At 38.2% G+C, this 144,179-nt stretch overlaps 6 protein-coding genes across 9 annotated transcripts; 3 read left to right on the plus strand and 3 right to left on the minus strand.

The window, feature by feature from the left end:
* Positions 1-6,176: 6,176 nt before the first annotated feature.
* On the plus strand, positions 6,177-8,885 carry LOC140247922 (uncharacterized). Its single transcript, XM_072328122.1, has 7 exons — positions 6,177-6,416; positions 6,512-6,613; positions 6,782-6,906; positions 7,088-7,453; positions 7,677-7,790; positions 7,917-8,035; positions 8,167-8,885. The coding sequence occupies exons 1-7, from the start codon at positions 6,177-6,179 to the stop codon at positions 8,883-8,885; spliced, it is 1,785 nt and encodes a 594-aa protein (XP_072184223.1).
* Positions 8,886-9,469: 584 nt separating this feature from the next.
* On the minus strand, positions 9,470-30,792 carry EFHB (EF-hand domain family member B). The gene is made up of 14 exons (XM_072328962.1): positions 30,662-30,792; positions 26,457-26,677; positions 26,135-26,197; positions 25,077-25,220; positions 23,133-23,313; positions 22,569-22,679; positions 19,839-19,968; positions 19,366-19,449; positions 17,702-17,769; positions 16,176-16,330; positions 15,131-15,338; positions 14,291-14,494; positions 12,787-12,968; positions 9,470-9,642 (listed from the first exon to the last, which is right to left on the minus strand). Exons 2-14 carry the CDS (start codon positions 26,520-26,522, stop codon positions 9,478-9,480), a joined length of 1,761 nt encoding a protein of 586 aa, XP_072185063.1. The 5' UTR covers positions 26,523-26,677; positions 30,662-30,792; the 3' UTR covers positions 9,470-9,477.
* RAB5A (RAB5A, member RAS oncogene family) lies at positions 30,737-48,990 on the plus strand. 2 transcript variants are annotated; one of them, XM_072328963.1, is made up of 6 exons: positions 30,737-31,008; positions 37,191-37,443; positions 40,204-40,355; positions 41,209-41,331; positions 43,129-43,222; positions 46,052-48,990. In XM_072328963.1, the coding sequence occupies exons 2-6, from the start codon at positions 37,281-37,283 to the stop codon at positions 46,165-46,167; spliced, it is 648 nt and encodes a 215-aa protein (XP_072185064.1). In that variant the 5' UTR covers positions 30,737-31,008; positions 37,191-37,280; the 3' UTR covers positions 46,168-48,990. The 2 variants fall into 2 exon arrangements, with proteins under 2 accessions (XP_072185064.1, XP_072185065.1); XM_072328964.1 differs by having other exon boundaries at positions 37,195-37,443.
* On the minus strand, positions 47,727-53,219 carry PP2D1 (protein phosphatase 2C like domain containing 1). Its single transcript, XM_072328961.1, is given in 4 exon segments — positions 47,727-48,091; positions 48,140-48,961; positions 52,204-53,203; positions 53,205-53,219. Coding segments are annotated over 4 exon segments (2,202 nt in total).
* Positions 53,220-61,164: 7,945 nt separating this feature from the next.
* Positions 61,165-102,674, plus strand: KAT2B (lysine acetyltransferase 2B). Of its 2 annotated transcripts, XM_072329482.1 has the most exons (18): positions 61,165-61,432; positions 69,297-69,423; positions 73,709-73,854; positions 74,382-74,471; positions 76,584-76,765; positions 79,286-79,477; positions 81,594-81,700; positions 83,421-83,546; positions 87,141-87,277; positions 88,712-88,920; positions 91,577-91,703; positions 95,139-95,249; positions 95,979-96,122; positions 97,820-97,934; positions 98,673-98,709; positions 98,966-99,029; positions 99,127-99,211; positions 100,682-102,674. In XM_072329482.1, the coding sequence occupies exons 1-18, from the start codon at positions 61,199-61,201 to the stop codon at positions 100,873-100,875; spliced, it is 2,427 nt and encodes an 808-aa protein (XP_072185583.1). In that variant the 5' UTR covers positions 61,165-61,198; the 3' UTR covers positions 100,876-102,674. The 2 variants fall into 2 exon arrangements, with proteins under 2 accessions (XP_072185583.1, XP_072185584.1); XM_072329483.1 differs by lacking the exon at positions 99,127-99,211 and having other exon boundaries at positions 100,682-102,673.
* Positions 102,675-104,217: 1,543 nt separating this feature from the next.
* Positions 104,218-109,032, minus strand: SGO1 (shugoshin 1). 2 transcript variants are annotated; one of them, XM_072329402.1, is made up of 9 exons: positions 108,863-109,032; positions 108,534-108,676; positions 108,221-108,417; positions 107,843-107,947; positions 107,333-107,397; positions 107,024-107,175; positions 105,605-106,447; positions 104,989-105,160; positions 104,218-104,769 (listed from the first exon to the last, which is right to left on the minus strand). In XM_072329402.1, the coding sequence occupies exons 2-9, from the start codon at positions 108,667-108,669 to the stop codon at positions 104,628-104,630; spliced, it is 1,812 nt and encodes a 603-aa protein (XP_072185503.1). In that variant the 5' UTR covers positions 108,670-108,676; positions 108,863-109,032; the 3' UTR covers positions 104,218-104,627. The 2 variants fall into 2 exon arrangements, with proteins under 2 accessions (XP_072185503.1, XP_072185502.1); XM_072329401.1 differs by having other exon boundaries at positions 104,224-104,769; positions 107,024-107,187; positions 108,863-108,984.
* Positions 109,033-144,179: the final 35,147 nt, after the last annotated feature.

The following is a 144,179-nucleotide window of genomic DNA, read 5'->3' on the forward strand; positions in this document are numbered from 1 at the left end:
AACAAGGTTATATGGACCAGAATGAACTTGCAATACTAAGTATCCCCAAATTAGTGTTTCCCTTTAAAATTCAGTACAGAGAAAGGGACATAATTACCTCCATTATCTACCATTCAATAGAAGTGGAATATGCATATCTCACCTGACTTTCAGAAAATACAGAGTTAAGTAATTCTAACCTTCAGTTAACAGTTGCTGTTCCTATTCTCAAGTTTTACTGTGCTGGATGCTGTTGCTGTGCATGTTATTCAACACAGCTGAACAATAACAGAACTGTATTTCTTTCCTGTTGTGGAAATACAAGAATGCCCCCTACCGATGAAATAATTATTGTTTTTAGCCAAAGCTCCTGTCATTGCTAAATTCAGAAGGGAAATCATAAGGAGACACCACAGAAGAAAGTAAAGAATATTGCATTTTTCAGCTAGATTAATATTCAATAAAAAATCAGAGGTAGAACTTTAACACTTAAATTTTATTTTGGGAACAAGAGATTTTTCACTCTGGTTTCTCAGTCCTCCTACTGCCACCTAGTAAAAACAGTATTTAATCAAATAGCTGTAAGTTATGGCTCATTAAAAGCAAATGTTGAGCCTGCAGAGTAAGTCATTCAGTGGAAAAAAAAATGGAAGACACAAAGAAGGACTGGGGAGAGAAGACAGTAAATTAAGTTCTGAGTTTGGAAGCATCCCATCAAGCTTATGTGCTGGAATTATGCACCAAAGGGATTGTGAATTTTACCTTAAACTTTGACAAGTGAGAAAGATGCTTGAAAACTGAGCTGCCATAGAAGTGCACATCTTTTCTTCTATTTAATATAAAAGTTGCCCTAGGCAAGCTGTTCCTTCAATAAATTGTCTGCAGTTAAGTGACAGGAATAGAGAGTTTGTGTTTAACATGACCAGCTAGCTTATTTCAAAACATACCACATTCATCATATTTATAGTTAAAAATGTGATGTATTCTTGGCTGCTGGATGAAAAACAGAAATAAAATAAATAAATAATAATTTAAAAAAAGTCTACCTGTAATTTCAGGTTAATGTTAAAGATGTGAATGAACTCTATATAGTAGAATTAAAGAAAGAAAAAGAAAAAAAGAAAAAGAAAAGGAAAAGGAAAAGGAAAAGGAAAAGGAAAAGGAAAAGGAAAAGGAAAAGGAAAAGGAAAAGGAAAAGGAAAAGGAAAAGGAAAAGGAAAAAGAAGAAAAGTTATGCTTTTTTACTTTTGTCAGAAATTCAAGGAGCTGTTGCAGCTCTCATGTCAGAAAAATGGATTGAAGCAATACAACATAGCATCCTTCTTGTACAAAACACTACAAAATATTCAAGGCATCCGTATTTTCTTCATTTCCTTAGTAGAAGAGCAAGACTATAATCAATAAAGTGATAATTTGTGGTTAGGAAGAATAAAATACTGTGTTCCATTGCACAACTAACAACTAAGTGGAGAATAATCACTTATAAGCTTATTTCTACTGTCATTCAAGATAAAGAATCAGTAGAATAAATTATTCTAGTTCATGAGTCATATATAAGAAGCACTCTGAGTCTTGACAGTATTTCTTCAATGTATAAAGAAAAATCAGGTAAGGACACAGTCATCTTATTGCCTTCACTTGCTATTTTCTAATTAGGTGACTGACAGAATGAAATCCCTTGTGTAGAAGTTTCTTACATAAGATTTAACAGTGTAAGAGTGGAAGAAAAACACATTTTGTTTTTCTTACTCCTTCCCTAACTTTCTCTTAAGAGAGAATTATTCCTTCCATGACTCTTGGGATAGCAGAATACTACCTGAACATCTCATATGCCTTCTGTATTACAAATGCACACTTTGTATTTGAAAAGACTGTTGTTGAAATTCAGGACTTGCTTCCTACCTTAAGAGCAAATCTATCTGTTAAAATTATTTAATCACTACATACATAATAACTTCTTGATAAATTCTACAGTCTTCTACGTGGTTTTGTTTTGTTTTGTTTTGTTTCTTAGTCATTGGACTTACAGTTGTCAAAAAAAAATACATAACTAAACGTATAAATGTCCCTTAAAAAGTGTTGCATTTCCACATGCTGGAGAGTTGGGTTACACAATTCTGTCATCCAAACAGAACAGTCATACAGGCCAATACACAACTTCTCATCTATTCAAATCATCTTTTAATAATGGATTATATCTACTACCCTGCAGACAGGTAAAATGCTTTTCTCCTTAAGCTGTCTTCTGGAAATGGACAATGGACTGAGATATTTCCTTAATGACTACAGATATCTTCCCTATAGATTCTTTGACAGAATTTTATGGAGCTGACTGAAGAGTTCCTTCAAACTTTATTCTTACAATCAAACAAAAATAAAAACTACTTTCATGCAAGTGTTTTTTTTATTGGAAAATAAATATTCCATTTATTATTAAATTTAAGTTTCCCCACTTTTTTCTGTTTTCTTATCATTGTTTTTTTCCTACTTTCTTCAGAGGAGAAAAGAAAAAGAGTAGAGAGCCTGTTTCCTTTCCTCTTTATGTTTGTTTGTTTGTTTGGGTTTTTTTGTTTGTTTGTTTGTTTTTTCTTCAACTGAAAGAAGGAATAACCCATAGAAAACACATTACAGCATAGAAAACTTCAGAGTATTGTCATTCCAAGTAGGTTTTTTTCCCCCACCCATTCTGTTAACTGGTTAATCAGAGGGAGAACTGAAAATGAGTTTTCTTTTGTTTCAAGCCCTGGACTCAGACTTTTTCAGTTCGTGCAAAGCTCCACTCCGGACAGCCCTCTGTTTTCCTAATTCTCTCTCTGAAGAAGCAGTAAAAATGGAAGTAATCATCACTCATCTGATCCAGGCCTAGTTTTATGAACAAATATTTTCTGTGCTGATTTATTCAATCATATCCCATCTCTTTTTCATACTCAAATAATAAGACTAATAACCATGATACTGGAACATTGGTAGCACATCTCCAACTATCTGCAAACATTATTCCTACTCTACTGCATTCAATATTATCCTTAAGAAAATTCTCTGAACTGGAAAAGCTGATAAATGCAACAAATGGTGGAAAATAGCTTGAAGAAACAATGAGTCAATAATGAAGTACAAGTACTTTCTGTGACAATATGATCAGGCTGCTGCTATTGTTTCCAGTCATTAAAAAATAAAAATAAAAATAAAAATAATAATAAAAAAAAGTTTAAAGACATTGTTATTCAAGTTGGAAATACTTATTGTGATATCTGAGATGTTGGTTGCAGTTTCTTCCCTGTTAATGTTATTAAGCTTCATGTTGAAGCAGCTTTAAAGACTAACTACATACTATCTTAAGCACCAATGAATTAGACACTGATAATGTTTTAAGATGAGTTGACTGATTTACTTACCACCTGTCTGACTAACTTCAGAAGAGAAAACCAGACATCTGTGACAGAAAATTATATGCCTAGGTGCATTCAGGGACATTCCTAATGTTTTAAGCTGAGGGTTCAACAGCTACTTTTGTCCCCCAAAAAATGTGTAAATAATGTTTATTTCCCTGCCTATAGAATAAAAACAAAAGCAGACCTAAAAAAACAACACACATCATCATCACTATTTTTACTGTACTTTAAGTCTAGTTAAAACAAGGTGATTAATCATTACCTCACTTTTCCTCAAGATTTTTTTATACTGCTTTCCATCCTAAAGATAGCGTAAATAAAAAGTGCAAAAGAAATGCTTATTTCAGAAGTCTGGCATCCATTTACATTTGTCCTTTGTTGGTACTGTGCTTTGACAAAGCAAGTCATCCTACAAACGCTGTGTTTGTTACAAGTGTTAAATCCACTGGAACAGGAAGACCAAAAAAATACAGAGATAGCATCATTCTACACTCCCACTGTGATTCATCAACAAATGAAATGCTGGCAGATAGCATAAGCTCTGGCTCCAGATCAGGAGACCAGGCAACCAAAAGAAAGCTAACAGACTGGATATGATCTTTATTTTTACAATGTTAGTACAAGTTTGTGCACTAATCTAGGCCCATAATTGATGCAAGAGATAGCTTACATATCAATATAATAAATATATTTTACTAGCAGCTTAAAAATTTGCTTTGCTTTCTGTAACATAATATGACGTTTATGAAAGAAAAAAGACTGTCCAGGAGAGAAAACTGAACCAAGTTCTGTTTTCAAAGCAACATGCAAACAAGAATCAAATCCACTTGACAGATTTTATTTGCAGCTGCAAACCAAGTCACAGAGGACTACATCTGCATGGAGCAGACAACTCTGCATCACAAGGATGCTGCTCTAAGAAGACCCTTACCAGCCTTCACAAGCCACAATATAACTATATAAAAGATTCATAGCAACTATCCTTTCCCAGCGCAGATTAATCCTGATCAAAGAAGTCAAACCAATGATACACGTTTGCATACTTTCTGATGACACATTCAAACTAAAGTTTTGAAGAGAAACAAAATTAAGAACCTACCCAGTGAACCAACTATGTTGCACCTTGTGGATCTTTGTCATGCCCAAAACAATACCCATCTGTTAGAGAAGTATTCTGGCCATACAACAAGGTAAACTCCACAAGCAGATGGTGCCTGATGATACGCTGTCAAATGTAAATAGCCACATTTCAAAAAAATATCGCCTAACAGCAAGCATCAACAAATAAGGTGATATAAGCCACTCAAAAAACATATCACTTATTCATTTTTGTTGGCAAGGCAGAGACATAAACAGTACTTTGGGGAACTATACATACCACCAAAATTACAGCACGGAATGATAGAAACAAACAAACAAACAAAAAAAAAAAAAAAACAAACAAAAAAAAAAAGTCCATTCAAACATGATAATGACAGGCACACCAAGATAAAACTACTTAGCAAAACAACTGGAATAGGCAAATTGCAGAAATCCTTACTGGGAAAAGAAAAAAAAAATATGGACTTTAACCCTTTGAAGACACACAGTGATGTTACATGTGCAGCACCTATTGAGGCAAGGTCTACATTTGCTTGTATTACACAGATTTCCATGGAACATGGTTACAGAAGAAAAAAACTGACATTATTTTTATATCATTTTTATTAAAACGTTCTGGATGTGTCAGGAGGCTGCGTTGTGTCACATGGTTCCTGCAGCAGTGCAAACGTTTACACCTGGTCCCACTGGGGAAGAGATCAGGGAGAAGCCCAGCCCTTGCCTTGTGACCACAGCAACGCTCAGCAGCACCAGGCCACAATCCCCATAATTGTACTTATGCAGCAGCCACAGGCTCTGAGCGTGGACATTCACTGCTACCAGTGCCCTCACAGTGAAAATAGCATTGCCATTTTAAGTGCATTCAGACGTGCACGATGTGGGGATGTCAACCCTACTCAGGCTGGTGTCCTTCTGCTGCTCTGGTAGACCTGGCCCTTTCCTGATCACGAGCGCTGCATCTGGGGGCAAGAGAAAGGCTGATGTAGGATGGCTCCAGGGCTGCAGCCCTGCCCCAGGAACAGCTCCACTTGGGCCTCTGGCACAGGGGGCGTTGCCAGCACATGGAGGGAAGCAATCCTTCCTCCTGCAGCATGGCCAGCACCCAGCCCCTCAGTCCAAGCACAGCCAAGAACATCCTGCTTGGGTGCTGAGGGCCCTCACCTTCATCCCCCCGGGCAGTGGTGACTCTGTCACAGTGGGTGGCAGGGAGCGGCCACTGTGACCATAGAGCCTGCAAGCAGAACAAACGTTGCCAACCTCAGGCCCTGTGTCAGTGCGACTTGGTGAGGTGCGGAGAGGGCAGGGACGAAGGGGCTGCCTGAGGCTGATAGTGGGAGGAAGGCTCCCACCCCTCAGAGGCCTGAGCTGTAAACTCACCTTCATCCTTCTTCTCCCTCAGAGTTGGCAGAGGAGTGTGCAGAGGTGAAAGCCCAGCATTGCCGGAGCAGAAACTCTGCAAGTGCTCGCTGTCAATGTGCGCCATGTGCTCAAGCATGCAGGAGGCTCCCAGCTTGAGGGAACCTGGTGAGAGTCAAGTATCCCAACTTACAGCTCCACGCTGCCAGGCACAGACCTTTTGGGGCTCAGCCTGTGGCTGAGCGGGTAGGCAGGGGTGCACTGGGACTCCCCAGCCACTGCAGGCAGGGCCCCTCTACTCCTCGGCCTTGGGGGAACCACTTGGCCTGTGGCTGCCTGCTGGGACCAATGCCCACTTCCCCTGAACAGCCTTCAGCCCTGCCCCTCATCCAGCAGGGCAGGCACAGTGCAGGCCCATGGGGACAGCCCTCAGGGACAGCCCTCAGGGACAGCTGGCCCTGCACTGTGCTCACTGCTTTTGCTCTCTCCTATCCAGCATGCATGCTGTGCGGCCAGACAGATGCCGACCCGGACATCTGTGGGCCCAAGCATCTGGACTATGGGATATGTGCTCATGCATTCTGTATGGTGAGTTCCCCCACAGCTCCCTCCTTTTGCCTTCCTCCAAGCAATGGTTCCTTCCTTTCTGTCCTCACACAATCCTGCTCTTTTCTCTTGAACAGGCATTTTCCAATGGCCTTTTCCAGCAGGCAAGAATAGTCAGCACAACTGCAGAGGTGACCCCAGAAGACGTCCAACGCGTAATCCAGGAAGCGGAGCACAAGGTGAGGACCTGAGGTCGGTTTGGGCCAGGAGAGGCTCCTCAGGCACAGCCTGGTCCCGAGGAAGCAATCCCGACCTGCATCCTGTGTCCTGAGCCCTGCCCAGAGGCGTGGGGGCCAGCAGCAATGGCCCTGAGCTTGCTCCTGATGATGTTGCTCTGCTCCTTCCAGCACTGCTTCATTTGTGGCAAACTGGGGGCCCCCATCACCTGTGCAGAGACGGGCTGTGAACTGAGTTTCCATCTGCCCTGTACCCGGCAGGGTGAATGTGTCACACAGTACTTTGGAGAGTACAGGTAAGGGCTGCCAGGCCTCGCCTGCAACCCCTGCTGTCAGTACCAGACAAGAAAGTGAGGAATCCGCTGTGACACTTCTCAGCAGCCTGCAGAGCCAGGGCCAAGGCCCAGGGCTCCTTCCTGTTCTTCTGCCCTCCTTGCAGCTCTTCTCACCTTGCTTGCCCCTTCCGTCTTCCCCCAGTTCATTCTGCCGGAAGCACAGCCCTAAGCAGGCTGCGGAGGCGGCTCCAGAGCAGAATACCAACTGCATTATCTGCATGGAGCCAGTGGAGGACAAGAAGTCCTACCTCACCCTGGTGTGCCCAGCCTGCAAGCACGCCTGGTTCCACCGGGCCTGCATCCAGGTAGGAGCCCTCCCCTCAACCTGCGGGCAAGCAGCAGTGGGCTGCCAACAGCAGCCAAGCCTGCTCCTGCTCCCACTAACTGTGTTTCTGCTACAGGGACAGGCCATCCGTGCAGGCGTCAACTGCTTTCAGTGCCCCCTCTGCAGAGATGCGGATGCCTTTCTATCTAACATGCTCGTCATGGGCATCCGAATCCCACTCAGGTTGGTGTTTTTCTGCCGGCTCTGAAGACACGAGGGCACCAGAGCTGCACCTGCCCAGAGAGTGCTAGGGCAATCTGGGCCCTTGGCTGCCCATGAACCCTGGCTGCCCTCAGCCTCACTGAGAAGCTGCAAATGGGGTTGGGGTGGAAGAACAGTGCTGCTCTGGGTCAGCCGTAGTCCAGGGGCAGCGGGAGCTCATCACGTATTCTTCATTCTCTGGCAGCGGGCCAACGTGGGAGGATGGCAATGCATACGCATCGCTGGGTTTGAGACACGAGCGCTGCGATGCCAGCAAGTGCCTTTACCCACTAGGCAGGGAGCAGGCAGAGGGAGAGGGGTGAGTTACCTCAGCAGCCCTCTGGGGCTATGCATGGGATCTCAGCCTCACCACAGGCTATGGGAACAAGCACTCCTTGGCTCAGCTCCCTTTGTCCTCACAGACACAACCTGTTTGTTTCCCCAGGCCCTGGGAGCTCCTCCTGTGCAGCTCCTGTGCTGCGGAAGGCACTCACCGGTGCTGCTCCTACCTGAGCAACAACGCAGACGCTTGGGAGTGCGAGGCCTGTGCTGGCGTGGGCACCGGTAAGAAGCAAATAGCCAGGCGGGGGCCAGGCAAGGTCTGGCAGTGGGTGCGTGGGGCAGCCTGGCCAAGTCTCTCTGACCACAGCAGGGCTAGAGGCCCATCCTGCTGACCTGCCTGCCTCCACTTACAGCCTCCAGTGTCAACTTAGAGGTCAACGGCCCCAGCACCGCCAGCCAACGTGGACTGCTGCCATCCCATGGCTCCACAGCTCCTGAGAGAAGCAGCTCCAGCACTGCAAGCCAGGCAGAAACAGGACCTGTTCACAGTTCCATCGTGCCTGTGAGCGGCAGCCAGTCCAGCCAGCCTGGGACAGCCCAAACGGATGAAGACATCCGTAATCATCCCCGAGGTTGCCGTGGGAGCAGCCATGCTGACAGATGCCCCCCAACATCAGCCAGTCAGAGGGCATCACGGTCCTCACGGGCTTCCCTGGCAGTTGGCAGCCGCAGGTCCAGACTGGGAGAGCGGACACGGACACGAAGCCGCTCCCCAATAAATTCTCAGGCCCTGGATTCCCACAGCCGTCCCCAGAGGCGCTCCAGGAGGAGCCAGGCACCAGCTGGAAGGGCAGAGAGTGGCTCCCAACACTACACCAGACGGGGAGCACTGGGGCCATCAGGGGATTCCCCAGCAGCTGGTCGCAGAGGCCAGACCAGGCAGCAGGCCCAGACACGAAGCCGCTCCCCTGTGGAACGTCGGGCTGCAGAATCCCGGGGCCAGCTCCAAAGACACCACAGGAGCCAGTCCAGGCGACGAGGGCCAGCCCAGGTGCAAAGCCGCACCTGGGGACATCAGGTTGAGAAACCCCACAGCCGGCCTCAAAGATGCCGCAAAACTAGGCGAACTTGAGCCCCACATGCTAGCTCTGGTCCTCAGAGGCCAGCACAATAAAAATTGAAGATCTCATAGATATTTCTCAGTGTGGTTCTTCTCTGCTTTTCCCAAGGTGGGATGCCTCTGGGGCTGGAAGCACAGGGTTGTCTTCTCCCAGCCACCTATCCCCCCATACCTTCCTTCCCGTGCCTGGATCTAGGCAGAGCTGGGTTCCAGTCCCAGCTTCACTGGGGCTCAATATCTCCAGTGCCCACAGGCAGGGCCATGATAGAAGGGGCAGCCCTTTTCTGGTGGTGCTTCTGGCCTTGGGTCTGTCACTGCATTCAGGGCATGCAAGTTGCCTCCCCCACAAGCCAGCTGTGGGCTGGGCCACTGCTTGCCTGGGCTCTCCTCCTGCACTGATGCAATGCCAGCAGCTCTGAGTGGTGGTTCTGCTTTGGGGATGCTACAGCAAGGACATATATCCTTGGTGAAAGCTCTAGTCAGGAAGACCAGAAGCACTGAATTCCAGTTATGTAAGCACATACTTCAGAAAATATTTATTGCATTTAGCACCAGAATTATGACTGATGTCAATTTAAATAAATGCAGAGCTCGGAGACTGGATTTAGCAACTATCTTTTGATTCTGATGCTTGCATCTCACACAGTATATTTTTTATACTTTCTACACAAACCTCTTCTTTTTGTTCTTTCATACAAGCTTGTTTCCATATTTCTTCAAATCTTTCATCTGAAATGTTCACACCGATGTTGTGAAGTATTTGTGCTACCTACAAAATAGTACCACTCCAGTTATTCCGATTAGTAATTTCTTTACACTGTAGTCTAGTTTTCACATACATTTGCATTACATATCCTGGATTCTTAATCAAAGATGTTCCCATTTCAATGAAATGGAATCTTATTCTGGTGAAAACAGTGGGATACAAAATTGTCTTAATAAAGTTGATATAACTTTAATGTTGAAAAATCAAATACAAATACTACTGCACAGAGGATAGATGACTATAAGTTCTCATAACTTTATTTAGCAATACCAACTTATTAAAATGCAACTGTGTCCTAATTCATCAACAGACATAAAATAATTACTGTCTAAACCCTACATTATCAAATGCACACTTAGTTTAATCTGGCTCTTACTATCAGCATGATCATGTTGACTATCAATTACATGCTATTACTCAGACAAATAATTTCAGCTCTTTTTTACAGACTGTTGAATTCTACTGAAGGAAACAGCATGTTTATAAACACTGTTCTTTTGTAACAGGAAGAGTAACATTACAAAACTGCTTTACAGTCTGAATTCTCATTAATTACTACAGGCCTATTCACAAACTGATATATACATATTATTATTATATTATATTATTATTATTATATTACTGTAGGGAACCTGCTTTGGCAGGGGGGTTAGACTCAGTGATCTCTAGAGGTCCCTTCCAACCCCTACAATTCTGTGATTCTGTGATTATGACATGACTTTGGGTTTTCATATAATAATTTTGTTAGCTACAAAATGTTTCAAGATATTAATGATCCATGTCAATATAAATCAAAAGAACATCACCAACACTGAAGCAATCTATTTCATGAGTACTGGATGATTTAATGCACTCAGAGGTAGTTCTGTACTGCACTCTGTATTGCCTGTGTAGTCTATAACAGGGGATGACATCTCAGGCCACATTGTAATTTCAGAGATCTATTTGGTGCTTGACAGGTTTAATGGACTTCTCAGTGAAGTATAAATTCTATTTACTGTTTGCTATATTCTGCACACATGGATTTCCTGCTTGAGAGCTATGTTACAGAATGGTAAATGCTCATTAAAATGCTATTTTAAGGATATTTATGGAACATGGCACTAAATCTTTTACCTCCCCACCACAAATTAGCAAGATTATTTTCTGTAAAATATATGCACAAGTTCCAGATCTACTTTCAAATGACTGGGTATTTATCTAATAAAGTGGCTAGGAGAGTTTGTTAATGTTCTTTTTCCGTTTCAGGTTGGAATTTTACATTTTCCTATCATTGGCTCATAAATCATATTACAAGAAATCAAGTGATCTCTTTTTCATTAGAAAATGCAGAGAAATAAAATAGAAAAACCATGAGCAACATCAAATAAGAGGCAACACTGTTTTAGCATTTATGCTGGATGAACTTTCGGTTGGGAAACAGGAGTGGTAGCAGCTCCCAAAGATATCAGTAAAAAACGCTTGTAAATTGCTATTAACAAAACCTGGCAGTTCAAGGGAATACAATCTGGCTAAAATTTTCCACTGAACATTCTTGTGTGATAGAAACTAGTTTTACACATCTGTAAGATTCTTTCTCTAGGAAAACAAAAACAAAAAAACATTAACAACAAGAACAGCAATCCCCATTTATATATTTCTCTTTATATAGACAACATATTCTATCTACTAATAGAATTATACAGTAATTTATGTGGAAGACATTTCTGGAGATAATCCACCTAACCGTACCATCGAAGCAGGGGTAAATTCACCGCTAAACCACGTTCCTTGGGATGTAACTAAGAATTTGAATACATCCAAAGATGGAAATCTAGTATCTGTTCTGCATTACAGAATCACAGGTTCATAGGGGTTAAAAAGGACCTCTGCAGATCATCTTGTTCAACCCCTCTGCTAAAGCACGTTCACTAGAGTAAGCTGCATAAGCAAGAGTGAAGGCATGTTTTGAGTACCTTTAGAGGAGACCACAAGCTTGTTCCAGTGCTCTGCCACACTCATAGTAATGACATTTTTCTTCATGTTGACATGGAATTTCCTGTGTTCCAGCTTTTGCCTGTTTGATCCTTGTCCTAGCACTGGACACCACTGACAAAATCTTAGCCCCAGCCTCTTGTCACCCACCCTTCATAATTTACAAGCATTAATAAAATCCCCTCAGTCTTCTCTTCCCCAGGTTGAACTGGCCCAAGTCTCTCAGCCTTTCCTCAAAAGGGAGATGCTCCACACCCCTAAACATCTTAATGGCCCTTCACTGAACTCTCTCCAGTAGTTCCCTGTTTTTCTTGAACTGAAGAACCCAGAACTGGATGCAGTACTACAGGTTTAAGAGACGGAACACCTCCTCTGTGAAGAGAGGCTGAGAGAGCTGGGGCTGTTAAGCCTGGAGAAGAGAAGGCTCTGGGGAGACCTGATAGCAGCCTTTCAGTATTGAAAGAGAGGCTTTATGAAAGAAGGAGACAGACTCTATCAGCCTCTATTGTGGATTAACTGGATTTAGCTGTGGAAATCCCCATTCAGTGTAGGGGAGTTGGGCTAGATGACTTTTAAAGGCTCCTTCCAACTCAGCTGGTTCTATGATTCATTGTGGCCTCACCAAGGCAAAGAAGAGGGGGAGGGTCACCTCCCTCGTCCTGCTGGCCAAGCTCTTTCTAACACACCTCAAGATACCACTGTGGTTCTTAGCCACAAGGGCACACCAGTAGCTCATCACCAACTTGTTGTCTACCATGACATCCAGGTCCATCTTCACAGAGCTCCTTTACTTTAGGTCAGCCCCTGACCTGACCTAGGAGGTTGTTCCTCCTCCTCTCACATTACAGAAATGTTGAAAGAGACTCTGAAGTCCTAAATTATCTACCAAGCATCATTCAACAACTCAGCATTTGAGCATGTGAGAAGCAACAACCTGACATACTTCCTTATATTACACATTTTATTGAGATATGACTTCATAAGTATCTCCCATGTTTACGAATAATTTTGAATGTGAAGAGCATATAATTTTCAGATATCTGAATGGGTATTAAAGGATGGTAATGTCAGTACAATTAATTTTACAACCTATACAACTTTCCACTCCCACATGGCTCAAGGCATCGCATTTATCTAGAAAGAATATTCTGAAAAAATATATATATATTATACCTCTGCCTTTGGTCTTGATTTAAAGATGTCTCCTTCATACACTCCCTTTTGACCGAAGACAGAAGGGAACAGTAATGCATAAGCATTGGCTTCATCACCATAATTAGTTCTGTCACTGATGCGGCGAATTCGAGGAGCTGGAATATCTGAACGAATAGTTGGAACACCACATACCGGATAACCTGTGGAAATCAATCAACAGGTAATATGGAAAAGTATATAAATATAGTCCGAGGGAGGATAAAAGATTTTGCATTAAATAAGAGCAATTTTGATCCTTTCTCTCACACAACTTCAAGTGCTAATATAATTTTCCCCCTCATCTTTATTACATCTAGAACTCTTACTTCCAGCTACATCATGAAACATGAGAATGGGAAATATTTTAGTAACTTTTTGGCAGGGGGGTTGGACTCGATGATCACTAGAGGTCTCTTCCAACCCCTACAATTCTGTGATTCTGTGATTCTGTAACTTTTAAGTACTTCTATCTAAAAACATTTTTAGACGATTCCAAGATGATCTTGTCTTCCTATAATTACATCCTTAATTTCTGAAAAACATAAAATGGTTTGAGTTGAAAAGGATCTTAAAGATCACCGAGTTCTAACTCCAGAGCTTTCTCCTCTAAATCTCTCAGCTTTATCTTCATAAAAAATATCTTCAAGTCCTCTGATCATCCTCATCGGTGCTAGGTCTGTTCCAGTAGTTCCATGTGTTTCCTATGCAGAGGTCCCCAGAGCTGAACACAGTGCTCCTCAAGAGAGGAGAGGGGATGAATCTGCTCCCTAGACCTGCTGGTCACACTTCTTTTGATGCAGGATATGTTAGTTCTTTGGGCTGCATGTGCACACTGATGGCTCACCTTCTGTTTTTCATACACTAATACCCTCAAGTCCTTTCCCTCAGGGCTGCTCTCAAGCCATTAATCATCCAGTGTATATTTGTACCTGGAACTGATCTGACTCAGGTGTGGATGCAACACTTGACCTTGTTTAAGTACATTAGGTTCATATGTACCCATTTCTCAAGCCTGTCAAGGTCCCTCTGGATGGCACCCCTTCTGTCCAGCATGGAAATGCACCATACAGTTTGGTGCTGTCTGCAAACTTGCTGAAAATGTACTCAGTCCCACTATCATGTAGCCAACAAAGATGTTGAAAACATATTGGTCCCAATACCACCACCCAATATACACTACTTGTTGCTGGTCTCCACCTGGACATTGAGCTGTTGACTTAATTGTCAATTTAGAGACAAGGATGTTTTGTGGAACAGCATTAAATGCTTTGTACATCTAGACTAAATCTCAATTTTTCAGCAGATTATCTGTGCCAAATATTCAAACTGACAAATTCCAAGCCACAATCCTACACAAATCTGCATTAGATTAATTTACTCACTATTGAACATTAACAATACCTGCAGCAACAGTTTTCAAACTTACTCCTGACTTTTACTTACATAATGCTTGGAAACATGAGGTACGGTCCACTGTACTTACAGTTTGTTGGAAGACCACCTACTACAGCATTATATTGGGAAGAAGTTGTTTGATAGTCTGCAAATACTCTGTCTGTTGGTCTTGTAAGGGTTTTTGGTGTCTTTCCCGAGCTTCCTGCTTCTTTTAATTCAAGATCTTCTGGCTTCAACAGTGGCTCATCATCTGTGTTTGTGTCAGACTGAGAAGGAACATCTATTTTTTTCCCTGGTAAGAAGTTACAGAATAGCCAGGATTTATTATCAACACATCATAAGAGGTTTTTAGAAGTTGCTTGAACTTCTCAGAATTTATAAAACAGATAACATAAGATAAACAATTTACATAATTTATAATGATTCTAGGAAATTTTTACTTCCTTCTGATTTATGAGACAATCTCCAAACACCAAATCTGAAGGTGCACAAGTCCATGGGACCTGATGGGATCCGTCCACAGGTTCTGAGGGAACTGGTGGATGAAGATGCCAAGCAGCTATCCCCTATATTTGAAAGGTCATAGTGGTCCGGTGAAGTTCCCACTGACCGTAAAAAGGGCAATATCAGTTTTCAAGATGGGAAAAAGAGAAGATCCAGGAAATTATGGGCCAATCAGTCTCAACTCTGTGACTGGTAAGATCATGGAACCTGAAGGCCCTAATAAGGCAAATGCAAAGATGAGGTGATTGGTGGTAACCAACATGGCTTAGCCAAGGGTAAGTCCTGCATGACAAACCTGTTGTCCTTTTATGACAGCCACTGTAAATCCTGTTCTTCTAATGGATCACCAAGTCTACTTCAGGAGGATTCTTGCTGTTGTAGTAATAAGCTCAACTACACAGTTTCTCAGTATTATTTCACCTACCTTTTGTGATTACTTTTTCTTCAAATTCTTCTATAGCCATTTTGTCTTTCCAATTCAGAAAGTTTGCAAACTCCTGATAATTAATGTGACCGTCTTTATCCAAATCACAATAGTCAAATAAGGAATCCAGGAGCTCATTATCTAGATTCAGATTAAGTTGAAAGCAGGACTTCCTCAGGTCATTTTTGTCTATCATCCCATCACCATTCTATTATAAATAAAATAGTTGTTATAACAACTGATACAAAAATAATCTAACATGTTTATATACATATATAACCACACCATTTCCAAAGAGCCCAAAATAAATAAATAAATAAATAAATCCACAATTGAATTAGAAATACAAAATCTGAATACAAGAGTAATAATGAATAATTTTTTACCCAAATAACAGAGTGACTTCAGATTAAAAGTCAGTGTGCTAATCTGTCATGCATCTATCGATAATCACAAATTTTAAAGGAAAACCAAGATTTCTTTTGAAAGTCAGGCACCAAACATTTTGCATATGCTATCATTAGTGTTATATATGAAATGGAAATAATTTCATATTTTTTACCCACAGAGAATAAAAAATAAGAGATTTGAAATTCCAGTGCTTGGCAATGCAGTAAAGAATTACAGTTTGGAGGAAAATATGAATAAAATTCCTTCAATCGTTTTTCTTCTGAGGTGATACAAAAATAATTTTTTTGTGGAAAATGGTAAGATTATTCTTTCTTACTCTTCTCCCTTGTTTGCCTTTATCTTGCACACTCCAAATACTATTGGGTAAGATTGTTGCAGTATATATTTTCGTAAGTGGCAAAACTTAACAAAATAGATACTGCAACACAACTTAACACAGATTTACATTTATTAATTATTTAGTTCTTCAGCATGTCACACTGCATCAAACATTCTATAACCAAGCAATCTTGTCTTTATATTCTTCTTTCATAATTTCTTTGTTATTCTTACCATTCTTCATATTTGCACCTTTACAACAGAGAAATACTAATGACACACAATATGCTTACTTTATTTTTTCTAAAACACTAACCTTATCATAATGCCTGAATGCTTCTAGTAACATGTCAAAATTTTCGTAGTTAATTTTCTTCAAGCTTTGCCGAACTGCAGCTAAGACAGCTCTCTCTCTGTCTTTGCCACGGAGGAACTCACTTGGAACCCTGCAGTGAAGAAGGTCTCCAACGCCTACAAGAGTAAACATTTCCTCCATTAGTTGTGCATATATAGAAAATATACATTTTAGAAAATGATTCAGAGTCCAGAGTAGAAGAATTTTAATTTCAAGATGCTGATTTTAATCAGCGATGAATATTTGATAAGGCTATCTCATTAGAAGATCAAATGGTCCACACTATTTCACTATTTACACCCAGTTAATGCTCAGTACTTTGAAACATCTAAATGTAGCTTAATATATTAAGAGTTACTTAATGTCCAAATAGTTGAGAGCAAAATAATACATTATTAACACATCCCTACCAGCTCACCATGTTTGAGAATACTCACAAGAACCCATAGAAAATTCAATGTAATATCTTCAAGGGCTTCAATATCACTGATTTCTAAAAAGACAAGACTGTTCTTGGCACTGTTTTTGTGTAATTCTTCTAGGTCTCTGTGTATCTTAAAACCATGAGCATTTTCAAACACTCTGCCACATTGGTCTACAGTTTTCATCTAAGTCACTGAACATAATACAACACTGAATATAATACAGAGTACAAGAAGTTCAGATTTCAATTAACAAACAAGTATAGTTCACCTAACCCCATTCAAACAGGAATGTACATGCACTATTTTCAACATGTTAAGAATTAATTTTTGCTGTCATTCTGCCTTCTTTTGTTTGTTCTGTTCCTTCCAAAGTTCCTTATAAGGCAAGCATAGCTACATTTCACTTATTACCCAACAGAGTAAAGCAGGTATACAGGTTTATGAGGAATTTAAAATAGGTACTCTGTTCTTGACTTAAATAAATAAGTAATGTCTTAAATACATTTGCACCACTTAACTTTTGTTGCCTAACTACTTGCAGCAATTTCCTTTGCTTCAATTTCCAAGTCATTAATAATTATACAAAAATATCAAACATTTCAACAACAGTTATTTGAGTTGAGCAGATTTCAAAATGTTGCCACAATGAAAATTAGTTTTTTTTTGTTGTTGTTGTTGTTTTTTCCCTCTCATTCCATTTTCTGCCTCTCTTCCAATTTCTATAGATTTCTATTTTTTTTCATTTATTGGTTGTCATTTTTACTCTTGTGAAAATGTACTGGAAAAATCATTATGAAAGATGCATAATTGATGCAAATATCCATTTTTAGTTTGTCACTTAGATACCAATATGAGTTTTTTGTGTTCTTCCTGCTTTAGATACAAAAGCTTAAGAAGTTACTAATTAAAAAAATAATAATTACAATTTACTTCATTTCTTTTCAAATTGCCCCTTCAAAATGTTTGTGTTACCCTTAGAATTTTATGAAAATAATATACTATATTACTTCATCATAGTTTCATCAACAAGTTAAGATTTTATTCTGCCACTGCAAGACTTACCATATTCATCTGGACGGAGTAACATTCCAAAGGTATGGTCTGCGGGAACATTCATTGTTTCCGCTATGCTGTCAATATGCACATTTCTTTGTTATTTGCCAAATAGTTTATTAGTGGTTAAAATAAGCTGTAAGCTATTATTAAAGAAACATGCTCACCTGTTATATAATTAGGAATTATATACATAGTTTACCTGGATTTTTTTTTTTTTTTTCATTACTACCCTGCAAGTTACAATTGCAGAAAAGCATCCCATTATAAACATTTAGAAAACTGACTGAACAAAATGCAAAATGATAGAAATGAAAGAGTGAGGAAAGTTTTTATAGCATACCTGACAGATATTAGTAATGTTTAGGGCAAATCAGATCTCCATCTGGAAAAGTGTCTCCAAAATAAACTACTTTTGACAACAGTAGAAAGATTTAATTACATCTGCTTTTTCACATGTGATGTATGGAAAGTATAGCAACCAAGCAAATATCCATCTAGAAAACCTGACCCCATTTTATTAATAGAAAATTAAGATGATTTTGATGACTCTAAGAAATTATTTGCTCATTTGAAGAAGATGCAATGTTCATTTTATCTTCAGGTTTAATAATTAAATCCTTGTTACATGAATTAGAAGTCTCTGTCAAAACTGAAAAGAGAAGTAAGGCTTGGGTATGAAAAAAACAAACCCACAAACCGAGCAAAAAGCCCACATAACTACTGAGATGGAAGCATGGTAACTGAAATGCTACCTTGCATTTTTCCTCTTTTCATACTACATATATGATTGAGATGGCGTAAAACTCTCAAAATTAAATGTTGTTAGGTTATAACATTCTTATAGTATTTGTGCTGCATTTGAGCTTGCATTGCAACCTGCGTTCCCTGACTGATCACACTGCCTCATACTGCGCACAGTCTAAGTCTTCTTCACAGTAAGGACTGAAAGGACAGAGGATAAACTGGCTCTCCCTGCAGAAAGGGAAACATGTTCACTCCTAACGGGTACTATCAGCACAATCTGTCATGGTTGCTGAGCCTGTGATTGTGAATGCAAAATTAAATTGGGTATCAAAGCCAATAATTTTCTGGGTCCCCAAATAGTTGTAAAGAAATATCAGGCATCTGCAAAGACAATCTTTGCATTCAGAAACATCAGTTTAGTAGCACAGCTGAATCCTGACTATGCCATAAGACTATTGCAGTTCATTATAAGTACTATTTTGAGAAAGAAAAAGTTGTTGTAGATCACCCAAGATTCATGAAGCACTGTAACAATATGATTACATACATGCTGCTAGTTAATATTACAGTTCAGTTTCATGCCCTTTTCCAACTGAATACAGACGGCCTAAAACAGATCAACAAATCCACTGTCAGAATAAGTAAAATGGTTGTTTCCAAGCAATACACGAGACATTTCAACTATTTTAAACCTTTCTAAAAGCAAAAGGCTAAATAAACACTTAACTTCATTATAAAGACACAACACAGCCTTCATTACTAACTTTCACACTGACGAGGGCAAGCAGAATCCCACCTAGTAATTGAGCACTACAATAGAAGCTTTGAACACACATTTATATTGCTTATCTAAGACAGAAAAAGAAACAGGAGGCTTGGCAAGTGTGTATAAATTCTGTTCTTGGAAGGTATCTTTGCTTACTTACGGATCAAGGACTTTTCCAATCTGAGGCTGAAATTTTTCCTTGAAATCATCATTTCTTTTGGATACAATCTTTGCTGCTCTTTTCCTATGAATTTTGAGAGAACTCTCAAACAGTTGCTTAACAATATTCTACAACCATTCAATAATATAAAAACAAACAAACAAACAAAAGCATATGCTAAAAGGAAACAGTAACTTTTTGCAGGGGAAATAAAATTCAGTAACTGAAAATTCTTATATTTCAAAAATCAAAGACATCTTTATGTAACACTAAGGAAATGCCATGTTTTGTGCTCACATACTATAGCAAAATGGGTTTGAATAAGTTATTCTGAAAATTAGTCCTTGCATTTACTATTCAGTTCAATAAACCTAACAAACTGAGTGACAGGATAGCAAGAAATTATATTCAATATGAGTACTCTTTTTTAAAACTCATACTGCTAATTTACTGTTTAACGCATTGCAACTTACAATTGCCAATCATAGAGCCAATTTAAGGATTTGGATACATTTCGTCCATCTTCAAAGTGAGGGGTTTCTATTCCATACACATAAGACTTGTTGAAGTTTGGTGAGTCATACTTCCTATTTATTGCTTCCCCTATTGAAGAAAGAATATATAGTGTTTCAACTTTAAAACACTTTGGCAGGAGAAGTACACAAAAAAGTATATTCATTCATAAGACATAATAATAAAGAAAGAAACCTTAATATTTAATTATTATTTTCAATCCAAGACAAGAAAATTGTGTAACTCACACAATACTTAAGTATTTAAGATTAATCTCATCGTCAAAAGAGAAGACAAAAGGCAACAAAAAAAAACACAAAAACCACTTGAGTTATAAAATAGCTGGATGTCCACTATGCCTTTTATGTCTGTATAAGGACTAAGGAAAATCCCAACAGAATTAATGGAAAAAAAAAATTAAAATAAAATTGCCTAATCATGCAAATAAAAGCACATTATAATGTCTGCATGTAAGCAGAAACAAACACCATTCAATGTGTTATTTATTAAAAATTAATACTAAGGAAAAAATACTTTGACCTGCTGTATTTTCAGATATACACTTCCTATATTGAATTAGTAGGAATTTTACAGTAAAGTCAGTGGGAAAAAATGTATTGCCCTACATGTTTATAAATCTGTTAATCCGGTCTTGCCTGTAAAATGAGGTTTCATGCACAAGAACATCACTTCAGTACTCTGTGTAACTGAGCAACAAGCACCTGTATCTCATCACAGAAAAAAAACACTGCACAAGTGCCACTCGCCAATAGTTTCCTCGGCTGCATCAAGAGAAGTGTGATTCTGCCCCTCTACTCTGTTCTCATAAGACCCCACCTGGAGTACCAAGCCCAGTTCTGGGCCCCAACATAAGAAGGATATGGAGCTGTTGGAGCAGATCCAGAGGAGGGCCACAGAAATGATCAGAGAGTTGGAGCACTTCCCCTATGAGGACAGGCTGAGATGGCTTTTTAGCCTGGAGAAGAGAAGGCTCTGAGGAGACCTTAGAGCAGCCTTTCTGTATCTGAAGTGGGCTTGCAGGAAAGCTGGAGAGGAACTTTTAGTAAGGGCAGGTCGCAATAGGATGAGGGGAAAGAGTTTTAAACTGGAAGAGAGTAGACTTAGACTAGATATCAGGAGGAAATTATTCACTGTGAGGGTGGTGAGACACTGGAACAGGTTGCCCAGTGAGGTTGTGGATGCCCCCTCCCTGGAAGTATTTAAGGGCATGCTGGATGGGGCTCTGAACAACCTAGTCTAGAGGGAGGTGTCCCTGCCTACAGCAGGGTGTTTGGAACTAGATGATCTCTTGGGAAAGTCCCCCCAGACCCAAACCATTCTGTGATTCTATGATTCTGTGATTGGGGTGTTGTTTTTTCTCTGCGCTTTCAATCCCTTTTTGAAAAGAGCTGCAATTTGAACTTTTAAAAAATATATTATCCATGCACGCTTCCTAATAAATGCTTCCTCTGCTGTAGTGTTGCATGGAACTTTTATATTTTGTTCAAAACTAGAGCATATTGTTGATATTTTTCCCTTTTACATAAAGACAGTGTGTGTTCCTGATGCTTAGTTTGTCTACTCTTGTCTTGACTTCTCCATGGTCTTGTGGATAGAAGTTATGAAGGAGGCAGAAACAGACAATACCACTTAAATTCCTAATAAAGCTGGGGAGGAGAAGAAATAAAATTACACATTTGGCCAATTTATAGCAATAGTGCCATATTCTGTAAGAGCAGCATTTCTCAGTGAGAGACCAAAGTACTATAATTTCAATTCTCCAAAAACAGCCTCCATAGAAAATTATTCATTATTACAACTGAAATATCTATTTCATAGTTTCTTACATTCTGGGCCAACACTTACTAAATTGTTGGTATTAGCACAACAGGTAACTTTATCATAATGCTAGTTTTATAGACTAACAACGTAAGTTTCAAAGTGTAAGTGGAAAAGATGGACATGGGAAAAATAGAAGTGGTTGCATAATACACCCGCTGCATATTTGTCAGTGTTCCTGTGTAGATAACAGTAACTACTAAGGACCACCTCAAATAAATATAGTCCCTGAAGGCTGAAGCAGTGTAGGAACAGCCCACTGGAAGACGATAAACGAAGACGGTGGGGCAGACTCACAGGCACTATGCTGCAGACTGAGGAATTTGCATGTCAGAGTGACAGACAGCACACTGAAATACTCTGTATGTAGTAACCAGAGCTTGATACTGAGCTCCTATCAGAAGACTAGATGACCAGAGGTTTTATATGGATCCTCATGAAACAGAGAAACCAGAAAAAAAAGTACTGGGACAGGCTGGGCTCAAAGTCTCTGAGCCTGAGTCAGCTCTCAATGGCATAGATAACGCTGAAGTCACTAAGCAACTAGAGCATCTAGATGTACCTACATTCTTGAGGATACTGTTTTCCAAATATCTCCCAACAGAAATCAGTCTTTCAGCACCTTCATTCAGCTGTTATACTGCCAATCACACTGACAATGTACCTACGATTCTAGAAATAGGTACTCTTTCAGTTGTATATCTGATTTTTTTTTTTAAATTTTTTTTTGCACCATTGCTTTTAAAAATGATTTATACTCTATAATATTAATAAAGAAATAACACTACAGTTCTTATGTTGCTTCTTACTAGCCTTTGAACAGATGAGGATTATAATCATTATGAACATACCAGCATAATAATCATTGTGTGACACAACATATAAATCATGTCCTTCTCTGGCTTCTTTGTCTACTTCCTCAAAAGTTTTTGGAGGATTTATAAGCTCTCCAGCTGGTATATCTGAAAAGTAAAGAAGGTAAATTTGAAACAGTATTTGTTGGAGATGTTAATAATATGAAAATATGACATTTTTCATCATACTTGCAGAAAATCAACAGAACAGGAAACTTGTAACATGATGAGAATAGGGCAAGAATCACAGAAACTGAGATGAACATAGCCATTGCACAGGGGACTACATGATGAACATGTGATCTGCTTGCATCTGTGGAGGAAAGACTAACAGGGTAATATATTATACACAGCAAAAAACCTTACTAGTTACAAAGTGTCCTCAGATGTCTCTTTATCATAACTCAAAAACATCAGTATGTTTTTATGCCTTTCAATAGCTTTAACAATGACTTTTCTGCTAAACCAGAATTGTTGGAAGCATACAATTCAGGCTAGATATTAAATTGCATATTATCTTGTAGTTACAAGATGTACATTTTAGCATTACTTTTTTCCTACCTTGGACAATTTTTGTTCCAAATGTGGTATTGGTTACATCCAAGCCCTTGGGTAACATAGAAGATTGATCATGTGACCTGCCCAACGGTGCTTCACGATTACTCAAGTAGATTGCTTCTTTTATGTCTTGTATTTTTTGTTGAAAATTAGTTTTAGGAAGTGGATTTATCAATGAAGCTGCCTAAAGATGTCACAAACAACAAAAGAAGCAAGAAAATCAGTACATTTTAATCATTCACACATCAGGATGGCTACCCCCTCACATCCACAAGAACAGCAGACTGATAGCAAGTATTCTATAGACATTTTAGATTATTAGACTCATAATTTTATCTAACTAGTTGTAATACAGAACTGTATTGTAAGATAAGGTCATTAATAATCAATGCTGTGCTAAATCTCCAGCAAAATAAAAGACAGACTCTAAGACAGAACTTTTTAATTTTATACAAGATTTGTCACTTGTTCATAAATAAAATTTCAGGCCGTGGTTTTTCTGCTCTTAATGTATATTAGAAACCATTGTCAAAATACAATATGACTAAACTGAACTGTGAAAATTATACAGCTGTAACATCTTTTGAATGAATTCTTCTAGTGCTTATGAGGAAAGACATCTGTTGTCTAGTGGTTAAGTCTATTCACTAAACATCTACTCCCAGTTCTGTCAGTGCATATTTTAAGATATAGATTCATATTGAGATTCAAGAAGTATCAACGGAAAGGACTTTAGGAGGGTTTCTCAAAGCTTAGCACTAAGCTGGACAAAATGTCTCCCCAGAAGGCCAGGGTCAATAGAAATTATTTGTAAGCTTAGGTCAATACAAGGAGAAAAATAAAATCTCAAAAAAGTTAAAAAAAAAAAGGTTCAAAAAATATCAAAATGGGCTACAGTGATCTTCTTAAATCATTCAATTTTTCAGACTGACCATCAAAATAATGGGGACCCTAAAGAGGATTTATTATTAAATATCTGGTAACTGTTATATGAACATATATTAGATAGGAGGAAAAAAAAATACATAAAATAAAGAAATAAAAAGAAGTAGTAGATATAATGATCCAAATCCATGCTTAGAAAACTGACTCCAACTCTTTCTCCAGTTAACATTTAATTAATAATACAAAGTAAAATGGATTTCCACAGATGATACAGAATAACAAGTCAATCTGTTCAGCATAAAACTTCCGAGGAGGTACAGCACAAATCTAATTTTTGTATTGTTGCTATTATTTTGGATATGCCTAATGAATATGCTAAATATCAGGTCTTAGCTTTTTCAACTTCAAAAATAAGCCTATAAGGTGACCTAATCTACTTTTGCCTAAGCTTCTTCATTCGTTGAACTGAAAACTGTGAATTTACAAGCCCTGCTAAGACATACCAGCAAGTGTCATTTACTAACAAACTGCTACTCTCAGAAATTTGAATAGTATCTGATAAAATTACCAAGAGCTCTTCAGTTGTTCGATTACATCTTACAAAAATAATTTCTGAAAAATACACATAAAATAGACTGACATGTCCAAAATAGCACTTTTTAACTAACAAAATCATTTACAACTCAAAAGTAAGAAAGAATACAGAAGAAGTTGCTAAACATTCTCTGATAATAGTCTACTTGCCAAGAGCTCGCTTTGCATCTGTATTTAGAAAAGACTAAAGCAGCAATATTTGTGAGCAGAAGACATTAAATGTTGAAATGCAATGTATAATTCATTACTCACTGCAAAACTGAAGTTCAGCTGTTTCCCTATTTCAATCAAGCTAACTAAATCCTACGAACAGACCTCAGAATACAGATAATCCAAGCAGCAGTGAAAAGTTCAATGAAATCACTCAGCTATGACTTTATCTCCAACGATGAAGGAATCAGCTGCATTTATTAAGCATATTCTTAAGCAGTTCATCCTCAAACAAAAGTAAAGAAGTCACATTCATACAGGAACTGAAGAAGCTGATGGTATGCCATGCGTCAAATGAGCTGCAACGTCAGGGTCATCTGCTCTGCCATAGAATATTGTTTTAGCACCAGGAGCTGGATCTGTCGTATTTCGAAACTTTTTCACAGTATCTGGAGTGACGGGCTATATATAAGGCAAAGAAAATTACAATTTTACAGAAGATTTCCACAATACAGTAACGAAAATGTACCACAGCCAGTTCAGCACAATTCCACAGATGTAAGAGCAAAATAGATCTTTTATGACTATAACATATGCCTGAAGATGTTGATATACTAAACAGAAGGTCAACACAACCCAGACTAAATTTAATCAAATCACCAACCGAAGTGAGGAGAGAGGAAGCTTTACTTTTCTGGTTTAGGCTTTTGAAGTGGATAAAAGCTTCCTTATATAAATTACATTTACCAATTTAACAAACATTTGGCCTAATCTACAACAGTTCCCACATCAATTAAGCAGTTTCAGAAATTACTTCAACTACTGTCTTGTTGGTTTATTATTATTATTATTATTATTCACTCATTTAAGGGGAGAGATTTCAGTGAAGGGATGCAGTTCCTAACTCTTCAGGGAGATTGGGAAGGGAGCATAGGGAACACAACTCTAACAGCATCCTTGATCAAGGAGAAGGTCCTCTATCAGAAATCATAACAACTCCTCAAAATAATCACTGTAATTGTAAAATGTAAAATGATCCTCTTTAGTCCTACTGAACATATGACGAATTTCGTAAAACATACAGACCAAAAAATAAATAAATAAATAAATAAAAACTTTTACATTCCTACCAGCTACTTTCTGTGATCCCTTTAAACAATGGGTATTAATATAAATATAAATAAATAAATAAATGATATCTGTAGTTTCTAAAGATAATGGCTGTAGAAAAAATATGACCATGATTTCACTGATGTTCTTTATTTTAAAAAACAGCATAAGGTGGGAGAAGTAACAGATTTAGGGCCTGGTTGAAAGCATAATCACTAATAAGTTATATAGAAGCTTAAAAGAAACCATCTCAAAAGCACACTCACCCTGGGCAAAGCTTCAGTGAGGCACTGTGCAGCTGTACCACCTGCTGGAAACAACTTCCCAGCCTAAGCAACACGACAGAAACAACAAAAACAAACAAACAAAAAACACAACAAGTTGTAACCAAGCCAAATGCTTCAACATCTCATACAAGATGTTGACTAACTGTCCTCACTCTGTTAAAAAGGAGCCTCCCGCTTTATTTTGGGAGTGATGCAGGACTGCAGTGAGAGGAGCCCACTGGCCCCACCAGCTGCCTCTGCTTCAGCCCCATGGCCAACTACGACCCTGGTAAAGCATAGAGAGCATGCAGGCTTCACTCACAGCCAAGATGTGGGGAAATCTGTCCATGAAACTCCCCTTGTAGACGGGCTGTGGTGGATCCGCCATGGTGCAAGTGGGGCAGTTTACCTGTTGGCCTGGTAACGGCTGCACTCTGGGTGGCACCACCAGCTTCTGCCACACCTCCCTGGCAGCCAGCACACACTGGTGGCCTCCTGGCTTCAGCTCCTCAGGGGAACACCAACACAAGTATCAAACTTGTCCTGTGGAAACAGATTATTTCCAAAAAGTAGCTTAGTTAAGGCAGATCAGGTTTCACTGCCGTTTAAAGCGCCTCTGCTTTCAGAAAGGCCGATTTCCACTCAGGTGACATTAGTAAACTCCCCACTTCCTCCCAGCAAAACGTCTATATTTAATCACATCCTGTTCCATTCTCTATCCTCCAATAATGGCAAAAAACAGTTTTAGGTAAACTTACAGACCTTACCTGTAATTAATTAACAAACATTACCAGAAGTTGCCATTTTAGTCACAGCTCTAACATTTGTTTGATAAGGACGTTAAGTGAATGCAGAGCTTTGAGGAGCCTGTCCTACAACGGGCAGGTAGGAAACAGCCTGCCTGCTGTCAGGGATGTCTGGCCACCTACTCCAGTGACGCTATGCCCATGGTGTGATCTGTGAGCATGTGTGAGCACAGCTTAATCTTTTCCAGGTAACATATGTTCTCAGCTCTAATTTAGCTGCGGCTATTGCTGGCATCCCTTTTCAAGTGTAGGTATGTTTCTTTGTTGTAAGAATGATGGTACAAAGCCAGTAATGTAGAACAAATTTGACCACTTGGCAAATAAATTTTAAAAAATTCTTAAAATGTTTGGTTCTCTTATACTTTCTTCAAACATTTTTGTTGCTATTTTTAAGCGTTCCTGCCAAATACTTGTTATGCCTCAGTGTGAAACCTGTTCCTCTGTTAAATACAACAGGGCCACATTGTGATTTGAATAAACTTGCTAGTGTTAGAAATGAGGGATGAATTTTATCTGATTGAAAGGAATAACTGAGCAAGGATAAAAATGGCAGCAGAAGAGGGAACTACTTATTCAGGGAGAGAACAAAGTATAGTATTGCAAACCTATACGCTAAAATGATAATGTACAAAAAGCTGAAACCAGGACTTAAACTTTTATTGTTTTGTGTGTTTGCATTTCTACTTAGCTTGTACTCAAGGTATTACTACTTTGTACATTGCTACTTCTGATTTATTTTACAGTGTTTTTCCCCAGCAGGTGGCCACACTTTCTAACTGAAAGAATCCCTTCAGCCTTGCTGGATGGGTTGCATTGAAGGTGGAAAAATAGTGCCTGGCAATGTGAAAGCAATACCTATTGCAGAAACAAGTTGGGAAGTCCCCAGTTTTTTCTGTTTTGTCCTTTTGTTTTTCAACACAGATGAGGATCCCTACAAATCAACTTGAAACTTACTACCAATATTTGTGCTTCTTGGAGCTGCCTTCAACACAACTCTTAAAGCAGATCTTGAACCTCTTTAGACTGAAAATCTGCTTTTAAGAATGTTCTCCATTAGTAGCTTTTTTATAAAAGAAGGTGATGCCTCACTGGCTGCTTTCAGTACAGGTGCCAAACAAAACAGGAGAACATTTTTATCTACAAGAGCTACTTCCACCATAAATGATTATAGGGGAGTCCATAAACAGAAAACAGGAAACTAGAAAGATTGAGATTAATATTTTCCTTTCACCTCCTACATTAAAAAAAATATATATATATTAAGCTGAAATAAGTGCATTCATATTTTCACTGCCTGTTGGGATAAAAACAATACAACAACAACAAACTTAAAAATGTATAACAGAAATAAAATTAATATAGTATTGGATGAATTTGGAGAGATTTTGCCTTCATGTGAATTGCCTTAAAGGTAAATAGGATTCACCCTGCTAGAATACAGGCATTCTCAGCATTTTATGGGTAGATACATAATAGGAAAAAGAGGAAATATTCCTTTCTACAGCAGCACTATTTTATTATTATTATTATTTAATAAACAGTGCTTGTCATCTGAAAGTTTCTATTATTCACTGACATCTGACATCCAGTACCCACAGCACCATCCCTTCTTCCATCTCCTATGGACTAAAACTGAGGAAAATACCTAAAATCTTCACTTTCTTTACGAAGCACAATGATCCCATGGTCTACAACAGTTCTCAGCCTATGGTCTCAGTGCTTAGCATTCCCTAAGTCTGTAAAAGTCTGAAGGCCAAAGAACTTCATGTAAAATGCTTCAAGTTTTGTGAAACTCTTGATGAACGTTAGCCATGCTAACATCCTTTGTAGTTGCCGTTGCTTGGTTACACTTTTATTTATTTATTAAGCCATTTACAGATAGAAAACAACTGTTTTCTGTGTGCTGCATATGTTCTATATGCTATATTATGACCAAAACTATGGATGTAAAGAAAACGTACCCAAACAGAAGAAAGGCAGAAAGGAAAATATTGGAACAGGTGGAAACATAGGAGAAGAAAAAGAAAAAAGAACAAAAACAGCAACAAAAAAAGAACTGAGGAAGTGAAACCAAGATGAAAAATCTAACAGTATAAATAGATGATGTACATCCTCTGAAGTCAACTTCTATTTATTGTTATACATCTATATTTAAATGTTAAAAGCATGAATAGAGCATATTGTTAAACTCCAGTGAGAAACAATGAAAAGAAAATTTGTTGAGGTCATACCATGCATTTATTTATTTATTTTTGTTAACACAATCCAATGCAAAGTTTCACTTTTCATATTTTAACAACAACATATAGAAATAAATAGGTAAACACGATCACAGGAATGGCTAGTCTGGTGATTTCAGACCTATTCTTAAATTGCTGTTAGTCCAGACTACAGTAAAAGAACCTCATCTTCAACACTAGCATTCATGGACTCATTAACTCCAAAATATGGCAATGAAAATTCATTTAATTACTGCTCCATGCTCTCTATTTCATACATTCATAGTGAATCTTTGCTTATGTCAGCTTCAACTAGCTGTGAATGACTTGGGGGTTTCACAAAGCAGGAGAGAGAGACTGTGTGTCTGTGTCATAGCTAGTGGGAACCTTGTGCACATAATATATGTTTTCTAGGAGCACATTAGTATCACATGTAGTTCTACTGTTGTACACAGGTTGCTTTGAAAGTAATGCCTCTTATTTCCATGCAAACTACAGCAGATACTACGAAGAGCACACTAACACTGTTTGACAGAGCAAATTCTCAGCTACAAAACACTATTTTTTTCATCACAGTCATCAACATTAGCTATGCGTTTTTGCCAGAAATGAACAAGAACCTGCACGTTGTGCTTGTAAAAATCTGCAGCAGTGGAGATGACCCCCCAGTGTCTCACCACTGCTGAAACATATCACCCACTACCTCATGCTCTCACCCACTGTTTGATCTCCAAAAACATCCAGCAAGCACTGATGAATGTCGGTTGGCACTATTTTTTCTGCACGGAGGCCTTTCAATTACAAACCTTTGCTTCACATGCACTTCCATATCAGACCCCAACTTGTCAGATTGTGCCTCTGCTGCCATCTGTTACATGACAACAAAATGAAGCAGAATATTGGTGGGAAGGTTCAGTCTTTACTGCTATACCACCAACATCCTCTTGTGATATCATGGGCCAAGATAAAAAACTAGGAAGCATTACTTTTGGGTGGTCCTGTGTGGCAAGAAGAGTTTAATTTAATGATCCATGTGGATCCCTTCCAATTGAGGACAGTTTACAATTCTATACACATCAAAAAAGTACGCAGGGTTGTGAAGGTTTCAAACACGCTAGTGACACAAAACATCAATGACGGATGCCCAACAGCCTCTTGTACAAGATGTGTCACTCAGTGCCTGCACGTATTACTAGCAATCAAGAATTGCTCTGCCTTCACATCCTGCCATCTTCAGTTACAACATTCTCACAGTACTAAGCCCCTCTCTAATTTAAAATATATATGGCTAATGCAAAGCATATACTGCCAATATAGCATATATACTCCTAATTTAAAATACATGTGGCTCCTAACTAATATAGAAGTATAGAAGATGCCTGTTCACCACAGGAGCCTGTCTCCTGAGGAGAGAAGGGAGACATCAGCACCCAACCAACCCCCACGCTAATAATAAGGAGGGGAAGAATATGGAGGAAGAAGAGACGGGACGAAGAGCTCACGTGACTCGCAGGCGAACCGGAAGCGTGTGCCGCGTGCTGGCCGTGACGTGGCGACAGTACCGGAAGTACGTGTGCGTGTGTGTTTTGGTCGGGGAACAGGCGGCGGCGGAAGTCGGCGGCGGCGGCCTCTGGGTGAGGCCCGGCTGCGCCCCCGCCCCTCGCCCCCACCCCGCGCCTGCCGTGGAGCCGCCTCCCCGCCGCCCCCTCCTCCCGCGGCCTTGCTCCGACTAGGCCTTCAGCCTTACTGGACGGACGGACGGAAGGACACACAGACAGAAACTGCGCCGCCGCCGCCTCCTGACACCCCATCCTCCCCTTCCCCTGCGTGGCCGTCGCGGCCTGGCCAGGTGAGGCGGCGACGGGGCTGGTGGGGCGGGGGCCGTATCGGCGGATGTTGAAGCTCCGGCAGTGCCCGATGTGGGGTTGGGCTGTACGGGCTTCTTCCCCTTTCGCCCGCCGCCGCCGCCGGGCTCTGCGGGCAGACTGGGCGGCAGGGCGGGCTGCCAAGGTGGGCAGCCCGGTGCTGGGGAAGAGAGGCTGAGCTCTCTTCTTCCCGGCTCAAAATGGCGCCCCCGATTTTCCCACTTCCCCTTATTCCTGTGCCTGGAAGGGAGCTGCGGGGGAGGGGAGGCGGTTGGGCTGGTAGGGCCGGGCCCGGAGCCGTGGCGGGGAGGGGGATCCTCCACTGCGATTCAGCGCCGTTTGGTCCAGCTGCGAGGGGAGGGTTGTGCCCTCCGAGTTGTGCGTGGAAGGGTTGAGGGCGGTGGAACCCACGCTTTCCGTTTCGTTTGCGGCTGGAGGAAGGCCAATGAAGAAGGTGGGAAGTAAAATACTTGGACAACGCGTCGCTATCCAAAGAATACTGACAGGCCTAATGGAAGGTGTGTGCACCCTCTGAGTCTCGGTTGAAACTAGAGATGAAGCTGGAGCACTGTAGAAACATATACTCCTCCTATTTTAGAGCGCAGCTAAACTGTAAAATTATCAAAATGTTTCAAGAAACGGGACCTTGAAAGGCTGTTATTCTCCCATGATTTTCTGTGCTTCTTTTCAGTGTTATACCTCTTTCACATCCTAGGAAAAAGACATAACAGCTAACTGAGATAAAATTAATGAGCCCCATCCACACAATATTCACACTCAAATGGAATCTTTTTTTTTTTTGTTCTGTTTTTTCTTTTCATTTTGGTAGTTGCAGGCAGGCTAGGTGTCTTGCCTAGATGGTATTTGTATCATGTAATAAGAGTCATCAGTAAAAGGTAGATGTTAGCTGAAGTGAGGTGGTTATGGACAATGATAGTACAGTCATCGTTACTTATATTTGCTGTATGATGAACCAGTTTGTCTCAAAGCAATTAATACTATATATCACTTAAATGAGCTTATTAAATAGCTGTTGCATTTAATTGGAAATCAATGAGTTTTTTTTTTTTGTGATGACTGTTGATTCACATCTTTAATTTACAGCTTTGTGATGCTTCAGTACAAACTGGAACAAATGTTTAGACTGTTATGTATGCCACTGTCTTGAATGCTGCAGAAAGATGGCATAATAATTTTGTCATAATTAATAATTCTGGAAGAGAGTAAAAGAAAACTTTGTTAGCAGGAGTCCTAAATAAGTAATTTTTTTTTTGTTATTGCTTCTTAAAACAGACTAGATAGTCCAGTATAACCAAATTAGACAATAGTTGCAAGCTTGATGCTATATGATCTCTACTGATGAAACATCAGAAAATTGACTAGGAATCAGTACAGTATTAAGTTCATGGTAAGAAGTACTGTCACTTGCTCTGAAATGTGTAGGTATTTCAAGTGATGGAATGTTTCATGTTTGAATTAACCATTGGCTTTTCTTGAGGTCTTTGATTGTGCACTTAATCACATTCATTGTAGGAACAGTGTTAGCTGTCTTAATCCCTTTAGTGGGCTGGCTTTTGTCACAAGTGTTATTTTGATACTTCTGTATTGGCTTTCTTGTTGTTTAAAATAGACACTGGTCTCAACGCTTGAATGACTGAATTATTCCATTAAGTTGTGAGTTTGTAGGTATTGTATTGTTTTATTGTAGGTATGGTATTGTTGTATTGCAAGAACTGATGGAATTCTGCTTATGAACTCAAACATGAGAAATTTTCCATGAAAATAATCATGACCCTTTTCATCTCTCTAACAAAACTCATTACCAAAGACTACCTAGAAAAATATGGATTTGACTTATAAAAGGGATGGGAATACCATACCCAGCATCTGGTAAATTACCTGGTAGGATTAACAGGAGCACTTTCCTGGTAAAGGCAGGGCTAGAAGATGGTGCATTTAGTGGATCCTTTTCCTGGAGACTTTTAAGTGAAGCTAAGAGGGGGGTAGGTACAGCTGCTAAGCTCTGGAAGTAAGCATTCAGAATTGCCTTGGAAGTTAGTTGTCAAAAAAGAATTGAAGTTGCAGGTTGTGTTTGTGAGATACTAAAAGTAAGTTCCTGTCTTCTGTGTGGTGCTTTTTTTTTTTGTGATTCCCAAAGCCAGTACAGATGACTCAAGGAGCTGGAGAACAAGTGTGGCCTGAGTTGTGGAACGTATGTGGGTTCCGTAGCATTGAAATCTGCCTTTGCATTCTTGTGAGTCAGTATGTTGAGTGCAAATCTAAAAAGAAAGGCCAAGAATGTGCTGTAATGACTGTCGTACTACTTCAGATTAAGAAGATCTGTTGATTCCTTTTCTGTCATGTTTGTATGATGTCATTTTGTGAGCTTACTGGGCAGCTTCAATGTAATCTGTAACTTTCAAAAGATGAAAATTTACAGACGTACTTATGGAAAATGATTGTGACTTTATGCGTATCGAAATCAGCTGGATATGCTCTATCAGGTTTCCAGTTCTTTTTTCCCTTTATGCTTTATTTATTAAAAACTGTGTGGTACAACTGTGGTAGGTTTCATAAGTTAGTAGACATACTGATGTAGCTATTGAGGGAAGGCTGTTGGCAGGATGTTTACAGGCAGAACTTGTTGGCCTTGCAAGTAGTGTGATCTCTGTCATCTTGGCAGCTAGTTCTTTTTGCACAATACCTGAGCGTATAGAATGCTTTCTTCTGAAGGAGGGAGGGGTGTGTAAGTTTCAAAATTTTCTGGTTGGGCATTTATAAGTAACTGATAGTCATTTTGACAACTTCAGCTTTGAGTCCTGAAAGAATTTGGGAGGGAGTAGTAATAAATATTTTGTAAGTAAATTAACTATTTGCTAGTCTCAATAACTAAAGTCTGTAAACTAAAGTTTGTAAACAACCAATTTAAACAAATAGACATTGCATAGGATAAATCAGTCTTTTCTGTTTTTCTTTTATACCTTCCTTTGTATGTGAGGCAGCAAGCAAAAAGATGGTCATAGAGACTAAGCAGGTTGATTTTTCATGCTGCACATCATCTGGAAGTCACTTGCTCCAAAGAGTAATTCACTTGGTATCGCTTGGATTTATCCCTTATATTTTAATGTTCCAGAGTCTAGAAGAACGTGGGGTGAATTAAGATTCAAGGTTTTAAAATTATTTCAGGTTTACCCAAGCACACTAAAATGCTACAGTGCAAACAGATGTTTTATTTTAAAACAGAAATAACTTGTCTCCATCTTCCAAAGGAAAAGATAAACGAATGGCTAACATTCTGAGCTATCTGTATTTTGGCCACGTCTTGCTGCTTTTTCTTGTGCTATAATTAGGGAGAGATTCAATGTTTGTCGCTAATCCACTTTTATCCAAGTTCTTCCACAACTTCTCGAGCTTGTGGGGAAAAAAAGTCTTGCCTGAAAACTAGCACATCAGCTGTGTGTCACTTATTTGCCTTTTAATGCTATAAGGATGGAGGACCTGGTGTTTTTAAACCAGCTCGATCCATTCCTGTAGTCTAAAGTATTCAACCAAAACAAATGTAATGAGAGGATTTTAATATGTAATTATAGGGGCTAATGGTGGAATATGCAGTGTTGAATTTTTTTTTGCTTCATAAAACTTTCTTTCATTATTGCAGGCTTTCTTCCAAATGTTTGAGAGAACTTATATCTGCAACTGACATAAAAATCCATTGATTTTTAAGGATAGTCATAACTGTCAAACAGGTCACAATCTTGGAACAGACAGATGAATAAAATATTGGGATATTATAACTGGATGAGGCTTAAGTTATTCTGAGAAGTATGGGTAAAGAAGCAGCATGAGCAAGTTCTGTTTACAGTGAGAAAATAACAGCTTATTCAAAATGTTATGTTCATTAAGAAATAATACTTCTATTTCTTTATCATTTAATACTTGTGAAAATTAGGTTTAAGGGAGTGTTTCAGTGGTAGAGGTTGGGTTCTGCCAGAGCTGTGGAGCTCTCACAGAACGTTCCTCAGAACTTGTGCTGAGTTTACAAAAGGGGAGTTAGGAAGAGGAATGAAGGCATAGTCTCTGAGGTAGGTGTGTAGTAAGTTGGAAGGCTCAGATGACTGATAGAGAATCAGCTATGCTTGATATTTCAAAATAGGAAGATGGCTAATGATTATGACTACTGTTTGATTGATAAGGTGGTAAATTTACCGTAAGGAAGACAGAGTAACAACTTCTCAAAGATAGTACCTTTGCAAAAGTACTAAAGCCATTCTCTACGCTGGGATGCTGTGCTCCAGCCTAACTTGCTTTTTATTTGAGACGGTAGAGAAGCTGTATCTTTAAGAAATGCACACAATTCAAGTAGGTAAACAACTCTGTTGGAACAAAGTTGTAGGCTAAGAGATTTTTAATAAATTACTTTTAAGGAAGGATATAAGGAGGATACATTTTTCTTGCTGAGATTTGAGTAACAGTCAGTTAGGTAGACTTGCTCCAGACTCACTTGCAATTTTGTTTTGGGAGAGAGAAGAAAGAAAATGTATAGAAAAACTGGAGAAGTATTTTCTATATCAGTACCTACCTGTGAAAAGTTTTAATCTCCACTATTAAATAAGTGTGTAAAAACACAAGTCTTTGACTCAGAAGTGAGAACAGCAGGGACTCAGTGATTCTTCTTCCACATGAATAAATACTGTGATTTTTTTTATTAATTTTTTTTTGAATGAGTTTTCAACAAGAGGAGATAATTCAAAGGAGTGCGCAGTTAGCATCTGTTCTTAGCAAAGGTCTCTTATATCCTAGCAGAGCAATATTAATATTTTTGCTTTGGAATTGATTTATTACCGTTTGATAGATGTCTGGTGGCTTGCATAAAACAATCAGAAATTCTTGACAGTCAGGGCTGCCCGTTTTCCCATATATGCCATGCTCTGCATTTTCACTTCTAAAACTATAAGATATATTGAAGCTTTGTACATCAAGATTTGCACTTCCTAATATGTGGAAGTTGTATTGGATGTGTGTGATGAAAGTGAAACAATAAAGTGTATTTGCAAAGAACTCTATGTATTGATTGGGTTTTTCCCAGTTCTCTTTTTACTTTTTTTGTTCGTTTTTTATTCTTGTTTTGCATTGTTTACTGTTGCTGACTTTTGAGTGTTGCTTAGTATTAGAAAAACAAGTCTTGGTTATTTCTTGCATGTTATTGGTAAAATATCAAATAACAAATCTGAAACTGTGCTATTATACTTTGATCTTGATATGTTATGAAGTAAGAGACTAGGTTGCATGAATGAGGGGTGGTCAGCAGGGTGAGGGAGGTGATTGTCTCCCTCTGTTCTGCCCTCATGAGTACCTGCAGTACTGACTGCAGCTCTGGGCCCTCCAGCACAAGAAAGATGCAGAGCTGTTGGAACAACACCAGAGGAGGGCTGTGAAGATGATCAGGGGGCTGGAGCACCTTTCCTATGAAGTAAGGTTGAAGGAGCTGGAGAAGGCTCCAGGTGGACCTTATTGTAGCCTTCTAGTACTTGAGGGGAGCTTATAAGCAGGAGGGAAATTGATTTTTTTTTTTTATTATTATTATTATTATTATCTTTATATATATATTTATTTTTTTTAACATGGTCTGATTGTGATAGGGCAAGGGGGAATGGTTTTAAACTAAAAGAGGCGAGATTTAGTTAGATATTATGCAGAAATTCTTTACTCAGAGAGTGGTGAGGCACTGGAACAGCTTGTCCAAAGAAGCTGTGAGTGCACCATCCCAGGAGGTGTTCAGGGCCAGGTTGTCTGGGGCTTTGGGGAACCTAATCTAGTGGGAAGTGTTCTCACCTATGGCAGAGTGTGGAGCTAGGTGTTCTTTAAGGTCCCTTCAATCTCAAGCCACTATATGATTAAGAGACTGAAGTCTTGCAAGAAAAAGCATAGTTCAGCTTTAATGTCATAATTGAAAGCTTTAATGGGTGGTTTTGGTATTGAAGAAGATAATTGTTTTGTTTATCATAGATTCTTGTCTAGTTGACTTTTTACCTGGGAGAGTGGAAGTACTGGGGAATGTTGACTGCTGTAAATATTAGTACACTTACGTATTCTGTGCTACAATGGTGAATTAGGTTTTTCTTACTTGGCTTGTAAATCTAATACCACACATTGTTTTCTTTCTTAGCCAGGTTGTTAACAGCAGAAGCACCTGAGTTCTGAATCCTGGAACTTGCTTTCAAGAACTTGAAACAAAGGACTTCTTTCTAATTTGGGCATGGCTAATCGTGGAGCAACAAGACCCAATGGGCCAAATGCTGGAAATAAAATTTGCCAATTCAAATTAGTACTTCTAGGAGAGTCTGCAGTTGGTAAATCAAGTTTGGTGCTTCGTTTTGTAAAAGGACAGTTTCATGAGTTTCAAGAAAGTACAATTGGAGGTGAGAAAATTATTTTTTTATTTCACGTTTTATTTTTACTATTCAAGGCAGTCAATGGAAGGAAAATAGGCAGTTGCAGAGTGGGCCACTGACAGCAGGGATCAAATCTGAACTGAGGTCTGTAACTTATTATGAAAGGAACTGTAGTTGACACAAAGACGTACTACGCTTCAGTGTCAAGCAGACGAAGTAAACACGTGCTTGAACTGCATGGCTGTTGGAAGTGGACTTCATGTTGAATATTGTTTGTGTGGGTGACTATGTGGCTATTTGATTTGTGCTGAATCTGCAAAATCTGCAAAGCTTACAAAAATAAAGCCAACCTAAATTTCAAACATCACTTTTTTTTTTTACACTGTTCCTGATTGTTAGGTATATATTTTTTGTATATCTGTCAGCATACACATGAAACCTTTTTCTCCTTAAACAGTTCTACTTATTTTTTCACTTGGTACCTTTTGTAAGAGATTTAATATAGGTGTTAGTATGAAAGGTTTGTGTATCACCTCGTGTGCTTTATGGTGATATAGAAGGAATTCCAAAAGATGTATTGAAAAGTCAACTAAAGAAGGTCTGGGTATAGTGAATAATGATGCTGATAAAACCAATATTTTCCACTTATGATGATGATTATTATTATTATTAATTCATTTTAAATCCTTTTTCTGTTCCCTTTTTGCGTGTAGGTAGGATTAGGAAAAACCTAAACTGTTCCACAATATAAAAGCTATGCAAAGGTTAGAAAAGACTTAACTTTGAGCTCATGTGTATGCTCAATGTAATCTCTCTATTAGTTTACTCTTCTGTTTAGGAGCATGGAAACGGTGACAACGCCATACTTTACAATTGAGAGATATTAAATTCAGCAGTGTTGGGATTTCTGTATAGTATTTCTGTAGAGAAAACTGTCCAACTATAGGCTGCATTTGCTTTAGGCATAATTTTCTTTGTGTTCAGAAGGGCCTTTTAACAAAGGGAGGCTTATCTGCATTGTGAGCTTGAACAAGAAGTTCTGAAAGAATGCGGTGAAAAGCAGGCATTGGAGGGTGCTGTGTTTGATAACTGGTCTTTGCCACTTCAGACTAATGCAACAGTGCTTGTTAGCTACTTAAAGCAGAGTATGGCAATAAAGGATTGTAGGCTTTCAGATAATTAACATAGTTAATTATTAATTAACTATAGTCTTGCAATCTAGAAGAAAGTTGCCTTGTTCGCAGAAATTAACTGACATTCTTTTGTAGTCATTGAATGGTTCCTTTCAACAAAAATAAAAGGGTGACAAAGAATAAAGCACTTGTTTTAATATGTTTCTCTGTGAATCCTTTCCCTTATGGAAAAGTAGGTACATTGTTCTCTTGAAGACAATAATATCTTGAAGGCTTCAAATTCCACTTTTTTAGCATCTTGTCTCTCCCTTGGAGAAATGTAACATTCTGATGATTGAGGAGGAAACCCTTGGTACAGCACAGAATGGGTTGGTTGTAATTATTCTTTTTTATCTTTATTATGTTTTGGGCTGCTTAAGTAGCTGGTGTGGGAAGCCCATTTTACCAGTGCTTGGATATTTAGCATTCAGAGACCTAGTGATTTAACATTGGAACATCAAAGCCTTTTTCTTCTCCAGCCTGCTTGCTCATCTCTGGTGGATGCTTGTACCTCTGATGCAGGAGCATCTGACTGCTTAGTAGTCAACTTTTCTACATTAGTTTACTGTCATATATACAAAGCAAGATTGACTTGCTTTTATTGAAATAAGCTGAGTTGAAGGTTACAGCAGAAAGCAGTTCAGGAGTGATTCATAGGCTACAGTGTCTGTACAGTATGTGGGACAGGATAGCATCCAAGGTGTGTGTGAGTTACTGGTCAGTACCACTAAAGGCATTTGATTTAAACTGAGTGTTGTCTGTGAACATGTGTGTTGATGAGAGTCCTAATTTCTTTCTCTTCCAAGTAGGGGGATTGTTTTTAGCATGTTGTTGATATTTTAAGCTTAATATTGAAATACGGTTTTTAAAGAGACACCTCTGTGTTTCTAGTATGTAACCTTAATCTGAATGGGAAGTATTTTCTAGGAGTGACTGTTTGAAGTCTTGCTATTAACTACTTACTGTTTTTCTGTGATTATAAGGTAACCCAGGGTAATAACAGATGTAGGTTTTAGATATGCAGATTAACATGTTAAGCTGTAGTGGCAGAAGATACAAGTTGCCCTGAAATTGCAGGCTGTGGAAATCATGCTTTGAAGCAGTTCTTGAGTTGACTTGCAAGGGAAAAAATACAACTATATGACTGCTTTATGAGCAAGAAAATTTCAGAACTTATTTGTACTTCTGTAATCTGTAACAAAGGTGGGAATGTCAGAAGCTGGAAATCTTAGCTATAATATACTGTTCAAGTAATGTAGATTTAGTCCAGAATTGTTCGTGTCAGAGCTGTTGGGAGTGTAGCATGAGGAAACACTGTTGCATCAAGGTGAGGTGCATCTAGAAGGTAAGAGAAAAATCTTGTGGTTGCTGAAATGAAATGTTAGAAAAGAATAATGGGAGTTTTTCCTGAATTTTGCTTCCATGTGTCTTTAATGTGAGGAAAGTTTGCATGTTGAATTCTTATATGTCAATCAGTTACAATCTGTTGGCTTCAGACCTGCTGTATTTTAATAGCAGGCGTGAGTTGTCAAGGAAATAGTGCTTGATTCAATTTTTGTGAACATAATTTGATATGAGCAGACTTCTGGTTTCAGCACTTCTGTCTTTTTTGTAGCTGCTTTTCTAACCCAAACTGTGTGTCTTGATGATACGACGGTAAAATTTGAAATATGGGATACAGCTGGGCAAGAGCGGTATCACAGTTTAGCACCTATGTACTACAGAGGAGCACAAGCAGCTATAGTTGTATACGACATTACAAATGAGGTAAGTACAATGGAAGAGGGAGTTACGGGGATTCTTAGTGGTCTCGTATCTGCCATTTTTTATATGTAACTGTCTCATGTGTATCTGTATCAGTTCATCACTTAATGTTGGGCTGTGTGATATTAATTTGTGCCTGGAATCTTTTCTTACCAAGAGACCCGTTATTGTGTTATTTATATTAAAAATTAATCAAATAAACAAACTAGAGAAAGCAAATGCCTTTGCTGAGTTTTTTCCAAACCCACATTTATACCAGTTCATCTGAATTGAAATGTTACTCACCGTGTTACTGGTGACAAATAATTTCAAGTGGTGAAAGATGTTGCGTTCATGTGTTATTGTTGCAAAATAAAAGGCAGGGATTAAAGGCAGCATAATCTACTGATGCTGTAACATTGTTTTGATTTCATTTCGTTTGAACTTGCATCAGAGAAGCTTTGTATGCTTTTGGTAAAAATGACACTTAAAATACAAAACCTCCAAAAAACCCAGCATACCTCGACTGTAACAGTGGTCAGTAATTAGAAATGTTGAGAATTCTTGTTTATGAATAAACTTGATTCTTCTAGAGGAGAAAATAAATTTCCAGTTTTCTCTCAAATGTTTCTCTTCTTAGTCTTCATAAATCTTTGTATCTTCATTTACTTTCTCAGCATTGTCATGACTAACAACGTCTGAAAATTAGGGTAGGAATGTGTCATCTAGAAAGCTCTGAGTGCATCTTTGGACAAAAGTAGCAGCCCTGCTTTAATGGACATTTTTGCTTGAAGTATAGATAACAGAGATTGGGATAATTGGTGAGTGCAAAAGGATGGTAAAGACTCAACTTGCATCATTTTGCAATCATTAACAGGAGTCCTTTGCCAGAGCGAAAAATTGGGTCAAAGAACTTCAGCGTCAAGCAAGTCCTAACATTGTAATAGCTTTAGCAGGAAACAAAGCTGATCTAGCTAACAAAAGAGCTGTGGATTTCCAGGTATGTACATAACTTATTTAATAGAAATAGCTTTTTTTTTTTTTTTTTTGGAGGAGGAGAAGGCATGTAAGTAGGCCTACATGCATAGACCAGGTGGTTGTCAAGGAGGTCATGCTGTTAAATATAAACCTCAAGTGAGAGTAATTCTAGATGCTGCTGAAAAATCTGTTTTTGTACAAATGATATATGGCAATAAACTTTAGTAATTAAGTTTGAGGAATAACTAATTTATTTGCATATCTTTTGGGCTAATTGAATTTCTGTTCTATGATATGATCTCTTCCTCTCTTCCACTCAGAATTATCTGTAATTACAGTGTTAGTGGAAGCAATAGAATGATCTGCACTGAATTTGTTCCTAAGCTCTCTGATGTGTCCACAGGGAAAGTCTGAGAATCTTATGATACACAGGTGATTGTATCATAGTGCTCAGCAGTGTTCAGCTTTTAATTGTGCTGTTCATGGCATTGTCTTTGTTTATGTTGATACGCATGTGCTCTTCTGTTACACTTATCTTCTTGAAAACATTGATTAAACTTAGTTATCAGAAAATGACTTCCAAAACAAATGAAATTCACTACAGATGTTCTCATCCATGCAGCACTGATTGATCTTAAGAAAATGAATTCAAATACATATTTATTCATTAGTAATTAATTATGTTACTGTTTTCATCTATGTCACTGTGTTGGTTACTGCTGTGTATGGTAATGAATGCTTTTATAACTTTAGAAGTCAGTCTTTGAAGATTAGGAGCTTTAGGTATTTTTCAACCTAAATTCAACATTGTCAAGAAGTTTTATTCTTTCATGTCAATTGCAACATAAAAACTACCACAGAAAAATCAGGCGTTCTGTGGAAAACTTGCAGTATGTGACAAATCCTGTGTATCTGTATAGATAAAAAAATCAAATTTAAGAATACTGCATACACTTATTTTTTTCCATTAGTTTTGTTTCTTATAGTTATAAGTTCTTAGCATTTTTTTGTTGTTATCTTCACTTTTTTGCAAACAACTATCAGACCCATTTGAGTTTAAGTACTCATTAATGTGTTATTTCTGTTGCTGTTACATAGGTCTTAGCACATGTTACTTAATTGAATATTAAGCTAGACTGCAGTTTTTCTTTGTTTCATCATACGTATAGTTTGGTTATATGCAGATTTCTGTTGGATTCAAAGGCAGTTATATAATCTGAAGATACCAGGGATTCATAGCTGAACTGGCTAACAGGAGGTGGCAAAAATAGGAAACAAAAATATTTGAGATGTGTATTTCAGATGGGAATTCAGACTAGTAAGGAGATCATATGACAAGACATTAGATTTTCCTAATTAGCTTTATTATCCTGACAAAAATCTGCTATTCTAAAACTTCTGATCAGTCTGCCTTAGTGGATGAAAGATTGAGTAAGGATGAAAGGTACTTCTTCATAGAAGTGATAATAGGGCTTTTTGGTACTTGAAGGGGCTTTCTATTGCTTATTCTTGCTATTACAGCTAGAGACTTGTGGTAGGATTGACCTTCTAATATTTACTGTTTAGTTTTGTATTAGGTTTGATCTGGAAAATTACTTTTTTAAGACAAATAAGGATTTCAAGATTGCATTTCTTTTACCTGCCTGATGGAGTTACAACTTCCCAATAGCCAACAAGTAACACACAGTCATGAGTGTTTCAGCAAACCTTTTTTGAAAATGGAATAGAAATTCTTCCTTAGTAGTAGTAAGAGTATAGTGTGTAATGAAGTGATGCTTTTACTTTTTTAAGAGTTGACTAATGCAGTATTTTCTTTCAGGAAGCACAAGCTTATGCAGATGATAACAGTTTGTTGTTCATGGAGACGTCTGCCAAAACATCTATGAACGTAAATGAAATATTTATGGCAATTGGTGAGTTGATGAGGGGGAGCAGAGGAGAGGCAGAGAATTGAATACAATTGTTTTCTCGAGATTCATGTAATCAGAAGCATCCTAACTAACTAACAAGCTCTTCCAGATTTTACATAAATCATTTTTCTTTCTGTGGCACTGAAGTTTCCTTAGGCCCCTTTGACTCCTTTATGATGTTCAGATAAACTTATTTGAAGCATATTTTCACAGGTCTTTTGTCAAGCATTTAGAGCTTGGATTAATTTGTAGTAGCTGAACGAGCTTAGATTAATTGGAATTCTGTCAGCAAGTTTCATGTAACTGCCTTTTTGTTGTGGTCAATGGTACTACTTCAAGTTGAAGCAAAATTAGGCTGTAGTTGCTGTTATGTATTTAAAAACAAAAAAAACCCTTCCTGTGGTGTAGTTAACCATTAAAAGTTTTACATAGTTTCACAGAGTTTTACATTTCTTCAACAAGTCCAAAATATATTTTAAGATTAGCACGCTAATACAAGAATGTAAATAAAAATGTAGAAATTAGTGACTCTTAACTTTACGCTTTTTGCAACACATCTGCTACTGCATTGAGTAGGTGCAAAAGTTATAATAATGTACTTATAATACAATCATAATTGAAGTTGGAAACATCAAAATAGGAGACGACAGTGACTTGTTTTAAAGATGTCAGGAATATTGATTTTAGTCTAATCAGCGTATTTGCTAAATACTGTTTATAGTTAAAATTGTTTGAATTCCAAGTGCCACAACGTAAGATGCAAAGGGTGTGCCAAGAATGAGCATATGTGTTTGAATTCAAAGTCTGAGTACAAGTGAAGGGTACTTTGTGTGAAAAGTGAATTTACTAATGTATTTTTAGAGCTGACACTACTTAGGAATTTCTTAAAAGTTGACAACACATAATAGAAAGTTGAAATTGCTAACAGCCTTGTTAGTCATCTTCCCTTGATGGATTTAACATACTTCATTACTAAAAAGAAAAAGAGGAGAAGGAAAGTGGGCTCTTTTAGGTGGGTTACTTGCCCTATTTAATTACCTTAAATTAGAGTAGTCGCACTGTTAATAGGAGGAAACAGTGTAGTGTCAAATAACTGTATTAATCTGTTTCTCATGTTGCACTGTGGTGACCTCTTTTGCTTTCAAAATAAATTGTTTGTAAAGAGCCCTTACCTTTTTCTTTGCAAACCAGTAAAGTAGAAGGTAACCTAATGCAGTTCAAACTTCCAGCAAATGCAAATTGAATTATGGCTATAGCAACATTTTACAGCAAGTACTCTTCTTATATTAACTGTAATCATGCAGGTGAGGGGGTTTACAGAAACATATTTTTGTCATAAATGCTGGAGGTAGCACTGCATTTAATGATACAGAAATGCTCAATTATAATCCTCTTAGCAGGGCTGCTTTGCAGCTTCAAAAATATTTTTTTTTTTTACCGTCATGATGCAAATTGCATCTTTAAAAGAAATGTGAAAAACGAGTCTTGAAATTCTGTTGGGATTTTGGTAATTTATTATATGAAGAGTAATTCTTACCTGTCCCTGCTTTTAATGAAGCATACGCAATAAACGTGACAAAAAGTATGTACTTAGTACCTGGGTATTTTAGTCTTCCAGGTTCCTAGGCTGTGTGCGTATTCTTTGGTTGAAATGGGTGAAATTCAAACTTAGCATTGCATCAGAACAAGATTTGTGCAGCACTGAGCTTAGAATAGCCTTTTGCACAACATGGGTTCATTTCTGTGGAACCATATGTAAGTGTGATCTTCCAAAAATGTGAGTAAAGTCAAAAATGAGGACACGGAAAGGAGTGGATGCAACTACAACTGCTTCTGAATTAACTGCCTTAGAGCTTGTTCAAGTCTTCCAGTTACTGAAAAAAAATAAATAATACTCATTTCCAATATCTGTAATCTCAAGCAACAGTGCTTTGAAGATGGTTTGCTGACTCTGTCTCCTTATGCTGTCTTTGCAGCATAGTGTCATAAGAACTCTTGGTTCTGTTAACCGAGTTAATTATTTTCATGTGCTAATTTTCTTATTGCTGCCGGTAACCAATAAGTCATTCTTGAAAACATTGGCTGACATTATAGTTCTGGAATCAAAGTGTGCAGCCAGAAAGTAGAACAGGAATGGTGGTTGGGTCCCGATAACATGAACAAGACAGCCCCGTGAAAGTCCTCTGAAATAGAGCTTTCTCTCTGTCAGAAAATTACTCCAAGGAATTGCTACTGAGAAAGGTAGTGCTTGTCACCTGTGTTTTCCTTGTCTGATTGAGAGTTATCCTCGAGCTACAAGGGTGACAAAAGTTAGCACAGTAAATTGATTTATGAGAACTGGGCATAAGATGCATCTTTGATGGTTGGAGGGAAGGAAACGGAGGGGTTTGATCTTGGGCTGAGGACCATTTCTTAAGTTATTTTGCAGTGTTTACTCTGCGTAGTTATCTGGGCAGTAGATTGACCCATTTCTGTCTGTCCTGTCCTCTTTCATTCTTTCTGTATCTTTTACCCTCAACATTCTTATCTTACACTATTCTGTGTAGATGAATTCCTGCAAGAGCTGTCACTTTGCAACATAGCACAGCATGCCTAGGCAGTTACTTTTTACTGCTCAAGATACTAATGCATTTTGCTCTTGAATCTTAGATGTGATTGTTAATCATTAAGAAGTGTCTTAACTTCTATTACCAACACACTGAATTGAATTAGACTTTAAAATGATTACATGGATTTGTTTATAGAGTAACAAAGTGCCGTCTGTTTGTGTACTCAGATGATTTAATCTCACTACAAAATTTAACCTCTTTTTTGTTGTTGTTCATTTTATAGCAAAAAAATTGCCAAAGAATGAACCACAGAATACAGGAGCCAACTCTGCCAGAGGGAGAGGAGTAGACCTTACTGAACCCACACAACCACCCAAGAGTCAATGCTGTAGTAACTAAAACATCAATTGCTTTAAACTGTTCTGAATATTCTTCTGCTTCCTAACTGTTAATAACCATGGAATTGGAGTGCTTAACCTGGCCCAGTACAACTTCCAAACAGCGAAGAGACTTACAATAATAGTCAAGTTTATGATACAGAATTTCCTTTTGACCTAAAATTTTAACGTGCATGTATCCACCGCTGTCTGTAATGTTTCAGCATAGAGGAGTGATGGAAGCGGAATAGACTTCCTGCAGTTGAAAGGTTTCAAAAATGGCTTTCCATTAGGGATATAGGAGACCTACTTTCCATGGACCTAATTGGCCAGTTCCTGTTGCTTCAATACTGATTACTCTTACAGTGAATAGAATTTGAACTTTTCATAATTCTCAGTTGTGCTTTAAAAGAGTTTTAGAAACAGGGTCTAAAAATCAAACTCTTTCACAGTATTGATGCAACCAGTTGTTTCTGCAGGTATCTACTGTTTAGTTATACATTCCATAGTTTAATAACTTAATCCCAAATACTACTTGCATTAACAATTTTAAGAACTCCGTGCTTGCAGGAAAGTGGATTTTTAGTTGGTACACTGTATGTAAATTATATCAACCCAATTAGTTATCTAAAGAGAATAGGATAAATCAAGTTTAACTTCATTTCTGATCTGTTCAGAAGGTACAAACCAGTCAATTCATCTTTACAATATAGGATATTTTTCCTTTACAAACTGTAAGAGCTCTTCAAGTAAAACCACAACAAACTTGGTGTCTGTGACTTTTTCTTGGTTTTGATCATTGCTGGCCATTACAGTTTGTTTTTCCCCTGAGGAAAAAAAATATATAGTGCACTAACTATTACGGACGTTCAACTTGATTTTAAATTTGGATATTAATGTACTGTAAATAGGTACTCTGCATTGTAGTCTACATTTGTTTAATACTTTCTGTAATATTTAAGAGTTGCTTAAAGGTATACAGAATGTACAGTTACTTAAAGCTAACTTTTTTCCTCTCTAATCAAAGGGGGTTTTAAGTTCTTCCTTTATGGCTAGAACAGTAATAAATGATGCTCCTGTATCTGTAACATAAGTACTGCTGTCTGTCAATAATGAACTTTGCAACTTTGTTTTCCAAAGTACATTTTATTTTGACCTGTCCAGTATATTGCACTAATTCTTAGTTATTTTCATTATATGAAATCTACCAAGTGTGTCAGAAGAGATGAATTAGTCTATTTAAATGTTGAACTGATAGCAGAAACTTACTCGTGCAGATTTTTAATTTGCAGTAATCTGGGTTTAGCAAGGCAAATGACAGTTCACCAGTGTTTAGTTTTATATTGAGGTGCTCAGGTTTGAATAAAGTGGTTAAAAAAAACAAGTTTGTGATTACTGTTTCTTATTGTGACTTTCAGAAGTGTTTATTTCATTTGAACAGTTTGAGAGTACGTGTCTGATTTGCTATATGGGTCAGCATTTAAGGCGATTGCAAGTAACTTCATGACACGGCTAAATATAAGCTTGTGCTGTGTGTTCTGCGGAACTCCATTTGTTACATGATAACTTTTAAATGTTGAGTTAGTTGGGTAACTTATCACATCCGTTTAGAAGTACAATCAAAATAGTGATGTTATCTCTTGAACCTGCATCTAATGCAGCCTTTACCAATTGTTCACTGATGTAGCTTGCTGCATTGTCATAGAGTGCCTTGGAAGCGACCCCACCTTTTCCTGCAATTTGTGATTCACAACTGGACAGGTATGTTTTTGTGTCCTCTTCAAAACACGTAGGTGGCTTACAACCTGCTGACAATGTAGTTTTCAGCATTTGCTGGCCAGTATAACCTACAGGCTTGTCACATGATATCTTGGAATCTGTTTTTTCAGCCAGTTGTGGATCTGAGTCATAAACAGATAGATGTGCTTTTGTACAATTTTGAGTCTGTTTCATGTCTTTAGACCCTTTTGTCGGTATATTTGGCAGCTGTTTATGGATGTAACTTGGACTAGCTGTTTGGGTAATGTCTGTTTCTTCTGGTGCTGTGGTTTGTGAATGTGGCTGAGAACTGTTATGTAGATAAATGTTTCTGTCCTCTGACTGTTCCAGTTCTTCAGAGCTGACTTGTATGCTAAAAAGAGATTGTTTTATCCCTCTTTTCTCCAGACCTATCTCATCATTACTGAAAAGTGTTGGTTCTGAATCAGCTTGATCTTTGTGGTCATCAGTTTCCTTAAGAACAACTCCATTTTCACTCTGCAAATAGCTCATCTTAGAACATTTTGGCTCTCCATGTGTAGGGCCACCTTTTAATTCAGGGAGAAAAATCTCCATGCTGGAGTCCAGCATCTCTGTTTCGACTTGCTGATAATTCATAGTCTTTGGGTCACTTAACTCTTCTTCAGAGAGAGGTATCAAATACTGGCAGTTATACAGAGAAGCCTCATTTTGTTGAATCCATTCATGCATTCTCAGATAATGAGTGAATGTTGTTAGTGTTAATGCACATACTTCATTGTAATCCAAAACCTCCCAAAGCCCGTTAGAAGCTAAAATAAGAAATTGACAAGAATCATCTATTGGGACAGAGATGCTATGAGGTACAGGTATAACAGATCTTTTTAGTATGGGATCTCCATGATATCCAAGACCTCTTGTAGTTCCAAGGTGACCCTCTACTAATCCATCTGGTTCATTAGTGCTGATGTTTCCACCATTCTGAAGTATGCGTTTTTTCTCCCTTACGTTAGAAGTGCTGTGCTCCTCTGAGAGGCGATAACTCTTGCCATTTTTACATAGAACTGCATGTGTGTTACCTAAAAGTAAAATAAAGATTTTGAACTATAGCAAACTGATTTTTTTTTTTCTTACACTGCAGTAATATCAGTGATCAGCTCTTTGCTAAAGATTGGGGGAGGGAAAAAAAAACAACAAAACAACATAGTTCAATTTTTACTATTGCAGGCAGCAATATGACTGTAAATTAATCCAGCTCCATTTTACTGTAAGATTTTGTGGATTTTTTTTTTCCTGTCCCACTACTCAGAAGACTGTTCTAGAGTCTTGTTTTCTTTTTTTCTGACTGCAGCTAAACTTTTGTGAGGAATCTGTGACGTTTCAAATTGACCTAACATGCAGTCTGATAGAAATGCTGCAGTTGAAGCTCCTACTTGAGTACATAAGGATGGTGTCAAGTACTCTACTTCTCATGTACTTTTCTAGGAGAGAGTGTGATCTCAAAACATTGTGGCTGAATTAACCCATCAGAACGCAAGTTCAGGCTTTTTAAAACACTCTATTTTTCGGCTACTAGATAATTTAATTTGGACATTATTTAGGATTTACAGTTCACTAACATGATGCCCTAAGTCTATTCTTTGGGTAAGGAACTCAAGGGAGTAGGATTTTTTGCAGTCACTAGGCTACTTTCTTTCCTTTAGTAGAAATAGGTGCTTTCTTTCACATAAATGTATTGAAATCCAGAGGGTGAGAGTGGAGAAATTATTAAAAATCGCATCGCTCCAGGTGATCAGCCTTGTCAGACCTGAATCCAGGGTATAAAGGAAAGCATCTCTGAAACAAGGTGTGCAGTGTTTGAGATCCCCTGCAGCTACACTGAGAGGAGGCAGTTTTTGTGTTGAGGAGAGTCTTTGTCTGATCTTTTGACATAAGAACAAAAACTGATGTGCTAAAGACAAATTGAGTGGGATTGTAGCTTTCCAGATACTAAGTTGGCCATGGTGCATTCTTTTGCATTTTGCATTTTCTGACTAGAGGAGGGCGTGAAAACTGTTTATAAGCAATGCTTATATGGTTGCATTTCTTGGCTAGTATTAGCATTGTCTACTGTAGGGAATAGCTCCAAGTGTAGTCCCCTGTGAAGGTAGATTTGTCTAGGTGATTTGTAGTATCAAACCAAAGAATACATCTCTTATTAGTTACAGAATGTAAATGCCTTATGTTATTTGCTTCTTGCTCCCTCCTCTGTAGTCTTGATTTCTGTGGAGAACAACTGATTGTCTGAAACTCGTTTGATCCCTCAGAGTAAGACCCCCACTGAAAGTCTAACAATGAGCGTAATGTAACCCATGTGAAAAAATTTCTCTGCTAGGGAGTAAAATCTTGTTTGCTTTTGGGTGCAGGTTTGGCTGCAATCTAGAGACAGAGCAGAAGAGCCAACAAGAACCAGGTGACCTATTAGAGTGAGACAAAATCCAGCAAACAGTGCTGCTGTCTTCTACTCTGCCTGCAAGAACACAGCCCTGGAGGGAAAATTATTTGTTGTGAAAATCTTTTTTTTTTTTTTCTTTGTTGATGGAAGTTAATGTGTTGTTTTAAATGTATATTTAGAAGTTGTTCAAATGCAAGGACTTGAATCGTAAAAGGCTTGAAGTATCTCTGATCAACTTGACTTACAGAGCTTGAGCTTATAGTATCTGTAATTGAAGCCAGCATAAAACATCATCCGGGAGGAAAGGATGCAGGCAGGTAATTAGAACCAGAAAATATAAGTTGGGTAAATTATCTACTATATTTTCTTACATTCATCCTATGCCTCAAGCTGATTGTGATAAAAAGTATTTTCTTCCCCAGTATAGTGAAAACAGTTGCAGTTATTGAATCTGAGAACACTGACCTTTATGTATATTGCTTCTATATACCTTTGTACACATGACTGTATCTCTTTCAAGAATAATGTGATCTGTTGCAAAACTAACAGTTTTGATACCAGTAATAGTTAAGCTCTGGTGGCTGGAAAACTGCTTTATTGAAGATAAAGCATGGATATAGTTACAAGTGTTGGGAGAATAGTCAGGAAAGGTGGGTAGAGCACAGTAACGTCTTTCATTGTCATTGTGTGTTCAGGTTGGCTTATAAAATCCTCAGAGCTGCAAGGAATTGCATATTATTACTATAATCATTTTTAAATCTTGGATGAATCGGATACCAATGTGAAATTTAATATTTTTGCCTCTTAAAGAAATGAAGTATCTTAAAAGACCATCTCTTTCCTTCTTATTTCTGACCTTGATTAATTGCGATCAAATTTCAGAGGAAGAAATATGAAGAAGTCAAAAAAGTTTCTGAAGATATTTATTGAGGAGGAGAAAGTACCCCTGTTGATAGAAAATTAGTATTAGTGTGCTTCCTGATAATGATCCTTGAGAATGAGATGAGAGTATTAGTGCCGGGTGTCTAAATCAAGCAGAGACTGGAATATACTTGAGACTGTAGACAGCACTTCATTTGAAACTATTCATCAAGCACCTTTCTTTAAAAAAAAAATATTTATAATATATATATATATATTTTATATATATATATATTTATTTTATATATATATATATATAATCTGCTTGTGTATTTCTTTGTGGCAAAGCATCTTCTGTCATGTGTATACAAGAAATTAACTGAAGAGTCTCCATGTCGGTAGATGTAGTGACTAGTATTGTAAAGGACTGTATGAACTTTAGCGTGCTGCCTGCAGCAAGGCTGGGAGGAGAGGCATTAGGAATATAACAGCATTTCTTATTGTAATTAATAATTTTCTACATAATGAAAAGGTGGCCTCTGTGTGGAAGAAGGACCGAATAGATTTGACAACAGTAGATCACTGATTTCTGTTTCTGAAGTTGATCAGATGGCTAAAGAGAAGAAGATATCTTTAAATGTGTTTCTTTGACACTAGGGATTTATCAGATCTAGAATGTTTATTTTTGTGTCCTAAAATGATTGATACCTTAAGCTTCCTGTTGATTTTTAAATCAATAGTTACTACTTTTACACAGGTCACTTGCATATGAACAGAATGCTGCCCAGCTGTATGTCTCATGTTAGTAATCTTACTGCCTTAGTTCAAATACTATATTGAGGGTTCTCATCCAATGAGCCTGATATTATTCCTTGATGCTGTTGTCAATTACAGTTTCCTTCACATTGACAAGTTAAAGCAATAATGGTTTTTTATCTCCAAATATTTACTGCCAGCAAACTTGTAAATTAACTTATTTTTCTTACTGGGTAGAGAGGAAAAAAATCCAGTGTGAAGCGTACGTACCTATGTTAGCAATGTGCAGGAGCCCAGCAACATCCTCAGTTGTCCTGGTTAATGAACTTTGCATGCTGTTTTCTAAGTGTTTTCTTTCTTCAGTGTCATCCATATTTTCACTGGGGAGTCTTTCCATCAAACACGTTACAGCTGAGCAGCCACTCCATCGAGCTCTAGAAACCTCATTCCTTCCTAGCTGTAAAAGTCTGTCCATTCTCCAGAAGGCCTTGGCATATGCTTTGTGAATCCATTCATAAGCATTTGTCTTATCGGTCTTGTTCTCCTGTCTGTCAGAGAAAATCCTCTCTTTTTCCCTGTAGTCTTCTGTTATTACTGTGGCAAAAGAGTCTAGAATTTGCTGTTCCTCCTTGGCCATTCTGTATGAGGGATCTGTTTGAGCAAGCTGGTCAAGAAATAAAAGTGGAAGCTCTGCTGCAACTGTTTCTGCAGCTGTCATGCCGTGGTGCCCATCAATTAGTCCGATAAAGCAGGTATCTGACCTGCTTCCATAGTTGTCCACTACAAAATATCTGTCTTCCATGTCTCTCTGCCACGTGGAATTTTTATCTTGGCAAATTGATAATGCTTTTATTGAAGAGCTTTTTACATTCTTGAGAATGTTAACACTGTTTGTATTGTCAGGATGGCAGTATGATGTAGAAGCATGACCATCCATAAGAAATTCAAATGATTCATTGATCTTCTGCCGATGTCTTTCAGAATTCTTAGGAAGCTTGGTCACTTCTGAAATGAGCGTCTGTCTCTGAGCTAAAAGGGTTTCATTATCCACCGTCATTTGCGAGCTATCATAGCCCAACAAAGTTAGGGCTTTGTGGGTTTTTTTGTGGTTAAAAAAACAGTGTGGGTATATTGCTTGTTGACACACCGAGCAGAGAACTGGAATGCCTATGGCATCTGCATTCTCTGGTGCCATCATGATCCTCTCCAGATGATCTTTCTCGTCTCTGCAGGTTTCATCATAGGGTAGTCTTGCTTTGTCCTGTGATTTTTTCATTCCACGTCATTCTATAAAGGAATTTAATGTGCTATGAATTTTCACTTCAGTATTTGATAAGTACTACATCACTGGGTAATAGGTGACCTGTGTTTGTATTTGGAATGATGTAGAAGGTGTAAAAACTGTTAAAACTTAGTAACGCAGCTAGTTCAAAAACTGATATATATATATATATAAATATCCATAAATATATATATGGAAATAGTGCACTATGCAGTTTATCTTACACCTGCCAAGGTCTCAGTCACATTTGTTTCCTCATTGTGACTTGACGCATAGCTCTGTGCCTTCACTCTGATGCTGCAGGTATGATGTAGTTTCTCATCAGGATTTCTCTACCTAATCCTCACTTTGCAGACATGATAGTGGAGTAGGAGCATATTAAAAATTAAAAGAGAGATGAAAAAAATACCTGCCAATTTTGTGTGGATCAGTAGCATTGATATCTCTCTTTAATCAAATGTCGTGCTTTAGGAGTAACTGGAAAAAGATATAAGATTGTATATAGACACACAAGATATATTACATTTACATGGGTTATATTCTGTTGGGGATTTTTTTGCTCACAAGAGCCAGACTTAGCAATGTTAATGTTCTCATAACGTAGATTGCACTTTGAAAGTGTCGATTTCTGAATTAAAAAGGTATAAGGAAAAGCAAAATATTACCAAGAGGTGTTTGGGCCTTTAGATCTCTGGGAAACATACTGTCTCTAGTGTCTTGTCAGCTTCCCATGCTGCATACCCTCTTCTTCAGCCTAACTGAAGTTTGGCAGCGTCATCCTACTTCAAGTTTTCCAGAGCTCCCTATTTAAACTTAATGCAGCCGCGCTTTAAGTAGTTATTTGGCAACTGTTACCTCTTCTAGAACTTTAGCTGGGAAGGATGCTTTTTTTCTTTCTCACTCCTTTTGTTCATCACCTCTGAGTTGTAAGAATCTTAAAGAATCAAAGTGCCTATGAGCAGCTGAGGCAGATCAATCATAAAATTTAACAAAGGACAATTTATTCTATAGGGAGTGATAAATGCTAAGGTATTAGCACAGCTACTTAAACCCTTTTCACACCACTGTATATGTTGTACTTACAGATGTGAGCCTGCATGTGGCTACTGCTCTTAATCTACTGCGGGACCAGTTTACAGTAAGTTCATCCCTCTACTGGAGCTGAGCATCAGGGTGCTTCAGAAATGCTACACCGCTTCAGTGGGCAAAATATAAGGAGGTACATGTTCAAAATACCAACAGAAGGCAATCTCGCACAGATCTCTCTTTTTTTCTGCATACTCTGAATTTTGAGCCTGGGAAATTGTACAAGCCTTGTCACTGCTGTTCTGGTAGTGATGCATTCCTGTCCAAGGAAGGTTAGGGCTAATATATACAGAAAGATGGGTAAGCTGCTTTCTGTCAGCCTATTAAATATACCGCATGTAATGTGAGTTCACATATAAAAGCTTGTAGGATTACAGACAAGAAGTTGAAAATTTTCAACTAAATGTTAGTTTGGCTCCAGGAAAACTTAGTTCTTAACACGCACATTGTTTATAAAGCTGGAAGTGGGTGTGAGTGCTAACAAATCGCTATTTCAGAGAGCCAGAACGGTCCTGGTTGATTACAGTATGAGATAATCAGGATAATATGTGTAATAATTCATGTAGAATAACAAGATGTGCTGCAATTCTTCAGTTGCAATTTGGCTCAAATTATTAAAAGATCAGCCACCTTGTTAGATTTTTATATATATATATTGTTTGTGCATGCTATATATCTTTTACAGTCTGTAAACTTGGTAACAATAAAAAAAGGGAAAAATTCACTTTGATCTTTTGTGAAGGAAAAAGACTTGTTTATAATTGTCTTCTCTCCTTGCTTTTCCCTCACCAGAAACAGACTTGCAAGTATGTTGCTGTAGGTTTAAAGGATGGCAGTGAGATATTGCCATTACAATATTGGAAGCTTAAGCTCTTGTAGCCTCAGAGAAGGAAAGAGAAAAGTTTTCTAGCTTACTGCAATTTCCCTCTGCCTATTTAGGGGCCCAAACCTGGCAGTGTTTAATGTTCTGAGCTAAAAATAGAAGTCTAGAGAAGGGAAAAAAAATAAATAGACAGGAAAGCACTTTTTGAGATTACTTGTTTTCAAGGGTAAATATTTTCTCTACTTATTGTGTTCCAGCTAAGAATGTCTTGGTCAGCTCTCAGTCTGGCTCCAACAAACGTAAGCTGTCCTGCTGCTCTGCTTTCCCATCCACTGCCATATGCAAGAGAAGAGGCCAAACAGAGGCAGAGCACACGGCTGTAGCCATGAGCTTGTGTGACAGAGCACCATTATCTCACTAACCCTATTTCTGGCAGCACCCTGTAGCTCTGGCACTTCTAGATGCTTGCTGATCATACAGCAAGGAAATTACTTTTTTTCCTCCAGTTTTGCCCTGCAAAGTGGTGTTTGGTTTTTTTGTTTGTTTGTTTTAAGCAGTGAAGGTGTTGCTCGTGGAGATTTAATGATCGAGGATCTGATTTGCCTCCAGAAGAGTCCCACATGTCCTCATCTCTTTCTGATATGTCATTCATGTCTCCACCCAAAGCATGCTTCTTCCTGTCTTACCTTTGTCACAGTCAGCAATTAACTTAGTATCTAGCTGAAAGCTCCTTCCTTCATGAACTTTGTATTACTGTTACTACTAGCTACATGTCTGTGGCCTTAGAAAACTGATGGGTGCTGAGAGCTGTGCCAGGAAGGTGCCTGCAGGCCTGAGGGTGACAGGAGGAGGCAAAGAAGATTTGCATGGAGATCATTGTTTCTCTGAGCTTGTAATCATGATTTACCATCTAATATGTATAAACAGGAGGTACTGCTGCCAGTCTTCCTTGAACAGGTGAATTCCTCAAACCTGCATACTGAAACTGTGACAGGGCATCAATGGGACTGTGATGAGAGTAGCCAGTGTGAGCAGCTGCTGCAACTGTAGTTTTATCTGTGGCACAGTCCTATGGTGCTTTGCAAACCACCCCCTGTCCTGGCAGGTGCTGCCAGCAGACCACACGTTTACTTGGGCTCTTTTTCATGTGGTCTTCTTTAGCCAAAGCAGCCACAAGCTTATTTCTAACAGGAAAACACCTTTGTGGTATTATTGAATGCATATACAACCTCTTAAAAACCCTTTATCTGAAAAGACAAAGCAGCTGTGTCCTACACCTTCCTCCAGATTTAGGAGGGCTGGGCCTCCAAAACCTTCTGCAGGAAGAACCATGCTTCTTCTCCTAGGTGTGTCAGCCTAGGTCAGCACAGCATCTGACTTACTGTGTCTCCAGCAGCAACAGCATAGTTCCAGCCCTGTTGTGAAAGGTGGGAAGTGATGGAGATGAACCCAGTGAGTCACATGCTGTACTGGGGCTTGGGAGCACTCCCTGCACTGGCCCTGATAATAGGCAAGAAAGAAGGAAGTGATTAATAATTAAAGTAATTATGGAATAAATTAAGGTAATTGGCCTCCTTACCTCTTCATGTTGTCCTAAACTGGAACTGTGGGATTCCAGCCCCACTGGTATCATGTCAGCTTGAAACTGCTTCCTGCATTAGGTTCTTTTAGAACTGTCTTTTGTGACTCTGTCCTCCCAGATAAAGGCAGCACTTCACCAAGAGGCAGGCCTTTGAAGTGAGAGCTAAATAAACTTCCTCTACCACAGGTATCCTGCACCTGGTGGTGGTAGCTGGATTTGTTGTGGTGGGGGCAGAGGTGCCAGTTTGTTACCCACCAGAGGCCTACTGTAACAATAATCTTACAGATATAAAAGCCATCTTTGTGGCTTCTCTGTTTGGATTGGTGTGACCTCAAGAGTTCAGCTTGGAGGAGTGAGGCCACATGATTTTCCTGCCCTGCTGCCAGTTGGGGCTCTGTCAAGATATCAGGGATGGATGATATCACCACTGCCAGTGGGCCTGCTCCTGGTGTGGGGTGGTTGGGAAATGAGTCCCAGAAAACTGCAAAGTTTTCCGCCTCACAGGAGAGAAGCAGAGTAGCAGAGAAAAGGATGCTAAGAGGATGGAGTAAACAAAGAAAGAATAGGGAAGCAGAAGGAAGAAGAGGTGAAGGAGAAATAGATGATACATCCTGTGTCTGCATGAAGCAAGGTAGAACTTGCCACCTCATAACAACACAATGTGGGGCTGTACAGATGACTAAGGAACATCAGCAAGCAGCTTCTGAATTTAGTTCACATGTGCTTCATGTTGCATGGACAAAGACTGTAGTAAGTGAGCTCAGCTGCCTGCTTTGCCTTGATTTGTGTCTTTCAAAACTGGCTGTGGCCCCAAAGAGTACACTTGGGTAAGAAGTGAATAAAAACAGCAAAGTGCTTCAGCTCTAGTGAGAAGTTTTAGCAACACAAACAGACACAACTGTTGCACTGACATATTCTTCATTCTTTTTCTCTATTTTTTTTTCCTTGAAAAAATAAATAAATAAAGAGTAATCGGGGTGTGATGTTCTCTTTAACAAAGGCCTACTGGTAAGTTTTGTAATCAGCATTATTAAAGTTGCAAGTAAGCACCACGGGAAGTTGACAAGCTGCTGGAGACATTATGATGAATGAAACTGTTGCACTGTTACTACTTCTAGTGACTTGTAAAATATCAATAGCAGCCCAAAATGCCTGGTGGCCAAGAGGAGGCTGCTTCGCCCACCAAGAATGTGCTAATGGAAGAACACAATTAGTTTATATACTCTGAGAAATTCACTGGAAGGGGAAGAGTTCTCCTTTCTCCATTTGCATTGAATTTATGAATAAAGCAGGTGGAAGAGCTGGAGGAGTCCCATTGTGAACAAGAAGGGAGGGAGGGAGAGAGGTGTGGGTTGGGCACAGGGCTCTGCCTGGGCTGGGAGCTGGGGTGGGTGGGCTCATGGAGCTGGGCCCTGGGCAGGGAGGCTCCTTGGATTTCTCTATATCAGGCTATTATTAGTTGAGTCACTTATGTGGCCTAGGTAAGCCCCAAAAGCTCCAGATGACAGGTAGGTAATGAGCAGGCATAAGGCACACCCTAAGCTTCATTATTCTCATTATTTTTTTCCTGTTCTGGCATTAAGAATACAGCCATCTCCTTTGCTAGAGTAGTGTGCATGCTTCTGCATTTAAGCTTGCCTGGTGTTCACAGTGAGTCCAGGCAGTGGTAGCATACTGTGGATGTGATGAGAGATGGGAGCCTCAGCTGTGAGAAGCTTCCCTGGGGCAACAGCAGGATGAAAGGAACCAGAAGAGTGTGGGATCTGGTGTGGGTATCACCCAGCTCCTGGCTGTCTGTGGAGCAGATGAGCAGATCTCCAAGAGTCACAGGGCTGCCCACCTGAGCTCACAAGCTGAGCAGGAGGCAGCTGGGCTCACCTGGCTGCCACTGCTCCTTGCTAGGAGCTACTTTCAAGCTTGGCTTCTCTTGAGCAAGCCCACTGTAATGCCTCAAAGGATGGAAACTGAAAGGTGTAGCAAGGATTTTTAAGGCAATGCTTTGAGCTTGCTTCTAAGTTAATATCTTCGTATTACATACTTACTGATTGAAAATAAGCACTGCAGCCATTCTGTGGTGCTCAGATTGAGCGATGTGTATGTTATAAATGGGAAATAAAGACACGCTTGCTTGTGAATTCAGTAGAAAAACTCAAATATGTGAAACTGAGAATGGCGTGTGTACAGTCATATGTCAGGGCACAATTTCTTCTGCTTTCCCAATGTAGTGTGACTTGTTATTCCTGAAGCTACTACAAGGCGGGTCAGCCAATGCTGTTCCGTGTGTTTCTAGCCAGCAAATGGTCTTTTCTTCATACCTTTGGCAGTTCTTGCTGAAATTTTAACTGTCCCTGGCACAGTTTAAAGCAAATCCTTAGGGCTAGATTTGTTTTAAAAAACATAATAGCACAAGTCAGATGGAAACAATGATATAATAGATGTCACAGTTTTTTATGTGTGTGTGTGTATATATATATGTATAAAGAGGACTTACCTACCTTCAGTTTAAGTGTGTTTTCTTTTTAAGTTGCTTCATCATGATAGCAGGCAACGCTGCATTTGTAGTGACATTGGTGTTTATAAATGTTACTATAGTAACTGTATCCGTAGCCACAGTCTGGTAGACTTACTGTTCTGGTAGACTTAGTGCTCTGGTTATCTGGCGAGCAGAGGGTAAAAAGCAGAGATATGTAAGGCAGATATGCTCTTGAGGCTTCAAGGAGGAACTGTAGGAATACTGAGTTTTGCCTTTATACTAATCAGCATGCAGCTGTGCAACGTGGTTTTGCAATAGACCCTCGCAAACACACGTTGAAATGTTTTATTTCAGTGGAAATAAAAACTTACTGGGCTTTTAAGAACCTTGAAGAGAGCGAGAAGAGTAAGTTTATTCACCTGTGGAATGATCCTGCAAACACTTGCCTGTGCAGCTGCAGACATAAAGGGCCTAACATGTGTTGGTGGAATCGCCCATCACAAAAATAGTAAATGCGTGTTGAGAATTGAAACGGGGAATTCATTTGTATATGGGCGTGCAAATGGTAGTGGGTTACATAAATGCTATTAACTGTGGAACGGCTCCAGCAGCTCCCGTCAAGTCCAGCAGCCCGTGTCCCTCAGCGGCCCCCCCGGCCGCTCGGAGCCAACTATTGTTTCAGAAGATCTGCTCGGTCGTCACGTTTGCGAAGCGGGTTAAAGCTGAAAGTGAAACTGCGCGGTAACAGTTTCATATTCAAGTCCGGGGGGGTGGAAGTGGAAACGTCGCCGACATAAAAGAACGCGAGCGGAGAGGCTGAGGAAATCGCTCTTCAATGGCTGTTGCCATACAGCGGCTGTTTGTCATTCTTAAAAGCGATTCGGCCACTTCCACAACAAAGAATTCTCAGATTTAACAGAAGCGAATAGGTTTATTCTTTTTATTCCTGTTAATGATCTGCTCAGCCAGGGGCTGCGTTTCCCTTCGCCTCCGAGCGCAGCGGCTTCTCCACCTTAACAGTCCGTCTTAAAGCAGCGGGGATGGCAGCAGCCATCTTACGGGTCGCTATCACAGCTGCCGGGAGGACCGCGCCAGCGCCGGGCTCCGTCGCAGCCTCCCGGGGCAGCCTTACCGCCGGGCAGGGAACGGAATGGGGCAGGTGCAGAAATCCGGAGCTGCTTTTTCTTTTTTACAAGTGCACGTTACGCACCGGGATCCCCCTCCCTCTCGGTATTGCAGCCTGAGGTTGACACATCAAAGAGCTGCGGATCGCGCACCAGAGCCCAGTCTCAATCCCGACCTTTTAAGCCGTGGTGCCCCGCTGTGGAAGTGCCATTTGCGGTTTCTCACGGCTCGACCGCGATTTTGCATACGTGCGACAGAGCGTAACTTCCACGGGACTCCTGCGCGCTCAGCGCAGTTACTGCTGCGGGATCACTTGCTTAATTGTTGCTTTCAATTAAAAGGCAATAGACATAGGATGACCCGCTGTCAACACTTGGTCCGGGACCAAAAGGAGACGTTCCTGGACCATGCAGGGAGTGGAGCAGAGGATCTTTGAGTTTTACGCTTAAAATAAACTGACAGATGTGTATAGGCTGACTTGGAAATCACCTACAAACCCGTTGAAAAGCAGCTGCAAAGTGCAAAGCGTGGAAAAGCACCGCTGAAGTCAAACAAACCGTGGTCCTACGAGGGGCAAAGGCGGTGCGGGGGCTCCGCTGGTGAAGCGGCGATGCCGCCCCTTTGCCGGGCTCCTCAGCCCCGGGGGTCGGGCCCATACTCGGCGCCTGCGGCCGCCGCCCGCCACCGCTCAGCTCCGCGCTTCTCAGCGGCGGGAGGCGGGCACCGGCTCCCCCCGCCCGGCGGGACAGGAGCCGCCCGCGGAGCGCCGGGGCCCTCCTCCCGCCCCCCCCGGGGAGCAGCCGGCGGCGGCGGCGCGGCGAAGGGGAGGGTCTAGGGCCGGGCGCACCGCGCCGGCCGGCCGGACGGGCGGGCGGCTGCCGCCGCGCCGCGGGCATGGCGGAGGCGGGCGGCGGGGCCGCGGCCGGTGCGGTGGGAGGCGGCGGGCCTCAGCAGGGCTCCCCGGCAGCCGGAGGGGTGGCTGCCGCCGCCACCGGGGTCCCGGCCCGTAGCGCCGCCGAGAGCCCCGGGGGGCCTGGCTCGGCGCGCACGGCCGGGAAGAAGGCTCAGCTGCGCGCAGCTCCGCGGGCCAAGAAGCTGGAGAAGCTGGGCGTCTACTCCGCCTGCAAGGTACCCGGCCGCGAGCGCCCACCCGCCCACGGAGGGTGGGGATTGACGGAGGGAGGGGAGGAGGGGAAGGCAGTGCCGGGCCGGGCGGGAGGTAGGGCGGCTGTTAGCCCGGCGCTCCCCGCGGAAACGGCGGGTCCGGCAGTGCCTCGGGTCCCGCTGCCCCCGGAGCCTCCCGACCGGGAACAGCGGCGTGCAGCCTCCGCCCTCGGGAAAGTTGCGGCCCCGCCGTCACGTAGCGCCCGGCGGGGCCCTGCCCCCCCGCCGCGCCCTGCCCCGGCCTCCTACACCGCCCTGCGTTGGTCGCTGCCGCCCTGCGCTGTCCTCCGTAACACGCCCGTCCCTACACCTGCAGCCCGCTTCTGGAAGCGAGGGGGCCGCGACCTGCCTGTTCTCTGCGGGTGCGGAGAGCGGTTAGAGCTGTGCTGCCCCGGGGCTCTGTGACAGCGGTAGCGGCTTCGGTGTGTGTGCGGTGCAGGGCTCAGCGCAGGCCGCGCCGGGGCTGTCAGGGCGATTCCTGGATGCGCAGCGAGCTGACACGCTCGGGTTGGCAGCACTGATGCAAAACACTCCATCAATGCTCTCGGTGCTGAAAATAATTGAGCCGTTTGCTGGAAAAGTGTGTTTCTGTTCTTTCTGTTCCCTTACTCTGGGACCTCCAAGAAGGCACGAAGTGAATACCCCAGCTAAATGCCCACTGACGTGCGGGAGCATCCCTGTGCAGGTCCAACTGCCCTGCTTGGTGATGTGAAAAGCTTGCTGTCTGCTGGAGCCATGTCACAATACTGTCATTTGAGGGCAAGCTCAGGAAGCCACGTGCCTCAGTGTCTCTGCAGTTCACGAATGTGTAAGCATCTTTGCTTTGGCCTGGTTGAGTCCATGGCATGCTGTGAGGTTACACTGTGTCACTCAGTTAAAACCAGCTAGGCCTGGAAACCTGCTGCTCTCTTGGAAGGTGTGGGAACGTGGTTCGAAGCTTTCCAGTGCGATGAAACAGTGTCTCTGCACTCTGCTTCCTCAGTGCCTCAGCAGCCCCTGTGCACCAGCCGAGAGGTGGGTGTCACAGGGAGGGCAGGGTCTGCTGTCAGCACTCCCAAACCTCTCCCAGGCTGCTGGTGGCAGTGACCACTCACCTACTCGTGCCCTGCAGGGGTGTCTGTATTATCCCAAGGGTCCTGCAGGGAGGCCCACTTGGTGCTGTCTGGTGGACCTGGGTGTGTGGCTGGAGTACCCTGGGCTTCATCCTCATCCCCTGTCAGTAAGCAGGCACAGCACAGTACTCAGTGTGACTCTGTATGCAGATTCCAATGCAAACCTGGCCTCTGCTACCTAACTTTCCTTCAGGAACGTACTGGCAGAAGACATTCCTTCAGGTCTCAGAACATCAACAATGAGACACCCTTGTAAACTCATCAAGTGCTTTCTCCTGTGGGGCAGGGAGAGGATGAAGCTGGGTGGAAGGATGTGATGTTTTTCTTCCTGAACACCTGGCTCCAAACTGCTTGGGCCTACAAGAGGCTGTAGCAGCACAGAGGGGAACACTGAGCTTTTTCTTACTCTGGGTTGCAACTCCTGTTCCACTTGCTCTGTGTGCGTGTGAAAGCTCAAACAGCCTATCTCTGAATGAGGTTTCTGTGGTAGCAGCCATGTTGATCTGCAGATCTATGTAGAGCTGTATAAGTTGGAGGGCAGAAAATGTGTGACAGTTTCCTTAGTGTTAACAACATTTGCTAAGTAAAATTCACCCCACACTGCTGCTACTTCAGCACACAAAATGTATTACAAACTTAACCCCAAAGATGCAGGGAATGGCAAAGACCGTGAGTTCGCTGGGGTGAACAGCAGTGTGAGAAGATGGAGAGATGTCAGTGGTTGGGAGAATGCCTGGGGTTGGGGGAGGAAAGGTGCCATGCTGAAGAGAAGGCTGCAAGCAGAAAGGGGTGGGAGGTACTGCTGAGCTGAGTGAGAACTGAGGTTAGGGATCTGCTGCCCGGTCCTGGGACTGCAGATACATGTTTGCTTGTTTTTGTTTGAGTGGTTTGTTTTTGTTTTCCTGCTAAGGAATTGAGGCAGGAGAGTGGTCACCATGGAGCTTCACTGCTTGACTTTTCTCCTGTGAAATAAAAAGCTCGGGGTAGAAGGGCAAGAACAGACCCTTCTGTGTAAAACAGCCTTTTAAACCCTAGAGTTTGTGTGGGAAGAATGTGCATTCTGAACAATAAGAGATATGTAAGGAGTTGGCAGAGTTTCCGTGACTTTTAGAAGTACACAGTAGAGCTGTATTTGCGCAGCATTTTGCATTTGGCAGTCACTATAACTACATACATATGAATGACCGCATACATCGTTTTGGTTTTGTCCGGTGTGAAATTCAGCATTGGACACATGAGTTTGCAGCACTTTCCATAAAAGCAGCACTGTGTTGCTTACACACATCAATATGTTTAATGAAGATGGAGGAGGAAGTCTTTTTATTTTTATTTTTTCACACTATTGGTTTGTGAAAACACAACTTTCTTTCCAGTCCCACTGGGAGTTTTTCTTTAAAAATATGCTGAAATAGGTACTATTTTAGTAAGCTAGATTTTCTGTACAATTGGTTATTTCTCACAGTGTATGTTGCAGTAATACCTAGATGCTTGTTAATGTAATTAGAGCCTTATCACTTAAGGCATTTGCACAAGCAGCGGGGAATAACACCTCCATAAAGACCCTGTGCTTTAAATAACCAAAACATCATGAGCAAGGCTGTGAGGAGATTTGGTTAAGGCCCCAGGAGTGGCAGAGTTTGAAGTGTGATCTGGGTCTCTGTGCTGTAAAGCAGCTGTTGTTTTCTGGAGAAACTGAGGAGACTCTACAGAAAATCTAAACCTTCCTTATGATCGTTTTTGTAGTGAGATGAATATGTTTTGTGACTAACACAGTCTGACTTAAAGCATCTTCATTTAAATCAAACACGAGATCTACCATTAACGTCACCATGTGGGAAATGAATCCCTGTTTTTAATAAAAACCTTTCTACGGTAGCCTACATTTATCCTGTATGTGAAAGAAACCAGAACAAAATGTGACATAAAATACCTGGATTGATCTACAGAGGAAAATTGTGCTTAGAGCTGATCATCAAACTGTTTACTTTGTATTGTTGAAGGCAAATAGGTTGGCTGCCTTCCTGATGCATAGGAGTAGATCTGTGAGCAGCATCTGACTGCCTGGTTGCTGGGTGCTGTACACCAGAGTAGGAAAAATAGGCATTTAACTTTCATCCAGGTTTTTGTTGTGGTTTGTGTGGTGTTCTTTGTTACAGCAACAATTTGAGATTATTGTTGTAGGAGGCAGCTTGTTACATTAGGTTATTCTGCTCATCTTTTGTGCTGGGAGGAAAAGTAGTTTTTCAGGAGCAATTGTACGTGCTGGAAGCAAGAGCCACAGTGCTGTGTATCTGCAATGTGCTGAGTGAGCTTGGCTTTTCAGTTACTGGGCAGGGCAGGCTGCGTGGTTTGGAGCTGAAGAGAGCCTAGAGCAACAGCTGCTGTGAAACTCAGTTTTAAGGCTGCTAAAGTCTTTCACTTTGTAGTTAAGTTAGACTGAAGCTTGCCTTCCTGTGCCTGTTTCACCACTCCAAAAGAGGATAGATTTTTTTAGGCAATAAGGTATTGTAACAGTGCTCACTCATTTAGCCATCATAATTAAATAATAACAGATTCCTAACAGGGGAGTGCAATGCTGTAACTTCCAAAGGCACTTCTTTTGAATAATGGCATTAACATTACCTTTCAAGATCCATTTTGGACTTTTGGAGCTGACATGGGTATATTGGGTTCTTTAAAGAAAATGGTAACTTTAATTTGTCCAGAGGTGCTGTTTTCATGGCCTCGAGCTATTGCGCCATTCAGTTTTTCCCATTATGTCTAATACGAAAGGAATCTAAAAAATTGATTGAAAATACACCACTTTTCAGTTCAAAATGTATGTAATTTCTGCACTGGATTTGGGGGGAGTGTGTGGTTGCTGTATTTTGGTTATACTGAAATCAGTTTTATTTTAAAATGCCAATTAAGATGCTGTGGTCATCTTTGGGCCCTGGCAGGATGATGCAGGTGACTTTGTAGGCCTCAGTAAGCAGAAGTGCCCATCTTTCTGCAGTGCCTTTATCAGAGCTCTGCAGATGTCCCAGAAAACAAGACCGGAGGACTGAATGTGCAGCTTAAATGCTTCTTTTCCTTCCTCCTTCCCCTGCTCCCCCCCTCCCACCCTCCAACTCTTTTGATCTTAAATGAAGTTTTTGTGGAGGTGAAGTCATACATTATTTTCAAATGAAAAGCAGATGAGTGACATTTGAAAAAAAAAAAGAAGAAGAAAAAAAAGAAAAAAAAAAAAGAGGAAAAAAAAACAAAACTAAAAAGCTGAAGATAGTCAGGGTAAGGACTGAGTTAACAGAATACAGTGGAAGACTTGAAACCACTCTGCAATTGAAGTCACTGAGGAATGCACATTGAATATTCAGTGCAAAATACTTGCACTGTCAACATCTACAATGAAGGCTTAGTTTTAAAGAGGACCCTTCTGGGCTACGATCCCCCTTAGTTAACAGAACTTTTATGCTGATTCTGGTGTTTTACAGAGAGAATAAAGGAAAAAAATAAAAAGAAAAAAAAAGAAACAACCAACACCCTGAGTTGTTAGAGAAAGATCTCTGGAGTAATTCAAACAATACAAATTAACATCTGCTTCAAAGTATCTGGCAAGGAAATGCTACCGAGGGCTGAAAAAGATCTGCCACTGAACACGCTGTTTTTATTCTGCTGTGCGTGGGTTGATATTTATTTTTGGCAGCTTAACTGAGCTGTTATCGCCATTCATACATCTGTTTGTTTGCATCTTTGCTGTTAATTATCGTGTGACACTAAAGTTTGTGTAGTTACTCACTGTTTATAGATTTTTAGGCTTTACCATAAACATCGTGTGGTGAGCTTCTGCAAAATTGCTTCCACTTGGAAAAGAATTTCTCAAAACGCTTGTGCCAAGGTTTGTGGGGTTTTTTTTGTGCATATCATTTTTCACTGCGGTATGATGTAAGGCACTTAATAATGAGCATTGTAATATATCAGTAATTTACAGAGTTCAATATTTGTTCAGTGTCTGTATGGAAAGGATCGAATCTTGCTTCCCTAAACTAATATTCAGTCTTGTTTGTTTGTTTGTTTGTTGGTCTGCTTGGGAACTTATAACTCTCTCTTGAATTTTCTTTGGCAATATTCTCATTTTCTGACAGTCTTCACAGTTTCTCTTCTTGTCTTAACTGCAAAAAACTCTCATGGCAACTCTATCTCTTTCACAAAGCAAATGTGGATAGATTATTCGGCTTTCCTTTTGCCTAACTTGAAGTGCTAAATGAAAATGTGACTTCAAATCATCTCACTTGAATTCCTAGTCCTCACAACAGGGCAATCCTTGGTTCTCAGGTGCCACTCAATCACTGTACTCTCTTTCTGGTCATCAAACATTAATAGGTCCTGTAGGTTTGGATAACAAACAAAAATAGAAGTCACTCAGCGCCTGAGAAACTGCAAGAGATGGCTTCCACCACAAAATAGCATCAGTCTTTCTTCACTTCCTTGCCAATCCTATTACTCATAGAAAAATAATGTGAAATTCACTGTAAATCATTCCAGGTTGCATTTGCTGAGACTTAAAAAAAGAAGCAATTTTATTTTCCCCAGATTTCCCCACGTTTCATGTTGAAATCTCCCTGATGCAATATTTTTAATGTACCATTTGCATACACGCAGTATGCTGGGAGATCCACTGGATCCAGGCAATGCAGCAGGTCCCCTTTCCAAGGGGAATATGTAGAAGTGGCTTTGCTGGGCACTTGCAGGTGTGTTTCTGAGTCACCCTGGTGCTGAAAGCACCACTCTTCCCTTCTACCATGCCTGAATGCCATCAGAACCTGAGGCTGGCTGTCCGGTTGGGTAAACAGCTGTGCAGTAGGAATGGTAAAAATATCACGTGGTGCTCAGCAGAACACAGGCAGCAGTTGTCCCAGTGCTCAGGTTTCTGAATACTGAAATTGGAGTGGGGGAACGTTTTACCACCGGTCTACAAAGCTGTCAGGTTTAGGTGCTGTCAAGCCACAATCTTTTCTGCTTCTTTTGGGTTCTACCTCCTTAGGTGAGATGAGATTTGGAAATATAATAGGGAAATGAAATAGGTTCCTAAAATAGATTCTATTAAATGTATTCACAATCATTTTGAAAAATGTCATGTTAGTGCTGAATGTATTAACACCACCATTTTTCCTACTAAGGTTGATTCAGTCATTAATATCACGCAGCAGTTGGCACACTTTCCTCACGGAGCTCTTGGCATTGCAAATTCATGAGGATCTTGTTACAGCCCAGTGCACAGATATCTCTGAATAGTAGAAAAACATTATTTTCTTCTGATTAGATCTTCAAATGGGAATATGAATGCTGTTAGAAGAACCTTACTATCAAAATTACTAAGAACTTTTGGATGTACAGAAAAAAATCTCCTCCTGTAAAGCTGCTCTTCAGATAACTGGAACTGCTTTGGACTTAGCTGACTGATTTGCAATGTGATTACCCAAGACTTCACCTCCCCGCTTCATGTCCATCCCTGTTAGCTGCAAGCCCTTGGTGTTGTTTCAGTTAGTGACCATAACGGCATAGGTTGTTCTGAAAGTAATGCCTTCTATTTATTTCTATGTAAATTACAGCAGTTATAAAGTCCACAATAGCAGTATTCAATAGAACAAGTTCTCAATTACAATAAACTTTTTCAACATAGTCACCACCATTAGCTATGTGTTTTTGCCAGTGATGAACAAGAGCCTGAATGCCCCCGTCGTAAAAAATCTGCGTGGCCATTCAGAACTTGGCTTGCCTTTCATGTTGATGTCACCGCTACTGAAATGCACCATCCACTGCCTCATTGTGCTCACATCCACTCTCTGATCTCCATAACTGCTCAGCAAGTGTCAGTGCAGGTCAGTGGGTTCCGTTTTCTCTGCATGGAGGTATTCAATTCAACACCTTTGCAATTCCATATCAGACACCACTTTGTCAGACTGCCCCTCTGCTGCCATCTGTCACATGGCAACAAAATGTAAAGGCGTATTGGCAGGAAGGTTCCATACCACCACCATCTGCCTCTGATACATACCAACATAATAAAATAGGAGACATTACTTTTGGAGCAGCCCTCAAAGATTTTCGTGGTTCCAGGGTCAAGGTCTTCAGCATTTGCTTTGTTGATGATGTGGCCAAGCCTTGCCCTGGACAGCTTTTTTGACTAGCACAGTTGCTGTTTGCTTATTTCAGTGTTTGGTTAACCCTGCTTGGCCTGTTATGTGCTTATTTTTAGTTGCATTATTTCTTGCTGCCAGTGCAGTTGATAAGGTAGTGATAAACACATCGCCTGCTGGATAGCCTGTTTGTGTCTAAGTCATTAAACTGTCATGGTGGATCTGTATTTGCTGATATGATCTGTTTGTGTTGATATACTGGTAAATGGTTGAATGCTTCTTTTATACAGAGCCTGGAATGAGGGCTTTCTTTAAAGGAATTGGCCAGAGTTTGTGTATTTATACAGCTTCCACAACATGATATACCATGACAATCTCTATATTTGGAGTACTATTTCATTTCTGATTTTATCTAGAATATAAAACCTAGCACTGTGTTTTATTAAAAAGAAACAACTTATAAATAATAATATTGTTTCATGTTGCTTCTAAAATAGGACAGTTTCAGCAAGTTCTTTTTTTCTTGCTGTTGTTCTCATTGGTTTGTTGTTGTGTTTTTAAACTCTGTTGGTTGATACTCTTTTCCTTTGTTTTCAGGCTGAGGAATCATGTAAATGCAATGGCTGGAAGAACCCCAACCCGCCTCCCACTCCCCCTCGGGCAGACCTGCAGCAGGCAGTTGTGAGCCTCACTGAGCCGTGCCGCAGCTGCAGCCACACACTAGGTAGGATTTATCTTTCTTCTGGAATCCACATGTTTGTACCCACAAGTCTGCACTCTTGCAAGACAAAATTTAAGATGCTGTGCCAAGACCTGGAAACTGATGGACGTAAATGTCTGTTCAATTAAAATGTGTCAGAATTATCCCAAATGATTTTCAAAGAAATAGAGCTAAAGTACAACTTCTAACAACCCAAGCATTTCAAGCTGTTAAAATGCAAAAGCACCATTAAGATACCCATAGAAATTTCAGTACTTCATGTAAGATATGCATTAAGCTCATGCTATTTGGGTTTTATTTGTCTATATTTTGGAAGTACCTGCACAAAATCCTCAGCTACATATTTTATTTCTGCAAATGAAAATATTTATTTATTGCACCAACGACCAGAAAAAGAGTTTATCACCATAGTTTTTTGATTTAAAATATCCAAAATAAAAGCTGATTCCCTTTTTTCAGTATACATTAGCAGATATTTGATAAAAATTGAGCTGTCACAGAAGTCAGAACTAATTGAACAGAAGCAGTTGCTTTTAAATTTTTTTGACATGACCATCACTTAGGACAGTGTCATACGGAAAAGGAAATCTAAAGCCTTCACAGTGGATCATTTATTCACTTATTTTATTTAAATAACACGGAACTCTGAAGGGAACTTTTTTTTTTCTTTTTCTTTTTTTAATGAGGAGGTTGAAGGACAGGGAGTGTACAGCATTTCTTTTCTTTTCCCTTTTCATGCCATCATTACATTTGACCTATTTCTGGGCTTTTCAGCAGTTTCCTTTCTGAGCATCCCAAATCCCTGCTTTTATTGCCAAAAAGATTAACAAATACAAGGTGTCACAAAATGCTTGGTTTCTTCACGTGTCAATTTCAGCCTTTCATCACACTGCTTCTCTGTGCTGCCCCTGGCTGTGCAGACAGAGTAGCTTGTGTTACCTGTTCCTTTCTTTCCTGGCCTTTGATGGAAGTGGCTTTTCATTTTTTTGTAAACATTATAAGACGTTGTGTCTGTTGGTTCCCAACTTTTTTTCTGGAATTTGTGGATGCTATTTTATTTTATTTTATTTTATTTTATTTTATTTTATTTTATTTTATTTTATTTTATTTTATTTTATTTTATTTCTTCAGGAAAAAAAAACAAAACAAAAACAAACAAAAAAACCCCTGCTTTTTAAATTGGAGCCTGATTTTGGTCTATGAGGAGTCTTAAATCGCCCATTAACTAGGGATACAGGGAAAACTGGTACGAGTGACAGCTTCCTTTTGGGACAAACCACATTGTAACTTTATTGCTTTTTTTTTAGAAAAGGTATTTATTTATTTATTTATTATTTCTGTCAATTAATGAGAATATTTTATCATTTGAAATGAGTTGCTGTCTGTTTCCTCAGACATAATATGTCTTTCCGTGATCTTTTCCAAGATAATGTTCATATTCTTCTTCTCTAAATGTTACTGCTGAATGCCTTTAAAACTAGGCTGAGTGCAAGCACAAAGTGTTTAGGCATCAGACTATCATCTCTGTTGCATTTCTTTTTTCCCTCTGGGTACTGCTGAAGGAGAGATGTATAAATTCCACTGCTGGTTAAAACCATACTTGATCTAAAGTATGGGACATACTGCCCCCCTTTTTGTCTATCCTTTAGAAGGTTAATCTAGGCATCGGCCTTGCATAAGACATCCCTTTATTTGAGGAGTTAGTTCAGTTTTCAAAACAGTGCAGTTTTTGGTGCCGTATGTGACTTAGCTTATGGTTATTTCTGTCTACTTACCTACAGTATGTATTTTTGCACCAAAATTTAAAATGGCTTAGAATGCTTCTTTTGTTGCATTGTTCACACCAGTCCTACTTTTGTCTTAGGACTTAAAACCTGTCATGACATCAAAATACTCTGCTTGTTGCTTGTAGTCTTGGCCTTTTGAACTGTTGCTCTTTGCCTCCCTAGACTGTGCAACCATCATTTACATTTTGTATGTCAGTGTTTGCTACCGACAATTCTGCTTCTCATCTCCTTTTCTTCAGGAATGGCGTTGGCTCAGTCTCTCTCAGCTCGCCTTACATCTGGATTTTTACAGAATATTTCTTTTATGCGGGCAATATGCAGGGTCGCTGGCATGAAACTGAACTGGTGTACAAATTGTGTGCCAAGAGAATTTGCTGCCCACCAGCCTCAAGTCCAAGTGTTATGTACTCAAAGACTCTTCTAAATTTAATTAGTTTCTCTCATTTAACAGTGCACTTTCCTGTTGTAAACATTATAAGTCCTAAGAATAATATGCTGGTTAGTACACTGTGTACGCATTCAGGCTTCCCTCTTCCCAGTTCTGTCCACAGTTCCTGCTATGCACCTTCATGTAATGTGTTTGAGTATTTCTTGGATTGCTTGTCCTATGTATATTACTTGTGTTTTTACATAAGCATAGGTTTTAAGATAGACTGCAGAAAATATTCCTCCTCAGCCTGTTTTCTGACTGCTATTTCATACAATCAAATATTTTGTTACTGAAGTTGCACAAGCAATATTCTTAACCTGGTGTTTTTCAGGTCTTCACATCACTGAAATCATTGCATTGACCTTCTTATTTCTGTTTACTTTCTTCTCCTGTGTGCTGCAGAAACAACCTATAGTTGTGGTGCTTTTTTCCTATTTTTTTTTTTTTTTTTTCTGGCAAACATAACAGCAGCTGAGGTAGCAATAGAGCAATGCAAATGAATGGGAGTATTGAACACCAGTTAAGAGTAACACGGCATTTGATATCAGCGCGTTAAAGCTTTTATTTTAATAAAAGGTTTATTATTGGCTGCAGAAATTTGGGAACAGTTATCAGTTTCTCATGCAGTGCTTGTCTAGAATTGAACTTATTACTTTTACAGGATGAAAACAGACAGCTGGGAATATTAAACTATCATATCTCACTCAAAGACAGAAAAGAAGTAGTTTTATTCTGCCTAGATTGCTGAATATTTTTCCTTAAAGAAAGCCTTTGAAGGCCGCCTTACTTATTTGCTCAGGATAAGATGCTCTGTTACGAGTGTTCATTTAAGTGGAAATGAATGCTGGCATCTTTTTCGTGCTCTGAACCAAGGTGTTCTTTTTACTTGAAACTGCATGAATTTGTTGAATTTAAATGTTTTGGCAGCTGTCATGCTGAACTACAACTTTCTTTGGTATTTCCTTGGTGGCCAATAAATATGTTCATTTTCAAGTTACACTGAAATCCTTTTTCTAGTACTGATCACATTGACATATGATGATAATATAATAATTGTCCAATAAGAGATGTATTAATAAAAGTTACCAAAAAAAACCATAAAAATCAAAATGCTCAACTTTTAAATGGTTTTAATTTTCTTTTAAAAGTTATTTCCTTGCCCTTTCTGAGAAAAGGATACGTACATCATGCGCATTGGCCTGGGGTCAGCTAAGGTTGTTGCTGTTCAGTGCAAATGTCTTCTTTTCTGGGAACTGACTTTTTGTTCCAAATTGTCTTTTAACTTCCTGAGGCCAGTTGCTTCAACTAGCTTTGCATGAATATACCACTTCACAGGTACCAACCTCAAGCTTTTTGAAAGTCACAAGCATGGAACTTTTTACCTAGAAATTATGACATGTTAAAAGATGGTTGTTTATATATATATATAATTTTATATATTTAATAAAAAATATATAAATATATATGATTTTTATATTATATATATATACATATATATATATATATATTTTTTTTGTAAGCTTATGAACAAATGAGTGTGTATAGTCCACAGAAGCTGTATTAGTTTAACATGCACAAAATATGTCTAAATGTACATGTTAGAAAGGTAAGAATTTTAACTATTAATGTCCAGTTTAAAATAAAAGGCCTATTTATGGAGACGAGTTTTTTAATTTTCACAAAACTGGGTGCTACTTGTATCAGTCAACACCTGGTTAACCTAATTTATGTGAGTTTAATCGAGGAACTTTGTCTCAAAAGCATAGTTCTCAGAAAAGAAGGAACGTAATTATTTATATATTACAGCATATTAATACAGGCAGACAGCGCTTATATTGTCTGTGATTCCAGTCAGCCATATTCCTTGTGCTGTGGGAATTACCTCCTCGGGGCTCTGGCATGGCTTGCATTTCACTAGACTCTGATAAGAGGCTCTTTTCAAATAGTTATTGCAGGGTCTTTACCTCTGCAAATGTGGCTTTGTTGTCTTAGTTTGAGATATCTTGGGAAATTCTTTTGATAAGGATTCTGTCAATAGGCTTTCACATATTTTAATTTTTATTTCATTTAGCTGCTCATGTTTCCCACCTGGAGAACGTGTCTGAAGAAGAAATGAATAGGCTGCTGGGGATTGTACTGGATGTGGAGTATCTGTTCACCTGTGTCCATAAAGAAGAAGATGCAGACACCAAGCAAGTTTATTTCTACCTGTTCAAAGTAAGCTGAAGTTGTGCAGGGTCTTGTCAGTTTTTCCACCCTCACATGTAAGCCACTGCTCAAAATGCCTCTCATACATGTATTGACTGTATCCAGTGAGAGATTTTCTTTTCTTCAGCTTTTCTTCTACTTTAGCAGCTATCCCTGGACTAGAATTGGTAGTGCTTGCAGTGTATCATATCTTATTCCAAAAGTCATCCAGATGATTCAGGAGCTGACCCTGACTCCCATCTATAAACTGCTTCCACCCACAGTTCTTTTTGTCTTCACTCACAAACTGGGAAAAGTCACTTGACATAAATGCTAACTAAGCTGCCTACGCGTACTTAGAAGCCTTTTGTATGAGTTTCAAAGAAGATATGAAGCAATTCATGGTGAAGTTAAGGAGCTATAAATGTATATGACTAAGAAAACAAATATGTAGCTAGGAGATTTTCAGCACTGCTTGCAATGTGTTTTGTATTCCAGTGACTTTCACTGATCCTGCATACATTTGTTAAGTTTCCTAAATTTACATATTTTAACAGCTTTTGAGGAAGTGCATTTTACAGATGGGAAAACCTGTTATTGAAGGATCTTTGGAAAGTCCCCCATTTGAGAAGCCTAGCATTGAACAGGTAAACAAAAAACTTTTTTTGTTGTTTTTTTTAAACACAACCAATTTCAAAATGCAGCATTTCAGGCAGTTTACAGATGTTTCTGTATATTTATTAATACAATGACTGAATCTGTAGGAGACTTCTGCAGCTTCTTCTATGATAGTTGCATTATTTCACTTCACTCATCATTCATGTTATGCTTTACTGAAACTGACAGGCTTTTTGTGGGTTTAGAGAATGAAACTTAAAATACTACTTTTTTTGTGTGTCAGTTCTAGTCTTTCTCTGTCTTGTGTGACGAAAAGTGCTGACAAAGTTTTGCAATCCAATACTGAAATGACTTTTGTCTTCAATAAATCAGTGTAAGTGTTGCAATCCAGTCCAGTGAGATCATAGCCTTTTCTTTCAAAGGGCACACAACAAAAAACAGCCCCAAAGAAAGAATAGCCGAGGCTTTTATAATTCTCAGTGGATAAAGAGTATATGACAAATTCAGATTTTGGTTTAGCAAGTTCCTGACTGTGCATTTTTGGCATACAAGTGGGCCCATTAACTCCAGGGACACTATGTAGAGGCTTACATACCTCACTCAGTCAGGAGCTGAATTTGTTCCCACTGGATGAAAGGCTTCTCTATTGTTAAACAAGATATTTTAAATGTGAAGGCTATTTAGTATAGTAAGTCTATCCTTACAGCTATTGCATTTTATAATTTAGTATAATAAAATTTCTTTATTGCTGAATTTCTGGGAAGACTTTACCTTAGGTTTTCCTTCACTTTTAGTATAAACAAGCAATAAGGAAATGTAATAACCATACATTCCTTTTCCTTGAAATATGCTAATAAAAAGGTTTTGTGTAATATAGTGGGTTTTTTTCCCTCATACACTTCATTCTGCTCAAGAAGTTAAAGCACAGAGATGAAAGGATAATTGTTTTTACAGCTTATTTTAAAATAATTTTCCCTCAAAATAGACCAATAATTTCACATTTCTGTTTTAGTGGTTCAGCAACTCAGTTACACAAAGCAGCAGTGTTATAACTGATTTTCAATATAGATGTATTTTAGCAATTACAGTCTTGCATTTTAACTATTCACAATAATTTATAGAATGATAAAATCACCAAGGTTGGAAAAGACCTCCAAGACCATCCAGTCCAACCATCCATCCATCACCAATGTTTCTCACTAAACCATGTCCCTCAGTACAACATCTACCTTGATCTCTAAGGTCCCTTCCAACTCGCACGATACTATGATACTATGATACCTTCTTCTTGAACACCTGCAGGACTGGTGATTCCACCACCTCCCTGGGCAGTCCATTCCAGTGCCTGACCACTCTTTCAGAGGATGAATTTTTCCTAACGTCCAACCTGAATCTTCCCTGGCACAACTTGAGTCCATTCCTTCTAGTTCTATCACTGGTTACCTGGGAAAAGAGGCTGACCCCCAGTTTCTTTGGTTCTTTATTTTATTTTATTTTATTTTATTTTATTTTATTTTATTTTATTTTATTTTATTTTATTTTATTTTATTTTATTTTATTTTATTTTTTATTTTGTATTCAGTGCATACAAAGTGCACTGAAGTGTTGTACTTGTGAAATACTGGCACTTCTTGAAAAAACAAAATGCTGCATAGGCATAATAATTAGATAAAAGCCCACAGCACCAACTGTACTACTTTAGGTGATGAAGAATGCATACTTCGTTTACAGAGAAAATGTGTAAATCATACAGCATGGTTAGCATCAAAGTTGTACGTATATGAACATGCAGAGGAAAGCCCTGTGCATCTTTCTCTGTTCCCTGATTTTTTTTTTTAAATTATTTTCTTTTTTTCTTTTTTCTTTTTTTAATTTGAAAAGCAGCAAAAATTATAGAATCTTCCTTCTCTCCCACTAACTTGGGTCCTAGAGAGACAAACACTTGAATGCACTTAATTCTCTGAACAGAAGAATCAGCTTGTGGCATGTGACTCAGCAAGGAGATCTTGGTCTTTGGTACTTATTTTCTTTCCCATATCTTTTTCCTTGTCTAGGGTAAATAGACATAAAGTGATAAGTGTTCAAGAACGCACCTACAAAAATTCTGGGTAAATAATTAGACATTTTTCTTCTCTTTCAAGGGTGTGAATAATTTTGTGCAGTACAAGTTTAGCCACTTACCTTCAAAGGAAAGGCAGACAATAGTGGAACTGGCTAAAATGTTTCTGAACCGCATTAACTACTGGCACCTGGAGACACCTTCTCAGAGAAGACTAAGGTCACCCAATGATGATATTGCAGGGTATAAAGTGAATTATACCAGGTAATGGCACTTTTGCTTGTTTCAAATCTTGCTTACATGTACACAGAAAACCTGTTCTTCATAAGTGTGCCATGAGAATTCCTGTTGTCACTGAGCTTATTAGAAACCTGATGACTTTAATGAAATTGTATTGGAGTTCTACACACATTGTTGTGTTGTGAGAGGAGTGCTTTATCAGCCAAAGAAAGGGATTATATATATTTACATGACAACTCTTTTGCAACTCTTGTGTTTGCAAAGTTGTCAGTCCAGTTATGATAAGAGGCTTATATAAGGTCCTTATTTCATGTACTAAAAATTAAGACAAGTTCATACTCAGCTTTAAAAATATGCATTAAACTTTGCAGGTCATCTGGTTTGAAACCAAATCATGGAAGATATGAACAATTTAAATAATTTCTCAAGTGTTTGGTTGCCAAATTGTGAAGGGGTATCGGGTTACTTACAATTATAGTTCCTGTATGACCTTTTAATACTCCATCTGAATTCAGAAGAATGACTTAGTCACTGGGGGAAGAAAAGCTAGTGTAAAAAGCCAAGTCTCTTTCAGTTTCACTTTCATCATTCATCAAACAGTGCTGTACCTTTTCCAGTTAGCACAGAGACAACAGGCAAGAAGTTCTCATGTCAGTGCAGGCAGCAGTTAGCTACCAGTGCTGTAAGCAGTTAATGTGCTGTCAGCACAACTGTTCCAAGGAATGGACAAAGACAGCTTCTTTCTGTTTGAGGTTGAGCATGGACTTCTCTCCAATTTTCAGATGTCCTTTCTCCTCAAAAACTCCCATTTCCTTGAAGCAGAAGAGCAAAAACCTGTGTAAATAATGTACTATCGATGGTGCATTCAGATGAGAAGTCCTGTGACTGTGTGAGGCAGAACACTGATCTGTACACTGTCCCTCCGCCAAGTCACACCTCTTCCCCAAAACTGGAGGGGGATTTTGTTAGTCCCTGACCCACCATAAAGCCTGGACATGAAGAGTCATCCCATCAAGATTTTTCCATGCACTGCAACATGAAGTAGCCATGCATGCTGTAGCAGGGTGTCATGGGTGGTTTGAGTGAGTCAGTAGTCTGCCCAAATATGGCCCAGATCATACCTGTAACAATGGGAGATGTGGCCCTGTACAGACCTGTTACCTCAAATAGCTGCCTGACATGAAGGAAGAGGTACTGATGGGGCTCTTCAGGTTGTGTTTGATATCTGTTTTTAATAAAGATGTCATAGCCAAAGTTAACTGGGGTGTATGTTTTTAAGAATCAATAGGTAGCACTGGATCTGTTTGATGTTAATCGTTTTGTAGCTTACAGTTTCTCAGACCTTTCTGTCCACAGTCCCTAAGGCTTCCTTAGACATGAGGGCCTCTTTCCATCTAGTTCTAACTTCTCAGTATGAGCTTCTCCCTTCCGCTGGGTTTAGGCCCTGCCCTGTCACCAGAGCCACTGCTATGTGTGCTGAGAAACACCTGTACAACAAAGGTGCACCATGCGAATTCTCAGACACTGATCATACTGGAAACATAATGATTTCTGTGTAACTTTATCAGAGTTTTACATGTGTTCTTGTGCTGTAAGAGGAGTTCTTTATCAGCCATGAATATGAAGCAGAGGTGTGTGAACAACTATAATGAACAACAACTTTGCAGCTCTGATGTTTGAAAAGTTGCCCTGTCTTATTGAGATAGAAGAGTTTTGAGTGAGGCCGTACTTTGGATCTGAATGAGACAAGCAGTACAGAAGCCAGAATAGCCTGTTTATGCCCACATATCCAGTTTTCATTGTTGGAGTTTTTGTGATGGTTGTAATCTAATTCTGTTAAAGCTATAGATAACTATTGGCTCTGTTCACTTATTCTCCAATGTTAAAACATTGGAGTCCTGTTGACCTAAAAGGTCCAGGTTCTCCTGATTTACTTCTTCAATACTGCAATGCCTTTGCCTAGAACAGTGACATGACATGCTACATTTTAATATTTGCTTCTTCATACAAGACTTCTTATGCAGAGAATTACTGGTAAAGGATAGCATGGCTAATGCGAAGAAGCTAGCTGGTGGAATACCAGGATTGGAGTCTAGTTGGGTTCTGGTGGAGCTAGTTAGAAGTGTCACCTCTTTTGTATATGTGTGAGGAAATGCAGAAGTTTAAAGAGGGGAAAAATAGACCAAGCCAAGGACGAAGTCACTGGAGTCAGAAGGTGCAAGAGGCTTCATGAATGACTTGAGATAATCCTTGAATTTTACACAATATGTGAGTATTATCTATCACAAGAGCACCTTGTGGAAACTGTAGCACGGAGTCAAAGAATATATGGAGACTTAAGAGGACTTGGCTGATAGTTCCCTGAAAAAAGTTGGACAATAGAAATGCTGTTTGATTTTGTCCAGTCTTGATGTGGAACTGGTTTATACAATTATATAGCTCTCGGCTGTACTATAAATGATGTAGATAGTGCTTTTAATGCTTTCAGTTATTAATTTATATGTTAGATGGTGATAACTATCTGACTTTTTTTCATACTTACAGGTGGCTTTGTTATTGCAATGTCCCTCAATTCTGTGATAGTCTACCTCGATATGAAACCACACAAGTTTTCGGTAGGACATTGCTTCGCTCCGTTTTTACTGTAATGAGAAGGCAACTGCTGGAACAGGCCAGGCAAGAGAAAGACAAGCTTCCTCAAGAGAAACGGACACTAATTCTCACCCATTTCCCAAAGTAAGGTGTCACAAAGCGATTATTCAAGGGTAACCACTTTTATGTGACTTTGACATGGAAACGTCAATACCCGGGGAAAAGAGGACTGGGAGGGGATCTGATTAGCGTTTATAAATATGTGAAGGGAAGTGAGAGGCAACTGGATAAGGCCAGGCTCTTCTCTGTGGTGTGTGATAGGACAAAGAACAATGGCCTTAAATGAATATATGAAGTCCCATACAAACATGTGGTAGAACTTCTTTATGGTAAGGATAATGGAGCACTGGAACAGGTTGCATAGAGAGGTTGTGGAGTCTTCTACTCCGGTGATATTCAAGACCTGTCTGGATGCCTACCTGTATGACTTATTGTAGGGAACCTGCTTCAGAAGGAGAGTTGGACTTGCAGATTATTGTCTGGGGCTAGAGATGGTTAATCTTCAAGGGAATGAAAAACCACATGGACTTTCTAAGGTTGGGTAGAGATAGTTTTTCTTGCCCCTAGTTTTATTAACAGTGGCCTTTAACACTTTGAAGAGTGCTAACTGTTTCTGGAGAAGACTGTTACAAGAGTGCTTGGTATATCTGAGAACAGGATTGTGATCTAGCCCCAAGATAGGTATAAGGAAGATTCAACACCACATTGGTACAAGGAGCAGATTTGTGCAGGGAGAAGCTACACATATACCCCTACATTTCCACAACGTGGAAAAGTAATTTGGACAACATTAATTGTTCCCCGCAGTTGGGAAAATAAGAGAAGAAAAGCTCTGTTTGCTGAGTGTTTTAAATTTTCTACAGGCTGCCTCGTCTGAAGCACTTGTCTCTGACTGCTGGTGTTATGCAGTGAGATATGCCAGAGCACTACAGCTCAAAGCATGGAGCAGGAGTCCTGTGCTGGGGCTGGGCTCCCTCCTGCTCCTCCAAAGAGGGTCTTCCTGCTCTAAGGAGAGCTAGGTAGATGTGGTTCAAAAGAAATATTGTTAGAGACTTGTCATGCAACACAGCTGTGAGTGTGCTGCCAGCAGTGTGCATGATCAGTAGCCCCCAGATAAGAATGAGAAATGATATCTGAGGAGAGTTTCCAGGACTGTAGATTTCTGAGTTACTTTGGCACAGTGACATGTCTGTCTGAGCCTAGAAAACAGCTACCTTGGAGCTGAGTGCAAATCACACTACCTGAAATGCAGCTTTTGCTGAATTTTCATTTGTGCTTGTAAGAGGTCACAGGTGGTGAAGTTGCTTTCTATCTGTAGGCATAGCAGCTAGCACCACATGTTGCTGTGCTTATGTATAAACACGCTGTGTGTAAATACATCAGCAGGACTTGATTTGAACATCCTTCCCCTGTTCATGAAAGTCTTACTCAGCAGTCTGGTTGCTTTCAGCTGGACATTTTCTGTATATGTAGGTGACTATAGAGAGTAAATAAATGTCAGATATCTTCTGGTCTGAAAACTCCTGTTGTGCAAAATAGCTATCTTTCTTCAGAAAGGGAACAGATGTATTAGCCATGTGAAACCAGAAGTGCTGGGCAGTCCACTCTGGAGTTCCTTTTGCTTGCAGTAATACTGAGAAAAGTTTAAAGTTTCTGTAAGTGTAACAAAGTGAGATAAAAAATACTACTATGGAAGCACAAACATGCAATTAAATGTTACAGGAGCACACTTAGAGGAATGAAAATGTCCTCCTATTTTTAATAACTAACACTATGATTTTATAAATCTGCAAGATGCAGGAGGCAAATACACTGGCTTATTTAGGTAGAGATATTTTGTCATCTTTATGTAACATCTGTACTTATAATCTGCCTACATTCACCTTTCTTTTTAGTGCTCAGTTTTGGTCTAGTTTCTACCTGTTTTTTGTTAATTTTTTTCCCCCCATCAAATTAGGCACATATGGCTTGTAATCAAGGAGAAATTGTTGTGGATATAATCTCTCTACTGAATTAAGATACTTATCGTCTTCTCCAGTTTGTGATTCTGTGCTTGTGAATTTATTTGAAGACTGACCGACAGTGTTTGTTTTTTTTACAGTGTAATTAAATAGTTTTTACTTTAAAAATGCTTATTCTAAAAAAGAACCTGCTATGAATTCTCCTTTTAAGTTAATATTTCATCTGCTTTTGTGCCAAGGTTTCTGTCAATGCTAGAAGAAGAAGTTTACAGCCCAAATTCTCCTATTTGGGATCAGGATTTCCTGGTGTCTACATCTCAAACTGGCCAGCTGGGAATCCAGACAGGTAAGCTGAGTTTAGTGACTGGTTAAAGAGCATCTGTATGTAAAGTACAATACACCTCCACAAGTGATGAATTATAAGGAATGAGAATTAGATATGCAGCTTTATCAGTATCTGGCTGCATCAAAATTAATCTGCTTCTAGTGAGAACGGGTGTTTGATGCTACCATGTTTCTTCCTACAAAGATTGCATCCTGATGGTTGAATCCAGACAGTCAAAGTCACTTGAGGAGCAGACTGGCTGCAGGAGCGTTTCTCCTGAGTATGCAAGTGAACTCATTATAAGTGAATGAGAACACTGGGTGGATAAATAGCTGCAGGACCTGCTGGACAGTAATCCCCTTGCATGAGGACCTCTGCCAGTCCACTTGCTACCTAGCAGCATTTTACCATCTGCTTCGGGTGCAAACATGCACATGATTTTTTGGCACTTGTATAGCTTTTCCTTACTTTGGTTCCTGTTTGTTTGCTTCATCATCTGTTCTCTAGCTTTATTCACTTCACACCTAGGTAACTGAGAGGTCTGTAAGTCACCCTTGAAATTGCAGGAATACACTTGTGATAGTTTTCTTTTGCTCTTCCTGTCTCCCTCTCCATTCTGCTCAACAGCATTTAAAATATGCTTTTGCAGTTTATGGGTTGACTTGATTTTTCATTATTTTAGGAAGTAAAGACTAGAGTCATTTAATTCAGTATTTTGCAACAATTGCTGATTATCAGTTGATTAAGCTGTTATGTCAGGACTTATGTCAGGATGTTATGTCAGGATCTGATAATTAATTTCTGAGATTAGTAGAAAAAATTCCACTGTAAGAGAAACACATTTTTTTCCTTAGAAATTCCTGATTTCTGAGTTCGCAAACTGGTAAATTATGCTTTGGGCACAAATTTATTACAACTCTAAAATCATCTTGCTCTCAGCATTTATTCTTTCATGTATATTTCTGAAGTGCTTCATTTTAATTTGCAGCTTTTAAGCACTGGATTATTGGCACAAAAGAGCTGTTGCTGGTGATGACACCAGGATAAAGGAATGCAAAAAGAAAGACTGCAGGTGTCCAGACTCTGAGCTGGCACCTCATTTCTCCTCCTCCTCCCTCCCATTTTGGCATTTCCTGCCAAAACTCCTGGAACAGTTGAAAGCTGGATGATCTTATGTGTGGTGTTTGTTTATTTTTCTTTGTTTTTGTTTGTTTTTAAATTTAGAGAGAGGTTAGACTGTGACTTTCTGAAAGAGCAGTTTCAACCTCTTAACTAGTGTAACAAGTTCTCCCTTCCTTGAGTCTGATTTGTCCAACCAGCCTTTAAATGCTATTGAAGTGGACAGATGAAGTTGAATGATGATATTTTAGTTTTCAGTGGACCCGTACAAAAAGTCTTTTCATGAGGCTGAATGCCAGTGACCTTGGCAGACATGTGAAGGAAGCTCATTTTCTTAATACGTGCTCAGCACTGCAGAATAATCAAGCCAGACTTTTGCAGTGAAGTGAAACTAATGCTGTCATCCAGCAGTAGTACAGTTCCTCAGTAAGTTTAGAAAAATATGCTGAGGTAAAGCTCAAATATCTCTGTTTGCCCACCAATTGCTCTGTTGATATTGTTAATGTTACTTTGTAGATGAGTTGTGATGAAGCTGAGTCCATGGTCATGACAGTTGTTTGATCAGCACTGTAATGGATTTTGTATCCTGATTTTGATTTGTGCGACTTTTGTGCCATTGCAGTTATCAATCCTCCTCCTGTTGCAAGATCTGTTTCATATTGTGCAAGCCCGTCATCTTTAGAGCAACCCAACAGTGGAAATATGAGTCCTGCTTGCAAAGTTTCTTCTGTCCTCGACCCAAACTTAGGTAACAAAAATGGAGACTCGTTTTCTTGCTTTTGTTAATGTTAACAGTAGTTATAGTATACAGTGACCATGGCCTTCACTTTGCAGTGAGGTGGTTTTACTAAAAGACACAGACAGACATACATAGCTTTTCTCCACTATGGTAATACTTATCTGGCAGATATGGCAAGTGTCTGAAAAAAAATAAATGCATCAGTTTTTTTAAACCATAGTTATATGGTAAAGGTTCTGTATGTGACAGAGGTTACTGATGAAGAAAAGTTTCATTTAAATAGAAAAAGCGGACTAGAAGGGGCCATTGTTATTTATTTTTTTCAGATTTTCAAGTTATTGAAGTTGCATGCTTATGAGCAATAAAGTAAAGAACAGACACACACATGGTTAAACATAATACTAAACTAAGTTCAGATTATAATAAGGTACTTTAGGGAAAATAAAAAGGTGTTGAATAAATTCTCCTCATAAACACTTTTCAGATACCTCAATCACGAGCCTGTCAAAAGAGTTCGTAGGTCAAAGAGATGATCAAAAGCTCGTATGAAGTAAGTTTTCAAGGAAGGAGAAGAAACTAACAGTCACAAGAAAAAATGATATTTTCTCGGTGTGTGAAAATAAATATGGGATTGACAAACTAATTAAGTTGTGCAGCTGGGCTGTCATTCGATTTGCCTTCAGCGCTGTAGAACTGAAACATCACAGATACAAAACTGTCTTTTAAAGGGATCCTAAGAAAATTCAGAAAACTGTTTAATTGAAAGATTCCCATTTCAGATGGTTAGAAGAGAAACTAATAAACTGATTAAGAATGGAATGAATTAATGTGTATGTAACATGATATGTGGAAATACGGCATTTATTTTATAGAACACACGGATGTCCATGAGAGAATTGGTGAACAATTGGAAAGAGTTTTGAATGATGTAATGTACCTGGATTTCCAGAAGCCTTGTGACAAATTACTTATAAATAAATAAATAAATTTGATTTGGGAAAGTAAATGAATCCACTCAGGAATAAGGATGAAACTTCATTCACATGTGGGGAAAAAAAGTAAAAAGAAAAAAACACCCACAAAAAACAAACAAACCCCAAACCTTAAAAAAAAATAGGAAATAAACAGGAATAAATTATTTCCACATTGAATTAAAGCTAACAATAAAATTCTATTGTTAATTAAACAGTTACGCTTCTTGAAAGTTTGAAAGGGAAGTGAACAACTTAATATTCATGTATTTAGAGTACTGTATCTGTTGCAAAACAGTCTGTACAATGTGTGTAAAATATTGGGCCCTGAACTATCTGGTAGTTTCAGAGGGATCTCAGCATTATTGTGGATTTTCCTTATAGTGAAACAAACAAAGTGAAAACAAACAAAAATGTAGGTCACTGATAAGTGCTGTTCATAGACAAAATTCTGTATCCTGGCTCTGACAAGAAGTTCTAGCAGATCTCTAGGGAAAAAAAAACTGTAGAAAAGAGGGAATTCTGGAGTGACATTCCTGTTTGTATGCTTTCCTAGTATTTGTGTGTCTGCAGTTTGGCTAAATCCTGGGCTAGCGATAGGATTTATCAATATTATTGTACCCACTAGTCTTTGCTAGATGCTTCCTTCATGAATTTGTTTAATTAGTTGCTGTTGCTATATCACATGTTGGTCCACAGTTAGCAGTGTGGTTAATAATTAACACAGTGTGTTTTGATTTGGAAACTTCATATAGATTTTCTAAGTCAAATATGTATGATGTGTCACACTGCTCTTGTTTGGTATAAACTAAGAGTGAAAAAAATCTATAAAGGAAATTTAATTCCAGTGAATCACAAAATGAAATATTATGTTATCCAAAAATATGTATTGAACACTTACCCTTGAGGTCAACAGCATAGAATTTCACTGCAGTGTGTTGAAGTAAACAAAGAAATGAACAATTTCATTATGATTTTGAGCAGGAACAGAACAAGGAGAGGTATATTCACTCTAATGGTATAGGAATAAAAAATACATATAAATCTCCATACTTCACATACGAGCCGAAGAACATAGCAGAAGTACTGGAGTACAGGACTACTTAACAAAAACATCTTTGAGAAATGAGATGGGATAGAATACAGAAGTAGCAAATAGTAAAAGCAAAATATACTGAGAGAGGAAGGAAGAGAAGCAGGGGAGAAGTGTTAACTGGTCTTTCCAATATGCATCAGTCTGATCTAAGGCCTGAGTTGTAAGAAGAGAAAGACCAGGTGTTAGTCCGAGGGACAAAGATTCATAGGAATAATAATCATTATTGTGGCTTTCCAAGACAGAAGGAGAGGAGCTTCCTCAGGATCCACTTCTTATTTTTTCGCAGTTACATTAACTCTTTGCATTTGACCAAAGTTAAAATAATGATTTTTTTATTTTTTTATTTTTCCTGTGACATTATGTGTGTTACACATGTGTAGGTTCAAAGTGTTATCAGTATCTTGTTATATATTGTATATACTCTTGAGGTGGCAGTGGAAGAATAATACTTTATTAAAATACAGAAGTCTTATGAAAAGGCAAAAATTTTCAATATTGTATGTGCAGCAATGCATGTTAGTGAGCAAAAAGTCAGTTTTGATGGCATTTTTGTGACATGTAAGATGAATTTTCCATATAATTGCATCAACTAAGGAATATTTCACATTTTGTACTTCTGTGCTGGCCTAACTTCAATGACAATTTGGCCTCAGTTTAAGAGCATTGAGGAAAGGGTTTTTAATGTTTTTTTTGTTTTGTTTTGTTTTTTTTTTTTTAATCATTCAGTTTAAATGGATCAAGTAAATCATAGTTTCTTTATTTATTATATTGGCATGCGTATTTGTTGGAAAGTACTGCACTTTTCAGATGTGCTGCCAACTAATCTTTCTATTTTGTTCCAATTACTTCTAATTTTGTATTGTTTGTGAACAGCTGTTGTCAGATGTTGTCCTGTTACTTTTGGAGGGACATGTCCCACAGTCTAAGTGCCTTTGTTATCTTGGGGAAAAAAGAAATGAAGGTCAAAAGAGCTGAAATGTAGACCTTGAGCTATTACCTAACTTCATGCTCGATGTTGGCTGAGGATAAATAGTATCCTGTGCTGAAAGACTGAGCTTTGTTAGCACTGCTCCAGGTTACTTTGTATTGTTTTTATCGGAGGTTAACTTCTGTTCTGTGTCCCTGAAACAGTGTCTTATGCCCAGCACTCATGATTAAAGAAATGGAGTCTGAAATAACTTGTGGTTGCTATCTTGATACTATATTCAATATTGCAATACTTCTTCATCTACAATGTTTTCTTCATTTACAATTTTTTAACAACTAATGCCATTCAGGCTTTCTGTAGGTATGCACTTGGTATATTAATATTTAAGATTCAAATTTCTTTTCTATCTATGAAAAAACCTTCAGATCCTAGCTTTTTATTAGAACGTGATTCATTACAAAAGTGATTAACCTCCTGCTTGTATGTGAGAATATCTAAACTGATTCACAGTCATGCTCTGCTTCCTCTTAGCTGGTTTCATGTGTATAGTGATTAAACTGTTTGTGACAGTTTGGTCATTATTAATTTGTCCTGGTTTTGTTTTATAGGGGAAAAGAGAAAAAATAACGAACCATATTCTCTGGAGGACTCAAAAAGGCCAAGGGTTGTAGGAGATATTCCTATTGAGTTGATCAATGAAGTGATGTCAACAATTACAGATCCTGCGGCAATGCTTGGGCCAGAGGTGAGAAATGTACAGATCTGATCTGTCAGTAAATGGCCAGTTTTTAATAAATGTTCCACATGAACTGAGTAAGACAAGAGTCCACAAAACATGCTATGCTAACAGTAAGAAACATACAGTCTTTAAAAGGGTATTTTTAGATAAGCAAACACTATTGGTGAAATGCATCATTAAAATGAAGAACAGTTCTAAACATTTTTAATGCTTTGTGTGCTGTTTGCAAAGAGATAGGAAACTATAATAATGAAGAAGAAGCTTTGAGGTTATTTTGTAAGGTAGTTCTTTAGCAGGATGGTTCCAGAGTACACTTTTTATTGTTAATCATAGATGCATCACATCAGACGAGGCAAAATATGTTCAAGTCCTACAGAAGGATTAAAGACCCAAATTTAAATCTTCTATCTAGTGCAGAAGAGCTGATCTAAACACTTAGTTGCTCCTTCTTCCACAGTTGCTCTTTTTTTTTTTTCTTCTGTAAGAGAAAAACAAACAGAATTGCAGAATTGCACACTTTTTTTTTTTTTTTTTTGGCTGCCTTTTCCTCCTTCTGTTCTCTTTGCCAGGCTATGTTTTGCAAGCAGCTCTTGTTTGCCAAGATTTAGCTAGAGAGCGCTGAAGGTTTGGATCCACCTACATTTCTTGCTCAACATGTATACTGTGACTGATGGCTTTGTGTATTTGCAGTCTAGATGTTGGGGCTGGCAATGACTAGAAACTCAGCAGCCAAAATTCTTTTCAAAAAGTAAACAGTATGAACATGCAGGAATCTTTGGCATTGTGAAAGGATCTTGAAAAAAGTTTAATCCTCTGTATGAATTTAATCTCTGTGCAAACATACATACGCAGTTGCTAGATATATAACGACAAAAATAGCAGGAATTAAGATTTTTTTATTTTATTTTATTTATTTATTTATTTATTTATTTTCTTTTATGATAGTAATGTAGGTGGTGGAAAGCACTACTAAAATGAAAAAATAAAGTTGTGCCTCCAAAGCCATTAAAGTCTCTGGTTTGCAATACATGTAGGCAAATCCATTACTGTTTCTGTCCAAGCTAAAGAAAATGTGAAGACATGGTGACATGGACTTCAACAGGATGAGTGCTGTCCACTGTCACGTTTTGAAACTTGCTGAGATATAAACGTCACTGTTGCTACATAATCTTGAAAAGAAGCTTGAATATGCCTTAGTATACCATAGCATACCATAGCATAGATTTTATATCTGCTTGTTTGATTTTGTCATTTCTGCTTGAAAAAAAAAAAAAAAAAAAAAAAAAAAAAAAAAAAAAAAAAAAAAAGAGTAATCATTGACAGCTCAATTTTTGTTTAAAAGATGGCTTGGGAAAAGAGCAGGATTTGTTTGTTTCTTAAGGTTTTTCCATCAGAGGATGTGAAATATACACAATGTGATTGTGTTCCTCTTTCGTACAGACCAACTTCCTCTCAGCACATTCAGCCCGGGATGAGGCAGCAAGACTGGAGGAGCGCAGGGGGGTAATTGAATTCCACGTGGTTGGGAACTCCCTGAACCAGAAGCCAAACAAGAAGATCATGATGTGGCTGGTTGGTTTGCAGAATGTGTTCTCCCACCAGCTCCCTCGGATGCCAAAGGAGTACATCACACGCTTGGTTTTTGATCCGTGAGTACGGCTGAAGAGGAGTTTCGTGAGTGAGATGGAGAGAGTATGGTGCTTGTTGCAGGCAGTGATTTTAGAATGGGCCAGCCCAGATACTGTAGAGAGGAACTCTACCCTTGCTACCCTTTTCACCGTCTCTTCCAGGCACTGCAACTCTTGGTCAGTCCTCCTGGCAACTAAATACTTTTTTTTGTGGCTGAATAAATGAATGCTGAATTAATGAAGCTCCTAGATATGTTATTCTTATGAATGTTAGAACCAAAATTCAGAAAATAATTCTGGTGTTCATTACTGGTCTCTGGGCCCATACTAACTTGCAGACTGCTCCATCCTCTGTTTTTGGAGTTTGAAAACCAAGTGGCAGCAGAGATTGAAGGCTTTTCAGTGAGAAAAACTTGTGGAATTTATGAAGAACAGCATTTAAGTCATCATGCGGAGAATGCTTGGAATCACTCCTCACACGAGTGCATTGCCTTTCTCTTTATCTGTGCATGTTTCCTGACTTGCGTTCGGTACAAATCTACACCACGGGCACTTTTAAAGAGATATGTTTTCTGTAGCAGCATCGATGGGTTGCATGTTGTCCTTCATCCACCCTAGTGAACTGATGAATTGTGTTTAAGCAGGAGAAAAAGGGTTTTCTCTACATTCATGGATATTTAAGCTCTGCCCATTCTGATTTTTGTCTTCTGGTTAGTTGTTTTATTACATGGATGTTTTTCTTCTGTTTACAGCAATCTTTTGCCTTTACAGTTTCAAGGCTGTCAGGTGTCAATCTTCTTTTTGATCAATACATTAAGACTATTTGTTGCCCTGACATTTTCTTTACCTTTTCCTCAGAAGTGTCTATTTTTTCACTGTTGCACTTCTTAAAGAGTCTACTTCCAACCAATGTGCTTTCCCCAAATTTCTGCCTGTGTACAATTCATGTCCATTGAAGATCTAGGGGCCTACTATGCTGACTGCAGCAGTTCACAGTGTAGTGTGCTTGTAGGCTCTTTGATACCACGAAACGAGCTCTGCTTGAGCTGATCTAGACGGCTGCCCAGCCTGGTTAGTGGTAGAGCCTACCTCCACCACCGGTGATATGAGCCACTGTCTTTATGTCTGGTATTATTGCTGTAGCAGTTATGAAAACACTTCTGGAATGATTTCCTCTGCTTTTAGCCTTGCTAGCACTTTCTTCTGCACTACTTTCTCAGTGCCAACAAGCTCTGCTGCTGCATGCTCTGTGCAGTCTCTGAAGCTCAGGCTGCCATTTCTGGGACAGGTGGACAAAACTTCAGTCTCCAAGCACAGGAGACCAACCCTGGGACTTTTTCCCATGTTCTTCAGAAGAGACCAGCAAGGTTATTGTGAGGACCAGCACCAGTCTGGACTCTTTTGCTTCTCTTATGTGAGGATAAATGCTGCTCGATTTGGAGGGAGAGGCAGCACTGAGAACTTTTCTGAATTTAGGTGTCTTAGCAGCACTGTGAACTCAAGCAGAGGCTACTGGTTGAAAAAGTTCAGGTTCCACAATAACCAAACATCTAAGTAAATTTTGAAGCAGTGGTCTTGTGCCATGGCCTCCTCCCACATTTCTCTAGGTCTTTCTTTATTAGCAAAGACTCTTCTAGTAGGTTGATAGGAAACAGTACAGTCTAACTGTTCTCTTCCAAAGACTTTTCAGCCATTAATATAATTACGATCTATTTTGTTCTTATTTCCAAAGTGGTCATCCTTACTAAATCTTTTTCCAACAACTCAAACACGAAGAAACAAAATTAAAATCACAAGCTACTACACACTGCTGTCATTCTACAAATTAAAAACACTAAAATAAAGAAAAAAAAAAAAAAGAATATGTACAATATATAAATTCTACTTCAACATTGATATTTAAAATACATCTACTTTTCAGACTGACCTTTTTTGGAAGAGGCTTGTTTTGCCACCAACTTTTCTTCACACCAAAGGCATCTTCTCTGAATTTACAGTATTGTTTATACAGTTTATATTATACTGTGTACTGAATAAGCTAGAGAACAGCTGCAGTGTATATCTTTCCAGACCTTGAGGATGATGCTAAAATTCTTGGTCCTTTATGTGAGAGTTCAGATTGCACCTTGCTTTATCTTTCCTGGCAGTCAGTGCAAGTGCAACAGAAATGGATATTTATTCTGGTCTCCATTTTACTAGGAATTAAATTAGAAATATGAAATATCATTTATTGCTTGGTCAGCTGTGTTGGAAACTGATAGCATAGCTATTCAGAGTACATGCAAAGAAACAGGAATCCCTTAGGAAGGACTTGCTGTCCTGTAACTCCATTAATTTCTAATTTAGGCAGGCTAAGATCATACTGAGAACTATGCAATGGCACAGCTGTCAGTAATATAGTCAACAAAAGCAATATAACTCTTATTAATAGAAGTACTCTAGTATGTAGGAGTACTTGGCAAGGCTAGGACATGCTGCGTAATGATGAATTTTATGGTAAACTCAAAGCGTGGTGTTAAGAAAAACTCTTTGGTAGATACAGATATCTTAACAGAGGCATATACAATTGCAGTGACACCATGGAAAGAAGTGAATCAAGTTTCTGAAAAAAGGAAAGTAATGGCACATTATGTACTATGTACATGAATTAAAATGAATGTTATTTTTGTCTACTCAGGAAACACAAGACTCTTGCATTAATAAAAGATGGTCGTGTTATTGGTGGTATCTGCTTCCGAATGTTCCCTTCCCAAGGATTTACAGAGATCGTTTTCTGTGCTGTGACTTCCAATGAGCAAGTCAAGGTAAAATTAACTCTCTACTAGAGTGGAGAATGAATTCCATTTACCACCGTATATACTCCTAATTTTGTGGTCTCATTGAATACATTGTGCTACCAAACAGAAATCAAATTTGATAGATACAGTGATTCTGAATGTACCATAGAAAACCTAAATAATAGGACAGATTTAAAATCATCAGAATAATAATGGGGCTATTTTCTAAGAAAAAAGACACATTCCTCAACACAAAAATAATGGTAATTTTTCTTCCACTCTTGGATTATTCACCCTTTTCTTCGGCAACTGCCTTTCAGTGTGGCATAACACATCACAGTTGGCTGAATTAAGTGTATCTTACACGTGTTTGTAATTTCACATCATTTTGTGATGTTAAACAGCTTCATTGAAAATTAGTTATATTGAATAAATTAGGTATAGTTTCACAACTCAAAATGAGCATACACTATTTTGCATACTTATTTTTGAGTACAGTGTACATAATGTTCTCAGTGTTGAGCTGTAATGTTGAGAGAATGTAAAGCACTATAAATAAACAGGAGATTCTGCTCCCCTCTGCCAGGAATACAGGTAAATCTAACTGGGAGTATTTAGTTCAGGATATTGCCTTTAGATGGTGCTGTAGCTATGTTTTTCAGTTGAAATTTTTAATGTTGAGATGTGGGTTAATTTAGAGTTTCTAGCAGATGAACAAGCAGAAACTGTGTGAAAGCCTGTGACAACTTTTAGTACTTGAATTAAATTTGAATTTATGAGACTCTGAATTCATAAGGTTAACATTTCCATGGACACAGTAGTATATAAAAAAGCACTCAAAGTGTTTTATATGAACAGTAACAAAGCTTGCTGTAGGTATGTTTATTCTATGTCTATATAATTTATAAAAGGTGTTTTAATTAAACTGAAGCATTAAAATGCGCTACAGAAGTTGCCAAATGTTTGTTGTGATTCTCAATTAACCTTTCCAAATGTAGTAGAGCAAAAATCGGACTTCTCACGTTGCCTTACTGGGGTTGCAAATGCACACATAAAGCACACTTTCTTCTGTTACCCTTTGGGTGCCTCAATATTTGCAGAGTTCAGTTGACTATTTCTTAATTTTGGCCTTCCCACATTCCTTTCTAAGTAAGATGACCTCTAGCAGCAGATAAGTGATAAAAAACAAATGTTCACTGCAAACTCTTGGGAAAAATAAACAAGTTTTAATTCAGTTTGAGGCTGGAGTAAGAAATATGGATACTGTTTAGTATGTGATCTTTAAAAGTTAGTTTGGTTTTGAGATAGATTGATGTTATATGATAAAATTATTTTAAATTGTATTGTACGTGACTTTGTTTCTCTTTTGTATAGTTGGACTTTGGCAAGCATTTATGAGAACAAGTAAATCCTGGGGAGGTTATAAAAATAGTAAATCAGCTAAAAATATTTGAGCTTATTATCATCACGATTTCTGGAATTTCTTAGAGACAAGAAGATGACAATTAGTGCTAGAGATTAGCTACTTTGGGATTTCTGGAATGAATTGCAATGTTTCAGGTTGTAAGTAGAATGTCTCACACACTGTTTCTTGCACCCTGCTGATGAGAAGGGAAGTTAAAAGCTTGGGTGGCTTATGCACTTCTTGCATTTAATTAAAACATTTTTCTTTAAAATTTATGAGACTTTCTGTCCTTTGCTGAGTTATGAAATTTGCAATTATCTTGTTATTTTGAGCACTTATCAGTTCTAAGAAATGCTGTGCCACTTAACATGCCATCAGCTGTAAAACTGCTTTGTAATTTATGCCATGCACAATATCTGCCGCTTTAACAAGTGACTATTCTGCTCTGAGAGCTTCCTCAAATTCAGAAGTATTTATTTTTACAAACACAATATCTTCATTTTGAATATGAGGTCTGAATAGGAAATGCTTCGAACAATATCAGGAAAGGAAAGATAAATGCGCTAATTTTGTGCCTAGAGCAGTACATTTTTCAAGAATGCATGTCACTACTTTTTCACTACTGGTGTATCCCTGCGTTTTGTTTTGGGTTTCAGCAATTACCTAACTTGCTTTTATCCAGCTGTTTTCATGCGTGAGGCTATTAAATTTTCAGTCATAAGTACATATTTTTTAATGTACAGTTCCTAGTTACATAAATACTATTTTCACCAGCTTTCAAGAACAATATTCATAAACATTCTATATACATTTGTGAAAATATCCAGTTATTTTCCATTACATTAAAACTGGAACATAAGGAGGAACAACACATTATTTTGTGATTTCCTGTCTTTTACCTTATTTGCCTCACAGCATAAGGGGAGGACTATAGCTCACTTGGAAGTGTGAATAAATGGAAAGTTTTGTTTACTTTGGGGTTGAATGAAAATGAAAATTATTCCTGTTTGCAGTCAGAAGGCATAGCTGTTTATTATTATGCTACCTATTGTGATAATAGTTATTTTACTATGCCCTTTTATGCCCCATGATCAAAAGTGAAATCTTTGAGGAAGAGCCTGTTTCTGCTGCAGATACACAGAACTCAATAAAAGAGGGGCAAGAATAGTTTTCTCTGGGAGGAGTTGGTGTGGCAGTCCTTCTGTCTTGCAGATTTTTAAGTGATGTGATATATTACAGTATACGTAATTTTGTTTTTATTAGTAGACGGTAACTTAAGAAACATGTTTTGCATGTTAATTACACCTTTCAAGACAATGTACCCCTTTTGATGCTCGCTTTACTATGAAGAAGAGTTGAGGAAACTAGGCTTGCTTAGCTTGGAGAAGAGAAGGCTCTGGGAAGACCTCAGTGTGGCCTTCCAATACTTGAAGGGAGCATATAAACAGGAAGAGGAACAGCTCTTTGCAAGGGTGGACAGTGATAGGACAAGGGGGAGTGGTTTTAAACTGAGACAGAGGAGATCTAGGTTAGATACTAGGAGGAAGTTTTTCACACAGAGGGTGATGCACTGGAACAGGTTGCCCAAGGATGTGTTGTGGATGCCCCATCCTGGAAGGCATTCAAGGTCAGGCTGGACGTGGCTCTGGACAGCCTGGTCTGATGGTTGGCAACCCTGCCTATGGCAGGGGGGTTGAAACCAGATGATCTTGAAGGTCCTTTTCAACCCAGGCCATTCTATGATTCTATAATTCTATTATTTACCCCTAGAAAGACAATAGGTTTGGGGCTCTCCTAGCTTAAAAGTGAGGCAGGCATCAGAAGCTGAAATATTTTGTGTTCCCTGCTAGGTCACAAAGATATCCCTACAAGGCTGAAAACTATTAGGTCTGTAATATGCCTTACTAAGTTATTTATGGCAAAATCTTTAAAACTAGGATCTAGAGGAAACACTGCATTTTGTAAACCTGTTTGTAATAACTCTTGGTTTACAGTTTGTAATATTTGCAGTCCCCAAAGACTTCAGAATGTCTTTTTTTCTTCTGCATTTCACACAGGGTTATGGAACTCACCTAATGAACCATTTGAAGGAGTACCACATCAAACACAACATTCTCAACTTTCTCACGTACGCAGATGAATATGCTATTGGCTACTTCAAGAAACAAGTAAGTCACCCTAAGAAATTACTTGGTGCAGGAGGAGTACTTCTAGAAGTGATGGAACTGAATAAACAAAGTAGTTAGATAAGCATACTTTGAAACTAGACATAAGGAGTTTTACTTTTAATTTTTATACTGTAAGGGAGGTGAAATGGGAAATGTCGCCCAGATTGGTTTTAGAACTTCTGTGTCCTTGGCAGACTTTAAGACTGGACAGAGCACTGAACAGCCTGATCTGACGACCTCCACAAGTCCCTTCCATTCCCATTTATTCTAGGATTAAATGTACAACACTGAGTTTGTTCTTTACACATTCAGAATGGATAAATTGTAAACTTGTGATTCTGCTTACAAGATCTAAGCAGACAGACTCCTTTTCACCTCTGAAATGTCCTTTCCCAAATCTGAAGTTGCACAGTATCCAGGTACGACTGAAGCCTTTGACTGTAAATGGTGAGGCAGAGGTCCTGGTTGGCTTCCTGTTTTTTACCAAGGTTTTATAGAAAGCACTGCAACGTAAGAATGAAATAGAGACCAAGTGAGAATCTTACACTGATTTTATTGTGCTTGTTTATCACTTTATTTTTTTAACTGTATGCAGACTGTGGTGTATCAGTATATATGTTCATATACATATAAATTTACAATTTGATTCTAAATTATCGGAGCTCTTTCATTTAAAAATACATAAAAAGAAAATAGCATAATAACAACTTCAATTTATTTCTTTTCCAGGGTTTTTCCAAAGATATCAAAGTACCAAAAGCAAAATATGTTGGCTACATCAAGGATTATGAGGGTGCCACATTAATGGGATGTGAATTAAATCCAAGGATTCCCTACACAGAATTTTCAGTCATCATTAAAAAACAAAAGGAGGTAAAAGCTGAAATGAAACATTGAATGCTGTCATCTGTTCAGATGGTCAAAAGCCATCTAGGAATGCTGTTTAGAAACAGTTCAATTAGTATCAGGTTTTCTCTCCTTTTCTTTGATACTTTAAACATTGAAGTGTATATTTTTCATTTAAGTAATTTTTATTTTATTTTATTTTATTTTATTTTATTTTATTTTATTTTATTTTATTTTATTTTATTTTATTTTATTTTATTTTATTTTATTTTATTTTTTTTAGTCCCAGTGCCATACTTCTGCAGTTTAAGCATTAAAAAAAAGTACTGATATCTTGAGCTGTTGAATAACTAAATTGATGTTTTAAAGTACAAATCTAGACTACAGTTTTCCTAAATTCAAAAAGTTAATGTTAATGGATCATAGTTTTTAATATAATAGCAGTTTATAAGCAGAACAATGAACAATTAAGACATTTCAAGTTGTGTTTGAATACCTTCCTAGACATTTAAAGAAATAGTAATCATAAGGTTAACTTTATTCTTCCAAGGATAGTCTAATCTCATCACCTCTAATTTTGTTAAAATGCCCCTCTGTGGAGCAATAATTTTCCTTCCAGTAGAACTATTTGGCCTGTGCTGACAAAAAGAAAGAATAAATATAAGGGTTATGCATTTAATATGCTTTTCTCTGTGGTAACCAAAGGAATAGCATGAAGCTGCATCAGGGAAAAATTACCCTGGATATCAGGAAAAAGTTCCTCACTAGAAGGTGGTCAGGCACTGTAACTGGCTCCCCAGGGCAGTGGTTACAGCACTAAGTTGCTAGAGCTCAAGAAGTGTTTGGGCAATGCTCTCGGACATAGAGTTTGATTTTCAGATAGCACTGTAAAGAGGTCCTTTTCAACTCGGATGTTCTGTGATTCCAGTAGAAAAATTTCTTAACTTACTGGGAAGGTTTGAAGTCCATATAGCACAAATAGTAATTTTTACTTCTTATATCTGTTTGTTTGGGTTGCTCTTCAGATTCCAGTGTTCTTTTGGACCCATCATTTCCTCATGGATGGGGTGTTGTTGGGGTGGGCACATAACGCTTATCTCTTGTAGTTTGCTACAGTTGCTTCTCTTAGATGTGCCTAGTAGTAGTAATACATTTCTAGGCTCAGGCCATCTGGGCTGGGGAGGCCTTTTTTGTCATTTACGAGTAGAACATAGGTTCCAAAGAGTAGCATTGACTTTGACTTCCTAACGGTAAAATCTTCAGTAAGAACATCTCTGACTAATTTCTCAGCAAATCCTGTATTTACATGCAGCCCTTGAAATCTCCAGATACTTCTAAAATACTGCAATATGAGAACAAAGGTGTCTTGACGTTTCTGACCAGGATGTGTGGAAATAGTTCACGAGGACCAGCTGTTGTAGTTAGTGGCAGTTCCCCAACAACTTCTGGGAAATTTCCTTCCCTACATCTGCCACCTGCCATGTGGCTTTGGAGGCTGTGATCAGTGAGCTGTGACTCCTTTCCTCCAGACCTATACCTAAGTAGACATCTGAGAGATTTGCTAGACTCATCTGCAGAATTAGTACTTGGCCAGGTATCTTGCCTCTGTTACCCACTTGTATTTCTAAGGACCATAAGACCAGGATATGAGTGTTTCTTTGCTCATCACGGTTTTGCATTAATCTTCTTTGTTACTTTTTGTTTTCTCTGCTGCTTTATTACAGATCATTAAAAAGCTTATAGAAAGGAAACAAGCTCAGATTCGAAAAGTTTATCCTGGCCTTTCTTGCTTCAAAGATGGAGTACGACAGATTCCTATAGAAAGCATCCCTGGAATTAGTATGTATCAACCTCCTTTAATGTAGAACAGAAGAACAACTTAAGAAATATCCAAGATTATAAATACTAATACAATACCTTATTTATGTTTTACTAATGTGCAATTGATCTTTCCTCTGTTAATTTGATTCCAGTGAAGATTATTGTATTTCCATTCCAGTTGATGTCTGCAGTACATCCTTGAGGCATCCCAGGCTGATGCTCTTTTGTGTACATGTGTTTAATTTGATTTACATCAGATCCATCTTTGATTTATATCACAGTATAGTCAGCAATTTCAGTGTCACCTCCTGAATAAGGTTGAATTCTGTGCTAAACATGGACTTAGAACAGGACAAAATAGATTCAGAACACTGAAGTATCTTTTAAATTTTATTTGCTCAGCATTGTTTTTCTGCAGTTTATTCTATTTCCTTAGGGAATCAAATTGAAGAACCTTTCCATCTTTTTCTTTACAGAGGTTATGGTAAAATATGTATTGAATTACTTTCACAAATGGGTGTATCACAAAATAATAGTTTAGAATCTTTTCAGCAGTCTGGAAGAAGAGGCATGCAGAAAATTGAATGGGGCTCAAAGTTAGGCTTTACGTTTCTTATTAGGAGTAGCTTCTATGAAAACTAACCTATTTTGCCGTGACAGTACTGAAATTGCTTATATTTTTAGAGCTGCCATAACTCAGTTAATGTTTTGACCTACTGTAGTTCTCATGTAATCTCTCATGCTGTTGGTGTACAGGAGAGACTGGCTGGAAACCAAGCGGAAAAGAAAGAGGGTAAGTGCTGCGCAGAGAAGAATTGAAGTGGATTTGAGATTCCTTTGAGAAAAGTCTTTCGATAATGTCATTTGAGTTTTCCTTCCATTCGCTGGAAAAGAAAGATAAACAATCTGCCGGGGATTTGTTCTTATGAGTTTTGTTTTACCTTTTATTTTGCTTGAATTTTTGGAATTGCTTTTAGGTAAGATGCACTTTAGTTTGAATCCCAGATCTTCATTCCAGTAATCTTTTTGTATTAATATTTTCTTTCAAGTAAAGAGCCCAAGGATCCAGATCAACTTTACAGCACGTTAAAAACCATCCTGCAGCAGGTGAAGGTGAGTGCTAGTTCTAGTTTACCTTCTATAAAGATTTTAAAATAATTTCTAATATAGAGTTTCCATATTAGATACCTTACTTTTTTCTTTACCAAAGAGCCATCAAAGCGCTTGGCCCTTCATGGAACCTGTGAAGAGAACAGAAGCTCCTGGATATTATGAAGTTATAAGGTTTCCCATGGGTAATGCCATTAACATTTTCTAAGTATAGCGTTTAAAAATCTTTACAGCTAGAGGCATAACAGTCAAGTTGTAATCTGATTGTTTTATGTTAAAAGATACATTATTTACAGCTGGATAAGTTCAGCTCTGAAGTACTGAGAGTACAAAGCTGTCATTTGAAATTTGACTAGTCTGTGATCTTTCTGAAGCATTTATGAGGTATACCTGTGAAATCTCAGTATGCCCTTAGAGACTCGCTGTGAAGCACTTACTTTAAAGATGCAGTCATCTCAAACACTCTGGGATTTAGCTGGTTTATAGGAGTTACACGAATATGTTTTTGTGTGGTAACTGGTCATTGCAGTTCCTACTGCTACGCTAAAACATCTGATGGTAAACTTTCAAGAACACCTGTTCAAATTGATTTGAAAACTAGATTTAAACTTTCTAAATCCCAGAGAGAAGACTTCATCAGAAGTGCAACAGTTTTCAGTTTAACCCTTAACGAAGGGCTTGCTTGCTTCAGGTTAAATTTAGGAAAATTCTTTATTCAACTACAATACGAATCATTTCTTGTTACTTTTATCTTGGTATTTTAGACATGCTATTCTTTTCCCCTATTGTTTATGTGGGATGACTAGCAAAGGAAAGTACATGAAAACTGATAACATTTTTCTCCGCTTTTGACTGCTGTCATGTAACTTCTATAATGATTCAGTGCTATTCTAAAGAGTTGCTTGCTTTGATCACTATTGCAGTAGATTTAAAAGTGAATTCTGGTATTCCTTCACCATTTCTGTAATGCTCACCTCCATCTTTCTGACTTCTCTACCTTTTAATGTTATTAGAGAATGAAATACAAGTTGATTGCAGGCTACTGTCACTCCTTTTAGTGGAACAGTGTTCGTGTTGCTTTGTATAGACTCCTGGCCTTTTTGTACTAATTTGTGTAGTTATTAAAGAGCAGCCAGCTTCCTCAGTCCCTGACACAAATGTATTTTCTAGCAATGAAGAAAAAGAACATTGAGTACCATCCCTTGGCAGAGTTTCCTTTCTCTGCTTTTCTGATGCCTGTTCTCTTCTGTGTTCATACAGAAATAAGGACTTTAAAAGTTAACGTGCATTGCATGTTATTGTCATGACTGTTTACTTCTATGCTCCTCAGGTCTTCTCCGGCAGAGCTAGCAGCAGCTTTGCCTCACAGAGCATTTAGGGGAAGAGTTAGGGACAAGAGACAAGATAACAAGAATGAGTTTTGGAGAGTTTAAAATAAACTCTACGCTTTGTTATTACAGTAAAATATTGCTTAGGTCCAGGGGCTCACCTGGTCTTGTTGAAACTAAAGAATGGCATAGGCTTTAGAGTAATGCAATTAGAAATAAGGCCAACTGTAGCGTCACCATTTCATGTCAAGTAGCACATCAAGAGGAAGGGATATTGCATAAGATACTGTTTGAATCAAACATTAATCTATTTTTTTCCCTGCACAGATCTCAAAACAATGAGTGAGCGACTCAAGAATAGGTACTACGTGTCTAAGAAATTATTCATGGCAGACTTGCAGCGAGTCTTTACAAATTGCAGAGAGTACAACCCCCCTGAGAGTGAATACTACAAATGTGCCAATATACTGGAGAAATTCTTCTATACAAAAATTAAAGAAGCTGGATTGATTGACAAGTGACATTTTTTTTTGTTTTATTTTGTTTGTTAGCAACCAAACCAATCAGTGTGCCTATTTTATGGGCAGGGGAAACCATGATATAGCTGAGTTGTGGGACTATAAGGTTTTGAAAAACTTTTGTTTAACGATTAGCACTTTTAAAAACCATTTCAGTTTTGCAAACATGTATTATAACGAAGTTACAAAAATATTTTATTAAAATGCTTTATAATGTATTTAATTATTGATATTATTTTTTTGTGCTCCCACTATCGTGTGTTCATCATAATCTTCCCAGCCTCAGAAAAAACTACAAAATATGGGAAGTTGCACTTGTTTGGGAATACGAAGAGAATTCCCAGACAATGAATGTTACTGCATTAGGTAAAGCTTATAACTATTTGAAAAGCTTTATGATTTTTTTTCCCCCATTAAAAAGAAAACACAGTAAGGGGGAGCAAAGGGAGGGAGGGAAAGTCTGAGACACTTATTTCATTGTAGAATCTTTTTATAATATATTATTTTTTAAAAGAGACATTCAGCTGGTTGAGAAGCTGTGAAAGAACAGCCGGTTCAAAAAAAGAACTGCCTACAACATTTGATAGATGCGAGTTTTTCTATTCCTTTTTTCTTTTTATTTTTTTTTAATAAATATATAATCTGCAAATTGTAATCTCATAACCACTATTAAAAGAAATAATTAAAGATCAGACTAGATATGTAATGTCATAATTGACTTATGCAGGACATAAGTACTCGAAATACCTTAAAAGGTTCAAATTTAATTATATTTAATTTTAATTGGCTTAATGGCATTAAGGTTTTGATGCACTTCATGATCCAACCCATTTAATACTCTTCACTCATAAATTCTTCAGGTTATTCAGCAATGACAAGACTATTGTACACAAAAGTCAGTGTATTTCAGCTTCAATCTTATATACTTGCTTCTGTGGTAAACTGGATTTTATATCAAGCTTTATTGTAAATACTTATTAACTGTGATTATTTACACCCAGGAGCATATTAGCATTTTACAACTCATGTTAGCATATCTTCAAATTGAGCACATACGTAATATATATATTTTGCTGCCTACACTACATTTAAGAGGTACTTCTAACTTCCTAATTGAGATAGTACAGGCCAAAAAGTCATCACTTGATATTTTCTAATTAGAGTTTGTAACTATAACGCTTTTGTGAAAAACAACTTTAACTCTCCTTCTTAGTGTTTTATATTTACAGGTGATACACTGGTAACGTTCAGTAGTTATAAGGCTGAAAAAAACCCCACCCTATGCTGCATCAAGGAATATATTCCTGCAAAATACCTGTGCAATGTTAAAGCAGTTCAGCAAGTAGATGTCAGGAACTATCTGGTAGCAAATGTGGTATATACAAGGTATTCAAGCGTTAACACTAGAATTGCCACAGTGTTTCACATGAGATTAGTCGGAGCTACATTTGGATCTATAACCGAGGTACACAGAATTTTTTTTTCCTAATAGCCAGTACCAGATGCTATGATCCAGTTTTGTAGATTGGGCCTACAGGTGCACCTGTAAGCTTAGTATCCTGTGAAATTTTGTTATTTTCAGAGTAGATTTTCTTATTGTATTTCAATCAGATTGTCTCTTCTATATTGAAGCATTTGTTTTCTAATTTAAGAATTAATATTTTCATAGATACTGTGCAATAAAGTTACAGTAGAATATGTGGTTTTGCAAATGCTTTAACAGCTGATGAATTTTACATTTGTAAAATTAATATATTGTATTGGTACAGAATAGTTTTAAATTATATATGTACAAAATCTTACTTGGTCTCTTCTTCTTTTTCATTAATCCCTGCATTGCAAATATACACACTGAATCAGTTTCACAACTGAGTACCATGAATCTGTATGAATGCAGTCAACACATTTTCCATGTGCACTTGAAAAAAAGCTATTCAAGAAGTTCATCAGGAGCATTGAATTGACTACAGTATACAAAGCTGAGCCGAGATAGAAGCAAGAGGGGAAGGTTCCAAGTATTCCACCTATTCTCAGCTTCCCATTAATCCCCCTCCTCTCCACTGGAGCCCTTTAGTATCAGCACCCAAGGCACTGAGAAGTAAACAGTCACATAAAAGCATATAGTCCATAAGGTAGTAAGTAGCTTTCCTAGATACTTCTAGGAATATCAGTTAAGAGACATGGGCTATGTTCAGAGTACTTCCTACAGCTGTGATTCCTCAAACTTAACAACAAAAAAAAATATATAATTTATTTATATTATATATATATATAATATATATATATAAATATACATATAATATAAAAAAATCAATACATATATGTAAATATATATACATACACATCTATATATTTGTCTATCATTTTGTTCTCTTTCTATACCTGATTAACAGCTACTTGCAGATGGTTGAAAGCTGAAAGAAAACTGAAATCAATAAAAGTACATCTAAATTTAAATCCTTCTGTTGGAGTTCATATAGTGCCAAAGATTTTCAGAGCAAAGATAATAACATCTAGTCACAATTTTAGGGTAACAGTGGAAGGTTAAGGTGTGGTTCCAACATCCAAGGGTTGTTTATCTCTGAATGTACTGACTCGGAGATGCAGCTTTTAATTGGAACTGCTGAAACCATCATGTAAAAATGTTATCAGTAAACAGTAAATCAACACTACATTTATCACAGAAAAGGAGAGCTCCGATGACTATTGAAGCAGGACAGGCAAGATAGGCAACCTTGCAGAGCAAGTAAAAAACCTGTATTTTTATACTTACCATTACTTATGTTGAACGCAGCTTTTCCCTTTTTATTGATGTACCCATTAACACTTTTAAACATCCCTGAAGTGAAAAAATGTGCTATATTTTAAGCACGACAGAACCTTGAAATCTTGCTGGATAGCTTCCTTTCAGCAGTTTTTTTCTCACTTTTTGCCTATTGTTGTACCAAATAGTAAATTTTCCTCTGGTAAAGGTACTTACACAGTGAGACCAGAATTATGAAGTACCTAACAGTAAAGCCCTGTACTCTGGCTTCCAGTTTACTTCCAGTCCCCAAAACAGAAAACTCTTCACAACATTTGCAGATAATCATATAAGATTAGGAACAAAGCAAATTATGTTTAACTTATGTTTGTAGCAGTAACAATCAACTAGAATCAACAGTTTTGAAAGCTCACAGAACATAACTGAATTACTATTGACAATGTTCTTTCCAAGCATACTTGATATGAGAAGAGGAGGAAAGGAGTGCACTGGCTCTCACTGTGTCTATAGCTGATGCTGCTACCCTTCAATCAACTATGGAAACCCTGTAAAAAAGGACTCCAATCAATTCTGAGCTCTTTCCAAAACTAACACTTTTATTATAGGCTTCAATATGAAACTAACTGTTACATAAATAAGACCTGTACAAACATGGATAAGATTTGAACTTAAGTACTTGAAGTTTGCTTGCGCCAACCACAGTCAGATGAAGCAGTGTTTAAGTCAGAAAATTTTGCTCATTGCCTTTTTCAGATATTTCTGACATATTTACAAATTCACAAAGTAGGATGTCTCCCAAAAGAGTTTAAGTGGAGTCACCTGAGTTATAAGAGTAATCTCATGTCTTCCGCATCCTTAACAAGTCGCTTGATTAAAACCAAAACCCACTTTGTTTCATATCCAGTTAGACACCTAGAGATAGTTGCATAGTGTAAATTTGCTGGCTGAAGGATTTCCCCCCTTCATAGTTCCGTTAGCATCACAGGATACCTCAACAACCACTAACAAATTTCTCATTATACTTTGAAAGAGATTTCTTCTTAGTGGAATTGCGTTTAGCATCTTTTTTCTGCTTGAAAATTGGAGAATTCAGAAAGCATACATCTGTAAATGGGTCTCCTCTTCGAAGTTTCCTGTTAAAAAAAAAAGCAGCTTATTTGAGTTCACTTTCCTCTCCTATTGAAACTTCCCATTAGCAAGTTCAATTTCACATCATCTATTTCACACTACTGCCAACAGACTCCTCTTTGGATATTTTGCTAAGAACTTATTAACCGTACTTAAGTATCCCTCTCAAATCATTTACTTAATGGATTATCTTTAACTTGATATGAAACTGAAAAAACACCCACCCTGCAATACTTGGTTCCTTATAGCTCACACTAAGCGTACAGCTTCTTCGTTTGCGTTTTGGAGATGGCGATCTTTCACCTGCAGGGCCAACAGGTGCGTTCCCTTTGCTTAGGAGTGAAGCAATATTAGTAACATCACAGAGATGACCACGAAATGACTTAGAAGGTTGCCCTGCAAATAAAACAAAATAATTAAGAAAATCAGTCGTGCTTCATCAGAAGTTGCTTAAGACAACTTAGGCAAAAATACCTTAACAATGTCAATGAATAGAATAGACATGAAGAAACTCAGCTATAAATATCATTTCTATCTTTCAGCATCTCCCAAATTATGCTTTTGATCTCCCCCTTTTTTAGACTCAGATTTAGTACACCTTGAAATACAACTAAAATACAAAGATAATTCATTGATGAGCAATTTCTTAAACATTAAAATTTCTTATCTTTAAGTTCAATTTCTGCTGTGAGGAAAAAGGGGGACAAAAGAATGAATCCAATTATTTTCAGCAACATTATTCTGACATTATTCTGTTTCTATTAAAAAAAAGCCTAAACCTCTGGAACGATAAAACTTGATGAAACGTTGAAACAATTACAGAGCACTTTCCAAACTTACTAATAGACTTTTCACTTGATTTACTGATTTCAGTCTTCTTTTCAGTCTCTTCTTTATGGAGATTCTGCTCACGCTGTGCCAGACATCTTTTAGACCTTGGCCTTACATGGATTGGTGACGTACCCGGATCATCCACTGAACTTTTTCTTTTTTTTGATTTATAAGGCACATAGAGGCTATCATCTGAATCTCCTTCAGTATCACTCAACTCGATGCTATTAGATTCAGATGACCCTTCTTTGTCATCCACATCAGTATCTGCGTCATTCACCTTATTTTGCCGAAAAGGTGTAACGTGAATGCTCTCTTCAAAATTAAAATCATAAGCATCACTGGAACCACCCAGCTTTTCTTTGGAAGTTGCTTTACATTGTCTATTCTTTGATCTTGGTCTGGAAGTATCTTTAGTCCCTCCCATTTTCACCTTCTGATCCTTCTCTCTCCTTGCTTGAGAGTCTTCTCTGCTTTTACATGCACGCTGTTTAAGATCTGAACTGTTGCCTGAACTGACCTTTGCAGTTCCAGAATCCGTCTGCCTTAACACCAGCTCTGAACCTACTTTGTCCGCCTGAGAAATACCTGAATGTATGTTTTCCACAGTACACACATCTAGACTTTTCTCAAGCCTGATTTCATCCTGTTTAAAAGGCTCTTTAGCTAAATCAGATGCTTCCAAATGGTCCAAGACACCAGTGCAAAGTTCATCTCTGTTTGTCATCTTCAAACAGCGGCGCCTGGTAGACACATTCTTTGTTAACACATTACTAAATTCATCTTCTCCACTTGAAAGAACATCTCCCAGCACTGATGCAGTGTTGTGCACAGGACAATCAGATGTTTGCCCTTGTAATTGAAAAGAAAGAGTCACATTAAAGCTAAATAGTAACAATACAAAGGGGTTTTATTCAAATTCTTAATCTGTCAAAAATTATGACTAGCTTAGAATTTTCTCAAGAGATTCGTATATCTTGATTGCTATGTATTAGGATAAGTTACATTTAATACAACCACCAGCCAGAAAGCAATTAAGAACACTAAATCAGGATTTTCCTGTACTGTTTTATTTGGAGAGGTTACCCACAAGTCTTTTGTTTCTCCAATTATTTTGCACTTTTAACAGTCATCGAGTTTTTAAATGCACAATTGAAGATTAATTTACTCTGACCAGCTGTTTGGTAGATAAATGAAACTAGGTTGGAGATAAATGGAAGACAAAGCATTTTCAAGCTGATCCTCTATTTTGTTACGTACCTTCATACAAAAAAGCTTACCAGATAGCCAATATTGCAAAAACTCAGATAGTAAGAAATGAAAACTACTTGCCAGTTACATCAAAAGCAGTAAATCAGTTTTAAGCTTGTATTCACACGTCTTCCCTGCTTTTGACTAGAGCAATGCCAAACACTTTGATTTGTTTACCTTTGTCTGGAATTATTTTGGTTAAGGAAGTGCCATTGTCAAGTTTCCGACAGATCTCAAACATGGAATGACCCATTTCACTTTTCTCACAGTCAGCTTCCAGCCTACATTGAAATACTGGATCATCTCCATCAACAGGCAGTGGAAGCTCTCTGGAAAAAATACTGAAGGTAATATTTACTGAATAACAATATCTTTTATAACAACAAACTGCACGCACTGCATTGAACTTCTTCCCCTTTCTCACAAAATTAAGTTGGCTGCAATGGAATTTTCAAATATAAATAGGTGTTAACAAAAGATACTTACACAGAACTTCTCTCTCCCACATCACTGGAATTATTTTCAAGCTCTGAAGTATGCACTCTCTGATTCTGTGGAGAAAACAAATCTTACGTTGACTCAACAGCTGAAATAAGCTCGGGCCACATAAAGATTTTAGAAAGTAGCCCAATTGCACACAGAAGAGCCAAAAGGACCCTTTGTTGCTTTTATTTGCTTCCTGTCTGGCTGGCATAAAACACTTCAGGATTTCACTCAGTTCCACAAAGACAACCGTAAGCCCTAGCCCCATCATATATAGTTGGCAGGGCAAGGAACTGTGGGGATGATACAGGGATAAAGACACAAAGCCATAGAGAATCAGGGTACACCTCTCACCCTACAGCAGAGCCTCAGTCCTACTACACACCCACACTCTGACCTCCAAACTGAGCCTCAAATCTCAAAAACCAGAGCAGCGCAGATGCATACAAAGGAGGAAGAGAAAGAAGCCATAGAACCACCCCCCCACCTCCTCAGAGAGGAAAAGGTACTCACTACACTCCTGGAACACAAATCTTTCGCTGGGCCAAGGAGATCAACTGACTCCAGTAAATTCTGAGAAACCTTTGAAATTATCTCACTCAAGGCTGACAGTCTAGTCTAACGGACAAGAGAAGGAAAACAACATTGTTGCTGTTGTATTCAGACATCAGCTACTAATGTAATATTCTTTCACCAGTATCACAAGAGAACTAAATTCTGGAGATGCTGTATAAAAAAAACCTGCAACCAGGTGTTTTAACCGTGATTACAGAGATAGTTCTGTGCATTAAGTTCATTTTTGTTTAGCGTTTACATTCACAAAGCTATTACAGGATTATTTGCACTGATTCTCCAAGCCAGCTTCACCAAATTATAAAGTGATTGAAGTACCTCAACAAGTCCTTCTGCTTGCCTGAAAGCAAGGCTTCTTCTCAAGTGAAACATCTGAAACTTCAGATCTTGATACTCTTTCCTCAGCTGTATGATAAGAGCTTGAGCATCCCTCAGTTTGAGCTTTTCTTCCTGTAAAGCCTGAGCCAGAGCTTTGTTGTTGGCCTGGAGGCTTTTCATTTTCACGGAGGTGGTGGCTGCAACAAAACGGTGTGCATTTCAACTAGGTGAAAAAACAACAACCACCGCCACAAAACACCTAGAAAGACGATCCATCAGGATATTCAAGCATATCTTATCAAGGATATCTTACTCGCTCTTTTGCACTTCACAGTTGAGATCTGGCTGACTTTACTCAACGACATCCATTTCTGATTTCTCTTCTCTTTCATCCGTTCCTTTATGTCGCTCAGACTGTCTTTGAAGGGCTTTTTCAGGTGCTCAGCCATCTTCGACCTTCGCAAACAGAAACGGCAAAGGGCTCATTCAGCTGCTGCCGCACAGGGCCGCGCCACGGCGTGTGGCAGCTGACCCCCATGCGGATGGCAGCTCCGGCTGCGGCGGCAGCGCTCCCTCCCCATCCCCCGTGAGGCTCGCGGAGGCCCGACCCGCGCAGCACGCCCAGCCGCAGCGCCATCTTACCCGAGAGCGGAGGCGGCCGCCACCCTTACAGAGATACCACGAGCAGCGGAGCGTCCCCGCGCGCAACCGGGCAGTTGGCGCCGATCTCCGACGTTCAAAACGCAGCGCCGCGGCAGCGCATTGGAGGGAGCAACGCACGGCGTCACGCGCGGCGGTCGCTCGCATCCGGGCCGCTCCGGAGCTCCTCCCGTCGCAGGGTGGTGCTGAGGGGGGCTCGCGCGGGGCGGCCGTTGGGGTTGTTGGGCTGGGCCTGGGCCTGGCCTGCGCCCGGTGTGTTCGCTGGGCGCTCTGAGAAGTGGAGGCAGAGTGTGACATTCAACAGCAAAAACGGGAAGAAAAGAAATATATATATATATATATATATAATTAAATATTTAACTTCAGTTGCTGTCTCAGTGTGTAACAAGATGAGCTCTTCCCAGGCTTCCGAGTCCTGCTAGAGCAACTCCTAATCACTGATGGCTTAGTGTAGGAGAAAATACCCTAAAAGATTCCCAAGGAAAGCCTATTCTTGCATACTTATTTTATGAAAGAAACTGCTCCAGTATTCCATGGATGAGCTGCCAGAAATGTAGATTTGTGTGCAGAATGGCCATTAAGCACAGAATGGAGTAAGTCAACGTTAGATGAAAGCTGGGATGCAGTTTGGCAAGCTGATTTGAAAGTAGAAAAGCTCTCATGATTGTGACTGAAAGCACAGTCAAGCCATGTCTATGCGGGCTGCATGCAGCCTGGCCCAGCCCACCCTGTGGCTGCCCCATGCCCCATACCATCATGGCAGTGGCTCTGCCCCAACAAGGGACACAGCCTGACCCTGGGTGTGCTCCCATCGCTGACAACAACCAAACATCGGTGTGCAATCAGAACTGCTTGGGCTTTCTCTTTACCAGCCACTGCCATCAAACCAGACTGATGCATTAGTTTCACAACAAGGTAAAATACCCCTCGTATGTTTCTGTTCTCTCTCTCTTTATGTATTAACGTTAAATATATATTGAATAAGAACTTGTGTTAGTTATATGCACAAACTACATTGTGTATTTTATACGCAGCCCAACAGAGCTCCTCCTCACTCATTGCAGCCCAGGCAAACTAAAAGGTTGGATGGAAACCCATGCCGTAGTCCATGACACACATGCATATCCTTTCCTTCTTGGAAGATCTGATTTTTTTTCCTCCAGCTCATAATAACTAGCCTCATCTGTGTCGCTTTTACAGTAATGCAGATAAATATCATTCATCCTAGTCTCTTTGGTTATCGATAGCTAATGGGTTTGCATTTCCTCTCAAGGAAGGAGTTGCTCTGCGAATGCTCTTCATTATGCTTTGTGAAGATCCCTTTTTGAGATGTGAGATAATGTCAAAAATGATCATACTTTCTTTAGGAGTTAGCATGAGAAATTATGGGCAGATTAACCACATTAGACCCTCTTTTTGAGTTTACAGGTTCACACAAGGGTAGAACAACAAATATAGCTGCTCTTTACATCTTTTTACTGCTTTCTGTCTGCTTGCCTAGTCTAGCAAACACCAACCCTTTCTTCCAGCCCCCAGGTAAACGTGCCATTGCCCAACAAAAACTCTCATAGGCTCACTGAAATGAAATCTATCAGATACTGCAAATGACATTCTCAGTAGAAATACTGGTTTCCTGATAACGTACAATTAACCTCTCATCTACTTCCTACAGGATTCTCAGTTCTATAGGCAATTATTAGGCACGTCTGCTCAATAGTGGCCCATAGCCTGATCTGGACTCTTGCAAGCAGGCCTTTTTAAACATTAGATTAAATTATCTAATAGAATTCAGCTTCTGTTTTGTTACTGCTTTTTTGTTTTTCAGCTATGCACCAACTGCTCTAACCAAAAATAATACGTTTTGTTACGAACTTTATTTCACTAAATGTTCTAAAATGTTCTGCATTTGCCCAACTAGCAATTAGTGGTATCCAGCAATGCTGGTAAGATCTTATAGCCATCAGTCACTCATCTACTTAGCACAAATACACTGATTGTGATTAAATGAGCCATGCTTTGAAAAAGAATGCTTTCCTCCTTGCTATCCACATTCTACTCTTGATTACTTATTCTTTCTTTTCCCCCTTGAGTGTGCCTATACCAAGATTAAAGAGTCTCTCATTGCATTTTTTCTTTCTTTTGTATTTAATTTTACTCACAAATTTATACAGATCTTTCAGAAACACTCAGAGATGTTTCTTCAGGTTACTTTTTATTTTTTTAATTCTTATTTTTTCATGTCCAAGTTATATGTCCGGATAATCTGCTTCTGTTAACAGTGTATCCTTATTTTTGTGTTATTCTCAGGACATTTCTATCTGGTTATTTGCAGGTTAGACCCTCCATGTTCTGCAGTGTTTATATCATATTCCTAGTAGTGAATTTTTCTGACTCAACCGATTCTTTGCTGTAAGCAATTTCACATTTTCCTCTATGAAGGCTGATGCTGTGATGTCTGTGTGTCAGAGGTACTGTAGACTAGTTTATTGCTAGTGGATGTACTTATGTGGCAAAACAGCTTCTACCATTACTAGAGTTGGTGTAGCATTGAAAGGTATCATCTCATCTTAGGTTTACTGACTTACATTAAAGGGAAAAAGTTTTCTCATATTTACAGCAAATTAAAGGAATCAGAGCAGTGACTGTGGGAGCATTTTTGTTGCATCTTGCCAGAGCTTACACCTGAGTGTAACATTACATCCTATTGTCCTGACACAAACGTTTCTAATCAGTTTTGAGTAGGATGTTTAGATATCATCGGTTTGGAAGTGTCATATTAGAAGTTTAAAAGCATTTGGCACATGGGAGCTTTGGGGACTGTAAGATGCTGTGATTCTTTGATTCTGATGTGCCCACTGCTTCCCAAACCAAATAAAAAGCAATAATCACTTTTTTAAGAAGCTGAAACAGGCATATCTAGGTGAAAAGTTCTTGTTATAACTTGACCAAGGTTGGATGAAAACCCTCTAGAAATAGTGAGCTGAAAAGATTTTGACATCCAGCCACTTGGTATTTATCCTTCAGTTATGATAGAAAGAATTGTGTCGTCGAGGTGGCATTGTGTTTTATGTGTGCCCTACTTTCAGAAAGATTTCTCTAATTAGGCCCATAAGCTGCTAAAATTCAAACAAATTCTATTTTAGATTACCTTGTTAGGAGTGTATTCCCAGTTCTGTCCAGGTAATCCATAGCCTCTTTCTAGGGAGATACTTGAAATATTTTTCTATATTTCATATTTAGTTTTTTTTTTATATTTTAGAGTTTTTCTTTCTCTAAGATACTGCTTACAAATAAAGCAATGTACAGTAAGAGGAAAACAAGCCTGGGTTAATTGAAGTATGAGACATCATGTGTTTCATTAAGCTAAAATTAATAAGCAATAAATCATCATACCTACATTAATTTTGTCGGTGTCTCTTTGATATACACACAAATTCTAAAAGGTTTTAATTACTCAACAATTTGACATAAATAGGGGGGTGAAAGATTAATAAGTATCCATTTGTAAGAGGCATTCAGGAGAGGAAAATATATGCAATGATTTTTACATGGGTCAGGTACAGCCATTCTTTTCACTACAGATGTAATTTGTTATCAGTGCTGCAGTATGTACTGATCTGAACTGCCACAAAAACTTTTCTTTCAGAAGGAATCTCAGAAAGAAGTCTTCGTCTCGTGGCTCTACTGAAGAGAATGTAAGTACCAGCCTGAAATCTTTAAACTAGATAATGACTGAAGGAGAAATCATGAGTCAGTAAAGTGTGTATCAATGTGTTTGTTATTTTTCTTAACACATCTATTGAGTATATTTCTTAATTTCACTTTGCTGCCTGTCTGTTGACTAGAACCCTGGCTTTCTTTAGTGTGCAACAGTTATAGTGCATGTAATGAGAAGCAACCACTTCTACTATGATTTCTCTCCTCCTAAAACTGATACTAAGCCTGACATTAATAAATCAAGGCTAATCACTAGTTCTGGTTTTCCAGAGACTTTTCAGGAACTAAACTTTTTTATTGTTTTTAATTTATGTTGAACGGAAAATCGACTTACTAAGCTTGTTTTCTATGTAGTGTTTGTATGTGCATGCAACTTTCCACTAGTCATTACCCATATTTTTTCCAGAGGAATGAATAAGTGGCTTAGAGCAATAGTAGAATAGCGACATAAAGAGGCACAGGTGAAAATCTGTTCTCTTATCTGCATAGTAGATTTTGATGATGGTGATGCTGTCTGACGTAATGGAAAGAAAATCATTTATGGCTACAACAGAATATCTTAGTGGAGCTTTTTCAATGCTGATAGACTCATCATAATCTGAGGGGTGAATACTGACCATGGAATAATGTGTTCAGAAAGCCTTGATGCAGGTGAAGCAGAGAGTCTGTTCTTGCATACCTCCCCTTCATGTACTGTGACATTCGTGGAGAGGGTCTTGATTTGTACTGATGGACCTGCAATTAGAACAATTAGAACTGATCTTTTTTATCTTTCTCTTTAAATGTGACTACTTCATATGCACACATTAATTGCAAGTATTTGTTTGAAGCCTTTGTAGCAATAGGTACAGTACAATCCTTCCTAGCTCCTGAAGCCATTGGTAAAACACAGTGAAGGACAGGAACAATGAATGACATTGCTGCATGCACGTTGGCTGAAGCTCACTGCCATCATGCAGAGAAAAAATGTCTAGACAACCAACTCTGCTTCTAGATCAGAATATTCTTATAAGGAGGATTTTTACAAAGTGTGGAAAAGCAATTTTCCTTACTGCTGGGGTTGTATTGCTGCAGTCAGCTCTCAGACGTTTGGGTCGTGGGTAAGTGATTTTCAAAGAGCAAATCATTGTTCATAGATACAGATCGACCATTTGTTTTCTCACAATGGGTCCTACACAAGCACTTTTTAATGACTTCAATCCACCACAGAGAACATTGGAGAAAAGATCAAACGTCAAATCATAGTCCATTCAGGTCACTCTGCCCATACTAACATTAAGCAGTTTTGTGTTTTTTTGTTGTTTTTTTTTTTTTTTTAATTAATTTTATTTCATTTACTATTACTTAAAAAACTTTGTGTGGAATGCTGTGGATAATATAAAGCAGAAAGTAGAGCTGAAAAATGAATGGTTATTGCTATTAAAAACAAGACGTTCTTTCATTTTGAGCTTCTGTTGATCATGTATCTCAACCACTGCTAAGGCTGTTGTTTCTTTGTAAAAAATAAAGGGCTTGAAAGACATTTGACGTGAGTAATGTTAAAATGACGTTATAAGGTTTATTCTTAAAATGGCTTATAAGGGTTGTGGTTTGTTTTGGCTCTTCAGCTTAGTCTGCTGCTAACACTTGGACATGCATTTGAAAGTTAAAGCAATTCTGTCACCAGAGAAAGCTGTAAGTGACTTGGCAGTGGTAAAGAGATATGGAAAGGCAACTGAACTGCAGCTGATGTGGGCTTCAGACATGACAGGTTTTTTTGACTGACAGAAAAGATGAACACTGGCAGAGTTTTCCAAGCTCTGTTATCTTGAACTTCTCTCTACTTCTGCCTCTCTTTATCTCTCTGCCTTTTATCATTCTATTATCTTACTTTGCAATGTATTTATAGAATCCAATGTTACAGCTTATCATTCCTTGCAACGTCATTTCATTGGTTTTTTCTTTCTTTTTTTGGTCTTTCAATGCACTCTTCCTCAATTTTCTTGGACAAGTCAGAATAGTAAGATATCAATATTGTTATTTTATGCTTACATGCAGATTCAGTAGGAGTAGTAGAAACTATAAGTTGCGTTAACAAAGGAAGCACAGAAGCAGTACATTGAAGAACAGCATTTTAATGGGTTCTCCATAGTTCTTTTAGTTTACTTTAGCATTTAATTTAGTTTATTTAGTATTTTAAAGTTTAGGAACATTTGAAAAATAAGATGTTGTGACCAGATTTGATTCAATCTTAATATTTAAATTAATGGGAATAGAACATAACATTTTTCATGCTAAAATCACTATGAAATGCTTAAATATTACCAAAAAGAGTGACTAAGCTGTTCTGTTGCATAGTTTTATAAAATCATATATGCTCCTGGAAAGTTTTTTACTGCAGGTGAGCCAGCAGTTTCTGATATAAACAGTCTGGGAGAAGATCTATTAGAACAACTTCCAAAATGCTCTAATACAAAGCAATGTTATAGAAATTTCATGACAGAAATTAGAATGAGGTTAGAAATAAGCACAGTTCTGTTTAAACAGAGTTCCTCTGGTGACAATTTTCTGTGCCTATGATGTAGAGAAAATGAAAATGTGGGGACTGGGTCAACTCAATATCCTGTCACCTCTCTGCTTTCTTCCCTTGTTATTTTTGTTCTAGAAAGTGTCGGTGCAAATTGACACATAAGAGTTTGTCTATTATCTTACAATCTACATTTAGACAAAACAATTTCTGGCTTTCCTAGATTCATTCACTTGGATACTGTCCTCTAACCCAGCAGATAAGGAAAATCAGAAAAGGAAATACAAAGCTGGATGCACACACTTTTTGTTAACTTAGGCTAGCTGAGAAATGATAGCTAACTGGACCCTTTTTTTGGTAAAAGAAGTGTTGAAATACAGAAGTCCTAGAAATAGGGCTACAGTACAAGGATTGCTTTTCCCACTAATTAATGCTTAAGTCTTTAACTGATGCTGACTCTATAATTCCTAAGAAATAAACTCTGAGAATACCAAGGACAGAATTCCTGGGGAAAAAAAGGTGATTTTTTTCCCCTGATCTTTGGCAAAGAGAGCAAAATTCAGCCTTTCTTTTTAGTTTTTATTTATCTACAGTGACAGGTTAAGACAAGGTGACAAAGAATTTGAGCAAAAATGTAGCTTGGGAAAGAGTCAGTTCATAACCAAAGGTGATTTTGATTGCTCATCTGTCCACACTCCCTGACTTTCCTCGGAATAATAGAAGGATCTAGGGCACCAGCAGCTTCTATTGGTCTGCGAGGTTGTCTGTTCCCTCCTGTGACAAGATTCAGAGTACAGCTTTGATGTGGAAATGCCTCCAACTTTCATCTTATAATAGCTTCCTCAAAAGACAAAAAAAATTCTAATCCAAAAAGAAGTTACATATATTTTAAATTAAATGTTTCTACTTAAGAAAACATAATTCAATTTCAGATGACAGAACAGGAATAAAACCTGTTCACTGTTGTCCTCACCCATCATGACTTTGCAGGCAGTTTCCGGATTTCTGCTGCTTCGTGCCATAATTTCAGTGTAGTCCTGTTTGGGAAGTCCTTTCCATTCATTCTGGATGCAGGCTATTTGCTTTTTGTTATGAATCTCCTATCTATTCTTTCCTGTCATCTTTCTAACCTTCTCTCCCTTGAATGTGCTGACTAATCTCCCGTTGCCTTCTGGGGCAATCTCTAGACTTCTCATATGAATATGACATGTAACTAAGAACATACAAATAAATACTATCTGAGTTACCCTATATCCAATGTACTCTACTACAGATGGGAACAACGACAAAGAGAACTCTAATACCAAAGACAATCATTTTATTTCCAGTATTTTGTATATCTCATCTGTATGTGCCTATCTGTGTACATGGGCTTATGATAGTTTCCAGAAGCTGCAGACTCATTTTGTCTCTGATAAGAACTAATTAAAGTAAAACTCTGAAATAGCAAAAGACAGCCTGTTCAGCCTTTACGTAGTCTTTCTCTAACCTCTACCTCCAAAAGAGTCATTAAAAAAAACCCAAAAACAACAACAAAAAAGCCTCAAATTTGTAACATTGATAAAGGTAAAGGGAAAGTGAAATGTAGCAAATACCTCATGGTAGTTTTAGGTTTCAGCAGATTTGCTTTTTTGTGTTCCTATGAACCTGCAAAATCCAACCTCATGATCTCTGGGTGGGTACACACAGCGGATGCAGACAGCATCCAAAGCAATCTCAGTTTCACCATGTCTCTGTATGGTTTGTCCCTGGCCATCAGTCTCCTTACTGTGGAATGTTTTTAAAAATATTCCTTTCTAAAAATTTTAGAGTATCCTCTCATTCTAAAATATTATGCAAAATACCTATTAAAATAGTCCTCCTTAAAACTATTTTTTTTTGTGAGCTTCTCCATTTAATTTTGAGCCTTCCAAAATTTGTTCTTTCAGACCATTGTGTTGAAGTATGCCTAGTAAGCTTATTTACATCCTCATTTTCCAGCAGTCTCTTGTTATCTGTCTGCACATCATCCAGAAGTCTGTGAAATGAATTTGAAGGAGTTAATTTTCTCTCCTGCCTTGCTTCTACCCCACTACAGTTATCCTCATAGATGAAACTGTTGCATTTGCTAGCAGTACAGAAAAACCAAGCCCCAAATTTCAACACCATCCAGTATAAGTGAGGCAAATAAGTTCTTTTTACTGTTTTCATTTTACATCTAAACTACATCAAAATAAGCTGTTTTAAAATTGCATTTATTACTGGAGTCAAAGCTCTTCAAAATCCCAATGTTATCAGATTAGCTTAGTTTTTAGTACTCTGTTGTGTTATTTTTGGTCTAGTAGTAGACTAGCAATCACAGCAGTTGTCACTTGGTGGAGCCAAATTACTCTACAAACTGAATGCACTTTATGAATAGTTTGCATAAAAGGTCTCAAAAGCAGGACTTATAAATAAAGTGCATTGGAGAAAGATAACAAAAAATTGCAGGATTTCAATAAAGCCTTAGAGGAATTAGAAGTTTTACAGCCTTGCTTTTAATTACTCCAGCACAGGAGAAATAAAAGACTCTTTAGTGGAAGCAGACAATCGCCTTTTGTTGTAATAAAATGGAAACATATTGTAGTTTGTTGGTAATGTATGTGTAAATCTGAGAAGATCAAATGATAGCTGTCATTCTCTTCTTGGTACAATTTAAAGAAATCCAGGTTGTTAATTCTTGTTCATTTTTAAAGTTTACAAAATATTTTCCTTTACTGCTAGCATATTAAATTTCTGCCATTTTAATATCTGTCTTTGAAATGTTCTTCATAAAGTCAGAGAGAGATGGTGTTCTCTGCTGTCTCGATATTCAGGCATCAAGTGAGAGTATGTGTATTTCTTATTACTTAGTATTTCTTTGCATTGAATTGCTTCAAGACGGAAGGATGAGGACAGAAAATTTTGAGTAGGTGCACAGACCAGCTTATGAATGAAGCCAACATGTACTCTTTAGACTCATTTATTTGGAATGGACTCCATGAATTGGGCTTCACTCTCATATTTTTCTTCATAATATATATGCGGTGAAGGAAGTTTTTTGTTGGTACTTCGTATGCCAGGAGAAGCTGGTTGGCCCAGTCAGCCAGCTGTTGACAGATATATCTGGTAAAAGGGAATAGGAGAGAAGCCACAACATTAGGAGAGAGGGACTAAGGGTTTGCCAGGTGCAGGGGTTTGTGCTCGAAAAATCAACTTAGAATACTAAATATCCAGCAACATAATAGAACCAATGGAGTTCCACAAAATGTATTGTTTACCCCACAGGTTTCTCTTGTGTCCATTGCAAAGTGCATCTCATTCATATGTCAGTTGAGATTTTCACACCTTTGACATAGTGGCAAACCTGGCCTAGAGTCTACTTGTAACTGTTCCTCTTCTACTGTATGAAAAAGTGAGAAAGAAAAGGAAATTCTGATGGTGCAGTTTCCTAATTTGTACATCTAAAAGTATAATAAGAACATCACTCAGAACTAAAAACATTTCCTAAACAATTACATTTCTTCAATTATTTCTGTGTAGAATCCATTCTTTCTAAGTGAATAGAAACATGAATCATGAAAACAAACTGTATTTGTAGAGTGTCTTGATTTGTTACTGTGGAGAGTGCAAAGATTTATATCTTGCATAGAATTAATAACTTACATTTTTATTTCCCTGCAAGAGGAAAAAGAGACTATATTACATCTGTATGTAAAGAGCAGATCACAGTTTATGGAAAGGTAGAAAGGAAATTTCTGGTGAAGAAGAACAAAAATCAATAGAAGAAATGAGACCATCTGAAATAAAGAAATGTTTTTCACATGTCAAAAAGGACAGTATGGCCTCTCTTAATGCTGCTACTCTCCTAATAGAGTAAGGGTGAGATGAAAATGAAACATTGGTTCAGTATACATTGAATGGCTGGAAGGAGGGTCTGCGGTGACCATTTCTGGATGATCATCCAGAACAGCTATTTTCAGCCAAAATGATGAAAAGTGTTGATTATTGGATTGTGTTTCTAGTGAATGAAGGCTGTGAAGCCTTATTTAGTTACTTATTTATTTTTTTTTGTAAATTACTTTATTGCTTTTCTAACACTTCCATTGGCAGTCTGGCAATTTGCACTAGGTTACATCCCTTTTCCTCAGGGTAAGCAGTACTTTAATTACATCGGGTGATACAAAATGTTTGACCTACATAAACAGGGGAAACAAACTTTTAGTCTCTTCCTTTTTATGATTTTCTAATTTTCCCTAGATTTCTCTGTGATGCCAGTTGAACAACTGTATCTTATTCTGACAACAACAGAGAAACTTTCTGAAGGAGACTGGCATCGTCACTGAGACAGCAACCCTTATTTCATCATTTTTGTTTTTCTTTCTTTTTTCTTTTCAAGTTGGAGACTTGTGAACAAAATCCCCGATTTAATGTATTTTCTAACTGGTATGCCTAGTTTCTTTCTGTATAAGCTACTTGATTTTACGTGCTCTTATTTCTGTTCAATTTACTGTTCATCTCTTTTGTACCGTTATCCCTGTGGTTTTGTATCATCAGGAAATTTCACTTCGTACTGAATGCATCTTCATCCAGGTTACAGTCAGTCAGTCAGTAAATCCCTTCTCTCTGAAAACAGTCAGTACTAGCTGTAGCTCAATTAAACTCAATACTTGAATCGTTCACAAGAGAACCAACACTTGTATACACACATTAATCAAATAAATCCATTTTAATCTGTAGATGTTTTCCAAATTTTCACTTAATAGCTTGGACAATGAAATGTGGGCTATATATATATGATGGAAGTAGCATATAATTAAGCCTTCTAATAGCAGTCAAATTTGTGATGTTCTTACTGCCATGCACAGTGAACAAGGAAGGGTGAAGTAACCTGAAACACACATTGTTAATAAATTTAAGTATTGACAAGCACTTCTGCTAAGTAATAGGGTCAGTTCATCTGTTCAGGAAATATTTGATGTGTTCCTATTCTGAAAATATGGAAAAATAATTTAGCTTCTGATTTATTTATTTTTTTCCCAAGCTGGGGAATGGACCAGCATACAAAAAGAAGTTATTTCCAGTTTATTGTCTTAAATCAGCTATAAAACATTGCAGATAAAGTCATATATACACTATTAGGACGAAAGCCCCAAAGAATATCGATCTGCATTTCTTAATTCTACACATATTGAAAATAACTCCCAGGGAACATTAAGATCTTAATCCATGCTTAGGACAATCTGTAAATAACATTATGTACTTACATTGCACTAATTTCCTGTTAAAGACGCAAATAAGTGGTTCTTAATGGGACTGTGCTAAATGAACATTGAATTTCTACTACAGAGCACAGAGTTTACAAAAGAGTCTGTGGAGAATGCAGTCTATGACAGGGTATAACTGTGGGACCTGAAAGTTCCTCTATTTGAATAAAGCAGAGCATCAGCATGATTCCAGTGTGACTTTGGATTATACACAGGTAATTTAAATTATGCAAGAAGTTCATTCTAGCAGACTCAGTGGGAGTTCTGGGCAGGAAGAAGTATTTCATCTGCTGACTGTCACAGAATAGTTTAAATTCTTGCCATCTCAGTCTGGGTCTTTTTTGGTTTTGTTTTATTTTGTTCTTAATGAGTAATTCTAAGCTAATCCAGAAGCAGGTAGACTAAGGAACCAAAACAAGTTAGAACTTTTGTTGAAAACTGTACACTACTTTTTTTTTCATACCTAAAGTCTGGAAAATATCAAGCTAGCCAACATGATTTGAAGTTGGTCAAAAGAGGGAAAGCATTTCATTGTTTTGTGACTTTCTATTTCACATTAATTCTATTTCCACATTAATTAAATCTGTTCCTAGCAGATTTCAAATAAAGTCATGTTGGCCATCCAGGTTTCTATGTAAAAACTGTTCCAAAAGAAGCATTACTGATGCTGATTCGGAATTACTGAAATTTACTTTTGTCAGAGAATGACCAGTTGTCAAACTGAAGTACACTGAACTTAGTTTGGGATTGCTTTCGTGGCCCCATGCCATAGAAGCTGAGATGGACAAACTCCATATATAAACTCCACTGGAATTAAGTCCTAGCTATAGTAAAATGTTTGAATGTTTGCAGATATTTGCATATCTGCTTTAGTGGCAGAGAATAAAATCCACTCCAAGACAGCATGATTCTCATGAAACATTAGAACAAAGCTTAGCCTTACATCCATGGTTTATACCAGGTTATACAATAAGTTGAACCCAATCAGAGTATGCCAAGGGGAGCATATTTGTGAAAACCTTTGAGGAACTTCACAGCCTGGAGTAAAAATTGCTTGAAATCTAGAATAACAGTGGAGGAGAAAATAATTTTTTCATTGATGGAGTTGAAATGGATTGCTCTTTGCAGTGATGGGGAACATTTTGATGATAGGGTGGTGTAGACACATAGTCAAGAAAATGTTTGCTTATTATAGACCTTCAGCGATGATCCTTCCTCTGCCTGGCGACAATGATACACCTAAATCTCTTCCCACATCCTTTGCAGTAATTGAGTGCTTGAAATGAAATCGTGCTGTTTCACCAGCTGTTTCAGCTAGCACCCAGATGTTCTCAGCTCCAAGTAGGAAAGGTCCAAACCTGTGAAGATATTAGAAACAGCTTTTTGTAATTGTGGCACCTTTCCTTCTTTGTTTCATGACCTGAATGTATTGTGTTTTTAAGAGACAGAGATTCATTGTACAGCTTACTTAAGTAAGTGGAATTTTTTATACTGGGTTTAGTATCCATGGATCAAGTTCAAGCAGATGTTTGAAAATAGAACCTTACTCCTTTATGAAACATTATTCATTTAGCGATGAAAATATTGGGTGTATAAATGGTAAATAACAGGAATTTTCCAGTATTATCTTAAAATCTTTACCTCACTGATACTTTGCTACATGCTCTTCCTAGCTCCAAAGTAATGCTTACAAGAGTATCATTGCATCCCACATGAATGCTATAGGTTTTGAATTCACCACTGTACTCTTTTGGACACTCCTATATATATACTTGCATTTGAAAGACAGAGTTCTGAACACTGGTTAAGGCATGATTTATGAACTGAAAATCTTGAGCATCCTTTGGTGTAAGGGAAAACTTGTAATATCTGTCTTCAAAAGCTGTATCCCCAGTCCTGAAATATTAACAGATACATTATTCATCTTTATTCAATTTAAATCTAAATGGAAACACAAAAAAACAATACCATAGGCTGCAGGGTGGCACTGCTTTGGAGTGGCAGTGAAATAATGTGTGGATATTTAGAAGTGTTCAATAAAGCATACATTACAACAAGGATTGGAAGACAGGAAAAACTCAGATGCCTACAAATAACTGAATGTTTCCCTAGGGCATAAACATTAATGTCTTTAATTAGATTATAATTGCTCATGGAAGCATAGCTTGCACAAGATAAAAGTACCTGACATTACATTTACTACTAGGCAACTGCATCAGCAGCAAAAGTAGGTTTAATGTTAAATACAAGTTATTTACTAGATATAAAGTATTTGAGTGCACAGTGTAGTCTGTTCACAGGACATTCACGTGTATTTGTAAGATGGCAACACTGCTTCATAATTTTTAGATCTGATACTATGTTGCAGGACTGGATTTGAAGGGTTGAGTTAACTGAAAGGATGTAAATGTAAATGTACTTTTAATTGAATGTACTCGTGACTCTGTGCTTTTCTTCTGTTTTCATCTTTACACTTGTGAAAGGTTACCTCAGCAAGTATATTTAGAATGCCCTATCCTGAGTGGGATGAGTGGGACTCTCCAGTCCTCAATACAGAGGGTCCAGATATTCACACTATATTTTTAGCCTCACAAATTAAAAGCCAGATTTAGATCTACTAATTGCATTTCAACAAAAACAGTCCCATTTTCATTCCAGGAAGTTTGATGTATGGGGTTATCAGGCATGGGTGCTATATGGCTGCATGATGAGTATATCATTAAGAATGTAAAAAATCACTGTTAAGAGCTATATACTGTTGCCTGATGAACCACTGCAGCAGAATGCAGCCTGTTCTGGAAGCCTGCTTGTTGCCAGCCTGTGAATGTCATATTGGCTAAGTATGAGGTGAGTTAAGGAAAGTAAATCTATTCTCAGAGAACAGGTGATCTAACTAATTAACTGGATAAAGAATTTCCTAAGAGGGAAACTTTAACCCTTAGCAAGAGTCTTGCTGAAATATTGCCATAAGGAATCTTTCTCTCTATGCTGCACAGTGGTATAACCATGCCAATGGTGGAAAATCCCGTTTCTCCTTGAGTAACCTGTAGGCAAGTGACTGTGTTTCCTAGCAGTGAGAGTTTTAATCTTCTGAGGTAACATCTGTGTAGATGTTCACAGGAAGTACAAGGCTGATCAAAAAGTAATGCCTCCTGGTTTGTTATATTTGCCCATGATGTCAGAGGTGAATGTTGGTGAGATGGCAGTAGAGGTTGAAACTTCCCACAAATATTCCATTACATTTTGTTGCTGTGTAACAGATGGCAGCCGAGGGACACTCTTGACAGAATGGTGTCTGGCATGGGAGCGTATATGAAGCAAAGAGGTGGAGTTGAATTCCTCCATGCAGAAACAGTGGCACCTATTGGCATACATTGGTGCTTTCTGAATGTTTATGGAGACCAAATAGTGGATGGGGTGAGCACAGTAAGTAGGTGGGTGGTGTGTTTCAGCAGTGGTGACAGCAACACTCTTTTGGTGCAGAATTTTATGAGTGTAGCATGTAAACTCCTATTCGTTACTGGTGAAAATGCATAGATAATAGTGGTGACTCTGTTGAGGAATAATGTTTTGTAGCTGATAATTTGCTCTACCAAAAAGTGTATCTGTTGCAGTTTCTATGGGAATAAACAGGAACTAATCCTTTTGGAGTGACCTATGTAGTTACTTGACAGGATGACTTTCAAGTTAGGCAAGAATATAAAAATTCTTAAAAACATGGAGCACTCATTCTCTCTCTCCTCTTTATTATTTATTTATTTATTTATTTATATTTAATTTAATTTTTTTTACTGCCTTTAAAAACATTGAGGAAAAAAGTAAAAAAATTAAAAAAAAGGTATGATAGTGTCGTAAGACCCTGATACTGGATCTGTCTTTAAACTGTCTGAAATACAGTCTGCGGCAGTAAGTATTTACAAACTGTGAAACATTTCATGATTGACTAACAATAAGGTATTAGGCCTACAGCATACAGACTGGAATGACATGAGAAAATACAGCAAATGTTACCTGTAATGTAAATAAAGAGTACTGCAACATTTGAATATTTAGTGCAGCTGAGTACATGCAACTCCAATAAACAAAGGAAACACTAAAGAATAAATGGAGGTGATAATGTACCATTGGAGGCACTGATCCCATGATGCTTTTTTTTACAGAGACATCTATTCAGTGCTATTAGTTATGCTAAAAGATAATTCTAGAGGTTGTAGGTCCCTTTTATTTTTATTCTTTAACCTTCAGCTTTTAAAGTAACAAGGCTATTTCTCTAGTAAGGTCATTAACTTTCATATTATTGTGACCTGGATTAGGTTAGTGGTTTTGACCACCAGGTCTCAAGAGTAGCTGGATGTGTTCTCAACTAGGACAACTGCCACTACCACTAATTTACTTCTTTTAGACTTTGACCTTACTGGTATTACAAATGAAGCATTTCAAGCAATTGAAGAACATTAGTTAGTCTTAATGAGAACACTATTGACTACTACTACACAGATGCTTTACCTTTCTAACATAAAGCTGTAGCTTTGCTGGTGATAATGCAGAAAATAGGACAGATAAAAATGCTAGGGGCCAAATCCTGAGATCTTTATTTCATTTTTATGCAATTTTTGCTCCTTTTGATTTTAGATGAATCAAGCCTTCGGCAGAGAGATCAGCTAAGAAACTGGGAGAGAGAAACGATTTTTAGCTCAATACTCTCCACTGATTTGCTTTTTATGTGTTAGTATTTCCTTGAAAAATTGAGAGTCTACTAACGTTCTTTTATATACTTTACTGTAGCTATTTTCATTTTCTTCATCTAATTTTTTTTTAACCTACTTCCCCCTTTACACTTCTTTGACTGCTTTAACACTATACTTGCCATTACATTTGGATTGGGATTAGCTCCCCAGTCTTTAAACACAATACATCCAGGAGGACAAGATGGGCACTGTAACACATTTAGTGGCCTACTTATGTGATAACACATTGTCCTTTCCTTTCAATTACATTCAAAGATGAAAGCTCTCAAAGCAAGATTTATCTTTTTCCATTTGTTTCTACAGTCCCAGGACATCTATGGCTCCTGCACTGCATAAACAAGTGCTAGCTTAGTGAGAGGGAAGGGAGATCCAATAGGTCGGATCTTTCTCTCCATTTTTCATAGTCAGTTGCTTTTGAGTGTGGTGTACCCTGACTTGTAGGTAAAACAGTGCTGTTGTGTGACTGCAGAACCTTTCTTCCTCTCTCCCTGTGAAAACTGGGGCTATTCTTATAAATTATAAGAAACATAATTTTGTTGTTCTGGTCACTGTATTCTTTCTGTGTATTATATGCTAGGTAACAGTTTAAACAATAGAAAAAATAGTGCTTCAGGATTCACACAATGACAGAGAATGAATCTAAGCATTGTCTATGTTAAGTAACAGAATTGATACTGAAGGAGGAGACACATTTTTTGGGATATTTGAATCATTAATGCCATGTTAGTATGTTAGTTATTTATGGTATTTAAAAAAAGAAAAAATATTGTGAAAATATGGTACCAACATGTTTTAATCATACACTAAAACAGACTTTAACAAGAAAACATTTCTGGTAACTGTTCAGTTCTAAACTCAAGCAGCATTAAATGCTCCCCTTATTTCAAGGAAGAATTAAAGAAATGTGTGACTTTAAATGCTTATAAGTTTACAATTGCTGAACCATTTTTTCATTAGCCATGAATAAATTTTCCTTCCTCTGTGAGGATTTATAATACAACCTGGACTGATGTGTGGAGAATTAGCCATTTTTAAGATTTCCATGCTTAAACATTTCAATCAGGACATATGGTGAAAGCACAGTTTATTTTTCATGCTAGCTTAACTTGAGTAACTAAAATGATTTTACTCATGCTTTCCAAAATAATTCAGCACTGGGCTGAGAACAACTGCAGACATTTGTGGCATGGCAGATTTTTCTGAGAGAGTTAGAAGCTGTTGAAGAGAAGGATTGAACAAAGGTTCACAGTATCACAGTATCACAGTATCGTGCGAGTTGGAAGGGACCTTAGAGATCATCGAGTCCAACTCCCGGGATTCGAGCCTTCTGTGTAGCAGAGCGGCACTTCTACCACTTGCGCCACAGGGGGGATTCGAACCCGGGCCTCCGGCGTTGCAAGCAGCAATTCTACCACTGCACCACCGGGGTTGGAATTCCTCTTTAATGATTGTGGTCACTACCAGCTAGATCCCAAAGAAACTTGGGCTGCACACTCAAGTGAGCAATATGGAGGATTCCAGTAGAAAATTAATAGGCTGACAAATAGTTTTTATGCTTGATGAACTGTAGTTGCACAGGAAGGCCAAAAGCTAATGGTAGAACATAGCCTAACCAAAAAGATTTATGCTGTTGTTATGTAGATCATAATTTGGCTTTTTCCTCAAAGCAACTCTTAGAATTAGAAAAAGTGAAAACAGAAGAAAACAAACAAACAAGCAGAAAAACAACAACACAGAAGACCTCCAACAATCCCTACCAAAAAATGGTAACAATGGTGAAAAACTAACCACTTCTCATGTCCTCTTTTGCCTTTTTGTTTCACCATGTAGTAAGCTACAAATGGAAAACTACAGATTCTAAAAGTAAAGAAAGCAAGATATTTGGAGTTTCATTTCTGGACAGAGTTCAGTCATGCAACTGTACTCTGAAACAATATGCAGTCCAATACGTCACTGCTTCACCGTTTGGAAACATTACTGGCTTGTCTGGGTGTAATGTCAATTCATCTATGCTCTTTATATAGAAGAGGCGTGATGAATTTCCTGCTGGATCAGTTGCCCAAATCATATTTTTTGTCAAGTTTTGTGGAAAGCTTGTCTTATTATCAGCAGATCCCATAAATAGCCAGAATGCAACAGTCCATCACAGCAGTGTGCAAACAGCAATCCTGGTTTCAAAGGCTGTTATCGTTGTAGAACAAAGTTAATTCTGTTACCTGATTGTTTTGAGAAAAGGGCTAAGTTGCTGTCACTACAAAAAGACCAACCTGAAGAGGGAAATGCAAAGGGACAGCCAGGCTAATCTAACTTGCCAGACAAAGCAGTAGTCTATGTATTCTGGCCTTCTTCCCAGTCAAAAAGTTATCAGCTTGATTTTTTGAATGTTGACATTAAAAAAAAAAAAAAAGAAGAAGAAGTTAAGTATGAGTTTATACCTGTTCTATAGCTCTTAATAAGTGCCTTCTTTGCCAATGATCAGAGTCTTGAGGTAGCATGGGTATGTTAGCTGAGTTCCTGGGAGGGTGGGCAGTGTTTCTCAGCATGGCTAATTATCTCAGCTGTAATGCAATCTGGATGTCACTGTATTGTTTATCATCAGCTGTTGCCTTGTACTGTAGTTCAGTAGAAAAAAATGTGGAGACAAAAATTCTGAATTCAGATGCATCACAGAGAATGAATGAATAAAAAGGGATAAATATATATATATATATATATATTTATTTTTTTTTTCCCTAAGCCCTGGAAGTTGTTTGCATGTTAATATGACTCAGATTAAATGTTCAAAACATTTTTTAAATGTTTTATTTTCTGTTCTTAAAGAAAATCTGGCATTTTTAGAGACATTCTTCAAACATGCTTTGTTCATATTTGTTCATTTTTTCCATGCAGCTATCAAACATGCAAGATTTGGTTGGCTTCTGAATACCATAATAATAAGCTGAGTGTTGATCTTGACAGTGCAAGAGGGATCTGAATAACTTATATGGCCACACAAATTACTATGTTAAGAAAAGTTTCTTTAGAGCTGATGAAATAGCTTATTATGTTAGGCTCAAAAAGTTTGTCTAAACTACCAACGAAAAATTTGTGCCAATTCACAGCAAGAGGGCAACTGAATCCATGTAGAGCGTGTTTTATTTTCAGGATTACTAGCCAGCAGTTTTTGGCAAAATGTTAGAAACAAGCTTGAGTTTGAGATTCCAGCTGAAACACATACTTGAAGAAATATGTAGATCTTAATGCTTATAGAATTCACCATTTCAGAGAAGAATTCTGGGCTTTGTAAATTGTGTTTTAAATGGTGTAAAACAAGATATTTCAATACAGAATTGAATGCTCTTAAGTTTTTTGATGTTGAAATGTATGCAGGCGATTCCTAAATATCATTCTGTTCTGTCTGGTTACTTCTTTCTGAAGTACACAATATATTTATTAATATATATATATATATATATATGTATTATTAGGGCCCTTTGGTCATAGGCTGACTCTTTCAGTTCAACTGATAACAGCTTGGCAATTCAGAGCTTCCATAGTGTTTTCTTCATGAGATTTGTTAATAATTCTGCACCTTCTGTATGCCTCTACTTTTTATAATCTTTCAATTTTTGAGTGTCTTATGCTATTTTCATTATAGTATGTATTTTAGATGACCTTTTGACTAGTTTATTTTTTAACATTAGCTTTTCTTCAATTAGTTTTACTGCTTTTAGTATTCCATTGCTACGCAATGTAATTCTGGTATCACCCTCTGCTGCTGTAAGAAACAGGACATAAATTAAGAGGCAGCGTGCTAATGCTTATGGAATGGGCATAACATCATCTGAAAAGGTAACAAATATTGGTGCAGATGGGTTATAACACTCTTGTGCCAAGCTTGAATGTGAGCAGGAGCATAAGTAAAGAGAATGGGGAAAATCTAAAGGGTTGATTAGTCTCTGACATTTGTTTATGCTTCTTACAAAATCCGATTCTGAAAATTATTCTGCAGTTCTCTTCTGTTAAATGATTTTTTGCTTCTGTTATCCCTAAAGACTTGCACCAATATGCATTTTAATAGACTATATCAAATATTTAATATTGATTGTTTTGAGCTTACAGCTTTCCTGCTGTGTTCTCGCTCTGTTTTACTGTTATCAGGACCACAATTTCAATAGGAGAAAAAAAAAACCAACAACAACAACAACAAAAAACAAACACAACACAAGACACAAACCAATCAACAAAAGAAGCCTAAAGCAGCATCTTGGAGTAACAGTCCCCAGACTGAAATCTGGTGAAAAAGACCAAAGTGTCTTTAGTCATTCAATTAATTTGCATCTCTTGCTCCCTATCCATTGTGTGAAGAACAAAAACAGTGTTCAGAATCGGAATGGTTTTCCAAGCTGCTTCCATGCTTCGCAGACAAACTGCTATCTGACACTGTACTAAGCTGAAGGTATTCCTTGACATGACAGAGGAAACATTTTTTTGTTTTTTGTTTCCCCACTTATGCCAAGACTGTATTCATGTTTATTGATGGTTGCTACCTCAATCTATATAATAATAGTAATTAAATAAATAAATAAATAAAAAGACGACTAAAATGACTAAAATGGATATAGAATAAAAATATCTAAATTAACAGTGCAGTGACGTTACAAGAAACAGTTTAATTCATCCGATTATGCTTTATGAAAAGCCTATAGAAACTGAATTTCTCAGACAAATATTGTACAAGTATCATCACAGTGGTTACTGATGAGTACATGAATATGAATATGTGGTCTGCTTTACTAAGAGCATCTGAATCGATCTTTCTTGGATCCTCTCACTGTTTTCACATTTCAGGATAGGGATCTAGGGACTACTAATTGACCTATATCACAGAAACCTCTTAGGAGGACTCTGATGGCACTTGATGTTCTCAGGACTTATATAATTATATGTCTTAATTAGTGAGTGGCATACTTGCTCTCATAAAAAAGAGAACAGCTTCCATTCCTCGATATTTACCTACTTCAAGAACAAAATTTGTACTTCTAGAGGATATTTGGAGGTTATATTTCTAAGAGCTAGCTGTCTTAGCACAACAAGATTCTTGTCACTTTGAGGTCATGGCCAGGCTGAATGGGGCAATGGTCACTTCTCTGATTCTATGATATCTAAATATGAAGGCAGTTTGAGAAGTAATTAGACCTAGGGCCAGAGAGAGAAGAGACATTGAACTTCCCCAGAGGTCCTGTCCAAGCAAGGAGAAGGCAATCAATTAGGAACCGATTAAAAGCAATTCAAGTCATCATCTTCTTGGTCATGTACTGTCAATGGAAGCTTGCTGCATACTTTGTACCAATGGAGTTTGAGCTGTTTCTGTCTAGATGCTGTTTGCAAGAAAGGGAATCTGTACATTCAGAAGAGAGCACAGTGAGCACAGAATGAGGTGTCTTAATGTGTCCATGTTCTAAAGAAAAGTACATGTCCTTTTGCTGTCTCCCACTTGGCAGTTTTCCATTTACCTGTGAACACAATACATTAATGTGAATATAAAGTAGTCAAAAACTGTTGTTTGGGCTCTTTTTACAATTGTCTTGTTTTAGATTTTAGTCTTCCAGACAACCTTCAAGGATTCAAAGATTAGCAAAGAAAAATAGTTCTTGAAATCAATGATCTCAGCTTAATAGTTACGTTTTGTGTGTTTTTGTTTGTTTGTTTGTTTTTAGTTATTATTTTTTACTTTTAAACATATTTCCCTACAACATATGGCTTCTTCTAACCTTTGTGGAACAGAAAATTCTAACAAACTGATCTACAATACTAAATAATATGTTATTTCCAACATTGGTACTGCTTTTAGACTCCTTTGAAGGTAATTAAAATTGTCCATTTCTGTGAATCACCTGAATCACCTTCAAAATTCCATTCAGCAGTAAACAAGTGCTGGCAGTTTGTACTGCAGGAGAAATGCGCTGCAGGTTTGAGTACAGATGAAGAAATTCCCTGGGTAAGCACAAAATGGGAAGCAAAGAAGAACTTAAGTCATTGTCCCTGCTTGCTTTTGTGCATTTCCACTTGATATTCTCAGCTGATGTCTGGGTTTTGGTTTGATCAGCGATCAAATGCATGGATCATGATTGTAATGGCAGATGGAGGACATCTGATCAAAGTAAGCCAGGCAGGCCATGTGACAGTCTCTATTTTTGGGCCTAATATTAGCACTGGATGAATAGGCTTACTATACACTTCCTACTGTTCTCCCAGTACTCCAGTACTGTGTCATCCCACACAACAGTGTGATTCCAGTAAGCACCTTTTTAGAAGAGGTAAATCCAAATAATCCTTGGAAAGAATGATCTCTGGAGGAATCATTTTCTTGCCGTAGTGTACTGCAAAGCTTGATTAGGAAGATGATACAATTGGATAGCTTGGTTATCAGCAGCTGACTTTATCCAAATTCATGTACCTTAATGTGGGTTAAGGTCTCACAGATGAGGAGGAAGTGTGTGAATGAAACTCAGATTTCTTATAGTACCAGTACCACATGTGATAAACAAGCAAAGATTAAAAACATTTACAAGCAACATGGAGCATGTTTTCATTCAGGTGAGTTTCAAAAAACCTAGTAATTAATCAACACATACTTTATGTTTATGCTCCATTTAGTGTAGCAGTAGTCAGTGCTTTTGTTTCATGTAGGCCCTGACATATTATTTGGTAGAAGCCTAATGCAAATCACTTCATGGTTCTTTTCTTTTCCTTTTTAAATTTCAATGGAATTTCTAGTGAATAAATTAGTAAATTTATCATTTTCTCTATAATAGTGTCACACGGACAGTTTGATGAAATAGCTCATTACAGTCAATGAAGTGAAATATGAGTTCCATCAGCACATTTTCATCAAACAGAGTTATAGAAATTAGTTTGCTGTTATCAAGGACTGTGGAATACAAAAATAAAATTAAGCAAGCTATTAGAGGATAGATTTAGGGAAGGTCCCAATTGAGTTGGAGCACAACTGCCACTGTGAAAAACAGAGGACTGCTGTATGCTTAAATGAATTGTGAAGCATCTGTATTAATTGTTAATTATGTACATTAGGGAGAAAATTAAATTTGGAACCACCTGAGTGTACGTGAGTGAGTGTACACACCACTCAACCAGGGAAGAATAAAAAGCAGGTACTTGCCATTCACCAATCATTGTTGAAATTTGAAACTGCACTATACTGTCAGCAGCATTATTACTTCTATGATCCTAAAACAGAATACACGTAAGTCCTCTACCATTTAAGTTATTTTCTTCTCCCAGTGCTTTACATAGTCAGAACTGAGAAAGTCAGGCTCTGTTGTGTGCTTCTTGTGAGAAGCAAGTACTCAGATCATGCCCTTGCTTAGCAGGGCGCTTTTACCTCCTGCCAAACTGAGAAGCTGTTGGCAGACAGCACTTTCTTTCAGAATCAGTTTTTATTTCAGCAACAGTCAATAATTTTGTTATTAAGAGTTATGTACTCAGTGCTTCTCATACTTGAAATAGTACATCCAGTATTAAACTTTATCCTTAAATCTTCACCTGACATTTAACATTTTGTTTTAATACATTATTATTAGACTTTATTCTCTGTGTGCAGAGGGAATTACTTCAGCTGTTTCTATTTATTCATGTTATTTTTGCATGCGATCCCTTTCTAATTTTACTCCTTAACTAGACTGGGAATGAATTCTTGGTGTCTTGATAGTGATATTATACAGACTAAACATTCTAGGCAGCCAAATACCAATTTCATATTACGTTTTTGCAGGTACCATGTGTGGTATATGAAAGTAGAGGAGGCAGCTTAAATCCTGCCAAGCTGAAACTTTAAGCAATTACCACAGTTGCTAAAGCTTGGAGGCTGCCTGACTTTTTATTGAGATGAGAACTGGCTCACTGTCATATTCACTTGAAGGTTATTGTCCTAAGTAAATTCAGTTTCACAATCATGACTCAGACTTTAATGAATTCTAATAGACTAAACTGCCCGCCCTATTTAGAAGTTTGCATATGTAACATTCTCTCCTCCACTGAGTCATAGGACTTGCCTAATTTTGGAGACTAAAATTAAGTTTAATTTTGGGATGGCATTTCCCAAAAGGGAATTGAAGCTATAAATAATGGGAAGATATAACCAGTAAAAACTGTTTGCATTTTTATTGCTCTGTCATTTCTGTTATGTAATGGTTTAAAAGTGCTGAAACTCAGGCAGTTTTCTGATTGGAAAATACTGTATAGTCTGTCAGTAGAACAAAATTTACCCATGACTGAAAAGTCACTCACTTGCAAATACAGGACAGTATTTTGCAGTTTTTGCAGATCTGCTTTAGCTGCCCATAAAATACATAGGCATCACCATTTCTCAGATCTCATCGTCTCCTAGTAATGGACTGGAAGAGCAAGAGAGGATACGAGGAATGTGGTATCAGTGGTATTCTTCCTCCATCAACCCACATCAATGGAAATGTTATTATGCATTTCAAAGAGCTTTCTTTCCATGCAGTAGGGAAAGAGTCAAGACAGAAAGAGATTAAGATATGCAGTCCTGGAGTTAAGGCATAATTCAGCATGCAATCCATATATTTCTATGTGTAAGCTCTTTTTCCATCCAACTTAGTGACAAATCTTTAGAAACAGCTTAGATGTTGTCAAGCTCCAGCTTTTACTTCATGATGTAAAATGTCTGTTGCAAGTATACAAGCCTGGAAAAAAATATCCCTTACTTTTCTTGACATAAATATAATTGGTTGAGAAGATAGGGCATAAGACTGAGCATGAGGTGAAGGCTCAGGCAGGGAAGCCTGTCCTGCAGTAGCCAGGTGTGTCCTTTAGGTAGGTATAGGTCAGTAGCTGAATCATTTTGCTGTTGTTGTAGTGTTTGCCTTCTCAGAACCCTGTCTCTGGAGGTGGACACAGGGAAGTCTTTTAACCTAGGCTGTCACCCTCACTTGTGCAGAAACACTCATATAATTTTTCAGTGTCTCCAGTTTACATAAAGCATGAGGAAAAGCTAATGGCTTTCTCTGTATGAGGAGATATGAAGAGCATATACATAATGTCTGTAAGTGTAGTGTAATTTTGTATTGAAAAAATCTGAGAATAGCTGTCAAATTCACATTCTTGTCCCTATTAAAGCTGTTGGTGTCATGGATCTGCATTATAGTTCCCTGAAGGTTACTGTAATGAACAAATCTAGATTCAATTATTCAAAAGTGCTGGAATTCTGCCTGTACAATTTTCATTTTACTAATGGGCTGGACAGATTCTGATTTTTCTCAAGCAGTTCACAAATGAAGCTTAACATCATGTTGCTAACCGCTTTTTTAATATTTCCCACATGTGAAGCAAAATATAAATTTTAAATGCAGAAAAATGAGAAAATAGAATAAATGTAAGTCTGAGGTTTTTCCTCAAAATATTCTAGTGTCATCTCGGACATTTGTTTAATCTCAGCTAAAGTCATTTTAACAGATTTGCTTTTATGTCTGTCATGGTTTTATGATTTTGATTATCAGTATCCCACATTATAACATCATGTAGGGCACTGGGAATAAGTGCTCCAGTTCTGGATACCTGTCCAGAAGAGAACTACATTCCACAGGGGGCTTTGCAGTTAGAGGAGATAAAACTCCTGGCAAGGTCACCTGATATCTCTCTTCTCCTTCACCTCTCCTTGCTGCTGCCCATCCCAACTGTGCGCATCACTTCAGTATTTGTGTAAGGCTTTTCAGACAGTCGTTCTCTCATTATAATGGATTCACTAGCTTCAACTCTAGTTATATTTCATTAAAGTGTGTTATCTTTCCTTCTAGTACCATATTTAGTAAATTATTTTGTTTCTCATCAGATCGTTGCCATTATTTTTAATTATTTTGGGGTTCCATTTCCCTTTTCCAGAGGCATGGATTTTCTAAAATCCCTCCGCCCCACTCATCATGGAACCAGGCTAAACCAGCCTGTAAACCATTGACAATGTCCATCTATATGACTGGCAGGTTAGGAGTTTATCTGATTTACTTTCACTACTTTCAGTTAGCTGAGCTCTGGTGACTGGATCACATGTGATCATGGAGACAGACAACAAAGCAGAAATTGTGATGCTCAACTAATGTTTATCTCACATACCGCCCTATATCAAAACACAGTGTGCAAGGCTACACTATATCGTATAGTTTTAAACTCCTACTTCATAGTTATTAATGGCTTTGTAGATCTTAACAGAGAAATGTCATGCTCTGTGTCACAACCCCACAGCCAGTCTTTTATTTTTCACCTCAAACTCCCCAGCAGGTCGGGGGAACTTCAAATATCTAGAGAAGGATGACTGAACTTGTCTTCAGTTTACATAGTCTCAATTTACAGCTTCATTCGTGCGTCTTTCAAACTGTTCTGCATTCGTCCTGTGTGACAGAGAATATCTGAAAACCTGTCACTACACTGAAATCTTAACAGACTTTAAACCTTGATCCTGCAAATGCTGCAGTATGTGATTTGAGTTCAGTAAGATCTCTTTCTTATAAATTCATTTGAGTGCTGCAGTAGTGTGTCAGGACCTGGTATTAGTAGTTGATGCAAGTGCTTCCTGACCTTTCAAGTGTGTAAGGTCCTAGTAAAACTAAAAAGTAACCTTTTTAAAGACCTGCAGTAAATTGTTTAAGTCTTGCTGGCTTAATCCCTCAGGTATTAGGCAAACAGTTATAAATTAGAACTTGAGTAGGAATCTGAATATTGAAAGTTAGAGGAAAAGTTCATAAAGTTGGAACAGTAAAATTAGAATAATAAAACAAATCCAAACAATTAAGTGGGAGAATTAAATAGTAAGAGCTCATTTTTCCCTCTCTGCTATTCTGTAGTAAAGTGTCTAACACTGTGTTCACTTTAATCACATTCTTATATCTTTTTGCACAGTAGAAAGTTCTTTGCTGCATGCCCTTCTTATCAACAGAAGAAAGTAGAGTCCTATCAACACATGATAAATTGAAGCATATCAAGATCTGTTACATTGGTAGATCATGATGGGGCTAGAACAGGAAGCTGCATTTCTAGAGCCTTGTCTGGGATGTAACTGCTCTTCCTCTGCACATTCTGATTCTGGGAAACAGAGTTATTGCAAGATTGCGCTAAATGGTAATTCAAATTATGAGGTTTGAATGTCTCCCTTTACTGGATCTTGTCCTTCCCTTTGGCTTGTAGAGTACTTATGATATCCATTAATTATGGTGCCTGGGACAAGGTGATGTGAATGCTTTTGTTGAGTGGGACTGAAAAGATTTAGAGAGAATGGACACTATTCTCATTTACCACACCTGTGTAAAACTTAAAGGTTGTTACACTTTTAAACCACATGTACTAGTCCATAGGGGAGGACTTGCTCGGTTGTACTGTGCATACTTAAAGCAAGCCACAGTCTTTTTGTGGTATTTGTGATGCAGTCACATGGGATTGGTTTACAACTATCATGGATTTCCTGACCTGTCATTTAAAAGTAATCCTTCTGGAAATATCTATAAAACATGGCTTGTGTCTGAACTGAATATTATCTGGTATGGTTTGGGAAATATCTCCATAAGAATAGAAGTTTTAGAGTGGTTTGTTACAATCATAAGATTGAAACCTGTGAATGAAATCTGGCAGATTTTCCATAGGTCCTCCAGGACACTTCCACCACATCTATCTTCTCAAACAGCCGCTTTCCTAACCCTCAGAAAAAATATATGTATATAAAAAATAGCTTTGAAGTGAAATATCTCAAAAGAAATCTCATCAGATGCAGTTGTGCGGGGGCGGGATTGTGGAACTCAGAGACAGCTCAATATGAGTTAGCAGCTGAGTACAGATTTATTACTGAGCAAGCTAGGTTTTTATACACTAGATTCAATCATGGCATAAGAAGATTGGGTAATTAGTATATGGCACAACATACGATTGGTTGCCTTTTCCTAGCTACACAGTCTAATACAATCCTGATGCTGTGACAACTCATGACCCTCGCCACCTCCTAGTTCTTGTTTTTCTGCTTCTTTTGTTCATTAAGCTTTCTTTTAAGGCTGTAATATCCTTGAATGTAATGTCCTCCCCGTTCTCTCAACCATCTCCCAACATGCTTGCTTAAACAGAAGGTGATTTCTGTCTTATAGCAACTACTGATTCATCCAATAAAACTCTTCCTTATTAGCTGAGATTATGGCAAATTCCTTGTTATTCTAGAGTGGGCACTTGTGCCATCATTCTGTCAAAGAATTCCCTTGGCTTTGCTGAACATTTCCTTCTGTTTTAGCAAACCCAAAGAATTTCATTTTCCTAATGTAACCAGAAACCAAGTTAACATTGTCTGATTTGGCATTTCCTTTAGAAAGGTCTAAACTTCTAAACAGCTGGGTGGGTGGCACTTTGGCCTAAAGGCCTATGTGTACATAATATATATACTATAATTTTCCTTTTATGCTTGTAGTGTTTGTGGGCTTCCTTACAAGGTAGGAGTTAGCAAATAATTCACCAGAACCTGAGCTAAAATCACAGCAGCTCATTTGATACAAATCTAATCAATACAAAAATGTGCACATCTTGAACTGCCCAGTTTAGGAATAATATTTTCTTATGATTATTCTTCTGAATCTTTTTTCCTGTTTTGCTTTCATTTTTGATGGTTTTACTTTTGAAATATACAAAAATAAATAAAAAATTCACAAAACTGAGAATGAAACAGCGGGGGCTGATTCTTAAAATTCTTCGGGGCTGGGTACAAAGACAGGTTTTCAGAAGATTTTGCTTCAGTTCTTCCTTTTTATTCATTTTTTGTTTAAGCATTTGAACCAAATATTGCAAATATTCAACTGAATTTGTCTGTGAAATACTGTTTCGCCTTACATCTATCATTGGGAACTCACTGTATAAGGGAGAGTGGAGATGATGGGTAGTGTGTTCTTTCAATAGAGATATGAGTATTGTTGCTCTTCTTGCATTTGTGTTAGCTCATGTGATGCCTTCACTAGGGGAGAATGGACACCATAGGGCAGACTGTTCCCCTAAACTGATATGTGTGACACTCCACTTGTATATATGGATGTCTTGAATCAGATACTTGCTGTGATTTAGGCAGATGGGAAATGAGAATTTAATTTAATTTCTGAGCAGCTAACTATTCTAATAACTAAGTTATAGGATCTTATAGGATATACAGGGGCAAGAGGTAGGAGATGGAAATGCATAAAAGTGTTCTCTATGTGAGTATATAATTAAACAGAAAGTGTTTGCCATCTACTATGCATATGCATATCTATGTTGTATTCAGTTTTTGAAAAATAAGGTTTTTTTTACAAAAATAAAAGTAAAAAAAAAAAAATGAAAACAATTACTCCACTACACAAAACAGATTTCAACTTCGATGGCTGAACTCACAGTAAACCGGTCCTATTCTATGTATAGAATTGCCTTTTCAGAAAATCTGAAGCAGTTTTACCACCCGTAATATCAACTGATGTTCCTAATTTATTTTTTATGTTCAGATTTTATTTATTTATTTATTTTTAATTGAAGGGAAGTATTTTTAAGCTTCTTATGATAAGGCTCTACAATTAAGGATCAAAGATTAGAGCTTTTAGTTAAGTGTCAGTAAGCAGATCAGAAAGAATCTGGAAAGATCAGATTACTTAAACAGAAGTTTCAATCTCTTCTTGTTTTCTTTATCTTTTTAAGTAGTCTTTTGGGATACAGTTCATCACTGTTTTTCATTTGTAGGTAAGGATTAGGATTAGAGTGCAATATATTTGTGTAAAAATGGTTGTTTTTGCTAAGTGCATAAAGCGATGGATGATTTACAAAACATTCATGGCCCAACTATAAAGATTCACAGATTACAGATATACAGATTGTGTGAAGTTCTCAACAGTCTTTTAGTCTTAACTCACCATAGAAGTGTGACATATAAATTTTTATGTTCCAGCTTTCTTTTTAATGGTAGTTAAAATATCTTTACATTGGTAAGCTACATGTGAAAAAGAAATGAGAAATAACAGTAACATACAGTAACTTTTTCATATGTGTGTATATATATATATATATATATATATATATATTTATTTTTTTTTTCACAACTAAATATTAAGAATTCCAGAATGATGGAAGAGTTTAGGTTGGAAAGGTCCTCTGGAGATCTTATGGTAGTAGTTCCCACTGAAACAGGACATTGGACTAGGTTATCCAGGGCCCTATCATGACAAGTATTGAAAGTTTCCAGTAACATCCTCTTTGGACAATCCTTTCCAGTGTTTAACTGTTCTCATAGTAAAAAAAAAAAAAAAAAAAAAAAAATCATGGAATTTCCCAGGTTGGTTTTCTTGCTTTTTGCTCTGTCACTGCTTCCTTCTAAAGATAATACCGCTGTCTACTCTATAATTACCTTTTGGGCAGTGGAGGGCTGATTTATACTGATATTGCTCCAGTTCCATTTGAGCTGTCAGCTTTTTAACATTTTGTTTAATCATCTGGCATATTTTAATTTAATATAAATACATCAGATTAGTAAGATTGCAGTGCTCACTAAAAACATCCACTGCTCTCCCCCCATTTATCCAGCCTATGATGACATCATAGAAGGCTACCAGGTTGTTCAGGCATGGTTTTCTCTTGTAGAATCCATGTTGGCTAGTCCTGATAACCTTCTCTTCCAGTTGCTGGAGTGGGTATCCAGAAGAAGTTGTTCCATCACCTTTACAGGGATGGAGGTGAGGCTGACTGGCCTGTAGTTTTCTGGATCCTCCTTCTTTCCCATTTTGAAAACTTGAGTGTATTATGCACTGCTGTGCTTCAGCCAACCCAGCTATGGCTTCATAGCCTAAGTAAAAATTTAAGGCAAGTGCTTAAATCATCCAGATGAATATCTGAAGTCAGTCCTAATCAAGCTGGATTGTATCAGTCATAAAAAGCATTACAGACCATGGTAATAGCCAGCATGTTTCAGCAAGGCAAGAGTAATAAGATGAGGAAATACTAATCTTTTCCACTTCATGCCACAAACATAAATCTTTTAAGGGCAACAACATAACGTCTACGCAATCTGATGTATGGATTAACTTGTAGATAGGATATTTAGGGAGACAAAAATTAAAGATTAACATATGAATGTATGCTGTTGCTGATAACTTTATGGAAAGATTGCAAATATTTTTAGTACTAGAGCAAAGGCCCTGTGTGCTGGGCTGCAATATCTTCATTCTGCATGAATGTATTTTGAAATAAGAGATTGTAGGATGGTGAAGGGGGTGGAAGTGAAGAGTGTATTTAGGGAAAGGGGAGGAAAAAATGAGTAATGTACATTCTCTTGCAGAATCAGCTTTGCCTCTAAATTCTACATTGGAAACAGCTGTTTGTCAGCTAGAACAGTTCAAGAAATTAAAAAGTGCTCATGCAATCAGATTCATCACCTCATAATAACTGTTCACTAACTAAACAAAAAAGAGAAAGTTGATGAAAAACGTTGTTTCACTCAGGAGTAGAATTACTCTTAATTTTTAACACAATTTTCAAAATATCAAGCATGTAAACTCAAATGTCACTGGACTTGCTTTGAAATTAGGGAAAGGTTTGTAAAAACAGTGTGAAATTGCACTGTCAATCACTTCTGTAAATGAGAATGAAATTTTCAAGTTTAGCTTGATAATAATTTGAACTATGTTTTAATCCTGGTCTAATTCTGGACTCTACCTGAACCCCCTCAGGTGCTATTTCTTCCTGAGTCAGGTGGATCCATTTTTCCAATTTGCGTTTGAGGAAGAACTGTTCCTTCCCTTCCCTTCCCTTCCCTTCCCTTCCCTTCCCTTCCCTTCCCTTCCCTTCCCTTCCCTTCCCTTCCCTTCCCTTCCCTTCCCTTCCCTTCCCTTCCCTTCCCTTCCCTTCCCTTCCCTTCCCTTCCCTTCCCTTCCCTTCCCTTCCCTTCCCATTTATTTATTTATAAATTTATAAATTCTTTGGTGAGAATGTGGTCTAAGTGGAAGACTTGTTGAATAGGCAGCTACCTGTAGGGTTGGAGTCCAGAAGTGCCATTTCTGTGTGGTATTCCAAAGGGATATTGTTTCTGATTAAAATGGTTTGCATATTCTTTCCCTTGATGCTTCTGAGTTTCCAGTGAAACTCATTTTACCAGTGTTTCAAGCTAGAAGTAGGTTTGTGGATGGTTCTTACACTTTATAAGAGTGTAATCATCTCTGTATGTGAGGTAACACTTCTAGGATTGCCCGAAGAGGTAAGAGACTTTGCTTTTCTGGAATAAAGAAATAAAATCCCTGATTAGCCAGGTGCAACACAAGTTCACAATATGTTTGGTTTTCTCAGTATCTGATTTGCAATTTTTGTGCACACCTAGAATACAGAGAGACACTTTGTGCCAATACCAAAAAGCAGATCTGTGAATGAGAGATTTATGCCCGGTATGGAGTGACTAATTTCTACAGTCTTTCCAAGATTAATTTCACACTTCATAATTTCTTGTGGAAGAGTTGTCCAGAAAAAGTTGAATTGATGTAGTGGGAATAAGCTGCTAGGTTGAATAAGAGCTCTCCTCTTAGTCTGGACAAAAATAAACTAGCACTTTCTTTTCTGACTTCTACAGTTCCGTGTTTAACTCCCTATGAAATTAAGTGAGGCCAAAGTGAGCCCCTTTGGCATTTTTGTTTAGAAGTTTTGCACCTTCCCACATTCAAAAAGAAAAATAAAAAATGGGCAAGAGTCCACCAGCTGAACTGCTGCCACTGACTTCTCAGTCATTATCTTGCTTCAAAATAAAACCTCCACTAAAAAAAAAAAAGGAACTACCTTGTACGTTAACACGGGAAGAATGTACTTTCAATATTAAAACTGCATGAAAGACATCTGTTCCTTTTATTACCAGCTTGATAATCTGATCCACTATTCACACTCTGTACTCCCTCACTGCTATCATTTTGCCCAGCTATCACACCTGGCTAATGCTGTGATTTCTGTTAGAAATTTAATCATGGAGAGGGACTGGGAAATAGTTGGCGAATAGGTCTGATACAATTATTCTGGTGTCTCTTGATGACCATATTAAACTTCCACCAACAGCAGTAAATTCAACAGGCTACTCTCTATTTGCCAGCATAACAGAATAGGAAGAGAACAGACAAAATAGATTTCAAAAGTTTGCCTGAATTGGCCGTGCAGGAGACTGCTGAAGGAAAGAGCAGAGAACGATGCCATGTAGCACAAAGATATTTTCAGCTTTCAAAATGTGATCCAAGGAATCTGTGCAAAATGAACATGGCTGTATTTCTCCATGAGTGGGTTCCTGAGAAGGTAATCTGCTCATATCCAGTGGAGAGGACATGCAAAAGGTGCGACAATTTAAGGACTAACTGTGGAGAATATTCTTCCATGATTATAAGGGAAGGTGGATGCTGAATTTCTTACTCAGTCTCCTTGTTCTGTATCATGTTTTCTTACTGAGTACTGAGGATAACTAACTGTTCAAAGGCCTACACAGTCATTCTGTGATTCCCAGGCTGGTTCTGCACAATCTAGCTTACACCTGAGGCAATACAGCTATATTAATCTATATTAATACAGTGGTGTGCCCCAGCTAATTGACTGTGAGCTAGCTCACGTTTCTCAGAATAGGATGATAAGGAATCTGAATATTTACTTGGGAGGAAGAAGATAGGAGATTGAAGGTCCGTAGCCTCATTTTTCTCCACCCATTAGCACCATCCAATTTGCAAACCTTTTCCTGGGCACCTGACACAGCTACTTAGCCTACTTTGTTCACGTGGAAACTGAGAATAAGGTGGTTTCAGTAAGCACTGTACAAACAGTGATCTAGAGACAATTTGCAATGTAGACAGACACAAAGCATATGGATAGACAAAACAGATGGTATGTGAGGGAGGAGGAGGAAACAGAAGTGCAGAACAGTGAACAGATTTCCTCCCAGTTGTCCTAGTCTAGTACAACTAGAATAGGGTCAAAATAAGAGTCCAAATTGCTTGGCCTGAAGACCAGTGTCTTATCAGTATTGCCTTAAGTCAGGGATGATTTTTTTATTCCCTTAACTCATCTGCTCACTTTGAGTATAGCTATTACCTTCCAGATAATTTGAACTGGAGTTTGTCTTTATGTCCAAACAGTTTAGAGATTTTCTAATCATACTGGTTCTCATCAGGAAAGGTCAGGAGGAATGACATTTTTCACAGTCAGTCTACTTTAAAACCTGGCTATGTTTCATGCATAACAACAGTAACAATTTGCATTTATATAGCACCTTCCATCCCTTAGGATCTCAGAATGCTTTATAAACCATGTGTGAGAATAACTTCACTGAAATAACAGTTAAAAGTCCCCCTTGAAACCTCTCAAACTGTGAGGTACTCTGAAGCTCTTACAGAGCAGTCAGCAGATGAGCATTGCTACACAACCCATAGAGAAAGGCATTAAGAAGGTACTGTTTCTTATCAGATGAAAATGGTAGATGAAGGAAAAACAGAGTCAAACTGAGTATCAGAAAATTTGATGTTGAGATGACACTACTGCTACAAAAATACAATTGTAAGAAATTTCAAGACCACTAGTAGTCAGGCCTTTGTTTTTATGCCTCTTCTGCAGGAGGACACCTCTGACAGTACAACTCAGTACTGAGATGGCTCAGGGTGAACAGATCTGCATACTTCTTATTCACGCTAGCTAGAGTCAGTACTTACTGGCTTAGATGGTAGTAAATTACATCTGGCAGTATTTCTATTTATATAACGTGACCCTGATCCTGCTGTAATCTGTGGTTGCATACTGCCTTCTCATCCAAAAAAAACCCCAAACTTCTATATATTCTACTTATTTAGACAGCAATGATAAAGCAACTTTATTAGTACAAAGGGAGATGAAAATGGTATCTGACTGAAGTTTGAGGATTATGGGAGAAATTCAGTTAAGTGGGCTTGATATAATCACATGAAAGCTTGTATGTTGGTCTCATTATTAAATTCATCACTTCAGTTACTGAAAAGTAGTTTCTACACATCACCACACTGTCCTTTGGAAGTGTCTAGCAGTGG

The sequence above is a fragment of the Excalfactoria chinensis genome, chromosome 2, assembly GCF_039878825.1.
Source record: "Excalfactoria chinensis isolate bCotChi1 chromosome 2, bCotChi1.hap2, whole genome shotgun sequence".
Classification (NCBI taxonomy): domain Eukaryota; kingdom Metazoa; phylum Chordata; class Aves; order Galliformes; family Phasianidae; genus Excalfactoria; species Excalfactoria chinensis.

What these genes read in the sequence shown, in the direction of transcription:
- LOC140247922 (XM_072328122.1), top strand. Translation starts at nt 6,177, where the DNA reads ATGCCCACTTCCCCTGAACAGCCTTCAGCCCTGCCCCTCATCCAGCAG. An exon ending in CAGTACTTTGGAGAGTACAG is followed by an intron (nt 6,907 to 7,087) that starts GTAAGGGCTGCC and finishes GTCTTCCCCCAG; the next exon opens with TTCATTCTGCCGGAAGCACA. An exon ending in CTGTGCTGGCGTGGGCACCG is followed by an intron (nt 8,036 to 8,166) that starts GTAAGAAGCAAA and finishes CTCCACTTACAG; the next exon opens with CCTCCAGTGTCAACTTAGAG.
- EFHB (XM_072328962.1), bottom strand. Translation starts at nt 26,522, where the DNA reads ATGGCGGATCCACCACAGCCCGTCTACAAGGGGAGTTTCATGGACAGA. An exon ending in CATCAGCTTCTTCAGTTCCT is followed by an intron (nt 23,314 to 25,076) that starts GTATGAATGTGA and finishes TGACATCTTTAG; the next exon opens with GCAGCTTCATTGATAAATCC. An exon ending in CATTCAGGCATTATGATAAG is followed by an intron (nt 15,339 to 16,175) that starts GTTAGTGTTTTA and finishes TATTTATAATAG; the next exon opens with AATGGTGATGGGATGATAGA.
- RAB5A (XM_072328963.1), top strand. Translation starts at nt 37,281, where the DNA reads ATGGCTAATCGTGGAGCAACAAGACCCAATGGGCCAAATGCTGGAAAT. An exon ending in TATACGACATTACAAATGAG is followed by an intron (nt 40,356 to 41,208) that starts GTAAGTACAATG and finishes AATCATTAACAG; the next exon opens with GAGTCCTTTGCCAGAGCGAA. An exon ending in TGAAATATTTATGGCAATTG is followed by an intron (nt 43,223 to 46,051) that starts GTGAGTTGATGA and finishes TTCATTTTATAG; the next exon opens with CAAAAAAATTGCCAAAGAAT.
- KAT2B (XM_072329482.1), top strand. Translation starts at nt 61,199, where the DNA reads ATGGCGGAGGCGGGCGGCGGGGCCGCGGCCGGTGCGGTGGGAGGCGGC. An exon ending in CCAGCTGGGAATCCAGACAG is followed by an intron (nt 81,701 to 83,420) that starts GTAAGCTGAGTT and finishes GTGCCATTGCAG; the next exon opens with TTATCAATCCTCCTCCTGTT. An exon ending in CTTCCAATGAGCAAGTCAAG is followed by an intron (nt 91,704 to 95,138) that starts GTAAAATTAACT and finishes CATTTCACACAG; the next exon opens with GGTTATGGAACTCACCTAAT.
- SGO1 (XM_072329401.1), bottom strand. Translation starts at nt 108,669, where the DNA reads ATGGCTGAGCACCTGAAAAAGCCCTTCAAAGACAGTCTGAGCGACATA. An exon ending in GTGGGAGAGAGAAGTTCTGT is followed by an intron (nt 107,188 to 107,332) that starts GTAAGTATCTTT and finishes TATTACCTTCAG; the next exon opens with TATTTTTTCCAGAGAGCTTC. An exon ending in ATCAAGTGAAAAGTCTATTA is followed by an intron (nt 105,161 to 105,604) that starts GTAAGTTTGGAA and finishes TTTTATTTGCAG; the next exon opens with GGCAACCTTCTAAGTCATTT.